The sequence below is a fragment of the Pleurodeles waltl genome, chromosome 6 (genome assembly GCF_031143425.1).
Source record: "Pleurodeles waltl isolate 20211129_DDA chromosome 6, aPleWal1.hap1.20221129, whole genome shotgun sequence".
Classification (NCBI taxonomy): domain Eukaryota; kingdom Metazoa; phylum Chordata; class Amphibia; order Caudata; family Salamandridae; genus Pleurodeles; species Pleurodeles waltl.
The window spans coordinates 1,474,902,061-1,475,046,239 of record NC_090445.1 but is presented as its reverse complement, the minus strand read 5'-3'; positions in this window follow the sequence as shown (position 1 = coordinate 1,475,046,239).

The window sequence follows — 144,179 nt, the reverse complement described above, 5'->3', positions numbered from 1 at the left end:
TTTGCAGTCAATGAGCCCTTATGATACCACAAGAGCACACTTGCCAGTGACAATTGCCGCTTCAATGAGTTGCTAGTGCACAACACCAGTTAGCAAATCCCAGATAATTTGGAGGGGAGGGGAAGCAGGGGCTGAGAGAGAGTGGCAAAGGGCAAAACAAGCCACACCACAAACTACCCGTGGCCACCTCCGCTGCTGACTACATAATTCCTCCTGGTTGGGCCCCCGCTATTGGGGGTCTCCAGTGGCAGAATCCCTTCCCCCACCCACCTTACCCAGAGTCCACCTGGTGTCCAGTGGGATGTGGGCGAAGGGCTGTATGCAGGCTGGGTCAGCAAGCAATCAGTTCAGCCTCTCATGCCTTCCTCCCCTCCATCAACTTCCCCTCCACAGTGAGGGTGGCGGTGAGGGGGGTAGATGGAAAGTGCAGAAGGTGCTGCAGCACAGCAGGCTATGTGAGAGGCAGCAATGGATAGCTGTAGACATTGCTTACACCGCTTTCCCCTCCCTCAAAACACCCCTATGCAGTGGGGACTATGGGGAGACACAAAGCAGCAAGGCAAGTCAGGACACAGGTGAGAAGCAAGGCAGGCAAAGTGGCAATGAGAGAAAAGGTGAGGTGGGGACGCAGCCTACCACAGTCACTTTGCATGGACCTCCCACCTCCTGGCTCCTGCATCAGGTGCTTCTGGCGATTCAAAGAGCTGAAGTGGGTAGGTGGTTGTGACCACCCGCACAACCTACCCGGTACGGATCTCCTTCCTCCTGGCTCCTGCCTCCTGGCTCCCGGCTGCACTCTGTTCCAGATGTAGAACCTGTGGCTCTAGGAGATTACAACACCTATGACTACAATAGTACAACTACACAATTGTGCATCATTCAGCAAAACCCTGCCGACTACACTCCTGACTACTTCTCCAGAGTGCGTATACAGTGCCAAGGTAACCCATCTAAGACAACTGAGGCCCACATAGACTTCATTGTGAAATCAAACTGCAATTTCGTTGGCACAGTTGCCACTGACATGAGTCAAGATAGTGACATGTCGAAATTGAAAAACATTATTACACATCAGTCATGGAGCCAACATACTCAGCATAAAAAACAATGCACAAGCAAGAAAAAAAAACATTTGGGAGGACAAGATGGAGAATGCAGGACAGGAGAGACCCAAGAGAGATCCAAATCAGCCAAATACCAGGCAGGAGGGTCCAGCTAAGTCCCAAGAGAAGAAGAAGAGAAAGCAGAAGTGTCACTTTTGTGAGGAGGAACATGACATCTTGGTCAGAGAGGTGATGGAGCACCAAGACCAGCTCGTCCTCACCTCGAGAAATTCCAATAAGTAAGAGAGAGGCCATATGGCAAAGTCAACAGCGTGGCAGAGGTGAGGAGGAATGTCACCAATTTCAAGAAGTGCTGGCACGATTGCAAGCACAGGACTAAGGAGAAACTGTCCAGGAACCCGAAGACAGCACTGCAGACTGAAGGTGGAAGTCCTGCACCATAGGAATACTTGGATGAGCTGGAGGAGATGGGTGCAGGGGTCATCCCGGAGTAGCTGGTCATTGGAATAGCAGGACAGCTCAGACTACCAAGAACTACCACAAATGCAGGGTAAGTCGCCGGGGCACTATCTTGAATCTTGCAGAAGGGAGAGATCAGAACACATAGGCCATGAATTAAAATGCCCCATCACTACCCAAGCCACACTTGTACTGACGCTCTGGTTGCACAATGCACTCTGACATTCACAAAGTGGACATAAACCACTTACTATGGATTTACACCACCATGTATATATGCAGCACATTACCTGGAACGGACATGAAATTAGTGTGGCTGTGCCACAACAACACCCATTGCATATTGTCATTGCCCCAGATCCAAAACAACATGTTCATCAGAGACTAGGACTGAAGTCAATACCACCCCAGGGGTGGTGTCAGGATGGCGTAACAAGGCAAAATACTTTCCTTCCTCCTTGTGTCATTGCCCTTCTCACGTGTGGTGCATCCTGCAGCACATATTGAAATGCCACCTTGCCCTAATAGTTTGTACATGTGCAGGAAGGGACACCACCCTGCACATATACAATCTATCCCCTTAACCTAGGCACCCTTTCATCATGGTGCAATAAAGCCTGCATTGGTGCAGGAAGAACAAATCTGCACAGAGGGGAATCCCAGGGGTGTGCCGTATTCCAGTAAACATGGCACATCCCTGCATTTCATAATTGGTGCAGCGCCCTGCAACACATATTGCTGTTGCACTGAGCTGTGCCACTTAAGAAAAAAATCAGGCCCTAAGTATGCAACCTATGGAGCGCAAACTGCACAGGGTGGACCAAAAACAACTCTCACACACCTCCATGCGCCATTTGGGAATGCCACAAATGTTAACTCACACAATACATGGGACATGTCTGTGAATATCTTTGTGCAGCTGTACTAATGGTTGGTGTACTGCTTATTAGGACATTCAACATGCTTAAAAACTTGCACAAGTGGCATAAATGTTGCACTACCGGCACAATGTCTCTAGCCCCTAATGCAACTGTACCATCTGTTCTGCTTTGCTTCAGACTGAGAGGGAACACAGTGAAAGGAATGCTAAAACTGCAGCACTCTTAGTAATTAATTTATTAAGGCACATCCCAACTTTCATACATGGAAAGAATAACATAAGCTTTTACTTAAAATGCAGCAATACACATGAAATTCTAAAGATAATCACAGCAGTAGAATAATAATGATCACAGAAACAAAGAAAATGCAATACTTCAACAATATATATATATATATATATATATATATATATATATATATATATATATATATATATATATATATATAGATATATAGATATATATATATATATTTATACATATATATATACATATATATATATATCTATATATATATATATATATATATATATATATATAGATATATATATATATATGTATATATGTATATATATGTATATATTTTTATTTAAATACATTCGATCCAAAAAAAATTGGACCATTTAAAATTACAAAAAAGAAAAAGAACAATCTTATATAGTCATATAAAATCCGTTGAAATAGGGATAGCTCATCATAATTCAAAGTAACAATCATTCAGGATATTATAAAAATCTAATAATCAGTTAATATATAAAATATTTCAGTAAAATCCTTACAGCTAAGGTTAAAATCAAACTTAAAATACAGCAATTTGCAGGATTTAGCATAAAAAACGTCTCTGTGAGCTTGTGCGATCTCAGTTTTGCTCCTGCAAAGGGCCACGGATTCTTACTAAAGAAAAACAAACAAACAAAAAAAAGAGAAAAAAGTGACACATACGAGGTAATAGTTTCAAAATAATGACACGGTATATGACACGTTTTAAAAATAGGAAGAGAGACAAAGGAATATAAATCTTGTTAAAATCTCCCTCTGTAGACAAACAAGGGCACGGTCTAGAAGTCTAAGGGCCCTTCACAGAAATATGCTTGCGACGGATACACCAAGCATCCGATAAAAATTTGTAAACTGAAGAAGCTACCAATGTGGATGTTTCATATTTAGTAACAGTAATAAGTTTTTACAGAGGGGGATAATCCACTTTCCTCTAGGACTCTTGTATAGAGGGCAGAAGAACAGAATATGCTCAGTTGTTTCTTTATAATGAGGACAAGATATACATCTGTCAGTTGGGGGGGTCTCTGGTTGACCAGTGGGCCGTATGATCATTAATGGGCAGAGAACCATATCTGAGCTGTAGATAGAGGGCACAAGCATAAGGTGGCATAGGGAGGTTCAAAAAAGTCTCTGGCCAGGGTTTGTGTTTGAATTGGAGGAATTCTGTTGTTAACCTGCCCTGCCCGTTTTGGCCCAGTAGATCTTCATTGACTTTTTCCCAGTATCTTTTTTAACAAGTTGTTTCGCGTTATTGGGAATCAATTCCGGGTGTTCCCAGTAGTGGGAGAAACCTATTTTAACCCAGGCAGATTTCATCTCCTGCAACCATTGGATTTTGATTGGGCCCCGAGGAGTGGCTATAAGTTCCCTCACCGCCGCCCTGTAAGATTCGAGTTTGGCAGTTTTCCAAAGTCGGATCCAATAGGAAAGCGATCTCAGGGCTGCTATGGTTTTGATGATGTTTAATCCTAAGTCGAGCCTGAGAGGAATCATTGGGGTACCTGCCCCTAACCTAGAGACCTGTCTGAGGAAGTTGTTTTCTTTTGTTTGTAAAATATCCAATCTTCTATGTAATCCCCAGAGTTCCACTCCATACAGGGCCGCCGCACAAATTTGGGTGCTATAGATCTCGGCAATTGTGATCAAAGGGAAACTTGGTGCCTTTCTAGACCTACGTACTAGGGCCCCACCTCTTTGGCCTAAGATAAGTGCCCCTTTATCAATAGCTGCCTCCCATTTTCCTGTGGTCGATAATCTAATTCCCAGATAGTCAAACTCTTCCACTTTCTCAAGCGGGACTGAATTAATTTCAATTCTTGGACGTGGACGTTTTCTTGAAGTGCTGTATATCATAAGTTTCATCTTTTTAACATTAACATCAAGCCCAAAATCCTTACAGAAAACACAAAATTGGTTAACCAAACTTTGGATCCCCATGGGTGACTTAGCTAACAAGATTGTATTGTCCGGGTAAAATAAGCAGGGGATTTTAATCCCAGCCAATTTGGGCAAAATATATATATACTACGGACTCATGCATGCACAATGCAAGGCTGAAAATAGAAATTAAATATGCATCACCATGGAGCTTTACACCAACTTCATCCCTTTGCCTGCCAACTTCAGCTCGTGGAACCCTGACCAACCGAAACAGAAGGAAGACTAAACCGCAATGGGATTTATTTTCTGAGCAAGTCGTCCCTTCTCAGATGAGTTCCTTCTTCCTTCTGTTGCCAAGTCTCCCCACCTTATATACTTTAAACAAATGTAAGAGGAAAGTTCTAGAAACCCCCTCCCTTTGAATAAATGGTAAAATTCACAAATTGGCTATGTCAGGTCAGTGTTGAGAAAACATGCATCAAACTGGCCAAATCTAATGGTGTTTTTTCCAAGACCGAGCTGTACCCTGTTCTATCATAACATTCTCAGCCTAGTACCTGCCGTGCAACACCTCATTGGTTATCATTGGGCCCTATGGGTTCCAATAGCCAATGGTGATGTACGCCGGCAGTGACGGTACGTACTGCCGTCGACGTGACCACCATTTTCTATCTGTTTACACACTGGCTACCTGACCTTCAACAGGAGAGGACCTACAATGTTAAGAAACACTTAAAAAAATTAAAAACTCTAACACAAAACATTTCATTTGGAGGAATAAGGAGGGCTTGTAATAACTCAGAAGCAGTACTAAGGGAAAAAGTGAAACAAATAGAGCGCATCCACCTGTGACAATAAGGCAATAGGGGGGGACAAATTAAAACAACATTTCAAATCTTGGACACCGTTATGACAAAGATTACAAATGGCAGAGGAACCAAACCATCTGGCCGGTAATGTGTTAAGGGGAAGCAGCCCATGTCGCAGCAGGAGCCAGAATCTTCTCACCTGATGGGGCATGTACCAGATGAGGTATGGGTGTGTAACCCTCGGTCTTACGGTATCGGATATTATGTGAAAGCTCTGCCTGTGTAAATAAGCCTGGCTGTCCTGGCGGAAACTCGCCGCCCAAGTTGCGTTCCTGAGTGTGGATTTGAGCAATGCTGGGGTGAGGGTTAAAATTACAGAGGAAGCTAATTGCAGATGATCAATGGCATATAGAAAATTCCTGCAGATGGTATATTTTGCTCTATGGCCGGCTAATATTTCTTTTATTAGCAGTGAGCACAAGGAGTCATCGATGCACGTCATGAGGGTAACCGTCCAGCGAATTACTGAAGCCTGACCTTAAATGGAGGAATGGTGCAATCCCAGATCAAGTCTTAGGGGGTCATTACAACCCTGGCGGACGGTGTTAAAGCTGCGGTAATACCTCAAACAGGCCGGCAGACAAAAAAGGGAATCATGACCGTGGCAGAAATCGCCAACATAGACAGCCACTTTAACACTCCGACTGCCACGGCGGTACAGACAAGCAGCGCGGCGGTCACCGCCAACAGACAGGCGGAAGACAATGTACCGCTCACAGTATCACAACCCGCCAATCCGCCTCCTTTTCCGGGACGGATTCACCGTGGATAAAAACACGGCGGAAACAGCTTTTGCAATGGGAAAACGCTCACCTTCTACACATCCCACGAGGAAGGAGGACAACATGGAGCCGGAATTACAAATCCTACTTGCCCTTGTCTACCTGCTCATTTACGAACACCAGCAACGGCGGCGCCGAAGACAACGGTGAGTACTGCACCTACGACATAGGGGGGGGAGGCAAAAGTTAGGGGGACACACACGAAACACCCCCACCCCCACCCTCACACATTATAACACACACAGCTATGCATGTCAAAACATCACAGTAACAACCCACAACCGCCCCGGAAGAATGCAAAGACCAAAGGAAGTCAGTCGAAAAATTATAATGTATCAAAATACAGTTACCAAATATATACAGATATATATATACACATTCAAAAGTATATACATTACGAGAAGTAGTGCAGGTATGCACATATCAATGTCCGTGCACCACTGGTCCTCACACATTACAACAAACACAGCTATGCATGTCAAAACATCACAGTAACAACCCACAACCCCCCCGGAAGAATGCAAAGACCAAAGGAAGTCAATCGAAAAATTATAATGTATCAAAATACAGTTACCAAATATATACAGATTTATATATATACACATTCAAAAGTATATACATTACGAGAAGTAGTGCAGGTATGCACATATCAATGTCCGTGCACCACTGGTCCAAAAATGCATGGGTGAGGCCCACAACAGATACCTGTCCACACACGGAGAGAACACTGCTGGGGCATCAGATCAAAATACAACAGGCACCTCAGGGGGAAGGGAAGGGGCGGGCACCTCAGCCGGATTACAGCACCACGCCAGATCCACAACGGGGCTCCATGCCCATTGATGTATCCTGGGGAGTGCAAAGCCACAGTCTCTCAAGTCTCTACAGTGGGTGGTTTGCCCACTGAACAATCCTGGGGAGTGCAAAGCCACAGTCTCTCAAGTCTCTACAGTGGGTGGTTTGCCCACTGAACAATCCTGGGGAGTGCAAAGCCACAGTCTCTCAAGTCTCTACAGTGGGTGGTTTGCCCACTGTTCAATCCTGGGGAGTGCAAAACCACAGTCTCTCAAGTCTCTACAGTGGTTGGTTTGCCCACTGAACAATCCTGGGGAGTGCAAAGCCACAGTCTCTCAAGTCTCTACAGTGGTTGTTTTGCCCACTGAACAATCCTGGGGAGTGCAAAGCCACAGTCTCTCAAGTCTCTACAGTGGGTGGGTTGCCCACTGAACAATCCTGGGGAGTGCAAAGCCACAGTCTCTCAAGTGGATAACAGTCTCCACTGGTTCTGGAGGGGGAATGGTGCCCACACTGCATTTAGCTCCCCGTGACGGTTCCTGTTCCGTCACAGTCCCAGCTGTACATGGGATAACAATGCTTGATGTGGCGGTATTTCCTTGTTCAGCGGTGCTTTGCCATGGCGGTCTCTGATCTGTTCAGCGGTTCTATGCCCTGATCAGCGGTGCTGTGCCCTGTTCAGCGGTCTTCACCATGGTGGTGATTCCCTTGTTCTGCGGTGCTTTGCCATGGCGGTCTCTGATCTGTTCAGCGGTTCTCTGCCCTGTTCAGCGGTGCTGTGCCCTGTTCAGCGGCTTCACCATGGCGGTGATTCTCTTGTTCAGCGGTGCTTTGCCATGGCGGTCTCTGATCTGTTCAGCGGTGCTGTGCCCTGTTCAGCGGTCTTCACCATGGCGGTGATTCCCTTGTTTAGCGGGGCTTTGCCATGGCGGTCTCTGACCTGTGCATTGGTGTGTGGCATGACAGTCCCTCATTTTCCAGCGGGGCTGTGGCACCCGGGGCCCTCCTGGGCACTGACTCCGGCGGTGGTCTCCTGACCAGTGACGATACTCCTGCCCTCCTGGCTACTGACTCCGGCGGTGGTCTCCTGACCAGTGACGATACTCCTGCCATACTGGGCACTGACTCCGGCGGTGGTCTCCTGACCAGTGACGATATTGCTGCCCTCCTGGGCACTGACTCCGGCGGTGGTCTCCTGACCAGAGACGATACTGCTACCCTCCTGGGCACTGACTCTGGCGGTGGTCTCCGGACCAGTGACAATACTGCTGCCCTCCAGGGCACTGACTCTGGCGGTGGTCTCCTGACCAGTGACGATACTCCTGCCCTCCAGGGCACTGACTCCGGCGGTGGTCTCCTGACCAGTGACGATACTCCTGCCCTCCTGGTCACTGACTCCGGCGATGGTCTCCTGACCAGTGACGATACTGCTGCCCTCCAGGGCACTGACTCCGGCGGTGGTCTCCTGACCAGTGACGATACTCCTGCCCTCCTGGGCACTGACTCCGGCAGTGGTCTCCTGACCAGTGACGATACTGCTGCCCTCCAGGGCACTGACTCTGGCGGTGGTCTCCTGACCAGTGACGATACTCCTGCCCTCCTGGGCACTGACTCCGGCGGTGGTCTCCTGACCAGTGACGATACTGATGCCCTCCTGGGCACTGACTCTGGCAGTGGTCTCCTGAGCAGTGACGACGGTGCTGGCGGTGGCGTCCCGGACGCCGGGGAGGATGGCACCTTTTTCCGCCATGGTGCTCTCACCAGACTGTGCAGACTTCCTCTGGCCCTTCACCACCTTTGGAGGAGTCACAGCTGACTCTGCAATCCCCCTGGCACCCTTGTGAGCAGTTTTGCCGCCAGGAGTCTTCACCATGTCCTGTCGCCCACTTTCCAACTTGAGATGCTTTACAGGGGGTGGACTGGCAGTGCTTTGGCTCCGTGTCACACTGCCTGCCCTGGTGGCCGATGCACTCCACACACCTGTAACACTCACCACTGGTACTGGAGTCTTTTTGGCTGAGGCACTGCTACGGGACTTATGAATTGGAGGGGTGGGGATGGGGGCAAAGAAGTCAATGTTGCTGAGGGAGAGTTTATGACGAACACTGGGATGGGTAGCTGGAGGGGGTCTGGGAGTGGAGGAAGAGGAGGTGGTTGTAGGAGGTGTCACTTTAGGTGTTTTGGGTGCAGGTGCAGGTACTGGAGGCTGTCGTGAGGTGGATGGATGTTGGGTGTGGGTGCCCGCGTTTGTGTACTTTGGGAGGGGGCGTCACAGACACACTGGGAGAGGACACAGGGGACGTGTAAATGGGAGTGGGGGTGGTGAGTGCAGGTGAGCGGGGTGTGGTGCTGGGTGTTCTGGTGCGAGTCCTAGTGCCTGTAGATGTAGTGCATGCAGGTGAGAGTGTACACAACACTGGGAGGGAGGAGGGAGACGATGAGGAGGGGGACACAGTGGAGGCAGTGGATGTTGCTGTGTCTGTATGAGTCTGTATGTGTCTGATGCTTGTGTGAGTGCCTGTGGGATGTGTGGTGCCTATGTTTGCCTGAGCTACTTTTGTGTGTTGAGGTGTGTGCATGCTTGTCTGTTGGTGTGATTGGGATAGGCTGGGGTACAGGGGCTTGGGTCTGGGTGGAGGAAGTTGGAGGGGGGAGGCTAGACAGAGGGACAATGGCTGCCATCAGTGCTTAGGCCAAAGATTGCAGGGTTCGATGAAGGGCAGCGTGACCAGAATGAATGCCCTCCAGGAATGCATTACCATGTTGCAACTCCCTTTCTACACCCTGGATGGCATTCACAATGGTAGACTGCCCAACAGTGAGTGATCTGAGGAGGTCAATGGCCTCCTCACTGAGGGCAGCAGGGGTGACAGGGGCAGGGGCTGAGGTGCCTGGGGCGAAGGTGATGCCCACCCTCCTGGGTGAGCGGGCACAGGGTGAACGCTGAGGGGCTGCTGGGAGGGCGGTGCTGGTATGGGAGGTGGCGGCTGTACCTGTAGAAGTGTTGGGCACAGCTGGTGCCGTCACCACAAGGGAGCTCCCATCGACTGACGAGTCCGTGTCGCTGGTTAGTGATCCGGTGCCCGACGTGAAGCTCCCCTCACCCTCTGTCCCACTGGTGCATTTTGAGTCCGTGGTGTGGCCCTCCATGGCCATGTGGGATGCAGCTCCCTCGTGCTCCGGTGCCACTGTACCTCCGTCTGATGATGCTGATGCACAAAAGAACAGAGAGAGCAGGAAAAGGGGGGGGGACCGACAGAAGAAAGACAGGTTGAGTGCATGGCATACCGCTACCGTTGGCGGACAATACAGACACAGCAGTCCCCTGCACTACGCCGTGCTCCTGGCCTCTACAGATGCAATTCCTGGTATATGGCCATCATCGCTATGGTGGACATCTGCACACATGGATGCCACAGGGGCATCTATACCTGTACTTGGCACTCTACTGCGGTGGGGTGGAGTGTCACATGGCCTGCATTACGGATGGACCTAGCCTATGGAAGTCGCCCTGGCCTAGGGAAACCCACAGCCCTCCTCCCACACCTAGACCCCTCAAATGCACGCAAAGTCCCCAGAATGAGTGTGTACTTACCCCCTTGTGTATGCTGTGATGCCCTCAAGCACCCATCCAACTCAGGGTAGGCCACCGCCAGGATCTGGAACATCAGGGGGGGCATGGGACGACGGGCACCCTCCCCACGTTGGGAAGCCATCCCCAGCTGAGCCTCCGCTATCTTCTTGCTCCAGCGGCGAATGTCCTCCCATCTTTTACGGCAGTGGGTGCCCCGTCTCTGGTGGACCCCCAGGGTCCGGACGTCCTTGGCGATGGCACGCCAAATGTCCTTCTTCTGGTGGACGCTGACCTACATGACATGCACAGGGGAAGAAGAGAAGTCATTAGCAAGAGCACCGTCGAAGTGAGTGGCCCCCATCCCTGCCCTTGCCATGTGGCACATGCATTCACAGTCCTTCATCTTCACTCTGCCCCCTTCCCTCTTACAACCAGCCCTCTCCACCCAGGCATAGCCCATACAACGTGCTCCCTGTGTACTTACCTGTTGGTCTGGAGGACCGTAGAGTAGCGTGTAATGGGGGAGGATCCCGTCCACGAGCTTCTCCAACTCCTGAGCAGTGAAGGCAGGGGCCCTTTCCCCAGACGCAGCAGCCATTGTCTCTTCCAGACCGAGGTCACAGCAGCACTTGCAGTGTAGGTCCTCTCCTGTAGAAGATAAGGTATCAAGTGATTGAACAGATAGAAAATGGCGGTGACGTCCGCGGCGGTGCGTCTCATCACCACCGGCGCACTTCCTCATTGGCTCCTGGGACCCATACGGTCCAATGTTAACCAATGCAGCTTTGCGCCGCAGTCTTCGACCGCCTACCGCGACGGTATACAGTGCCAGGGCAGTTACCTCACATCCCATTGTCGCAGGTTAGAGGTCAGGCAGCCGCCATTTCAGGGGCCCACATGGCTTAATTTGCAACTGCATCACACATACCTGGGCCTACACTCGACACACATACAGGAAAATTTGTGTCTTTGGTGTTGTGTTCTGTGTATCTGTGGGTACATACCTGGGATTTTGTTGACTCTGTGGTCGCTGTTGTCCTTCCTAGGCACCGTCAGCTTGGACATTTGAGAAGATGGCAGAATCATCCGGTGTACCGACCGCTGGTGGACCTGTTGACAATGGAGGAGCAACATTTTCTCATCACCTACAGGTTTGACCGTGCCACTATCCAGGTACTATGTACCCAGTTGGAGCCAGACCTGATGTCACCAATCCGCCATCCCACAGGAATCCCCCTCAAGTGCAGGTGCTGTCAGTGCTCCATTTCCTTGAAGGGGATCGTTTCAGACAACAGTGGCCATGGCATCAGGGATGTACCAGCCTATGTTTTCCAACGTGTTGTCCAGAGTGTAATCTGCCCTGCTGAAACACGTAAGGAGCTACATCGTTTTCCCTCAGGTGGAGGATTTGCCAACAGTGAAAGGTGACTTCTATGCCCTTGGACATATCCCCAACATCATAGGTGCTATTGATGGGACCCATGTAGCTCTGCCCCCCCCCCCACAGGAGTGAACAGGTGTACAGGAACCGGAAGAGTTATCATTTCATGAATGTACAGATGGTATGTTTGGCAGACCAGTACATCTCTCAGGTAAATGCTATGTTCCCTGGCTCAGTGCATGACGCCTACATCCTGCGCAATAGCAGCATCCCTTTTATGATAGGTCAACTCCAGAGACACTGGGTGTGGCTATTGGGGGACTCTGGTTACCCCAACGTGTCCTGGCTATTGACCCCAGTGAGGAATCCCAGGACCAGGGCAGAGGAACGCTACAATGAGGCCCATGGGTGGACTAGGAGGGTGATCGAACGCACCTCCGGCCTCCTGAAGGCCAGGTTCAGGTGCCAGCATATGACAGGTGGTTCCCTATTCTACTCACCAAGGAATGTGTGCCAGATCATCATCGCCTGCTCGATGCTTCACAATCTTGCTTTGCGACGCCAGGTGCCTTTTCTGCAGGATGGTCCAGATGGCGGTGTTGTGGCAGCTGTGGTGCCTGTGGAGCCTGTGGACAGTGATGAGGAGGACGCTGAGGAAGAAGACATAGACAACAGGGAGTCAGTCATACAGCAATATTTCCAGTGACACACAGGTGAGAACAGTTTTCTTTTTACCATTACATTCACTTTCACACTTCTACCTCTATCCTGTCTGGCAGTTCATAGCAGTATTCGGTCACTGAGTTGTACCTTTCCATTACGGTTTCACAGGTGTGTTTAGCAATGTGTGTCATCTGCTTGCATCCTTCAAGGACTTGTGATGTGTGACATAGGTATTTGGCTTTAAAATTGGAAACGCATGTTGAGACTGTCATTGATTATACATATTTACCAAATAACAGACTGACTCCAGATTGTTTTGTGGTTCAAGGGTGTTTATTTCAGTGCTAAAAAATGGAGGGGGTAGTGATATGGTGATGGGGGACGGTGGAGGAATGTCCATGGCAGAGTCCAGTCCATTAGTCACACAGGTGCACTGCCCATATGGGCATAGGAAGTGGAGATGGGGCAGTTCCAATCGGCACAGGGTAACAAAGTGAGACAGTGGAAGGACAATCAGGGTGGTCTCATTTCCAGGCGGGGGTCTTGCCATCTTGCTCTGTCCCGTTCCTGGATCTCAGGGACCGCTTGCGGGGTGGTTGTCCGTCTGCAGGGGGTGGGGTACTGGTGTGGTGGTCCTGTGGCAGGGCATCCTGTCCACTAGCGCCGCCGGAGTTGGGGGGCAGTTCATCGTCCATGCTAGTGTCAGGGGCCCCTTGGTGTGCCACAGTGTCCCTCATGGTCTTTTGTATGTCCTTCAGCACCCCTATGATGGTGCCCAGGGTGGAGCTGATGGTTCTGAACTCCTCCCTGAACCCCAAATACAGTTCGTCCTGCAGGCGCTGGGTCTCCTGAAACTTGGCCAGTACCGTCGCCATCGTCTCCTGGGAGTGGTGGTAGGCTTCCATGATGCAGGAGAGGGCCTCGTGGAGGGTGGGTTCCCTTGGCCTGTCCGCCCCCTGTCGCACATCAGCCCTCCCAGTTCCCCTGTGTTCCTGTGCCTCCGTGCCCTGGACCGTGTGCCCACTACCACTGCCCCCAGGTCCCTGTTGTTGTAGGGGTGGCGGGTTATCCTGGGTTCCCTGTAGTGGTGGACACACCGCTGATTGACGTGTCCTGGGTACGGAGGTATGGGCCCGCTGGGTGGGTGCTGTGCTGGTGTTACCAGAGGGTGGAAGGTCAGTGATGGGCTGTGCCTGTTCAAGGGGAACCGACTGTCCCGAGGCCCACGATGGTCCGGGCTGGTCATCAGGATCCAGTAGGGCAGAGCTGCTGTCGTCACTGTGGGCCTCTTCTGTGGGTGGATTGGAGTTGTCTGGACACTCCGGTGTGGTGACGTTCCGTAGTGGTCCTGCAGGGATATAAGAGCATGATTAGTGCATGTGTGTGAGTAATGGTGTGCAATGGGTGGGTGTTTGTGTACCCCAGTGCAAGCATTCCTGAGTGTGGGTTTGTGTGAGGATGGTTAGGGGGTTGTTATGGGTATGTGCAGTGAGCATGCTTTGGTGAGGTCTGACCATGCTTTGTTTTTCCATACGGGGCTTGGTGTTGGGATGGGTGGTTTGTGTTATGAGTACATTAGTGAGGAGTTGGAGTGATAGGGGAGGGGGTGAGGGTGGGGGTGTGATGGCATGCAGGTAGGGTGGGGGATATGATAGTTGAGATTTAACTTACCGGTGTCCATTCCTCCACCGACTCCTCTGAGGCTCTCTGGATGCATGATGGTCAAGACTTGAACCTCCCATGTTGTTAGTTGTGGGGGAGGAGGTGGGGGTCCGCCGCCAGTCCGCTGTACCACGATGTTGTGCCTGGATACCACAGAATGCACCTTCCCCCGTAGGTCGTTCCACCTCTTCCTGATGTCCTCCCGATTTCTTGAATGCTGTCCCACTGCTTTGACCCTGTCCACGATTCTTTGCCATAGCTCCATCTTACTGGCTATGGATGTGTGCTGCACCTGTGAGCCAAATAGCTGTGGCTCTACCCATAGGATTTCATCCACCATGACCCTGAGCTCCTCCTCGGAAAACCGGGGGTGTCTTTGGCGTGACATGAGGTGGTGTGGGTGATGTGTGGGGTGGTGTAAGTGTTGATGTGTGTGTTGATGTGTAGTGGTGTGTGGTGTATTGTGCGTGTAATGTTGTATGGGTGATGGTGTTGTGTGCCTCTGTGTGGTGGGGTTCTCAGTTGCTGTGCTCTCTGTCTATCTGGCCTTCGTCTCTGATTTTTGGTCGGAGGGGTTTGTGGGTGATGTGGGTATGTGTTTTATATTGTGTTGGGTGTGTGGGAGTGGTGTTTGTATGTGTATCAGGTGTGTGTATTTTGAATTGTCCAATGTGGCGGTGTTTTGGAGATGTGTGTGTATTTTGAGCGCGGCGGTGTGTACCGCCAATGGAATACCGCGGTTGAAAGACCGCCACGTGGATTCGTGTGTTGTGATAGCATGGGCATGTTTCTGTTGGCGTGATGGTGGAGGTTTTGTTTTCGCCAGTTTATCACTGACCTTTGGTGTGGCGGTCTTGTGTGGGTGTCTGAATTTCGGCGGATTCCGAGATGTGTGTCATAATAGCTGTGGCAGAATTCCGCGGCGGTGTTTTGGCGGTCTTCTGCACGGCGGTAAGCGCCTTTTACCGCCAATGTTGTACTGAGGGCCTTAATGTTGGTGCAGAGAGGGCAGAATTTACAGATTCGATATTCCTCAAGACACATCCCTCGAGTTTATCGAGAAAGACCCATTTGGAAACCGCAATATGCTCTAAGCCATAGAGTAGAGATGGGGGGATCTTTACCTGGTAAACCTCTAGGAGGTGTTTAAAGTGCCTTCTGCCCGTTGCCCTATATAGGGCGTTCAGACTATTAGCTTGGGATTGAGCCTTCCTTTGGTTGTGCTCGATGTGCTCTCTATCTTTCAGACTCCCACAGATTATTTTGCCCAGAAAGACATATGAGTTTACTCTTTCGAGGTGTTGGGCTCCCACGGTCCAGTAAAAATTACTGTACTTAAGTCTTTTGCTCCTGTGAAAGCACATAATTTTGCTTTTAGAGCAATTTACCTTTCAAAGTTGGCTTCAGTATATTGCTTGAGGGCTTGAAGGCGATTATTAAGCCCCTTTGGAGTGCAATCTAGTATGATTATGTCATATGCGTAAAGGAGACAGCATAATGTTCAACCTCCTAGTTTAGGGTTGAAACCCTCACATTGAATTAAATGAGCAAATAGGTCTGAAAGATACAGAGAAAATGGCAATGGGGCCAACATACACCCTAGTTTTAGGCAGTTTTTTGTTGGAATGACATGGGATAGACCTCACTCACACCCTAACAATACTCTGCACCAGGTAGAGGAGTAAAGGGCTACCACAAGGTTGAGGAGGCTACCAGGCATGCCTAGTTTTAGGAGCTTCTTCCACAAAAGGACTCGATCTACTTTGTCAAATGCTGTGGAGAAGTCTACAAAGGCTGCATAGATCACTTCCCTTCTCAGAGAGACGTATTTTTCATTAATTACTTGCAGGGCTGAGATATTGTCTATTGTGCCATGATTTCTCCTGAAGCCTGTCTGTTCCAAGGGGATCATTTTGTTCCTTTCTGCCCAATCATTAATCTGCAAGAGCAAAAATTTGGCAAAGATTTTTCCGACCGCATCCAGGAGTGCAATCTGGTGGTAATTCCCAGGGCTACTTCCAACCCCTTTTTTATACAGTGGGACAATGATGCTACCCTTCCAAGATTGGGGTATGTTCTTGGCTTCGTAGCAGTATTGATACACCAGGAATAAGATCCTGCACCAGGAGGATATGTTGTGTTTTATTAACTGTATAGGGATTTCATCTGGGCCCATTGCGGCAAAAGTACGCATTCCTCTTATAACAGCCTCAATTTCTTTTAGAGTAGGATGTGAGTATGAGGAATCAATTCTGTTTTGGGGGAAATTCACAGTGGTCCTGTTAGAGGCAAAAAGGTCAGATAGGAAACCCGACCAGTTTGACTCATTGACGGACATTGGAAGGGGCCTGGTTCCCATACCAAATCTCTCTGCGATCAATGACCAAAACCACCTGGTGTGTCTGGTGGAGATTGCTTCTCTTACTCCGACCAAGAATCTAACGGTAGCATCCTTTTTTAGATGCACTCTTAGCCTCCCCCTCCTTCTTTTTAAAATATCTAGCTGGGATTGACTTGCGGATGTATGTTCCCTATACTGTTTATGAATAAGAGTATTAATTTCTCTATTCAATAAAAGTAAGGGGCGGGGTTTTGCTATATAGTTTCTCTGAGGCTTCTGGCAGGGAATCAAAATAATCTGCTGCATAAAATCAGTAAAACTCTCCATTAATTTTCCTACCCAGCTACCGAGATCATTCAGGGTACTTTCTAGGAAATTTTAAAGCATCTTGAAACTACTGGGGGAACCAATGTGTTCTTCCCGTTTTGACATTAAGCGGGGGTGCGGCCCTGCTGAGCTCCATGGATCGGCAGATTGCGCCTTCAAATCACGAGAGGCGATCAAAATGCTACGATCACTGAGTAGTCTGCAATATTACTATATCCTTTAACAAGGAAAAGGACTGATACCACAAAATCCAGGATTGCAGCTCCCCCGAACGATTTACATGTGAAGTGGGCTGGGGAATCAGATGGAAGTCTACCATTAGCAACAATACAATTATTCTCCTTCAGGTACTCGAGAATGAGCTTCCCACGCTTGTCGGGCCTTATTTGATGTGAGAAAGTACAAGGAGGTAATCCAGATGCGTCTTCCTTTCCCTCGTCCCAAAAGGATGAACGCCCTGAGTTAGAAATTTCACAGTTTAGCTCTCCAACCATAATGATATGAGTTCCGGGCTCCCTGTCGTAAATCTCCTCAATGTAGTGAAATATTTTCACTAAAAGGTTGTTGAAAGGGACGCAATGGGGACATAAGATTTTATCAATATGAGGGAAGTTTCCTTGTCTCCAACGCCAATACTGTGTTACAGCTAAAAACAGGTTACTGGGGTCTCTAAAACATTAATGCTGCCACTGCAGACTATTGGACAGCAAACGTGCAATCCCTCCCTTAGTGTGACTCCTCTTTGAAGGGGTGGCCTTGCTGCAAAGGGAATAGTAATTTTTAAACTGCAACTTCCCAGTGGACCAGGTTTCTTGGAGGCAAATTATATCAGGATTGCTGGGAAGTTGTGGCAGAGCTGGTTAACACTGCCGGCAACCAATTCCAAAATTGGGGATTAATGCATGGATTGGGAGGCAGACAATCTGGAAAATCCCTAAGTAGTACTTCTTGGCCATGAACCCCCAAGTGGACTTTTAAGTCCTGATAAGTATGGAAATTAGTGTCAGGGTTAACTAGAGGTGTAACTGGGATGGTAGATTACCACAATTAAATGTGAATGTAAATATTAAATGCTTTACGCTAAGCCTAACTGCTCGTTGGCCAAGCTACCAAGAGTTGAGCAAGGATTGATTTATTGAGACCTTGACTGGACCTTGTGAGGGTTTGTGGCCTATTGCTAAATGTAGCTACTTAACTGCCCTTACCAATGACCCACTTTCCAACTCCCTACCTTAAATAGAATAGGGCTTCCACTAGTCTGCTTTTGGGACCCATTAGTGGATTGGTCGCTAAGGTACAGAGTGCTGATCGTAGAACCAGCTTTTACTTTGCTGTCAGAAGCTCAGAGGTTTCCCAATTTATGGCAGGGCTCCAACACAAAACTGTATATACTCTATGAATAGTTTCATTATGGACTTGGGATCAAACCATGAAATGACAATACCCATCCCTCAGCCGCATAAATAAAAAAGGAACTGCTCTTTGCATGGCAGAATTTCAGTATATGAAATAATGTATCTTGATACTCAATGGTAACCATGAGAAGCAACAATTATTCAGATTTACATTCAGACTGCACGGTAAAGTGCAAACAAATACCTGCCTTTGTTGCCCTTACTTGCATGAATATACTATTTGTGCAGTCAATGTACCATACACCTCAAATCTCCAGAATAGCTCTCCTGAAAATAGACATTTTTACAAAAAATAAAACCTTTAGAAGCCAGCCTCTTCCTCACATAAGGACACTCTGACTTAAAAAGAATTTCTTAGACACATACCCGAAAATATGGAATAGCCTTCTTTTCCAAATCAGCTGTGCATTCTCTCCTCACATCTTTATGAGTACAGATGCTGCTGTCAAATTTGTAGCATGTGTATTTTATGTTGTTATATATAATTACACAACTTTGCAAAACTATACATTGAAAGTCCTTACCTTATTTCTTATGTTCATTATGCTGAATATTCTCCCATCTACATACATGTATATGATTGTGGCCTCCCTGAAAGTTAGTTGCAACAAATGGCAAAATAATGTTCCAGTGACTGATTACTCTGTAAATCACCCTGACTACCCACTGGGGATGAAACATGCCTTATTAAGATCTAAAGAAATACCAAAAGTAACTTAAATAGAATGACTATCACCCACCCACTCTGGAGATTAGGGAGATCATTTTAGTAAAAATATTCTAACGGCTAATTGTGCCACACAGGAAGAGAGGGGTATATCATATCAATTGCTTGTTAAGATTGGGTAGCTAACATGATTTTATGTTAGCAATATATTCGCTTTATATTATTAATCACTGGAATTTTGATTGTTCAATTGTAAAGTTTAGTCATCATTCCTATCTCATTGAGATATTTTTAATCAGATTCCTTAGTATGCACACAGGTACGAGTTCTCTGTATTGTGCAAAACAAGGACATAAATAATTATTCAACAATGTTACAAATACTGTGTAATCAATGATAGCGTTTTATGCATTTAAGACCATAACTGAGTTGCGAAAATGGTGATTAGGGTTACATGCAAATTCCTTAACATGTCTGACTTCACTTCAAGTGACTCTTCACATCACTCAGTTAAATCTACTAATATCAACATTTTAGCTATTTTGGACAGCTCTTTGAGGTGTCTCGGGCCTTATTTAGTCCTTTCTTGCTCTTCTTTTAGAACCTCATATGAGTCTTCCTTTGTACTTCAACTGCCACAGGCCCTCCATGCAAGACTAGCAATTCACTCGGAGCAGACACTCTAGGGCTAACTCACATAGTTGATCTTCTTTTGCCAGTGCAAATAACTCCACAAGCCCAATACCCCCAACAGAATCAGTATAATCCACATTTTTGTGTGTAAAAATGTCCTTTTGATCAGTTGTCATCTGGGTTTCCCCTATATCAATCTCCTCATGCCCTCTCCGTAACAAGCCAGATCAGCCTCTTAGACATCACATTAGAAAAAGGTTATTCCTTAAGATACACCACTCAGAAAACTCTCTTGAACTCCCATCACAATTACTGGAGTTTTAGTCCATACCAATATAGATGCCCAGCTTGGGCTGAAAGATAGAGCTAGCCTTCATATCACAGAGACATAGAAGGTGTGGGTATGAGTGCTAACAACAAAGCCAGATATGAATTCAGGTAATGGAAATAACAATCAAATTGTTGAGCTCGGAAGAGAGAGAGAGATATTATTGGAATGTTTTACAGAGGAAAAGCTCTAATCGTATTCCATTGCAAAAGATATATCTCTCTGGGTTAGAAGAAATAAAGGTGGAGCAAAATGTAGAAGATATTTTGCACAGTAATATTTTAATAATAGATGAATAATAAATATAAATATGTTAGTTAGATTATAGACAGATAAATAGTTAGATACTAAACAGTAATACATTAATTATATTGGTTTGAAGTAGAAAGCTGGAAGACTTTAGACTTTTGCAGAGCAGAGTGATCCTGAGGTAATATGGATTATTTTAACTGTGCACATATATGGCTTCACTTTTTATTGGCATTGATTTACGGCCTCAAAGCAGATGTGCCTGGGAGCTATGCAAGCCAATATTAACTTTGGGTCAATTCTCCCCTTCTTTTGCATGGACAATTGAGGTAAATGTTGTTTTAGACTAAAAGATAGACTGGCGTAATCCCATGTTTTACACAAAATAGCTAACCATAAAAAACTCATGAGTGACTGAAACCTTTGTGGTGTCAGGAATGTAACGGTTGGGAAGCTAAGAGCGGTACACATTCTAACGGGGAGGGCACATGCATTTTATTTAGAATTATATTCTTGTTGATATGTCCCTCATGTCAACCATAAAAGGTCTTATCAGTAGCCTAATACACTTGTAAACTCATAATGTTGTGAAATTATCACGGGAGGGAGAGTAATGCTCGGATATGCTGGACCATGCATAGATCCCTGTGTTTGAAGTAGATTTTCTCTCAAATAATACTTTTTAAGATCCAGGAATTGTTTCTATTTAACTTAGGGACTACCATCTGTGGGTATGCTAACATAAAGTGATGTATCTAAAGAATTGATAAGTGAAATTATGACTCTTGTCAGGGTGATAGAGGTAGAAAGAGATGGAACTTGTTGATAGGATAAGAAAATGCAACTTTTAGTTTCCGACTATATGGAAATGGGAAGCCAGCCAGGTGAGGAAGTATTTGGAAAGAGCAGGAGCAGTGTGAGCCTGGAAGTCAACAGCTGATAGATCCTGTAACAGTATCAATGCCATAATTACTATTAAAACAGAAGCAGATAGGGAGATTATTCTATGCATGTCCCAATAGATATATAGAGAAGATTTGTAGATAGCGGATCACTGATTAGAGCTTGTTAGCCAGTCTCTGATTACACTTGATCAGTCAGGACATTACAGAGCACGAGGTCAAGGATTTAATGAAAAAAACGAATTAAACTTCACAAAATGGAAAAACGAGCTGGAATTCCTTCTGAGGTGTATACATTGTTAAACTAAGTCAGGATTTTCTCACTGACCACAATGGTTAACATAGTGTGGAATGCTCATCAATGTCCAGCATTTTAGCTTAAGGCAACAATACATTTGATTTCAAGACCTAGGATAATCACCACTATTTGTGAGAACTCTAGGCCAATCTCACACCTTAACTGTGAATGTAAGATCTTTACATTAGAAGATAAAACATGTCCAGTGATCCCTGTCTTACTTGATGCACAGGGGAACTGTCCCCATATGCGTATTTTGGATTTAACTAAGACTGTGTCACCTATTATTGAGCTGGAATTTGACACTAATCTGCCACTTGTTAAAACACTGTTAATACAGACAAAGCATTTGAAAAGGTGAACTAGTTCTAACTTGGAAAGTAGTACAGAAATTTGGTTTCCAGAGAAATATAATATAATATATTATAACATAATATAATATAATATAGCATAATATAATAAAATATAATATAATATAATATAATATAATATAATATAATATAATATAATATAATATAATATAATATAAGAAAATAATTAGAAGGCCAGGATGTTGGTAACCCAGGAATTTACTCATGAGTACCCCCTGGTTCAAGAGATATACCAAGAAGAGGATGCTTATTGGGGGATTCCACAGCTAGTCTCTAATAAAAGGCCGAGACTGAACAAAACAGCTTGTTTAGAGGCTGATATTACGTTAACATATGGCCTTCGAGCCTGCAGTGGTCGCTCCTGCTCTGACATAAATCTGCATCCCACTTTCAAACGAGGAGGGTCTAGAAGCCAGATTGATTATATACTCCTCGATATTCGACTGTGGGGTCATATGGTTGATATGAGAGTACAAGAGCATGTAGAGAGTGACCACGACCCACTGATTCTGTCGACTAGAGGCATATTCCCCTTACTTGAGATACCCCACTCTAAGGCTTATGCCCAACAGCTAGCTTTATCAAATAATAGACGCAATTTAAAATGGGAGTCTGTTATCACATCCCCAGCATCTTTTTTCAATATACAATCTGCTAGCCAATCAAATGGAGTGCATCCTCCATTATGAAGAAGACGACGAGGGTGATAGGCTTTTAGCAGCCCACAGCAAACTGTTTGATTCCCTAAAACATCTTTTTACAAAAGAATTCACTAGCAACCCTAAGAAAAAGTGTCGGGCACGGTGGTTTACGAATTCTTGTAGGGAAGCACAGCTCACTTTACTGAAAGCTCTTAAAATTGGCCAAGTTGAATCCATAAGAGCAGCTAGAAAAGATTATAAGATCGAATGCACCAAGGCACGTAGAAGCTGGGAAGGGGCCAGATGGGCTGCTATTTTGGAATCTACTAAATCAAAAGATACTTCCAGGTTTTGGAAATTAATAGCAGAAAACTGTGGAGACTCCGCCTCTGTACCTGGCACATCAATTCTTCCCACAGCCTGGGTTGAGCACTTTGGCCAATTATATGCAGGTCCATCTGAGGCTTTTTTCAGGCCCCTTGACGTTCCAACATTCCAAGATGTTACCCCGATCATATTCACCTTAGCTGAATCAAGTGCCGCTATAGATTCACTAAATTGGGGGAAGGCTCCAGGTCCTGACAAGATTCTGGGCGACTTATACAAGACAAGACCTGACATATGGGCTCCTTATCTAAACCGAATCTGCAATAGAATCGCAGCAGGAGCCCCCATCCCTTACTCATGGATAGGGGCTGAGATAGTTCCCATCTTTAAAAAAGGTAGCCCCAATATTCCAGCAAACTATCGCCCGATCAGTCTCCTGGACAATTTTAAAAAAATTTACGCTAAACATCTTTTGTGCCACCTCGACGAATGGATCTTGGAATCTAATGCCTTATCTGATCTTCAAGCAGGGTTTAGACCTGCTGTGAGTACCATTGATCAAGTCTTGAGATTCCTGGCAATTAAATGGAAGAATGTGGATTTGGGGGGGGGGGGAAATCTGTATGTAGTCTTCATAGACCTGAGAGCTGCGTTTGATCTGATCCCCAGGAACATGCTATGGTCGACACTTTCTAATATGGGGGTCCCTCCAAGTCTTTTGAACCTCATTACCCGACTTCATAACAACACCTATGCTCTAATCAGATGTGGTAAGGAGGGTGAGTTGACAGATCCTGTGGCTATCAACAGAGGTGTCCGGCAGGCGTGTGTTCTGGCTCCTACTCTTTTTTTGCTTTATATTAACAATTGTATCCGTTACCTGGAGAATTGCACAAATGACTCGCCCAAATTGGCTGGGACAAAAATCCCCTGCTTATTGTACGCGGACGATACAATCCTGTTAGCTAAGTCACCCATGGGGATCCAAAGTTTGGTTAACCAATTTTGTGTTTTCGGTAAGGATTTTGGGCTTGACGTTAATGTTAAAAAGACGAAACTTATGATATATAGCACTTCAAGAAAACGTCCACGTCCAAGAATTGAAATGAATTCAGTCCCGCTTGAGAAAGTGGAAGAGTTTGACTATCTGGGAATTAGATTATCGACCACAGGAAAATGGGAGGCAGCCATTGATAAAGGGGCACTTATCTTAAGCCAAAGAGGTGGGGCCCTAGTACGTAGGTCTAGAAAGGCACTAAGTTCCCCTTTGATCACAATTGCCGAGATCTATAACGCCCAAATTCGTTCGGCGGCCCTGTATGGAGCAGAACTCTGGGGATTACACAGAAGATTGGATATTTTACAAACAAAAGAAAACAATTTCCTCAGACAGGTCTCTCGGTTAGGGGCAGGTACCCCAATGATTCCTCTCAGGCTCGACTTAGGTTTAAACAGCATCAAAACCATAGCGGCCCTGAGATCGCTTTCCTATTGGATCCGACTTTGGAAAACTGCCGAACTCGAACCTTACAGGGCGGCGGTGAGGGAACTTATAGCCACTCCCCAGGGCCCAATTAAAATCCAATGGTTGCATGGGATGAAATCTGCCTGGGTTAAAATAGGTTTCTCCCACTACTGGGAACACCCGGAATTGATTCCCAATAATGCGAAACAACTTGTTAAAAGAAGATACTGGGAAAAAGTTAATGAAAATCTACTGTGCCAAAACGGGATGGGCAGGCTAACAACAGAATTCCTCCAATTCAAACACGAACCCTGGCCCGAGACTTTTTTGAACCTCCCAATGCTACCTTATGCTCGTGCCCTCTATTTACAGCTCAGATATGGCTCCCTGCCTATTAATGATTATATGGCCCACTGGTCAACTAGAGACCCCTCAACTGACAGATATATATCTTGCCCTCATTATAAAGAAACAACTGAGCATATTGTGTTCTTCTGCCCTCTATGTAAGAGTCCTAGAGGAAAGTGGATTATCCCCCTCTGTAAAAACTTATTACTGTTGGATAGAGCCAAAGCCATCAGAATATGCAAATATGAAACATCCACATTGGTAGCTTCTTCAGTTTCCAAATATTTATCGGAGGCTTGGTGTATCCGTCGCAAGCATATTTCCGTGAAGGGCCCTTAGAGCTCTAGGCCATGCTCCTGTTTGTTTACAGAGGGAGATTTTAACAAGATTTTAACTAGATTTATATTCTTTTGTCTCTCTTCCTACTTTTTTGAACATGCCATATACCGTGTCATTATTTTAAAACTACTACTTCGTATGTGTCACGTTTGAGATCGCACAAGCTCATAGAGACGTTTTTTATGCTAAAAACCTGCAAATTGTTGTATTTTTAGTTTGATTTTAATTTTAGCTGTAAGAATTTTACTGAAACATTTTATATATTAATTGATTATTAGATTTCGACAATATTCTGAAGGATTGTTACTTTGATTTATGATGAGCTATTGCGATTCTAACGGATTTTACATGACTTTATAAGATTGTTTTTTTTCGTTTTGTAATTTTAAATGGTCCAATTTTTTTGGGATTGAATGTATTTAAATAAAAAAATACTCATGAGTTCCATGAAGAACAAGGGGTGGGTAATATTCCTACTTTTTAATATGTATATGGAGTATATAACTTGTAGGTTGAGGGAGACAACGTGAAAGAGACTCAAGAGACCAAGGGGCATAGTTATAATGCCCAAGCGCCACCTTGCGCCACATTAAAGTAATTGTTTTTTACTTTAATTTGGCCCAACAAGGCCGAAATCCCAGAGCCTTATTTACAGAGTGGCGCAATGCATGCATTTCACCACTCTGTAACCCTTTGCGCTACATTATGCCTGCGGCAGGCATAATGTATGCAAAGGGGGCGTTCCCGTTGGGGAGCCAAAAAAAATGGCGTAAGGACATCTATGATATTTTTGCTCAAGAGCAGGCATTAAAAGGTGGCTTCCATTCTTTAGAATGGGGCCCTATGTACTCTGCAGGAGTAGCACCAATATTTTGGCGCTACACCTGCAGAGTACATCAATGGTGTCATGAAAAATGACGCTATTGCCCCCTACCCTGCACCATGGTGCGCTGTATTTTAAATACAGTGCACACATAGTGGCAGTAGGGGGGTGCTAAGGGACACAGGGAAAGTGGCGCTGCATTCGGTGCAGCGCCATTTTCCATAAATCTGCCCCCAAATATTTTGTGTATAAGGAATATAAATAAAGATTGCATTATAGCAGTTGATTTTGTGAACTGCACATCTCCCTCCCTCTGAAACTAGTATTCCCAGTTTACAATGTGTAATTATGGGTTTCACTGAAATTATTGAGTTTAAGGACAACAAAGGAGAGCCAAAGATCAGAATATGGAGCACCAAAGAAAGAGACGAATGATCTGTTGATTACAACTGAGAGCAGCTATATTGGGGGTCACTATAACATTTAATTAAGAAAGTTTATTTAAGAAGCCTAAAGATATGTCTCAGACAGCCCTGGTTCACCCTGTATCTAGTACTTGAATATCAGGGTAACAAGGCAGTGAAGTCCAAGCATTATGCAGGTGAAGTGCTCTGAGCTACACATTCAGAACTCAACAACTCAACAAACAAATGTAATGAATAACTATGCAGACAGTGATTTTACTCTTAAAAAACAGGGGCACGCAACAATGGAAGGTCACACGGGATAAACACTATTCCAAATGTACATTGGAAAGCACCCATACCAGTCTGTGCACTGGGAGTCGCTAAGTCCCAGAAATATAACATCCCCAATATGCCTAATACATGCAAGGGTGTTAATTAACAAACATTCACACCCCACAGCCTCTCTACAAAACAATAAGCTCCAGAAGGCTTATTTTGTAATAAATAGTCTCCCGGGGTTCACGCTTATTGGTCCCTGAGGAAGTTAGTATAGTAAAAGTTCCTACATTAATATATGGACTCTAATAGGGGATCTGCTGCTCTCCTGGCAGGCCCCAGGTGCTCTCTTAATGGTAGGCTTAGTGGGCACATGCAAGCCCTCATGTCAATACTGCCAATGATTTTTTCTTTATGAGTTTCTTTTTGTATTCACCTGCTCATGTATTTGCAGGTGCTCCTATCTCACATGTATTACCCAGGTACTCTTTATTGGTGAACATGTGGGAGCCCAAAACCACACAGTTGTCTGACTCCCTGCCCACTCTGCACAATGTCTGCTTTGCATATGGGGGAACCAGCTCTACTCCCATCTCTCCTACAAATCCTGTGTGATTCTGGATCGCTGTGTGGGTGCGAGGGTGGATTAGCACATCGTCATTCTTTGGCAGGGAAAGCTTCCCTGCTCATTAAGTCACTATTGACAGTCAAGGTGCAACCCCAAACTCTATTTTCAAGGCCAGAAAGTGCAATGCTGCTTTCACTCTTATTGGTACCGAAGGGCGCCTAGAAGATTCAATAGCTATGGTCTCTCTCAGGGCAATTCACCGAAACAGCTGAGCATTCTTAAGCTTTTCTTAGACCAGCTATCCTTGGGACTTACCAAGCAACCCACATTCAAGTGGGGCACACAGAGATGACTATCTTGGACACTGTTGACCATTTCTCACAGGATTTGTGGATTTCTTCTCCTGGAGACATACTCCAACTCCTAGAAGTGTTATCCAAAGGCCTCCTGAAGTCTAGAAGTCTAAAAGTTTGCTAATTTTTAGGGTCATATCTTCCAAGTTTTGTCACAGATTCTGGATATTGCTGCATCCTTTAACCAGCAGAAAGCTATGGGAGCCCGGATACTTTTCAGGACCTGCCCTTCTGTCCTGGTTCCTGCTAAACTCCTTAGTGCGAGGACTGCCTCCTCCAGCACCCATTACCTTAAAGCAGTGGTGGCTGATGTCATTTGAAAGTTGAGCATCATAAGACCAATTAAGTAATGTTGGCATGTGAGAAACTCAAGCAAGCTGGATGCTTCCCAGGCAGTTTGGAGGTTTTTTCACACAAGAAAGTTTTTAGAAAATGATGTAAAATGGTCGATTTTCCTGCACTAAATCTGTAACAGATTCTCCCATTGAAATTTGCTGACACTTTGGATACATTAAACAGAACCCGGATATTGCTTTTAGTTAAGAGCATCAACCTGCAAATGATGGGAGGATTTTTAATTTTCACTTCCAGTGGGACCCAATCCAAAGGCCTCAATTAAAGCTCTCCTCCGTTGGAACTTCAGTCTTTTCGCTGTGGCACAGAGAGGGTACCTTCTAGAAAGTATCACCAGAAAGCACCTGAAGTAAACATCCCTAGGGGACACTAAACGTCTGAGGTGCTGAGCCTAAAATGTTGTTCAGTTCTAGTATGAGCTGAATATTTTGTCTGTTTCTGAGGCTGCACTGCAGCTTGAAGGACTCCAGCAGAGGTGCAGCATACAGATAAGAGACAGAGCTATAACATGTGGGACTAGAGTAGAATTTGTGCAAACAGGACAGGAGCAGAAATTCAATATTCTGCAGTGGAGCAGAATTGCTACTGGCAGGCATAGAGCAGGAAGTGAGCAAACAGGACCGAAGCAGAACTGGAGCCAGTAGGCCTCGAGAAGTGCGTAGTTGAGAGGAATGACTATTCACTGATGCCACACATGTAAGACATTATTTTCTCTAATCCCGGCACATTATAGTGACACGCAATATGAATGAAGATGAGATTAAAGGTGTCCACAGCTAACCAGGACACTGGACAAAGAGAATGTGATACAACTGTCATCTTAAAAGTGAAAAGCCTCCTTGGAAAATCAAATAACAGTTGAACAATCAATGCCCAGATAAAGGTGGTAGTGGAAATGTTGATACTGTGTACAGTTGTAGGAAAGTACCATCTTGCCTGGCATGTTACCCCCATTTTTACTTGTGTGTCAGTTTGTTTTTGCCTGTGTCACTGGGATCCTGCTGGCCAGGACCCAAGTGCTCATAGTTTGTGGCCTATATGTGTTCCTTGTGTGGTGCCTAACTGTGTCACTGAGGCTCTGCTAACCAGAACCTTAGTGTTTATGCTCTCTCTGGCTTTTAACTTGTCACTGCAGGCTAGTGACCATTTTCTCCAATTCTAATTGGCCCACTGGAACACCCATATAATTCCCTAGTATATAGTACCTAGGTACCCAGGGTATTGGGGTTTCAGGAGATCCCTATGGGCTGCAGCATTTCTTTTGCCACCCATAGGGAGCTCAGACAATTCTTACACAGGACTGCCACTGCAGCCTGAGTGAAGTAACGTCCACGTTATTTCACAGCCATTTTGCACTGCACGCAAGTAACTTATAAGTCACCTAAATGTCTACCCTCAGTTGGTGAAGGTTAGGTGCAAAGTTACTAAGTGTGAGGGCACCCTGGCACTAGCCAAGGTGCTCCCACATTGTTGAGGGCAATTTCCCCGGTCTTTGTTAGTGAGGGGACACCATTACACACGTGCACTACATATAGGTCAATACCTATATGTAGCTTTACAATGCTAACTCCGAATATGGCCGTGTAACATGTCTAAGATCATGGAATTGTCCCCCCATGCCAAATCTGGTATTGGGGTGTCAATCCCATGCATCCCCGGGGCTCCAGCATGGACCCCGGATACTGCCAAACTAGCTCTCTGGGGTTTTCACTGCAGCTACCGCTGCTGCCAACCCTCAGACAGGTTTCTGCCCTCCTGGGGTCTGGGCAGCCCAGTCCCAGGAAGGCAGAACAAAGGATTTCCTCTGAGATAGGGTGTTACACCCTCTACCTTTGGAAATAGGCACACAACTGGACAAAGGAAAGGGGAGTGATCACTCCCCTGTCCATCACTACCCCAGGGGTGGTGCCCAGAGCTCCTCCAGTGTGTCCCAGACCTCTGCCATCTTGAATGAAGATTTGTGGGGCACAATGGAGGCCTCTTAGTGCCAGCAGGTGACGTCAGAGACCCGTCCTGATAGGTTTTTACCTGGTTAGGTAGCCAATCCTCCTCTGAGGTCCATTTAGGGTCTCTCCTGTGGGTTTCTCTTCAGATAACGAATGCAGGAACTCGCCAGAGTTCCTCTGCATCTCTCTCTTCAACTTCTGCCAAGGATCGACCGCTGACTGCTCCAGGACACCTGCAAAACCGCAACGAAGTAGCAAGACGACTACCAGCAACATTGTAGCGCCTAATCCTGCTGGCTTTCTTGACTGTTTCCTGGTGGTGCATGCTCTAAGGGCTGTCTGCCTTCACCATGCACTGGAAGCCAAGAAGAAATCTCCGTGGGTCGATGGAATCTTCCCCCTCCTAACGCAGGCACCAAACTTCTCCATCACTGTCCTCTGGGTCCCCTCTCATCTTGACGAGCGTGGTCCCTGGAACACAGGAGCTGGATCCAAGTGACCACGACAGTCCAGAGGTCCTTCTGTCCAAATTCAGTGGAGGGAAGTCCTTGCCTGCCCATGCCAGACAGTAATCCTGTGTAATGCATGAACTGCAGCTGCTAGGGCCTCTGTGCACTTTTGCAAGGAATCCTTTGTGCACAGCAGAGCCCAGGTCCAGAGCACATCGTCCTGCATTGCTCAACTCGCTGAGTTGACCACTGGCTTCAAGGGAACCTCTTTTGTAGTGTTGAGATGACCACTGTGCTCAGATTTCTTGAATGCCTGTTCAAGTGCTTCTGTGGGTGCTGCCTGCTTCTCAATGGGCTCTCTGGGCTGCAGAGCGCACCCTCTGTCTCCTCCTCCAAGGCGAGACCTCCTGGTCTTCCTGGGCCCGGGCAGCTACCATTTTCTTCAACTGTGACACTTGCAGCTAGCAAGGCTTGTTTGTGGTCTTTCTGTGTGGAAACAACTCTACATCCTCCAGCACGCCGTGGGACATCTTCTGTGCAAAGGAGAAGTTCCTGGCTTCTTCCGTTGTTGCAGAATCGTCAGCTTCTTCCACCCAGAGGCAGCCCTTTTGCACCTTCATCGGGGGTTTAATGGGCTCCTGCCCCCTGGACACTTGTATGACTCTTGGACTTGGTCCCCTTCCTTTACAGGTCCTCAGGTCCAGGAATCCATCTTCAGTGCTTTGCAATCAGTTGTTGTCCTTGCAGAATCCCCTATCACAACTTTTTTCTGGGGTAGTAGGGTAACTTTATTCATACTTTCCAGGGTCTTGGGGTGGGGTATCTTGGACACCTTTAGTGTTTTCTTACACTCCCAGTGCCCTTTACACACTACACTAGGTCTGGGGTCCATTTGTGGTCTGCATTCCACTTTTGGAGTATATGGTTTGTGTTGACCCTAGGCCAATTGCACCCTATTGTATTCTACAGTGTTTGCACTACTTTTCTAACTGTTTACTTACCTGATTTTGGTTTGTGTGTATATTTTGTGTATTTTACTTACCTCCTAAGGGAGTATATCCTCAATATTTTAGCACATTGTCACTAAAATAAAGTACCTTTATTTTTAGTAACTCTGGGTATTGTGATTCTTATGAGATGGTGCTATATGATATAAGTGGTATAGTAGGATCTTTGCAGGTCTCCTAGTTCAGCCTTCGCTGCTCTGCTATAGCTACCTCTATCAGCCTAAGCTGCTAGAACACTATTAATCAGGGATAACTGGAACTGGCACAAGGTGTAAGGACCATCAGGTACCCAATAGAAGCCAGTCCAGCCTCCTACAACAGTGCAATGCAATAATCACAGTTAAAAAGATGGAATGCCGAGCCAGAGTTGTTTTTTTTAATAGGAATAACACATTCATACTGTTTAAAAAAATACAAATATATGTATTGAATACATAGCAACTGTATAGTGTAAATCACACAAATCAAACAAGAACATGTAATACGATGCTGTAGTAGCACTTGGTACTCTGTTGCACACAGTATACATGTCTAAAAGCGCAGAATGACCATAAACATTGTTCTGTTTGCAAACAGAAAGCCTAATTACAAAAATGATAAGTCTTCAAAAGACTGTTTGGAGTCCTTAAAAGGTGGAGAGCACTAGAAGATAAACTTGTGAACACTATAGGGCTTATTTACAAGGAGCTTGCACCACTGCTGCATCATTTGTTTGACACAATGCTGATGCTCTGTTAACTCCATAATATTACATTGTGACGCATTTGGCCAAATGTGTCAATTTTCCTGACTCTGCGTAAAAAAAACCCTCCATGGGATTGGGCTGTGTCACTCTGATTTTAATGCATGCAGAGTGGGCATTCCATCATAAAAAGTCACTTACAACTGACACAATTATATTTACAGATTTTCATTGTTTGAAGTTTCTCCAAGATGGGTCCCAAATGGCCTGCAATGAATCAGAATTCCAAGCCCTCCAAAATTCAGGTATAGGGACTGACGCATTGCCTTTAAATTTTGAAGTCACTTCACACTCAGGAAGATGTCTGTTTTTCACATCCCCACTATTTGTAGTTGGTCTGCACATTTCAAAATCCATCATCCACTACAGCAAGGCTATGTGAAGGCAGGTACTTTTTGTACGGGACAGGCCCGGATTGTCACTTCTGCATGGAGGAAGTGGTTCTGAAGTCCAGGCCTGCGTACTCCAAAGGACAACAGGTAAGTTTACACATGATGTAGGTAATACATGTATTGTCACTTCACATTCAAACATGTACTTGTATTCCCTTACATTACACTGTCTCTCACTATGTCACACATTCTCAGGTCTCTTCCTACACATAGGTAGACTATGGCCATTGTAATGTGACACATAGGCATATTGCATCTATTACCTCTTACAACCCTACGCCATGGTGCACCACAATCTAAATATGACACATCCATGCTGTCACAAACCTTCTTGCAGCAGTGCAAGTAATTTTGATACATCACTGCCACAACACAGCTATGCATACATTTTTGTAAATGAGGCCATCTTTATATGTATAAATAAGTCTAGCTGTGGCAAAAGAAAAAAAAATTGCAATACAGTGGGTCAAAGGCCCTCAGTGTTCATAGTTGATATTTATGAGTCTGTTAAATAATGTTAGCTTGAAAAGTGGATATCTCTTGAGATTCTAACTACTCTGGATCAACAGCTACACATCAAGGGGTGAAATATCTAATTACCGAAGAAAGCATAAACTGTGTAAAGCTCAGGTTTGATCAAGGTGTTATTCTACAGGCACAATGGTACACACTAAGACTATGTAGAATTTTTCAGGCTTACTGAAACTTGCCAAGTGTAAGCAATCTGGGTCCTGGACCTCTGAATAGCTACTCAGGTCATGGTCCCACCAAGCGTTTATGCGGGAACAATTCCTATGAAAGCCACGCCACTCAGTGTAGGGACCCAGCTCACATTACACTGAAGTGTTGGGGTAGAGGTTCAAATAAATGAGAGCACATTAATCACTCTATTTACCTGCACTTGTGGATGGATGATTCTTGGAAAGCCCTTGGTCTCTTCCAGTGAGGAGTAATGAGCGTTTCTTGTCAATCTGTAGTCATCGGAGCACTAGGCTCAGTATAGCCCTTAAGGAACTTATGGAAAAGGGCTTCTTATTTAAGTAACACTACTTCAGGACCCACACAGACTAAAGCCAGTTTAATCAGTGCTGAAATCCAATGCCAATCAGAGCACATGCATTCCAGTGCATGTACATTTGAAATCCAACGATGTCAAAGCAGATTTTACCTCCTCAGAGGAGAGACTGTGCAGAATAGACCTTGTCTGTCTCCCAGACTTGTTTTACTCCAGCATTTGTCAGAATATTGTTTTAAATTAATACTCATTTAGTCTATTAGGGCCAGATTTATGAGAGTAATGCAATGAAGCATTGAAGCAGTGTTGTGTCAAAAAAAGTACAATTTGATGCTTTATTTCCATGTGACATGGCTGCACAATATCTATGGAATGGTGCACCAAGTTGTAAGGCCCTGAGGTGTATCAAAATGTTTGGCAATCAAAACAAAATGGCACAATGTGACATAAGGCAACTGGCTCTTACGTGATGCAAAACTGATTTCCATGTAGTTAAACACTTGGAAGTGCTGCAAATTAGCATTCACCACATTTTAAAAATCTGAGCTGCAATCCACAACAAATGCAGAACATGGAGGAAACAGCATCCACAATTCAGGAGGGCAACAATCCCAACCCAGCCAAGATTACCAGACAGCAGGCAAGGGGAGAAGGAAGATGACAAGCTATTTTCAGAGAAGAGGAGAATCAAATATTAATAAGTGAGGTGACAAAAAATGAACAACTTCTCTTTGTCACCTCAAAATTGCCATTAGGGAAGAAGGAAGCCATTTGATTGTCCATAGCAGATAAGATTAACAGTGCTGGCCAAGCTAAAAGGACAGTGTCTGGGCTGAACAAAGGTGCCATGATTATGAGCACAGAAACAAGGAGAAACTGGACAAAAACCTGAGGGTAGCCATGCAGACTGGAGGAGGACCAGAGAAACAGCAGGAGTTGGACCTATTGGAGGAGCAGGTGGTGTCCCTTGTCCCAACAGAGTTGGTAGCAGGAGTGGACGACAGGACAGTGCTGCAGTTGATGACCAGGATGATCTACAGGGTAAGTTTAATTAATGAACAATAAGGTTAAACATGGCATGTTGTGCTTTGCAGTAACACACTTTGTGGGCAGCACTGCACTGTGTGCATGGGAAGGGACAGGAATGTCCAACATGTCAAGCCATCACAGAAATGTCAGTTATTTTACCGAGTCACAATTTGTCCAGTCCAGCGCAGCCAATTTTCTCCTGCCCATGTGTGATGCATTGTCCCAGTCAAGGTTGTCCTTTGAATACTGCAACATTTGGGCTAAAGTTTAACATGCATGACCCACACTACAAGTCTCAGAATACAAAGCAAAAAACCTGGATTGGAGCAACACATCATGCATGGACCTTAGAATCCTGCACAACCTGACTGTAACAATACAGGCCCCTTGCACCATGAGGCAAATGTTTTTGTCCTGGGGCTACACAGCCAAACTGGGAGTGTGATCTGATGGAATAAAATGTGGTTGCCAGATGATCAACTCTTGACCAGAAGGGGATCAAAGACTTCAGTAGGTGGAGTGTCTTCAAGTAGGATCAAGTGAACAGCCACATGTACAGTCACTATCATGTAACCACAATGCATGCAGTTGAACTGATGTGCTGGGTCATACATCACAGGTGCCATTTTAGAGACAACACTACCTCCTGACTTGTACACATGAATATTGAGGGAGTGGGTGAATGCAGAGGACCATGAGTTTTTGTCGGAAGCATAGATGTTGAGAGAACTTACTATGCTGCAGGTAGTGTAGTGCTATGTAGGCATGGCTGAGCACAGTGAACTGACAGTGGATTTGAATGGGGAGGTATTGGATCTCAAGGAAGAGAGGGGTGATGTATGTGCTGCAAAGTAGCCTGACTGGCAGTCATGCACTGCTTCTTTCTGATGGTGTTGCACTTGTATAGTAGCTGTGATGGGATGGTGTAGAAGAGGGCATTAGTACACTATACTTGACATGTTATGTGGGCCTAGCAAACGGTGTCTCGGGTGTCAGGAGGGAAGTGTGACCACAAAAGTCTGACTATGTTACATTGTCAAAGCAGGAGGATGTTAAAATAGAAATTGTGAAGTGACTGGATGAATCAGTTGTCCAGGATGATGGGCAGGTTTTCGAGAGGTGTCTGGGCCTAGTTGTGTTGGCATGGAGGGTAGGTAAATGTTACAGATTATCATCACTACTTTCTTGTGAGGTTTGGCATGGGCCATAGTTCCGACATACAGGTAGGCATGTTGGGCAGTTGCATATAGTAACAGATGTTGGTTGTATCGGTGTCGCCAAAGAGTCAATATATGATCCTGGTGTCATTGGTGTCTGAGAGTAAGTCCTGGCCCTTGACCCAAGTGATGTATAACAGAGGAGTTGTATCCAGGCACCAGTGATCAGGGTGGAGTGAACAGATGAGTGATACTCTGCAGAGGGCCAACTTGAGTATTTACAAAATGTGGAAACCTTTAATTTGAAATGTTTTGCAAGTGTGATGATGCATGTCCCCTTCAGCTAGTTCACAGCGCCTATTGGTCTGGATTCTGGAGATGACTTTGTGTGTTAGGAAATAACAGGAATACAGACAAACAAGTAAACCCATGTTAAATACATGCCCTTACCTAGTCCTGCAGTATAGAAAGGCTGCCTACTGTGTGGAGATGTTTGGATGTGTGTCAAGTATGAGACCTTGGCCACATGAATGCAGAAATTGCATGCAATATAACCCTGTGAGGCAGATTGTCATGCTGTACTATGTGAAAGACAGAGTGATATGTCAAAAATAATAGTTCATCAAACTGACATTGCTTTATCAGGAGCTGTGGGCTAAGTAATGGTTACAGGGGATGCAGTGTGCAGGCACCCTGTTGGCACAGTGCAGTGCTCTCAGTAGTAGTGTCAATAGTGAACCATACAATATAGCCATGATATGAAAATAAGTCCAGCACCATGGTAAATGGTGTCATTACATGCACTGACTCTTTCAGCCAGCACAGGCCAGCAAACTGTGTAACTTCCTTGCAATGTTTGCAATGACACATAAATGACCCCCATGTCCCACATTGGTTGTGTAAACAATGCACTTTTATTTCTATTTGGAAAGCTAAAATAGTGCAACTTTGCTTCAATCACTCTTAGTGACACATGTTCAAAATATCTATGTGTTACAGAAAGTGAATGTTGATAAAGTCTGTTTGTCATCAAAAAAACTATTGGCAACATCTATCATAGATCATCATAAAAATAAAAAAGTATTCAATGCAGATGGACAAACAGCACCTACTGTCCAGCAGCCTATCCTGGATCACCAACCTGTAGGTGATGAGCTCCTTCCCCTCTTGGACGATGACACCTTCCAGCAACTCCTGGATTCCATAGAATCTCCTTCACCAGACCTGGCAAGGGATGACAGCATTGCAGGGTCTCCAGATGAACCCCCGCCCACAGAAATGCCCAATCTGCTAATCCAAGCCTAGTTGTGTTCTCCGATTACCCCCAGGTTGTCAACAGTGAGTGGTAGGAGTCCAGCAGCAGATGGTTGATCTGGTGCGGTAGGGGGTGGAGACCATAGGAGGCACACTAGAAGGAGAGGGTAGGTGCCTCCATCACAATAAGGAAACATGTGAGGCAATAAAAGGTACATACACTTGCCTCCATGGTATGAGTGAGTCCATAGCTGACACCGCTGGTGTCATGAGGCAGATGCAAGAACAGCAGGCCTCAAAATCTGACACCAGTGAGGTTGCCATCAACCTGAGGACCATCATTAACATCATGGCATCTATGAAGCTCACGTTGGACTCCTACATAGCAGAAAAGGGTGCTCTCTATAGAGCCATTGTTGCATTGCTGAGAAGCCATCAAATCCTTGTCGGTGCTGGGCAAACTTCCTTGCTGGCAAGGAAAAATGCTACCAAGAACAGGGGCTCTGCAGCTTTGGTCCTTTTTGCATGTTTGCCTCAGAAACCTCTACCACAAACACTAAAACTGCAGGTGAGCAACAACAGTTATGGGGGAGAAATGTGGACTTCTCCAATCACTTTTCCAGAACTGCCTGGTAACAATTGCCTGTGCCCCATGAACAGGTCCCCAGTGGTCCTGTGTTGATCATCAGGCCACCTATTTTGTTGCCCAGAACTGACACTGTTTGTGTACCTGTTAATCTTATCCACCTGTGGACTTCTGAATTAGCCTACCTTCCCTAATGGCAATTTGTATCTCCTCATTGAAATTCTCATTACTCTGTCTGGACCATATTTGTGGGCTATCAATTTTTGTTTGCTCAAAGTGACCAACTCACACATGTGAATAAATACTCTCCTACAAACATATGTGTGTTGTATGTGTATGTCTTTACTAAAAAAGACTACTTATACCATGGTTTACGTTTACATAAAGAACCAACTTCTTAGCATCTCAAGGAGATTGAGCTAAAGTCACTATCACCTGCTCTTGTTTATGGCCAAACATCATGTGTATCCACTGTCGTAGCATCATGCGGAATGTCTTGTCTACCAATTGAAAGTCATTACTGGACTGAAATACAGTGAAATGGCCATAATAAACACACAAATGCATATCTGATCAAAATGGGGCCTGTGAGGCATGTAACCCAAGGACAATGTTTTACTCAAGTACATATTGCTATCTCAGTGAGCAATACAATGTAAACTAGCACATATGATAGCCCCAGTGGTTACATTGAAGATACCCTGAAGAACTTAAATTATGCTTGCACTGACAATATACATGTCCAGACTCCTTCTGAATTACCATCATTCCTATGCTGCACAAGAATATACAAAATCAGTCCAACACCATGGATGTCAGTATGCATGAAACAAAACTACATATTATTTGAGGTCCATTTTCAAAAGGTAAATGGTGTTGAACGGTCCAGTGAGATACGTAGAGTAAATGTGTCCCTCTACCCCGAGAAGCCTCACATGTATTGAGTGTCACTACTGTAGGAGGCTGGCCTGGTTTGTAGTGGGTACCTTGGGTACTTACACCTTATACCAGGTCCAGTTATCCCTCATTAGTGAAATGTAGTAGTGTTCTAGTAGCTTAGGCTGATAGAGGTAGCTGTAGCAGAGCAGCTTAGGCTGAACTAGGAGACATGCAAAGCTCCTGCAATACCGCTATAGTTATACAGTAATTATACACAATAAAAGACAATACTCGGTTTTACCAAAAATAAAGGTACTTTATTTTAGTGTCACAAGGCCAAAAATATCATAGAGGCAATACTCCTGGAGGTAAGTATTATAAACAATACATACACTAGACACCAAAATTAGACAAGTAAATAGTCATAGAACAGTGCAAACAATAGGAAATGCGATAGAATGCAATGGGAAAAAAGAGGCCTAGGGGCAACACAAACCATATACTAAGAAAGGGGAATGCAAATCTTGAATTCTCCCCTAAACAAGTGTAGTGTGTAGAGAATCACTGGGAGTGTAAGAAAACCACAAAGGTGAGTAAAATACCCCACCCCAGAGCCCAGGAAAGTAGGAGTAAAGCACTGCAAGTTTCCTTAGGACACACTACAAGTCCTGATTAGAGATACTGCAAGAACCAAGCAAGACTGCAAACAACAAATGGTGGATGTAGTAAAGTACCATCTTGCCTGGCATGTTACCCCCATTTTTACTATATGTATGTTTGTTTTTGCCTATGTGTCACTGGGATCCTGCTAGTCAGGACCCAAGTGCTCATAAAGTATGCCCTGTATATGTTCCCTGTGTGGTGCCTAACTGTATCACTGAGGCTCTGCTAACCAGAACCTCAGTGTTTATGCTCTCTCTGCTTTTAAAATTGTCATTGCAGGCTAGTGACTAGTTTCACCAATTCTGATTGGCACACTGGAACACCCTTATAATTCCCTTGTGTATGGTACCTAGGTACCCAGGGTATTGGGGTTCAAGGAAATCACTATGGACTGCAGCTTTTCTTTTGCCACCCATAGGGAGCTCAGACAATTCTTACACAGGACTGCCACTGCAGCCTGAGTGAAATAATGTCCACGTTATTTCACAGCCATTTTACACTGCACTAAAGTAGCATATAAGTCACCTATAGGTCTAACCCTCACTTTGTGAAGGTTAGGTGCAGAGTTACTTAGTGTGTGGGCACCCTGGCACTAGCCAAGGTGCCCCCACATTGTTCAGGACAAATTCCCCGGACTTTGTGAGTGCGGGGACACCATTACACATGTGCACTACATATAGGTCAATACCTTTATGTGGCGTCACCATGGTAACTCTGAACATGGCCATGTAACATGTCTAGGATCATAGAATTGTCCCCCCAATACCATTCTAGTATTGGGGGGACAACTCCAAGCATCTCCGGGTCTCCAGGATAGAGCCCGGGTACTGCCAAACTAACTTTCCGGGGTCTCCACTGCAGCTACTGCTGCTGCCAACCCCTCAGACAGGTTTCTGCCCCCCTGGGGCCTGGGCAGCCTGGTCCCAGGAAGGCAGAACAAAGGATTTCCTCTGAGAGAGCATGTTACACCCTCTCCCTTTAGAAATAGGTGTGAAGGGCCTGGGAGGAGTAGCCTCTCCTGGCCTCTGGAAATGCTTTGAAGGGCACAGATGGTGCCCTCTCTGCATAAGCCAGTCTACACCGGTTCAGGGATCCCCCCAGCCCTGCTCTGGCGTGAAACAGGACAAAGGAAAGGGGAGTGACCATTCCCCTGACCAGCATCTCCCAGAAGAGGTGCCCAGAGCTCCTCCAGTGTATCCCAGACCTCTGCCATCTTGGATGCAGAGGTGTGAGTTCACAATGGACAGCTCTGAGTGGCCAGTGCCAGCAGTTGACGTCAGAGACCCTTCCTGATAGGTGCTTACCTTTATCTGTAGCCAATCCTCCTCTGTGGGCTATTTAGGGTCTCTCCTGTGGGTATCTCACGAGATAAGGAATGCAAGAGCTCACCAGAGTTCCTCTGCACTTCCCTCTTCGACTTCTGCCAAGGATCGACCGCAGACTGCTCCAAGACGCCTGTATAACCGCAACAAAGTAGCAAGAAGACTACCAGCAACATTGTAGCACCTCATCCTGCCGGCTTTCTCAACTGTTTCCTGGTGGTGCATGCTCTGAGTACTGTCTGCCTTCACCCTGCATTGGAAGCAAGAAGAAATCTCCCAGGGGTCGACGGAATCTTCCCCCTGCCAACACAGGCACCAAACTTCTGCATCACTGGTCCTCTGGGTCCTCTCTCATGCTGACGAGCTTGGTCCCTGGAACTCAGGAGCTGGGTCTAAGTGTCTTCAACAGTCCAGTGGGCCTTCTGTCCAAATTTGGTGGAGGTAAGTCCTTGCCTCCCCACGCCAGGCAGTAATCCTGTGTACTGCATGAACTGCAGCTGCTCTGGCTTCTGTGCACTTTTGCAATACTTCCTTCATGCACAGCCTAGCCCAGCTCCCCAGCACTCCGTCCTGCATTGCCTAACTCGCTGAGTTGGACTCCGACGTCGTGGGACCCTCCTTTGTGACTCTGAGTTGACCACTGTCCTCAGATCTTCTAAGTGCCTGTTCAGGTGCTTCTGCGGGTGCTGCCTGCTTCTGCATGGACTCTCTGTGTTGCTGAGCGCCCCCTCTGCTCCTCCTCCAAGGGGCGACCTCCTGGTCCTTCCTAGGCCCTAGCAGCACCCAAAATCCTCAACAGCGACTCTTGCAGCTAGCAAGGCTTGTTTGCGGTCTTTCTGCGTGGAAACAACTCTGCATCTTCCAGCACACTGTGTGACATCTTTTGACCAAATGCAAAGTTCCTGGCTCCTTCTGTTGTTGCAGAACCTTTGGTTTCTCCCACCCGGAGGCAGCCCTTCTGCACCTTCATCCGGGGTTTAGTGGGCTCCTGCCCCCCCTGGACACTTGCATGACTCTTGGACTTGTTCCCCTTCCTTTACAGGTCCTCAGGTCCAGGAATCCGTCTTCGGTGTTTTGCAGTCAGTTGTTGTCCTTGCAGAATCCCCTATCTCGACTTTACTGTCTTTCTGGGGTAGTAGGGTAACTTTAATTCCTACTTTTCATGGTCTTGGGGTGGGATATCCTGGACACCCTTAGTGTTTTCTTACACTCCCAGCGACCATCTACACACTACAATAGGCCTGGGGTCCATTTGTGGTTCGCATGCCACTTCTGGAGTATATGGGTTGTGTTGCCCCTAGGCCTATTTCTCCCTATTGCATTCTATTGTGTTCTACATTGTTTGCACTATTTTTCTAACTGGTACTTACCTGATTTTTGGTTTGTGTGCATATATTTTGTGTATATTACTTACCTCCTAAGGGAGTATATCCTCTGAGATAATTTGTGTCATATTGTCACTAAAATAAAGTACCTTTATTTTTAGTAACTCTGAGTATTGTGTTTTCTTATGAGATAGTGCTATATGATATAAGTGGTATAGTAGGAGCTTTGCATGTCTCCTAGCTCAGCCTAAGCTGCTCTGCTATAGCTACCTCTATCTGCCAAAGCTGCTAGAACACCTCTATTCTACTAATAAGGGATAACTGGACCTGGCACAAGGTGTAAGTACCACAAGGTTCCCACTATAAGCCAGGCCAGCCTCCTACAGTGGATTCCTGGACCTGAAGACCTGTGAAGAGAGGAGACCAAGTCCGGAAGTTGCAGATGATTCCAGGAATGACAGGAGGCCCTGCCAACCTAGAAGATGGTGCAAAAGAGGATTCTCCCGTTGGAAGAAGTCTGTAGAAGAGCACCAAAGAAGATGGCTGCGGATTCCTGCATGATGCAGAGGATGTCCCACATGGAGATGTTGGATGGTGGTGAGTTGCAGTGCTGGATTCGTCCAACAAGCCTTGGTTTAAGCAATGTCGTGGATTGTGTCAAAATGTCGCTGCCTGGACCCAGGAGGGTCATGGGGGCCTCAATTCGGACTGAGGAGGCAGAGCGGGCTCCCAACACTGGAAGGAACCCACAGATGACCAGGCAGCACCCACGGAGGTCCCAGGACACAAGGACAATGAAGGTGAAAATTGCTGTTGCTGCAGCACTACAGAGGAAGGTCCCAAGCCGCCGGGGAACAACTCAGTGAGTTGAGCATCACAGGATAGAGTGCTGGGGACCTGGCCGAAGGATTCATGCAAATACTGCACAGAGGCCTCAGGAGGTGAAGATAAAGCAATGCACAGGGTTACTGTTGCAAAAGGGGAAGGGAAGCTCTTTCCTCCTCCAAATTTGGATAGCAGGACCTTAGGACAGTCTGTGTTGAAGGGGTCCACTACCTGTGTTCCAAGGCTCAAGCTCGTCACCAGGAGAGCAGTCCAAGAGAACCGGTCATCGTCTTAGAAGGTGCCTGCTGGAGCAGGGAAGTGACTCTATCACTCCATGGGAGATTCCTTTGGTCCTTCTGGTGCTGGGTGAAGACATGGAGTACCCAGAGTGTGCACACCTTGGAAACTGTTGCGGTTGCTGACTGGAGCTGAAGTTGCAGAGTCGAAGTAGCCCTTCTGGATACTTTGTTGAAGTTACAGCGGTTCCCAGAGCAGTCTGCGGTTGATCCGAGGTCAGAGGATGAAGCAGTGGTTGCAGAGGATTCCTGATGGAAACTTGGAGAAATAATCTGAAGAGGAACCCACAGGAGAGACCCCAAATAGCCCAGAGAGGAGAATTGGGTACCTAACCAGGTATGCACTTATTAGGAGGGGCATCTGATGTCACCTGGTGGCACTGGCCACTCAGAGGCCTCCAGAGTGTCCCCAGTGGAAAACAAGATGGCTGAAGTCTGGGACACACTGGACGAGCTCTGGGCACCACCCCTGGGGTGGTGATGGACAGGGGAGTGGTCACTCCCCTTTCATTTGTCCAGTTTTTCACCAGAGCAGGGACTGGGGGTCCCTGAACTGGTGTTATGTTATGTTATGTTAAAATTGCTTATATAGCGCCTAAACTGCCCAGGGGCCTCGTAGCGCTTATACTACAACGCAGAATCGTCACTGTTCATAACCATATAGGAAATCACACTCTAAATAACCAGGTTTTTAGGACCTTCCTAAAGGCGATCTCTTGAGAACTTAATCTAATATTAAGAGGAAGACTATTCCAGAGTATATCACCTTGATATGACAACGACCTTCCTCCCCATTTTGCTTTCTTCACTGTTGGAACTGTGACTAACATAGCTGAGGAGGATCTGAGAGGTCTGCCTGGTGTGTAAAAAGAGGCTAGTGTTTTCAGCATTTCAGGGCCTTGATTGAATAAAACTCTATGAATATGGCATAATCCCTTGAATTGAATCCTTTTGGCTACTGAGAGCCAATGTAAGGAGGAGATTCCGGTCCGTATGGATTGTTGCTTGGGTGTTTTTAAAAGCACTTGTGCGGCAGCCTTTTGCACCCTCTGTAGCCTTTGTATTACGTATCGTGGTGATCCTACAAACAGAGCATTGCCATAATCAAGGCGCGAACCTATTAATGCCTAAATAACCAGTCTTCTGGCTAGAAAAGGCAGGATTGCTAAAACCTTCCTCAAAGTCCTAAGCAGGGCAAAGGAAGTTCCAGCTACTCCGTTGGCGTGTTGCGACATTGAGAGGTGGGGGGTCCAACCATATCCCGAGGGTTTTTATAAGGTCTTTAGGGGGCGGGAGAGTGGCCACTCCTGTTGTTATAATTGGATTAGCGAATGAATTTTTTGTTTGCCCAAAGAACATACCCTCAGTTTTTCCATCATTGAACTTCAATTTACTTCCCGACATCCATACAGCAACTGCTTTTAGGCAGGGACCTAATATTGTCCCCAGATCCAGTTGTGTGTTGGAGAGGGAGACAATAAGTTGAGTATCATCTGCATATAATGCTAAGTTCAGACCAAATGACTGAACAATCTCCGCTAATGGCAGCCTATAGATATGAAAAAGCAGAGGGCTCAGGGCAGAACCCTGTGGGACTCCACAGCTGCTTATGATATGTTTTGATGTACAAGATCTGTCCAACACCTGGAAGGATATTCCATGAGTAAATGATAAGATCCAATCTAAGGCTACTCCAGAGATTCCAATCCCCTGCATTCTATCTTTAACCACTCGGGTGCCTTGGACGAGGTCACCTCGACCTACACCCGGGAACCGGGGGGAGCGCTAGCGCTCCCCCCATGTGCACCCCCCCACCCCCCCAAGGCAGGGATGGAAGGGGAAGCCCTTCCCCTTCCACCCCGACCCCCCCACCCCCACTGTGACGTCAGCGCGCATTGCGCGCTGACAAACACAGAGGGCCTACTCCCATCGCGCTGGAAGCTCAGCTTCCAGCGCGATCGAAAGAGAAATGCTTTGCATTTCTCTTTCGATCACGTGGGGGAGGCCCGGAGAGGCTTCAACGGGAAGGAAAGGAATTTCCTTCCCTTTGAAGTCTCTCTGAGCGTTTCAAACGCCGGATTGCTTGCAATCCGGCTTTTGAAACCCACTATACACCAGGGATTTTTTTCTTTTTTCCTGAAAATGGCATAAGGGAGCGACCCCTTGGGCAAGGGTTGCTCCCAGGGGGGGCATTTTTTTGGAATGCCTTTTCTGCCCCACCCCCGGGGGCAGATTGGCCTTTTGTTAGGCCGATCTGCCCCTGGGGGGGCAGAAACCTCTAGGCACCAGGGATCGTTATTTATTTGTTTTTGTTTTTTTGCAGGTGGGGAGCGACCCCTTGGGCAAGGGTCGCTCCCAGAGGGGGCATTTTTTGGAAGGCCTTTTCTGTCCCCCCTGGGGGCAGATTGGCCTATTATTAGGCCGATCTGCCCCCAGGAGGGGCAGAAACCTCTAGGCACCAGGGATCTTTTTTTTTTTGCAGGTGGGGAGCGACCCCTTAGGCAAGGGTCGCTCCCCTGGGGGGAAAATTTACTTTAGGCCATTTCTGTCTCCCCTCGGAGCAGATCGGCCTATTGTTATTAGGCCGATCTGCCCCCAGGGGGGGCAGAAACCTCTAGGCGCCAGGGCAAATTTTGTTTTGTGTTTTTTGGTTTTGTTTGTTTGTTTTTTTAGAGATAGGGAGCGACCCATTAGGCAAGGGTCGCTCCCCTGGGGGGCAAATTGTATTTAGACCATTTCTGCCCCCCTTGGGGGCAGATCGGCTGATTTTAGGTCAATCTGCCCCCAAGGGGGCAGAAACCACTAGGCACCGGGGATTTTTTTTTTTGCGCCAATGTCATGCAGGAGGAGCGACCCCGTAGGCAAGGGTCGCTCCCAGGAGGGGGTGGGGGGACAAATTTATTTTAGGCCATTTCTGCACCCCCTGGGGGCAGATCAGCCTATTGTTATTAGGCTGATCTGCCCCCGGGGGGGCAGAAACTTCTAGGCGCCAGGGCAAAATTTTTTGTGTGTTTTTTTGTTTGTTTGTTTTTTTAGAGATGGGTGCGACCCATTAGGCAAGGGTCGCTCCCCTGGGGGGCACATTGTATATAGACCATTTCTGACCCCCTTAGGGGCAGATCGGGCGATTTTAGGTCAATCTGCCCCCAAGGGGGCAGAAACCACTAGGCACCGGGTATTTTTTTTTTTTTGCGCCAATGTCAGGCAGGGCGAGTGACCCCGTAGGCAAGGGTCGCTCCCGGGGGAGGGGTTAGGGGGCAGAGGGGAACATTTATTTTAGGCCATTTCTGCCCCCCTGGGGCCGGCTGAGGTAGAGGCCAAAATCCACAGGTAGGCACTTTGCAAAAAACACCTTGGTTTTCTGTGAAAAAATTTGATGTGTCAACGTTGTGTTTTGTGGCATTTCCTTTCGTGGGCGCTAGGCCTACCCACACAAGTGAGGTACCATTTTTTATCGGGAGACTTGGGGGAACGCTGGTTGGAAGGACATTTGTGGCTCCTCTCAGATTCCAGAACTTTCAGTCACCAAAATGAGAGGAAAAAGTGTTTTTTTTGGCCCAATTTTGAGGTTTGCAAAGGATTCTGGGTAACAGAACCTGGTCAGAGCCCCACAAGTCACCCCATCTTGGATTTCCCTAGGTTTCTAGTTTTCAAAAATGCGCTGGTTTGCTGGGTATCCCCAGGTGCCGGCTGAGCTAGAGGCCAAAATCTACAGGTAGGCACTGTTTTTTGTGAAAAAATGTGATGTGTCCACGTTGTGTTTTGGCCCATTTCCTTTCCTGGGCGCTAGGCCTATCCACACAAGTGAGGTACTATTTTTATCGGGAGACTTGGGGGAACACTTGGTGGAAGGAAATTTGTGGCTTCTCAGATTCCAGAACTTTTTGTCACCGAAATGAGTGGAAAACGTGTTTTTTTAGCCAGATTTTGAGGTTTGCAAAGGATTCTGGGTAACAGAACCTGGTCAGATCCCCACAATTCACCCCATCATGGATACCCCTAGGTCTCTAGTTTTCAAAAATGCACAGGTTTGGCAGGTTTCCCTGTGTGCCGGCTGAGCTAGAGGCCAAAATCTACAGGTAGGCTCTTTGCAAAAAACACCTCTGTTTTCTGTCAAAAATTGTGATGTGTCCACATTGTGTTTTGGGGCATTTCCTGTTACAGGCGCTAGGCCTACCCACACAAGTGAGGTATAATTTTTATCGGGAGACTTGGGGGAACGCTGGGTGGAAGAAAATTTGTGGCTCCTCTCAGATTCCAAAACTTTCTGTCACCGAAATGTGAGGAAAATGTGTTTTTTTAGCCAGATTTTGAGGTTTGCAAAGGATTCTGGGTAACAGAACCTGGTGAGAGCCCCACAAGTCACCCCATCCTGGATACCCCTAGGTCTCTAGTTTTAAAAAATGCACAGGTTTGGCAGGTTTCCCTAGGTGCCGGCTGAGCTAGAAGCCAAAATCTACAGGTAGGCTCTTTGCAAAAAACACCTCTGTTTTCTGTCACAAATTGTGATGTGTCCACGTTGTGTTTTGGGGCATTTCCTGTTGCAGGTGCTAGGCCTACCCACACAAGTGAGGTATCATTTTTATCGGGAGACTTGGGGGAACGCTGGGTGGAAGGAAATTTGTGGCTCCTCTCAGATTCCAGAACTTTCTGTCACCGAAATGTGAGGAAAATGTTTTTTTTTTAGCCACATTTTGAGGTTTGCAAAGGATTCTGAGTAACAGAACCTGGCCAGAGCCCCACAAGTCACCCCATCTTGGATTTCCCTAGGTCTCTAGTTTTAAAAAATGCACAGGTTTGGTAGGTTTCCCTCGGTGCCGGCTGAGCTAGAGGCCAAAATCTACAGGAAGCACTTTGCAAAAAACACCTCTGTTTTCTTTCAAAAAATTTGATGTGTCCACGTTGTGTTTTGGGGCATTTCCTGTCACGGGCGCTAGGCCTACCCACACAAGTGAGGTATCATTTTTATCGGGAGACTTGGGGGAAATCTGGGTGGAAGGAAATTTGTGGCTCCTCTTAGATTCCAGAAATTTCTGTCACCGAAATGTGAGGAAAATGTGTTTTTTTAGCCAAACTTTGAGGTTTGCAAAGGATTCTGGGTAACAGAACCTGGTCAGAGCCCCACATGTCACCCCATCCTGGATTCCCCTAGGTCTCTAGTTTTCAAAAATGCACAGCTTTGGTAGGTTTCCCTAGGTGCCGGCTGAGCTAGAGGCCAAAATCTACAGGAAGCACTTTGCAAAAAACACCTCTGTTTTCTTTAAAAAAATGTGATGTGTCCACGTTGTGTTTTGGGGCAATTCCTGTCGCGGTGCTAGGCCTACCCACACAAGTGAGGTACCATTTTTATCGGGTGACGTGGGGAAACATAGAATAGCAAAACAAGTGTTGTTGCCCCTTGTCTTTCCATAAAGAGTGTCTAAAAAAGACATCTATTTGAGAAATGGCCCAGGATTCAGAGATGTGCAAATAACCACTGCTCCTCAACACCTTATCTTGTGCCCATTTTGGAAATATAAAGGTTTTCTTGATAGCTATTTTTCACTCTTTATATTTCAGCAAATGAATTGCTGTATACCCTGTATAGAATGAAAACGCACTGCAGGGTGCAGCTCATTTATTGGCTCTGGGTACCTAGGGTTCTTGATAAACCTCGAAAAACAATATGAGGCCCCTCACCAATTTTTCAATCCCACCAATCAACAATATGCGTTAACTCAATTGAGTACTGTAAAAGAAACAAATCATTCAAATTTAACAAAATTCCACAATGTCCGGTCCAATCCAATGATTTATTACGTCATATATTCAAATCATTCATCCATAGAAAAACATTTCAAGCCGCTGGGGGTCGCGTAACTAGTGAACCTAGGGTTCTTGATAAACCTACAATCCCTATATATCCCCGCAACCAGAAGAGTCCAGCAGACGTAACAGTATATTGCTTTAAAAAATCTGACATTTCAGGAAAAAGTTACAGAGTAAAACGTAGAGAAAAATTGCTGTTTTTTTCACCTCAATTTCAATATTTTTCTTTTTCAATTGTTATTTTCTGTAGGAAACCCTTGTAGGATCTATACAAATTACCCCTTGCTGAATTTAGAATTTTGTCTACTTTTCAGAAATGTTTAGGTTTCTGGGATCCAGTATTGGTTTCATGCCCATTTCTGTCACTGACTGGAAGGAGGCTGAAAGCACAAAAAATAGTAAAAATGGGGTATGTCCCAGTAAAATGCCAAATTTGTGTTGAAAATTTGGGTTTTCCGATTCAAGTCTGCCTGTTCCTGAAAGCTGGGAAGGTGGTGATTTTAGCACCATAAACCTTTTGTTGATGCCATTTTCAGGGAAAAAACCACAAGCCTTCTTCTGCAGCCACTTTTTCCAATTTTTTTGAAAAAAACGAAATTTTCACAGTATTTTGGCTAATTTCTTGGCCTCCTTCAGGGGAACCCACAAAGTCTGGGTACCTCTGGAATCCCTAGGATGTTGGAAAAGAAGGACGCAAATTTGGCTTGGCTAGCCTATGTGGACAGAAAGTTATGAGGGCCTAAGCGCGAACTGTCCCAAATAGCCGAAAAAAAGGCCTGGCAGCGAAGAGGTTAAGAATGTTTAGGTCAACCGTATTGAATGCCGCACTCAGATCTAAGAGTATGATGGCTGTTTCAATACCTTTATCCATCCTCTTTTTTGCTTCCTCCATAATAGCGATCAGTGCGGTCTCTGTCCCATACAATGGCCTAAAACCCATCTGTGTGGAATGTAAGATCTTTCTCTCCTCCAGAAGAGCAGAGAGCTGAGTATGTACATGCTTCTCTGCAAGCTTAGCCATTATAGGTAGCAGTGAGATCGGTCGGTAGTTATTCAATAACTTTGAATCCAGATTATGGGGGTCATTCTGACCTCGGCGGTAAAAGGCCTATACCGCCGGTCAGAACTCCGCCATACTACCGCCGCGGCCGCGGTAAAACGCCACGGTCATTCTGACCACCAACTGTGAAACCGCCAAAAACCCGACATCCAAGGAAGGCCGCCTCATCAGCGGGCCGCGGAAAACTGGAGATGACCAAACCTCCACCGCCACGCCAACACAAACACGCCCATGCCATTCTGACCCACCAATCCACGCGGCGGTCTTTCAACCACGGTATTCCATTGGCGGTACACACCGCCGCGCTCAAAATACACACACAGCTCCAAAACACAGCCACATTGGACAATTTGAAATACACACACCTGACACACATACAAACAACACTCCCACACATCCAATCAACTATAAAACACACACCCACATCACCCACAAACCCCTACGACCGAAGATCAGAGACGAAGGAGAGAGAGACACATCACAGAATAGAGAGCTACATCACACAGAGGCACACTACACCATCACACACACCACATAGAAGCACAAAGCACCACACACCAACACACTCATCACCATATACACCACCCCAAACCTCATCCACACCACCCCATGGCACCCCAAAGGCACCCACGCTTTTCGGACCAAGAACTCCGGGTCATGGTGGAGGAAATAATAAGAGTTGAACCCCAGCTCTTCGGCTCACAGGTGCAGCACACCACTATAGCCAGGAAGGCGGAGCTATGGCAGCGGATCGTGGACAGGGTCAACGCTTTGGGACAGCATCCCAGAAATCGAGACGACATCCGCAAACGCTTGAACGACTTACGGGGAAAGGTGCGCTCGATGGTCTCGCGACACAACATCGCAGTGCAGAAGACTGGCGGGGGACCCCCACCCACTCCACCCGAATTCACAGCATGGGAGCAAGAGGTACTAAACATCCTGCATCCTGATGGCCTCGCTGGAGTACACGGAGGAATGGACTCTGGTAAGTACAATCTCAAATACTTCACCCCCCCCAGCATGCTAACCCCCACCACCACCCTCACCCCCAAGCCCCCATCACACATCCTCCCTGAGAATGTCTCTCCAGCACAACCCACCCAACACCAACCCCTGCATGCCACCACAAACTATGGACACCCATCACCTAAGCATCACCACTGCACATACCCCCCCCCCAAACACCCCCACAACGCCTCCCCCAAGGGAATGACAGCACTGGGGGACAAGGGCACCCATAAATCGCACGCAATAGCACACACAGAAACAATAAACATACTCTCTTACCCCAGGCAGGACCCGAACGCCAACACATCGGCCAGGAGGGTCCAGAAATGTCCATCCCCCCCCCCGGAAGAGGCCCCCAGTGATGACAGCAGCTCTGTCGACCTGGAACCTGATGACTAGCCCGGACCATCGGGGACCTCTGGACAGTCGGTTCCCCACACACAGGCCACAGCAGACCCAACCCCCTCTGGGAACAACAGCACAGCTCCCACCCAGCGGGCCCATGCCTCTGTCTCTAGGACAGGTCAATCAGTGGTGTGTCTGCCACTACAGGGCACCCAGGCTAACCCACCACCCCAACAACAACAGGGACCTAGGGGCAGTGGTAGTGGGCACACCGTCCAGGGGACAGAGGCCGGGGGAAACAGGGCAACTCGGAGGGCTGCTGTGCGACAGGGGGGGGAGGAGAGGCCCAGTGAACCCACTCTCCACGAGGCCCTCACCACCATCATGGCAGCCTACCACCACTCCCAAGAGACGATGGCGACGGTACTGGCCAGGTTCCAGGAAATCCAGGCACAGCAGGAGGAACGCTACATGGGGTTCACCAATCAACTCACCAACATCTCTACCGCTATGGGGAGCATAGTCCAGGCCCTCAACCGGATAGAAGACACGTTGCGGGACCATGTGGCACCACACAGGGCCCCTGTCACTAGCCCGGACCAGGAACAGCCTACCACCTCCGCCGGCGCTAGTGGACAGGAGGCCCCACCACAACGACAGGCCACCAGAACCCCACCTCCTGCTGAAGAACAACCACCCCGCAAGAGGAGCCTGAGATCCAAAAAATAGACAGAGTAGGATGTCCAGACCCCCGCCAGCATGAGATACCCCCTGAAGTCATCCCACTGTCCCACATTGCCACCCTGTCCAACCTTGAACTGCCCCTGCTCCATCCTTCCACAGGCATATGGACAATGCACCTGTGAGACTGAGAACTGGACTCTGCCATGGACATTACTCCACCCCCACCCATCACCGTGTTAATATCATGTACCATTATCTAGCACAAAAAATAAATCACTCAATGCACTGAAATCAATCAGGAGTCAGGCTGTATTATTTACAAATGTATAACACATTACAGAACAATTATGTTCTGTTAACTTTGTGCTGAACACATACCGAGATCAATAAGCATTAGTCCATGGGCTAACCAAGCAGAAGTCTCGCAGTGGGTCATACAGCACTGAAAAGGGAAGGGAAAATCAAACATCAGTTTAAAAGAACTGGGGGGTCATAGACAAAGTTGAGAAGCAGGAGGCTTTCAGGAAAAGTAAAATGGCGTGGGTGATTCTTACCTGTGTGCTACTGAAAATACTGTTGGATAACTCTGTCCCTGTTGTCTGTGTCGTCCTCTGAGTCTTCCTCCTCTTCACTCTCCGCAGGCTCCACAGCTGCTTCAACACCACCATCTGGACCATCCTCCTGCAGGAAAGGCACCTGACGTCGCAATGCCAGATTGTGAAGCATACAGCAGGCCACGATGATCTGGCACACCTTCTTTGGTGAGTACATCAGGGATCCCCCTGTCATATGCAGGCACCTAAACCTGGCCTTCAGGAGGCCGAAGGTCCTTTCTATGATCCTCCTAGTTCGCCCATGGGCCTCATTGTACCGTTCCTCTGCCCTGGTCCGGGGATTCCTCACTGGGGTCAATAGCCAAGGCAGGTTGGGGTAACCAGAGTCACCTATTAGCCACACACGTTGTCTCTGTAGCTGTTCCATCACATAAGGGATGCTGCTATTACGCATCACATACGTGTCATGCACTGAACCAGGGAACATGGCATTCACATGGGAGATGTACTGGTCAGCCAAACAGACCACCTGGACGTTCATAGAATGGTAATTTTTCCTGTTTCTGTACACCTGCTCATCGTCTTTTGGGGCGACTAAGGCCACATGGGTCCCATCAATGGCACCAATTATGTTGGGAATATGTCCAAGGGCATAAAAATCACCCTTCACAGTGGCCAAATCAACCTCCTCAGGGAATATAATGTAACTCCGCATGTGTTTCGTCAGGGCAGACAACACTCTAGACAAAACTTTTGAAAACATGGGCTGAGACATTCCAGATGACATGGCCACTGTTGTCTGGAATTAGCCACCTGCAAGAAAATGGAGGACTGACAGCACCTGCACCAGAGGGGGAATTCCTGTGGGTTGGCGGATGGGGGACATCAGGGCTGGCTCCAGCTGGGCACACAGTTCATGGATAGCGGCACGGTCAAGTCGGTATCGTAGTATGATGTGGCGTTCTTCCATTGTCGACAGGTCCACCAGCGGTCGGTACACGCGAGGATTCATCCTTCTCCTCGCAAGTCCCAGCGGACGGTGCCTAGGAAGGACAACATGGAGCACAGAGTCAAGCTAATCACTGGTACGTTCACCACAGCTTGCATAGCACACGGTTATCTATGTATTGAAAGGCGTGTATGTGTGGCAATGCAAGGCCTAGGCCTGTGTGTCGCAGTAGAAATTATGCCATGTGGGCCCTTGAAATGGCGGCTGCCTGACCTGTGAAGTGGGACAATGGGATGTGAGGTCAATGCGCTGGCGGAGCACACCGTGGCGGTAGGCGGTCGAAGACCGCTATACGAAGCCGCATTGGTTAACATTGAAGCCTATGGGTTTCAGGAGCCAATGACGATGTGCACCGGCGGTAGCGGTACGCACCGCCGCGGTATGCACCGCCGCGGGCGTGACCGCCATTTTCTCTCTGGTTAATCACTCGAGACCTGATCATCCACAGGAGAGGACCTATACTGCAAGTGCTGCTGTGACCTCGGTCTGGAAGTGACAATGGCTGCTGCGACTGGGGAAAGGGCCCCTGCCTTCATGTCTGAAGAGTTGGAGAAGCTCGTGGATGGGGACCTCCCCCAGTATGCGTTACTCTATGGTCCTCCAGACCAACAGGTAAGTACACCGGGTGCACATGGAATGGGCGATGCCTGTGTGGAGTGGGGTGGATGTAAGTTGGTGGGGTGGGGGGAGAATGAGGAGTGCAACGCACAACAGATGAGAGCATGTGCCATATGGCAAGGTTGGGGAGGGGGGGCCAATCACATCTAACATGCAGTAAGTTGATGAATGTTTCCTTCCCACCCTGTACATGTCACATAGGTCAGCGCCCATCAAAAAGTCGAGATTTGGCGTGCCATCGCCAACAAGTCCGGGCCCTGGGGGTCCACGTCAGACGGGGCACCCACTGCCGCAAGAGGTGGGAGGACATCTGCCGCGGGACCAGGAAGACCGCCGAGTCACTGCTGGGGATGGCCTCCCAACCTAGGAGGGGTGCCAGTCATACCCTGACCCCCCTGATGTCCCGGATCCTGGCGGTGGCCTACCCTGATTTGGATGGGCGCTTGAGAGCATCACAGCAGACACAAGGGGGTGAGTATCAGCACATTCTGCTATCTTTCTGCGCAGTGGAGGCGTCTGGGTGGGGGAGGAGGGTTGTGGGTGACATTAGGCCAGGGCGCTTTCTGTAGTGTAGTCCTCTCCCTTAGGCATGGCCCTGTGCTCCCGGCCCCCACCTCTGTAGGGTGACAAGTACAGCCATTGATGGTCCAGCCTCACACATGTGCGCGTTTGTCGTCTCTTGACCTGTTGTCCTAGTCAGAAGTACTGAGTAGTGTACCCCGAATGTGCGGCTTAGTGCATGAGGCTCCTGTGTCTGTCCTCTCCGCCAACGGTGTTGACATTGCATGCACTCAACCTGGTCTTCTTTTTTCTCCCCCCACCCTTCTTCTGCATCTTCTTGTGCATGTGTGCATTAGCATCATCAGGCGGAGGAGAATTGGCATCGGAGCACGAGGGAGCTGCAAGTCACAAGGTCCCGGTGGGCCCAGGAACAGACACCGAGGGCACCAGTGATCCGGAGGGCGAGGGGAGCACCGCAACGGGGACCGGTGGTGAGTCCAGCGACACAGACACGTCCTCGGATGGGTGCTCCCTAGCGGTGGCGGCAACATCCGTGCCCCCCGCCTCTACAGGTATAGCCGCCACCCAGCGCACCAGCCCCGCCCTCCCTGCAGCCCCTCAGCCTACGCTCCGTGCCCGCTCGCCCAGGAAGGCGGGCGTCTCCTTTGCCCCAGGCACCTCAGCCCCTGCCCCTGTCACCCCTGCTGCCCTCAGTGCGGAGCTCATTGACCTTGTGAGGACGCTCATTGTTGGGCAGACTACCCTTTTGAATGCCATCCAGGGGGTAGAAAGGGAGGTGCATCGGAGCAATGCCTACCTGGAGGGCATTCATTTGGGTCAGGCTGCCCATCAACGATCGTTCACTGCTCTGGCCTCAGCACTGACGGCAGCCATTGTCCCTGTTTCCAGCCTCCCTCTTCTGACTGCCTCCACCCTGTCTCTGTCTCCTGTTCCTCAGCCTATCCCATCCACACCATCTGACCAGCCTGCACACACCTCAACACCCAAGGGCAGCTCATCCAGACACAAGCACCACAGATCCCACAAACACTCACCCAAGCAACACCCAGATGCAGACATTCCAACAGTCACTACCACCCCTGTGTCCCCCTCCTCCTCGTCTCCCTCCTCCCTCCCTGTGACGTCTACACTCACACCTGCATGCACACCAACATCAGCCAGTGCTTCCATCACCACCACACCCTCCTGTACAGTCCACACGTGTGCAGTCACCACCCCCACTGCCATTTACACGTCCCCTGTGTCCTCTCCCACTGTGTCTGTCATCCCCTCTTCCAAGACACACAAACGCAGGCAGCCACCCACCCAACAGACATCCACCTCACGACAGCCTACAGCACCAGCACCTTCACCCAATTACAGCACACCTGACTCTCCTACAACCACATCCTCTTCCTCCACTCCCATCTACCACTTCTCCTACCCTTTACCTTGGCCCTAAAAAACTTTTCCTGGCTAATCTTAACCTCTTTCCCTCCGATGACCTACCCCCTCCATCTGCAAAGAGTCCCAAGAGCACCACAGCCACCACTAGCCCAGCTTCGAGTGTCACTGTTGTGCATGGGTTCTGGAGTCCACCCTTTGCCAGCAGTGACACCTCAACCAGCAGCAAGGACACATCCAGCCCCCCCCCCCCGGCAAGAGGACCAGGAAACAAAAGGGCCGCCGTGCGAGGACTGACACGGCTGCCCCCAAGGAGCAAAGTTCGCCCACTTCACCAGCCCCATCTAAGGAGCGAAAGGGCAGCAGGGCGGAGAAGTCAGCCAGCAGGAGCGCGGAGCAGGTGGGCCCCACATGCCACATCCCAGCTGTAAAGGAGGACACCAAAGCACCCAGGACTCCGTCACCGAAGGGTCCAGAAACATCACGGTCGGAGGGCGACTGAGCAGGGAGTCCAGCCCAGGTCTGGCTCCCTTGACCTACTGGATGTGCACCGCTGAAGAGGGCCCCGCCGTGCAGAAGAGCACCGCTGAACAGGGCCCCGCCGTGAAGATAGGCACCGCTGAACAGGGCCCGCCGTGCAGAAGAGCACCGCTGAACAGGGCCCCGCCGTGAAGATAGGCACCGCTGAACAGGGCCTGCCGTGCAGAAGAGCACCGCTGAACAGGGCCCCGCCGTGAAGATAGGCACCGCTGAACAGGGCCCGCCGTGAAGATAGGCACCGCTGAACAGGGCCCCGCCGTGAAGATAGGCATCGCTGAACAGGGCCCCGCCGTGCAGAAGAGCACCGCTGAACAGGGCCCCGCCGTGAAGATAGGCACCGCTGAACAGGGCCCCGCCGTGCAGAAGAGCACCGCTGAACAGGGCCCCGCCGTCTCAAGCACCGCTCCACTGGGCACCGCCGTCTCAAGCACCGCTCCGCTGGGCCCCGCCGTCTCAAGCACCGCTCCGCTGGGCCCTTCCTGTCAAGCACCGCTCCGCTGGGCACTGGCGTCTCAAGCATCGCTCCGCTGGGCCCCGCCGTCTCAAGCACCGCTCCGCTGGGCCCTTCCTGTCAAGCACCGCTCCGCTGGGCCCATCCTGTCAAGCACCGCTCCGCTGGGCACTGCCGTCTCAAGCACCGCTCCGCTGGGCCCCGCCGTCTCAAGCACCGCTCCGCTGGGCCCTTCCTGTCAAGCACTGCTCCGCTGGGCACCGCCGTCTCAAGCACCGCTCCGCTGGGCCCTTCCTGTCAAGCACCGCTCCGCTGGGCCCCGCCGTCTCAAGCACCGCTCCGCTGGGCCCTTCCTGTCAAGCACCGCTCCGCTGGGACCTTCCTGTCAAGCACCGCTCCGCTGGGCACCGCCGTCTCAAGCACCGCTCCGCTGGGCCCCGCCGTCTCAAGCACCGCTCCGCTGGACCCTTCCTGTCAAGCACCGCTCCGCTGGGCACCACCGTCTCAAGCACCGCTCCGCTGGGCCCCGCCGTCTCAAGCACCGCTCCGCTGGGCCCCGCCGTCTCAAGCACCGCTCCGCTGGGCCCTTCCTGTCAAGCACCGCTCCGCTGGGCCCTTCCTGTCAAGCACCGCTCCGCTGGGCACCGCCGTCTCAAGCACCGCTCCGCTGGGCCCTTCCTGTCAAGCACTGCTCCGCTGGGCCCTTCCTGTCAAGCACCGCTCCGCTGGGCCCCGCCGTCTCAAGCACCGCTCCGCTGGGCCCCTCCTGTCAAGCACCGCTCCGCTGGGCCCTTCCTGTCAAGCACCGCTCCGCTGGGCACCGCCGTCTCAAGCACCGCTCCGCTGGGCCCCGCCGTCTCAAGCACCGCTCCGCTGGGCCCTTCCTGTCAAGCACCGCTCCGCTGGGCACCGCCGTCTCAAGCACTGCTCCGCTGGGCCCTTCCTGTCAAGCACCGCTCCGCTGGGCCCTTCCTGTCAAGCACTGTTTATGGTTCACTGTGCCCACCATGCCTCCTCCTTGACCAGTGGAGACTGTCATCCACCTGATGGACTGTGGCTTTGCACTCCCCAGGATGGCACAGTGGGCAGCCCACCCACTGTAGAGACTTGAGAGACTGTGGCTTTGCACTCCAAAGGATGCCACAGTGGTCAACCCACCCACTGTAGAGACTTGAGAGACTGTGGCTTTGCACTCCCCAGGATGGCACAGTGGGCAATCCACCCACTGTAGAGACTTGAGAGACTGTGGCTTTGCACTTCCCAGGATGGCACTGTGGGCAACCCACCCACTGTAGAGACTTGAGAGACTGTGGCTTTGCACTCCCCAGGATGGCACAGTGGGCATGGTGGCCCCTTCGTGGATCTGGCGTCGTGGACTCATGTGGCTGTGGTGCCCCCCCCTTCCCTTCCCCCTGAGGTGCCTGTAGTTTTTTCATCAGATGCCCCTGCAGTGTTCTCTCCAAAGGACTCAGGTCTCCTGTGTGGGCTTTGCCCTTGTGTCGCTACACTGTGGCCCACGGACTGTTCTATTTAATTTTGATGTAGAGGACTAATTGCCTCGGTTCTCCATGGCAGTGTATATAGTATTATTTTGGTATGGATATTTTGCATAGTTGACCTATATTTATCAGAGTCTATTTTTTATATAAATTTTTCTTCACAATTTAATTATGTCTTTGCATTTTTCAGGGGGGTTTGGGTGGTGTCACTGTGCATTGTTGCTCTGCATTGGTGTGTCCATTGTTTGGGGGGGTGGGGGTCGCATATGTGTGTGCCGTAAGCTTGCCTCCTCCCCCCTCCCGTGTGTCGTAGGTGCAGTACTCACCGCTGTCATCTGCGCCGGCGTTCGTACTCGTGGTAGATGAGCAGGTAGACGAGAGCAGGTAGGATGTTTAATTCGGGTTCCATGCTGTCCTCCGTACTCGTGGAGTGTGTTTTGGTGAGCGTTTTCCCGTTCGTAGTCTGTTTCCGCCGTGTTTTTATCGGCGGGGCTCCCGCCCTGGAAAAGGTGGCGGATTGGTGAGTTATGATAGTGTGGGCGGTACATTGTCTGCCGCCTGCCTGTTGGCGGTGACCGCCGCGCTGTTTGTCTGTACCGCCGTGGCGGTCGGAGTGTTAATGTGGCGGGCTGTGTTGGCGGTTGCCGCAAGGGTCAGAATTCCATTTTTTCGACCGCCGGCCTGTTGGCGGTTTGGCCGCCGCTTTATCACCGACCGCCAGGGTTAGAATCACCCCCTGTGTTTTTTTTAAGAGAGGCTTAACAATGGCCTGTTTCCATAGGTCTGGCACTACTCCAGAAGATAGTGAAACATTAATAAGATTTGTAATTACTGGACCTAACACTGGCACTCCCATGAAGAGAATCTGAGGAGTTGCAGGGTCCAAAGGAGAGCCTGATTTAATAGATCCCAGTAATTTTGTTACTCTATCCGTACTAATAGGAGTAAAGTTGGTTGGAATAATCTCTTCCCTACCCTCCTGATCCCTGACCGAGTAGTCTCCTTTGGAGTATTAGAAAAGGGTACATAAATATCCTGAATCTTTTCATGAAAATAAATTGCAAGATCATCAACATGTTGCTGCGGGGGTCCTTAATTTCTGACTCCTCAGAGGGTGGGTGAGATCTTTTAAAGCCTTAAAGATGTCCTTTGAAGAGTTGGCTGCCGCTTCAATTCTTGAAGTGTAATATTTAGCCTGTGCATTTTTAATTTCAGTATGATAGACTCGAATCAAATTCTTATATTCCTTTTTCATGGAGTCATCTTGCGTTTGCCTCCATTTCCTCTCTTGCTTGCTACATTCTCTTTTCTTCTCAAGTAAGCTTGAGGTGAACCATGGGGAAGACTTCTTCAGTGGCCGCTTTGTAGAATCAGAGAAGGGTAAGAGTTTTTCTAGGCTATCACTAATCCATTTATTAAAAGAATGTGTCAAGTCTGTTATATTATTTTTATTTACATTTTCTGATCTATTTTTTTGCAGTGAGTCAAAAAACTCAGGGGCATTTAATTTGTGCCATTTTGTTTTGCATGGGGGGGTCCTGGCGCTTATGATCTTAAGCAGAGGAATGGTTAATTCTAGTTCTAGCAAGTAGTGATCAGACCATGCTAGCGGACGGGATGATAGAAATTCTAATCCTGAAACATTAGAGAATACAAGATCAAGAGTGTGACCTTTGTTATGAGTCGGACCTTGAATTAACTTTATTAGGTCACATGCCTTCATGTCTGCTATTAGCATCTTTGCAGAGACATTATCAGCATTTTCTGCATGTAAGTTAAAATCCCCAAGCAGTATAAAATTTGATTTAGTACATGCTAGTTGCGAAACATTCTCTGCCAGTGAGGCCATAACGTCCATCATAGGGCCCGGTGGACGATAGACCAAAACACCAGACAGGGTATGATGAGGGTTCGCACTAATAGAGAAAAACATGCTCTCACAGCCTTTAATCAATGTAGGAGTCAGTGTTACCATGCATGTATCTCTATAAACGTCTGCAAAACCACCCCCTCTATTAGGCCTGTCAATTCTGCTAAGTTTATAGCCAGTAGGTAGTGCCATCACAATGTCTGCAGCAGAACTTTCATCCAACCATGTTTCCGTTAAAAATAGAGCCATTGGTTTTATTTGTTCCAAAAGAAGGTGTATGTCTGTTTTTATGAGCCCCTAAAGAGCTGCAATTGGCTAAAAACAATAGGAAGTTTGTAACACTGCTTAGTCTTTTGTAGATTAGTACAGAGTTGGAGGGACCAGTCACATGCAGGGCACCTATATGCCCTACAACTAAGATCTATAATCTGAACACACAGACTTTGAGACTTATTGTTCATAGAAAGCAATGCCTCTTTGGTATATTTAATAATTACCTTCTCAGCAATGTTTAATTCAGAGTTTCTTGGCTCTTGGCACGGTCTGGTGCAGGCGGGCGCAGACGGGCTTGCCTTAGGCGTGCCTTCGGCGCGCTAGCCACGCGCCCGCTGCGCATCGCAGTCATTAGGGCTTAAAATAGCCCAGCAGCAAAAAGGCTTGGAGCGCTAACCCCAAAGATGGCGCTCATAAGGAGAACTCAATCCCAAGGGAAAATGGCGGCAATTTCCGACCCGTCCCCTCTGTCAATAACTAGCTTACAACACATGCTAGAGTGGAGTAGGGGCAATGAGCAGGAAAAAAATTCTAGGATCAATTATTATTAATTATAAAAGCAATAGTCTCATAATATGAAAATATTAACTCCTAAACGAGCATTGGCACTATTTTAAAAAACCATGGACATCTGAGTTAAAACATACTTTGATGAAAAACATATATTAAATGTGAAAATGAGCAGTATACAAAAAGGAGACCAGATTCATATAGTTAGGAACAGTGAATTACTGCGTGCAGCGAGCGTAGGTATCACATCAAAAATCCTTTCTAACTACCTTCCGCTACGCGTCGTGGTCATTAGGGCTTAAAATAGCCCAGCAGCAAAAAGGCTTGGAGCGCTAACCCTAAAGATGGCGTTCATAAGGAGAACTCAATCCCAAGGGAAAATGGAGGCGATTTCCGACCCGTCCCCTCTGCCAATAAGTAGCTTACAACACAGGCTAGAGTGCAGTAGGGGGAATGAGCAGGTAAAAAGATTCTTTGATCAATTATTATTAATTATAAAAGCAGTAGTCTCGTAATATGAAAATATGAACTCCTAAACGAGCATTGGCACTATTTAAAAAAAACATGGACATCTGAGTTAAAACATACTTCGATGAAAAACATATTAAATGTGCAAATGAGCAGTATACAAATAGGAGACCAGATTCATACAGTTAGGAACAGTGAATTACCGTGTGCAGCGAGCGTGGGTATCAGATCAAAAAACCTTTCTGACTACCTTCCCTTGACTGGCTTATGCAAGGAGGGCGCTATCTGTGCCCTTCAAAGCATTTCCAGAGGCTCTGGGAGGCTGCCCCTCCCAAGCCTGTAACACCTATTTCCAAAGGGAAAGGGTGTAGAGAGGAAATGATTTGTTCTGCCTTCCTGGGACAGGGCTGCTCAGACCCCAGGAGGGCAGAACCCTGTTTGTGAGGTAGCAGCAGCTGTCGCTGCAGTGAAAGCCTCAGAGAGCTGGTTTGGCAGTACTGGTGGTTGATGGTGGAGCCCTCAGGATGCATGGAATAGGACCCTCAATACTAGATTTGGAATGGGGGGACAATTCCATGATCTTAGACATGTTACATGGCCATATTCGGAGTTACCATTGTGAAGCTACAGATAGGCATTGACCCATATGTAGTGCACGCGTGTAATGGTGTCCCGGCAATCACGAAGTCCGGAGATTTAGTCCTTGACAGCGTGGGGGCACCTTTGCTAGTGCAAGGGTGTCCTCACACTTAGTAACTTTGCAGCTAGCCTTCAGTAAATGAAGGTTAGACATGTAGGTGACTTACAAGTTATGTAAGTGCAGTGAAAATGGCTGTGAAATAGTGTGTGCCCATAAGGATCTCCTGGAACCCTGATGCCCTGTGTACCTAGGTACCAAATACTAGGGACTTATAAGGGGGGTCCAGTGTGCCAATTGGAATTGGAATATGAAGTCACTAAAATATAATTACTAATTTGGAAGCAGAGAGAGCATAAGCATTGAAGTTCTGGTTAGCAGAACTTCAGTGACACAGTTAAGCACTACTGACAACACACACATCAGGCCACAAACTATGATCACTGTGGTCCTGGCTAGCAGGATCCCATTGAGACAGTAAAACACATAGACAAATAGGGTTTTATCTATGAGCACTGGTGTCCTGGCTAGCAGTATCCCAGTGACACAGTAAAAACACATTGACACATGCTCACAAACAGGCCAAAAGTGGGAGAAACCATGCTAGAAAGAGGCTACTTTATCACAATCACACATAACATCAATTGTACAATAAACACACATTTTACTGATTTGCAGTCAGATCACAGACCCTGGAGCAAAGCAACACCTCCCCAACTAAGAGCAAATGGTAGACATATGGTTTACATGCTTTGCAATATTTGGACAAAGCTACATGCATGTCGTGCCACATGTAGCAGGTACTCAATGCCAAGGATTACTTAGGTTCTCCATGATGATTTGTAACCAGCTAACAATGAGAACCTATTTGTAGAATGGTGCAGGTGTGTGTGTGTTAGTGGTAGGTGCCAGCATGTGTCCATGCACGCCCGATTTCTGTCATATGTTGTCACCAAACCATTCAATTTATTCATGAATTATGTCTTTCATACACAGTGCTACACTAGGTGAGTCTATGTTTTGGGCTGTGTGTCAAATCACACTGACAACTACTTAGAATGCATTAAGTGGTTCAAATAGTTCTTAAGTGACCCGTATGTGAAATACACTATCTGTTGATCAGAGGCCTCTCACAAAATAACATACACCTTTGAAGACTACAGGGCAATAGCTACATCATGTACTCATCTCAACATACTCAATGCTAGAAACTCACTGTGGTGCAATGATTACGATGTTGTGAAAGTATGAAAAGTTTTACTAACAGAAATTCTATCTAAGCAAACTAAAACTACATAACCGATACTACCTAAAATAAACACTGTTTTATGCTATCTAAAGTTATCCTAAACTACCTACATCTACCTATCCTAAACTAACACTGACATACACTAATGTATCCTACACTACCTTAAATAGTAAACACAAACAACATGGTAAACATCAGCCCCACCCTCTTATCCCACATAGATTGGTGTGCTACAAACATCAACTACACTAAACTAGGCAACTTCCACCATGTGATGTGGTGATACAGACATGTCTGCACTCAGTGCTACATGTCTGAAAGTTGCGCAATGCACAGTGGTAACTGTGTTTTGCAAATCTTATTTACCTACTGTTTGAGCATATGAAGGCTGGCGTGGTTAGCCAAGACAAGTTGCCTTAATCACGAGTGCCACAATATATTGCAAATCACTGCTTTGCCTTACTCTGCACCAGAGAGAGGTTACTTGATCATTGCATGTGGGCAGCCATTCACATCTAATGGTAATATATGCATTTACAAACATACAACACCTGGGAAACCTGCAAATGCATTAGTAAGTAGTACCTTCCCAGGATTGACTTTACATGGAGTTAGGGCTTAACATCTCCTCGTTAGTTTATTTTTTTAGCTGCCAGGTATACAGCAGCACACATGGATGGCTCATAGGATAATAGTTTTATCCTTGCCATGGTGCAAGTGTGCCTGTGTTAAGCCTATGCAGCCAAAACTGCAGCTACACATGGGAAAAGCTAGGATTTACAAAAAATGTTTTGTTAAATACGGAACGTTTCTTGCAATTTGCTTTCACACATGGCTGTGGCGCAGGGACACTATCTCTTTTGCACTGTTTGGGCATGCTCATTATATACTCCTCTGTTTACAGTCACAGGACATTATAGAAAGTACACTGTGATCCACATACGTAAGACACAAACAAATGTCATGACTTGTAGCACCCATACTCAGTCATTGACCTCTGTTTGGAACTACACTCCCTTTGGACTGTACTAGTGGGTCTGAAGGTGAACACACTGTTGCAACAAACACACTCTCAACACATTCACACTGTTTCACATTTCAACCATTCTGTTGTGTATGTCCTGCACAGGCAGGTGTTATGCACATGCTGTTATCATTCACACGTATTTCTGTGGAGATGATGTTGGTCAGGGGTGAGTGTGGCATACAGCAACGGGCCTTTGTAATAGATGAGTGAAAAATTAGGCATCATTGGAGCGAACGAGGTACAAATAGTTAATTTAAATAGTGATGTTCAATTACCATAATGCTGCCAAACACACATGATCTCTGTCTTATTCCTGCCAACTTTAGCAGCAGTTACTTTAGCAGCTACTCAGAGGGCAGGTCTTTATGTGGGCCGCCTGGTCCTGGGAAGCTGTATTTCCTAACAGAGGCATATGTAATGGCACAGCCTCAACTCACATTTCCCCTTTGGGATGATACAAGATTTGTGATCACCTCAACATGCAGTTGTACACTCAGGTGAGAGTAATACAACGCTTGCCATGCAGAGGTAAGTACAAATCTAAATATCTCCATCAGACCATGTGCAGCGAGTTAGTGTATGTACACATGCTGGTTTTGTCTGAGTTTTGACATAGAGTACTAACACTCTTGACTTCTCTGTATTCTTCAAGTTGCATAAAACATCTCCAGTGTTGTACTTCTCTGGCTATTTGCTCACTGTGAATGCCATCCGTTCATATTGTTGTTTAACATGCCTGTTTTTGTCATTGCATTGCTGTGCAATATATGGCAAATGTGTGATTTATCTACTTTAGCTTGATGTGCTATATGTGACAATGAAGCAAGGAATTGGGTCATATGTGCTTTGTTTCCAGGATGGCGACACATGCATGTATGTGTTCTTTACAAGTGACAGCTTTTACATGTTTACAAGACACTAGGCCTTTGTCCATGACAACTGTCACTCATTATCTCTGATGGTATCTAAAATGATATTAATTCCTGCAAAGTGCTGTCATTCTGCAAGCCACCACATTGGTGAGACAGAGTACAATGGGAGATTTGTCTCAGGTATGGTAGTTGGTGGTTTGTGCTTCAAAACGCATTTAGTGCCATCTGTAGCACACGTTGCTGCTGCAGAACACAGTAATACTGCTAGCTCTGCAGTTCTTCATTGCTCAAGTACGTATGGAAAGAAATTATGATTTTGGAATTGTAAACGCGGCATGCCTGTCATTTCCTTGATGCAGTACACGGCATTTCAACATAGGTGGATTAATTAATGAGAAGCATAGATCCATGATTCTCAACGGGTCTAATGACATGATTATAACATGTTGAGTCCTACTTCTAGTTGAGATTTGGGTGACTTGCTGTTTGCAGTGACTGTCACATAAAAGCCAACACAAAGAATGAATTCAAACATTTATTTTCATGTTGAACATTTCTATTATTGCCAGAAACGTTGTCCATCAAGCTAAATGTAATTGAAGTAAAGACATTTTGCACAATGTGGTTGTGTCGTCGCCTACTAGCCATTGTGTACTGGAGATCTCCTCCTCCATTCCCCTTCTCCTCCTCCATTGGTTCCTGCTTATCGTGATCCATGCCCCACGGTACATTTACACATTCATAGCTGTTGTGTATGATGACACATACTAGGATCATCTTGAAGATCATAGGGGGCGATTATAGCAATCTCCCCCCTGAAATGTCCAGGCACCAGAACCTGGACTTCAACACACCAAAAGTATGTTCCATGACATTCCAGGTCTTAACCAGTGCATGGTTGTACTGTTGTTCCGGCTCAGTCTGAGGATGTGCAATTGGGGCCATGACCTATGTTTGGGGGCCATATTGTTGGTCATCCAAAAGTTAAAGAAAACTTACAACTGAATTTGCTAATTGTTATAGTGACATTCCTGTCTATGGTGGTCTTTCTGACCTCGGCGGTAAAAGGCGCCTACCGCCGGTCAGAAATCCTCCATAATCCCGCCGCGGTCGCGGAAACCCGCCACGGTCATTCTGACCCGCAGAAGGCAAACCTCCGAAAATCCGACCGCCACAACAGACCGCCAGACCAGCGGTCGGCGGAAAGGTGGAGGTGACCAAACCTCCACCGCCACGCCAACAGAAATACGCCCATGCCATTACGACCCACGAATCCGCGCGGCGGTCATTCAAACGCGGTATTCCATTGGCGGGACACACCGGCGCGGTCAGAATACACACAAACGAACAAAACTCACCCACATTGGACGATTTGAATCCCACACACCTGATACACATACACACACCACTCCCACACACACAATACAATATAAAACACCCACCCACATCACCCACAAACCCCTACGCTTAAAAATTCGTAAAGAAGACAAGAGCGAGACACCAGCATCCAAAACATAACAGCCACAGCCACTCAACACCATCACCCACACACTATCCACACACAAAACAACACACACCACCACACTCAACTCACTTAAATACACATACTCCACCCCACACATCATACACACCACCCCATGGCACCCCAAAGACAACCCCGCTTCACAGACGAAGAACTCAGGGTTATGGTGGAGGAAATCGTTCGGGTAGAGCCCCAGCTGTTCGGCACACAGATACAATACACCAGCATTGCCCGGAGGACGGAGCTATGGCAGAGGATTGTCGACAGGGTGAACGCAGTGGGACAGCACCCCAGAAATCGGGAAGACATCAGGAAGCGATGGAACGACCTACGGGGGAAGGTGCGTTCCATGGTATCCAGGCACAACATCGCCGTGCAGAAGACTGGCGGAGGACCCCCACCTCAACCCCCACAATTCACATCATGGGAGGAGGAAGTCTTGAACATCCTGCATCCTGACGGCCTCGCAGGAGTCGGCGGAGGAATGGATACTGGTAAGTTGAAGCTTCAATACTGCTTCCCCCCCACCTGCATGCCAAATCAGACCCCAACCCTCACCCCCATCCTCGAACCCCACCCTCACCCCCATCCTCACCCCCATCCTCACCCCCACCACCATCCTCACCCCCACCACCATCCTCACCCCCACCACCATCCTCACCCCCACCCCCAGCACACCTATTCCCCGCCAATGTCTCACCATCACAACCCACACATCCCAAAACCTAGGCCTGCATGCGTCCACTAAGCATGGACACCCATCACCAAAGCATGCCCAATGCATATACACATCCCCCCCACAAGCCACCCTCACCAAAGCCCCCACACACGAATGCCAGCACTTGGGGACACGGGAACCCACAGATACACCCATATGCCACACATTGAAACTATAACCATACCTCTATACCCCTGCAGGACCCGACCGTCAACACACCGCGGCGGAGGGGCCAGAATTATCCACACCCCCCACCCAAGAGGCCGTCAGCGATGACAGCAGCTCTGTCGATCTGGACACCGATGACCAGCCCGGACCATCGGGGACCTCTGGACAGTCGGTTCCCCTCACACAGGCCCAGGCCACTAGAGACCCTAACCCCTCTGGGAACACCAGCACAGCTCCCACCCAGCGGGCCCATGCCTCTGTCTCCAGGGCGCGTCAATCTGCGGTGTGTCTACCACTACAGGGCACCCAGGATAACCCACCACCCCAACAACAACAGGGACCTGGGGGCAGTGGTAGTGGGCACACCGGCCAGGGGGCAGAGGCCCAGGGAAACAGGGCAACTCGGCGGGCAGCTGTGCGACAGGGGGGGGAGGAGAGGCCCAGGGAACCCACTCTCCACGAGGTCCTCACCACCATCATGGGAGCATACAACCGCTCCCAGGAGACGATGGCGACGGTACTGGCCCGGTTCCAGGAGATCCAGGTGCTGCAGGAGGAACACTATCGGGGGTACAGGGAGGACATCAGAGCCATCAACACCACCCTGGTTACCATGGTAGGGCTGCTGCAGGACCTCGTAAACAGCAGGGCGGACACTGAACAACACCCAAGGGCCCCTGCCACTAGCCTGGACCAAGAACAGCCATCCACCTCCGCCGGCGCTAGTGGACAGGAGGCCCCCGCACAGCAGCAGCCCACCAGACCCCCACCTCCTGCAGGAGAAGAACCACCCCGCAAGAGGGCCCTGAGATCTCGCAAGACAGAGTAGGATGTCAAGACCCCCGCCAGCAATGGATACCACCTGATGTCATCCCACTGTCCCACATTGTCACCCTGTCCATCCTCGAACTGCCCATGCTCCATCTCTCCACAGGCCTCTGGACAATGCACCTGTGTGACTGTTACTCTGGACTCTGCCATGGACATTCCTTCACCATAGCCCCCACCCACTTGAAACCACCCATCCCATTTTGAGCACTTCAATAAACACCTATTTTGCACCAAAATATCAGGAGTCTGGCTGTGATTTCAATAGATTGTAATTGACATGACAGTGCAAATATGTCCTTGTACATGGTGAAGTCAACAAACAGCTGCCACAAAGCTGTAGTCCATGGGGAAACGAAGCACAGGACTCGTAGTGGGGACCCCAGATCTGAAATAGGGAGGGAAAAGCCAAAACTCAGTCATCATACACTGGGGCAAATAGACAGGCAGCAGAGATGCTGCAGAGTAGTTAACATTTACTAAATTATCTTTGAAATGTTACCTGTGTCCTATTGGAAGTACTGTTCAATGATTCTGTCCCTGTTGTCTGTTTCAGCCCCGTCGTCTTCCTCCTCGTCACTCTCCTCAGGTTCCACCGCTGCCACAACACCACCGTCTCGACCATCCTCCTGCAGGAAAGGCACCTGGCGGCGCAAAGCCAGGTTGTGAAGCATGCAGCAGGCCACGATGATGTGACACACCTTCTTAGGTGAGTACATTAGGGATCCACCGGTCATATGCAGGCACCTAAACCTGGCCTTTAGGAGGCCAAAGGTGCGTTCGATCACCCTCCTAGTACGCCCATGGGCCTCATTGTACCGTTCCTCTGCCCTGGTCCGGGGATTCCTTACTGGGGTCAGTAGCCACGACAGGTTGGGGTACCCAGAGTCCCCCACTAGCCATACACGGTGTCTCTGTAGCTGTTCCATCATGTAAGGGATGCTGCTATTCCTGAGGATGTAGGCGTCATGCACTGACCCTGGGAATTTGGCATTTACATGCGAGATGTACTGGTCAGCCAAACACACCACCTGGATGTTCATTGAATGGTAACTTTTTCTGTTCCTGTACACCTGCTCCCTGTCTCTTGGGGGAACCAAAGCCACATGGGTCCCATCAATGGCACCAATTACGTTGGGAATATGTCCAAGGGCGTAGAAATCACCCTTCACTGTAGCCAATTCGCCCACCTCAGGGAAAATGATGTAGTTCCTCACGGATTTCATCAGGGCAGACAACACTCTGGATAACACCTTCGAAAACATGGGCTGAGACATCCCGGAAGCAATTCCCACGGTTGTCTGAAATGACCCACTTGCCAAGAAATGTAGTACTGACATGACCTGCACCAGAGGGGGAATCCCTGTGGGTTGGCGGATGGGGGACATCAGGTCGGGCTCCAGCTGGGCACACAGTTCATGGATAGTGGCACGGTTAAGACAGTAGGTCAGGATAATGTGGCGTTCTTCCATTGTCGACAGGTCCACCAGCGGTCGGTACACGGGAGGATTCATCCGTCTCCTCGCCCAACCCAGCGGACGGTGCCTAGGAAGGACAACATGGAGCACACAGTCAGGCAACCCACAGGTACGTACTCACAGCTAGCACAGTATACGATTCTCTATGCAGTGAATGGCGTGTCTGAGTGGCTATGCAAGGCCTAGGCCTGTGTGACGCAGTTGAAATTGAGCCATGTGGGCCCTGGAAATGGCGGCTGCCTGACCTGTGAAGTGTGACAATGGGATGTGAGGTCAATGCGCTGGCGTGGCACACCGCGGCGGGCGGCGGGCGAAGACCGCGGCGCGAAGCCGCATTGGTTAACATTGAAGCCTATGGGTTTCAGGAGCCAATGGCGAAGGGCGCCGGCGGTGGCGGGACGCACCGCCGCGGTACGCACCGCCGCGGACGTGACCGCCATTTTCTATCTACTTATCCACTTGCGACTTGAACTTTCACAGGAGAGGATCTATACTGCAAGTGTTGCTGTGACCTCGGTCTGGAAGGGACAATGGCTGCTGCGACTGGGGAAAGGGCCCCTGCCTTCACTGGAGAGGAGTTGGAGAAACTTGTGGATGGGGTCCTCCCCCAGTATGCGCTACTCTACAGTCCTCCAGACCAACAAGTGAGTTTAATTCAATATGGATTTGGGGCCACTGGCTGGCTTGGGGGCCTGGCGGGGATGGGGGGCATGTTGGGCCTGGCGGGGGGCCTGGCGGGGATGGGGGGCATGTTGGGCATGGCGGGGGGCCTGGCGGGGGGCCTGGTGGGGATGGGGGGCATGTTGGGCATGGCGGGGGGCCTGGCGGGGATGGGGGGCATGTTGGTCATGGCGGGGGGCATGGCGGGGGGCCTGGCGGGGATGGGGGGCATGTTGGGCATGGCGGGGGGCCTGGCGGGGATGGGGGGCATGTTGGGCATGGCGGGGGGCATGGCGGGGGGCCTGGCGGGGATGGGGGGGCATGTTGGGCATGGCGGGGGGCCTGGCGGGGATGGGGGGCATGTTGGGCATGGCGGGGGGCATGGCGGGGGGCCTGGCGGGGATGGGGGGCATGTTGGGCATGGGGGGGGGCCTGGCGGGGATGGGGGGCATGTTGGGCATGGCGGGGGGCATGGCGGGGGGCCTGGCAGGGATGGGGGGCATGTTGGGCATGGCGGGGGGCCTGGCGGGGGGCCTGGCGGGGATGGGGGGCGTTGGGCCACTGGAAAGGAAAATGCTGAGTAACTTGAACGTGGTATTTCTCCCTCCCTGTACGTGTCACATAGGTCCGCGCCCATGAGAAGATCGGGATTTGGCGTGCCATCGCCAAGGAAGTCCGGGCCCTGGGGGTCCACCATCGACGGGGCACCCACTGCCGCAAGAGGTGGGAGGACATCCGCCGCGGGACCAAGAAGACCGCCGAGTCTCTGCTGGGGATGGCCTCCCAACGTAGGCGGGGTGCCTGCCGTCAACTGAGTCCCCTGATGTTCCGGATCCTGGCGGTGGCCTACCCTGATTTGGATGGGCGCGTGAGGGCAGCACAGCAGACACAAGGGGGTGAGTACAAGCATTATCTACTCTGTTGTCGCGCAGTGGAGGTGTTTGGGTGGGGGAGGAGGGCTGGGGGTCCCCCTAGGCCAGGGCGATATCTGTAGGCTGGGCACCCCCGTAAGCCCCTGTGTCCCCAGCCACCACCCTCAGTAGTTTGTCAGTACAGCCATCCCTGGGCCGTGTCATCCATGGGTGCAGTTGTCAACTCTAGGCGTGTAGGGCATGTTCCACGGAATGCGTAGCGTACCCCAAGTGCGCAACTTAGTGCAGGGGCATCTGTGTCTGTCATGTCCGCTAACTGTACCGGAGATCCATGTACTCAATATCCCTTTATTTCTCTCTCCCCCCCCCTTTTTGTTTGTCTTTCTGTGCTTGTGTGCATCAGCATCATCAGGCGGAGGAGAAGTGGCATCGGGGCAGGAGGGAGCTGCATCTCACATGGCCCAGGAGGGCCATGCCACAGAGTCAGACTGGACCAGTGAGACGGAGGGCGAGGGGAGCTCCACGACGGGGACGACTGGAGCCTGCAGCGACACGGACACGTCCTCGGAAGGGGGCTCCCTTGCGGGGGTGGCACCATCCGTGCCCCCCGCCATTACAGGTACAGCCGCCACCCAGCGCACCATCTCCGCCCTCCCAGCAGCCCCTCCGCGTTCGCCCCGTGCCCGCTCTGCCAGGAAGCCGGGCATCTCCTTCGCCCCAGGCACCTCAGGCCCTGCCCCTGTTACCCCCGCTGCCCTCAGTGAGGAGGTCATTGACCTCCTCCGAACGCTCATTGTTGGGCAGACTACCCTTTTGAATGCCATCCAGGGGGTGGAGAGGGAGGTTCATCGCAGCAATGCGTACCTGGAGGGCATTCATTCGGGTCAGGCTGCCCATCAGCGATCGTTCCAGGCTCTGGCCTCAGCACTGACGGCAGCCATTGTCCCTGTCTCCTGCCTGCCTCTACTAACTCCCTCCTCCCAGTCTCCTGTTCCTCTGCCTGTCCCACCCACACCATCAGACCAGCCTGCACACACCTCAACACCCAAGAGAAGCTCATCCAAACATAAGCACCACAGATCACGCAGACATTCACACACGCAACATTCCGATGCAGACATGCCAACAGTCACTACCACCTCTGTGACCCCCACCTCCTCGTCTCCCTCCTCCCTCCCTGTGACGTCTACACTCACACCTCCATTCACCTCACCATCAGCCAGTGTTTCCATCACCAGCACACCCTCCACTCCAGTCCGCACACGTGCAGTCACCACCCCCACTGCCATTTACACGTCCCCTGTGTCCTCTCCCACTGTGTCTGTCACCCCCTCTTCCACACCACACAAACGCAGCCACCCACCCACCCAACAGCCATCCACCTCACGACAGCCTATCCCTCCTGCACCTGCACCCAAAGACAGCAAACGTGACTCACCTACAACCACATCCTCTCCCTCCACTCCCATTCCCACTGTACCTACCACTCTCCATTGTCCCAAGAAGCTCTTCCTCGCCACTACTAACTTCTTTCCTGACCCTGAGCCCCCCCCTCCTTCTCGTCGGGGTAAGAAGAGCACCTCAGCCACCACCAGCCCTGCAGCCCCCTTGACAAGGGTGCAGGGGTATTGGAGCCCGCCAGCCCGCATGTCTGGATCTTCGCCCAGCAGCAAGGGGACAGCCAGCCCACCCCCTGGGAAGAGGAGCAGAAGGCGGAAGGGGCGCCGCAGGAGCCCGCCTTCTACATCCCCCCCGGACACCACCCAGAGACAGTCACCAGCCACAGCTCCAAAGGGAGGAAAGGGCCACAGGCCCACGACTAAGGAGGGCAAGGGCAGCAAGTTGGAGAGGTCAGGCAGCAGGCCTGCTGCCCAGGAGGAGCCCACAACCCCCATAGCCGCTGCCCCGGGAGGAACCGGCACAGCTGCCCCGGGAGAGCCCACCAGCCCCATAGCCGCTGCCCAGGGAGGACCCAGCCCAGCTGGCCAGGAGGGCCCCACCACCCACAGCCCAGGTGGGCAGTGAAGGAGCACCATCCCCGCTGCCCAGGAGGGCACCACCAGGCATTTAGCAGTTGGCCATAGACCGTCCGCCGTCTCAAGAACCGCTGAACTGGGCCCTTCAAGGCAAGAACCGCTGAACTGGGCCCTTCAAGGCAAGAACCGCTGAACTGGGCCCTTCAAGGCAAGAACCGCTGAACTGGGCCCCGCCGTCTCAAGAACCGCTGAACTGGGCCCTTCAAGGCAAGAACCGCTGAACTGGGCCCTTCAAGGCAAGAACCGCTGAACTGGGCCCGCCGTCTCAAGAACCTCTGAAGTGGGCCCTTCAAGGCAAGAACCGCTGAACTGGGCCCTTCAAGGCAAGAACCGCTGAACTGGGCCCCGCCGTCTCAAGAACCGCTGAACTGGGCCCTTCAAGGCAAGAACCGCTGAACTGGGCCCTTCAAGGCAAGAACCGCTGAACTGGGCCCTTCAAGGCAAGAACCGCTGAACTGGGCCCCGCCGTCTCAAGAACCGCTGAACTGGGCCCCGCCGTCTCAAGAACCGCTGAACTGGGCCCTTCAAGGCAAGAACCGCTGAACTGGGCCCTTCAAGGCAAGAACCGCTGAACTGGGCCCTTCAAGGCAAGAACCGCTGAACTGGGCCCGCCGTCTCAAGAACCGCTGAACTGGGCCCCGCCGTCTCAAGAACCGCTGAACTGGGCCCTTCAAGGCAAGAACCGCTGAACTGGGCCCTTCAAGGCAAGAACCGCTGAACTGGGCCCCGCCGTCTCAAGAACCGCTGAACTGGGCCCCGCCGTCTCAAGAACCGCTGAACTGGGCCCTTCAAGGCAAGAACCGCTGAACTGGGCCCTTCAAGGCAAGAACCGCTGAACTGGGCCCTTCAAGGCAAGAACCGCTGAACTGGGCCCTTCAAGGCAAGAACCGCTGAACTGGGCCCCGCCGTCTCATGAACCGCTGAACTGGGCCCTTCAGGGCAAGAACCGCTGGCCCTTTGGCAGACGTGGCAGGGCAGGATCTATCTCGGGCAGGGCTGCAGGATGTCCTCTGGCCAACTTGCCTCCTCCAGTGGCAGTGGGGTCTGTTATGGACTGTATGGACTGTGGCTTTGCTCTCCCCAGGATGGCCCAGTGGGCAGGCCACCCACTGTATGGACTGTATGGACTGTGGCTTTGCTCTCCCCAGGATGGCCCAGTGGGCAGGCCACCCACTGTATGGACTGTATGGACTGTGGCTTTGCTCTCCCCAGGATGGCCCAGTGGGCAGGCCACCCACTGTATGGACTGTATGGACTGTGGCTTTGCTCTCCCCAGGATGGCCCAGTGGGCAGGCCACCCACTGTATGGACTGTTTGGACTGTGGCTTTGCTCTCCCCAGGATGGCCCAGTGGGCAGGCCACCCACTGTATGGACTGTATGGACTGTGGCTTTGCTCTCCCCAGGATGGCCCAGTGGGCAGGCCACCCACTGTATGGACTGTATGGACTGTGGCTTTGCTCTCCCCAGGATGGCCCAGTGGGCAGGCCACCCACTGTATGGACTGTATGGACTGTGGCTTTGCTCTCCCCAGGATGGCCCAGTGGGCAGGCCACCCACTGTATGGACTGTTTGGACTGTGGCTTTGCTCTCCCCAGGATGGCCCAGTGGGCAGGCCACCCACTGTATGGACTGTATGGACTGTGGCTTTGCTCTCCCCAGGATGGCCCAGTGGTCATGGAGTCCCCTCGTGGATCTGGCGTCGTGTACTCAAGTGGCTGAGGTGCCCCCCCTTCCCTTCCCCTTGAGGTGCCTGTCCTATTTTCTTTCTGATGCCCCTGCAGTGTTCTCTCCGTGGAGTTCTTGTCGTGAGCTGGGCCTTGCCCCTTTGCACAGGACCCCTGTGATCCACGGACAGTGGTTGGACTACATTTAGTAGCTGTATATATTTTGTACATAGTTTATTTATTTATTGGGATTAATGGCGTACATATTTCAATATATCTGCCCGTTTATGATCTCTTCTTTTGGTCTTTGCATTATTTCGGAGGGGGGTGGTTTGTGGGTTGTGACAGTGATCTGTGGGAATGCATTGATGTGTGTGTTGTAGTGGGTGTGGGTGGGTGGGTGTGTGCCGGTAATCTTTTCCCTCCCCTGTGTCGTAGGTGCAGTACTCACCGATGTCTTCCGCGCCGCCGGGCGTGCTCCTGGTATATGAGGAGGAATAGGAGTGCGGGGATGACCTGTAACTCTGGCTCCATACTGCCGGAATCTCGCGTGGAGTGCGTAGAGGTGAGCGTTTTCCCGTTCGTAGTCTGTTTCCGCCGTGTTCTTATCGGCGGTGCTCCCGCCCCGGAAAAGGTGGCAGATTGGTGGGTCGTAATAGGGTGGGCGGTACTTTGTCTGCCGCCGGGCTGTTGGCGGGAACCGCCGCGCTGTTTGTTTGTACCGCTGTGGCGGTCGGAGTGTTAAGTTGGCGGGCTGTTTTGGAGGTTCCCGCCAGGGTCAGAATTGCATATTTTAGACCGCCGGCCTGTTGGCGGCTTGGCCGCCGCTTTATCACCGACCGCCAGGGTCAGAATGAGGGCCTATGTGTGTTATATATACTGAATACTATTTAACAAGTATTTACCAAGGTGTGGTACATATAAAGTTGTCCATTGCTTTACACATGTCCCTTCCAGTTCTCCGTGTAATAGCAAATGATGAACATGCCTTGATACTTTGGACTCGTCCAAATTCTGACTTTCGTGTTTAACCAGTAGCTTACTATGATCTATATTTTGAGATGTTCTTGTTCACTCGATGTTATGTGCACTCACTTCATGCATAAAGTGACAGATTTTTGTTCACACATACACATGTCCATGTAAAACTACTAGTGTTGTTGGTGGCCCACAAGACATTGACACAGCCATTTAAATTTCACTTAATTTGGCATGTGAATTTTGTGCATACATGTTGTGTATTTCAAACAGGTGACATGGACTGTTATGCAATTTGTTGTCAGTCTTCAGGTATTTCCTTTGACAGATATGTTGTCATGGTGCACTTTGATTGATACATAGGTCTTGCAGTGAGGGCAATCTTTATGTGGGACTTACTAATGTTGTTATAAGTTGCTGTCTACTGCAAACCTAGACACAGTACTTTGTTTTTCAACATATATGTGTCCGACTTTAACCTGTAGGGGGTTCTGTGCTGCTATGCCTTAATTCTGTCATCAGTGCTGTGACCAGTGACTGTTGACATAGGTATCCTGAGTACACTGTGATGCTGTTTACAGGTTACATTTTAATCTATGTTCATGACTGATAATATGACATGTTTGACAGCATTGTGTTAGACTTTGTAAATTTGACATTGCTGGATTAATATGCATTTCACTTAAGCAACTTCCACAAAAAACTGTTAAACTATCACGTTGTTTACATAGGACAATGTGGCTTAATACCTATTAATATGCGTGTACCCAGGCGGTCAATATTGCTGAGACTTATGTATGTTTTGTACTGTTGGTGTCACAAAGTTACCCAATATTGTAATTTAACCCCTTCGCTGGCAGGCCTTTTCCCCCTCAGATGGCAGGCCTTTTATTGGCTATTTGGGGCAGGGTGCGCTGAGGTCCTCATAACTGTTTGTCCACATAAGCTACCCACGCTAAATTTGCGTCTCTGTTTTCCAACATCTTAGGAATTCTAGCGGTACCCAGACTTTGCAGGTTCGCCTGAAGGAGACCAAGAAATTAGCCAAAATACAATGAAAATGTCTTTTTTTAAAAAAAGAAAATGGGAAAAAAGGGCTGCAAAAGAAGGCTTGTGTATTTTTTCCCTGAAATTGGAATCAACAAAGGGTTTGCAGTGTTAAAATCACCAGCTTACCAGCTTTCATGAAAGGCAGACTTGAATCAGAAAACCCAAATTTTCAACACAATTTTGTCATTTTACTGGGACATACCCCATTTTTACGATTTTTTGTGCTTTTAGCCTCGTTCCAGTCAGTGAGAGAAATTGGTAATAAATCAATGCTGGATCCCAGAAACCTAAACATTTCTAGAAAGTAGACAAAATTCTGAATTCAGTAATGGGTAATTTGTGTAGATCCTACAAGGGTTTTCTTACAGAAAATAACAACTGAAATAAAAACATATTGAAATTGAGGTAAAAAAACAGCCATTTTTCTCTACTTTTTATCCGGTAACTTTTTCCTGCAATGTCAGATTTTTTAAAGCAACACACCGTTATGTCTGCTGGAATCTTCTGTTTGCGGGGATATATAGGGCTTGTAGGTTCATCAAGAACCCTAGGTACCCAGAGCCAATAAATGAGCTGCACCTTGCAGTGGGTTTTCATTCTATACCGGGTATACAGCAATTCATTTGTTGAAATATAAAGAGTGAAAAATAGGTATCAAGAAAACCTTTGTATTTCCAAAATGGGCACAAGATAAGGTGTTGAGGAGCCGTGGTTATTTGCACATCTCTGAATTAAGGGGTGCCCATACTAGCATGTGAATTACAGGGCAGTCCTCAAATAGAGTCTTTTTTACACACTGGCTTACATTTGGAAGGAAAACATGTAAAGAAAGACAAAGGGTAATAACACTTGTTGTGCTATTCTATGTTCCCCCATGTCTCCCTATAAAAATGGCACCTCACTTGTGAAGGTTGGCCTAGCGCCTTGGACAGGAAATGCCCCAAAACACAAAGTGGACACATCAATTTTTCCCAAAGAAAACAGAGGTGTTTTTTGCAAAGTGCCTTCCACTGGATTTTGGCCTCTAGCTCAGCCTGCACCTAGGGAAACCTACCAAACATGTGCATTTTTTGAAAACTAGAGACTAGAGAAATCTAGGGGACTCCAAGATAGGGTTAATTGTGGGGCTCTCACAAGGTTCTGTTACCAAGAATCCTTTGCAAACCTCAAAATTTGGCTAAAAAAACACTTTATCCTCACATTTCGGTGACAGAAAGTTCTGGAATCTGAGAGGAGCCACAAATTTCCTTCCAACCAGTCTTCCCCCAAGTCTCCCCATAAAAATGATACCTCACTTGTGTGGATAGGAATAGTGCCCGCAACAGGAAATGCCCCAAGACAAAACGTGGACACATCACATTTTTCCACAGAAAACATAGGTGTTTTTTGCAAAGTGCCTACCTGCGGATTTTGGTCTCTAGCTCAGCCGGCACCTAGGGAAACCTACCAAACATGTCCATTTTTGAAAACTAGAGAGCTAGGGGAATCCAAGATGGGGTGACTTGTGGGGCTCTCACCAGGGTCTGTCACCCAGAATCCTTTGCAAACCTCAAAAGTTGGCTTAAAAAAACACTTTTTCCTCACATTTCGGTGACAGAAAGTTCTGGAATCTGAGAGGAGCCACAGTGTTTCCAGCGAGTGCAGCTCTTCTCTTCAGCGTGAAATCGGGGGACCCTTCCGGAAGGGATCTCTGCGAAGATGGCGGCTAGCCGAAATGCCGTGAGGTTCTCAGCAGTTGAAGACGTCAAGGCGGATGGATTGTTGTTCAGCCGCTCAGTGCTGCAAAAGGAACTTGGATTCAAACCTGATCAGATTGACTACCTGTTTGCTTTTCCTGGAGGTAAAGTCATTGAAGTGATTTTCACCACCTTTGCTTTGTTTGAACAATGCCTCAAGCGCTTTAAAGAAAGGAATGAGTCTGCACCTTTGAAAGTGTTTTCCATAAATGCCTTGACTCAGCCTCAGAAGAGATGGGTGAATGTCTCCATGTTTAATGAGTATGTCCAGAGCGCTGACATTATCACTTGGCTCAATCAGTTTTGCATTGTTTCTCATGGGACAAGAGTGAGAGATGCTGATGGAGTAAAGACTGGCTACTTTAAAGCCTTGGTGTCGTTAAAGAGAAACCCTGCCACTGAGGAACTGAGGCACATACCTAGCGCTATTAGACTTGGTGGAGCCACTGTATTCTATGTGGGTCAGCCTAGGAGATGCAGGAAATGTAATTTGGAGGGGCACTTGGCTAAAGATTGCACTGCACCTTTCTGCAGTAAGTGTAGAAACACTGGACATGAAGTTGAGGACTGTGTGGCTGAAGTAACATGCAATCTTTGTGGCTCAACTGAGCATGAGTTTAAAAACTGCCCCTCCTCCTTTGCCTTTAAAATCAAAGCTGCACGATTGGAGCAACCTTTCACTCCCCACCAGAGTAGAGGGAGGTCAAGGGAAGATGTAGAGGAGGAGGAGGAAGAATTAATCAGGCTTGGTTCGGAGGAGGAAAGATTTGCTCTCCAACCTGGTTATCCTTGTCTGAGGCAAAGGTGGAAAGCACTGTGGAGCAAGACACCTCTGGGGAAGGTGCTTCAGTTTTGGTGGGAAAACAAGCAGGTGCAGTTGATGAGGCTGGGAACTGCATGGAACCTAATGAGGGTCCTTCACCAGGTGCTCCTGATCAACCAATCATGGCTCCCACACCTGATTTAAATTTGGCTGTCCAATCACAGCAGACATCCTCCAAAACCACGAGGGGGGGTGTTGTCCAACATCACCTGTGTGCTGCCGAAAGGAATGATATTGTCAGTGCTGGAGGCTCTTCCCTGATTTCCACCACAGGTGCAGCTCTTGACACACCCCAGGTGCAACTTGTTCCACTTTCTGCTCCACAGCCACTTGGCACTGTTATGGATGACAGTCTGTATGTTACGCCTAAGGTATTTTCAACTCCAAGCCAGCACTCTCTAGAACCTGCTTCATCTGGTACTGCAAATGCGGTTGGTACTCAGGATACAGTGTCTACAATTTACTCCTCAGACTCTTGCAGTGAGATTGAGTATGCCTGTAATGCCCTGGAACACTCTTCTTTCTCTGACACTGCGGTTGCTGGTGAGGTAGTTGAGTGGGCCAAGGATGACATTTTTGTTGAGGAAGAGGTTGAATCTGCCATGGATGTCTCAACCTCATTAAAAAGGAAGGAGAAAGAGGGTGATGACACGGAAGAGACTGGGTTTGAGAGCAATGACTCTAGAGACGTGTGCACACAGGATGACAGGCATAATTTCCAGGCGGTGACAGGGGAGGATGCTTTTACCCCTGTGATAAAGCGGAAGACTAAGAAGAGGAATAGGAAATTGGACTGAAAGTACCATTTTACAATGTTTATGTTTTTCAGATATTTCCTGATGCTTCTCCTGGGAAGTATTAATGTCAGGTGCCTGGGGAATGATATAAAATGTTCATCGGTTTTTGACTTTTTGAGACTACAAAAATTAGACATCATTTTCTTACAGGAATGTGCTATCCCAGAACTATCTAAGGACACAAAATTGCAGCAAATGTGGACTTGTGGCCCTTCCATCTGGTCAGGCTGTAATTCCGACCGAAATGCGGGGATAGGCATTTTTTTTTGCAGTAATGACTTTGTTATTCAGAAGCTTCAACATGTGGTTAAAGGGAGATTACTATGTCTGGATGGTACATGGAATGGCCATGATTTACGCCTAATTAATGTGTACTGCCCTACATCTTTGTCCTGCAGAAACGATGTTTTGAGCTTCCTGCCTCAGCTCCTTTTATGTAATAGGAATGTTTTTCGAGGTGGTGATTTTAAATGTTTACTGGCTGTGGAAGACAGATCCTCTTCTTCTACAGTACACCTGGATGGAAGCTCTACCTTACTGAAAAGTATTATTTCTGATTTTCATTTGCAGGACTCTTACAGATTGTTGCATCCTAATGTTCCAGGTTACACTTGGGTTAGTTCCAACTCTCCCACTAAGTCATGCATAGATTTTATCTTTGCAAGCCCCTCAGAAAAGATAGTTTCAGCCACTCTCATTCCGGTTTTCTTTTCCGATCATTACCTCATTTCAGTTGGCGTCTCCATAGCAGATGTACCTCTTAGAGGGAAGGGTCTGTGGAAACTCAATATTCTTTTGCTCAATGATAAGGCTACCCGGGATAAGTTTAGTTACCATTACCAAAATTGGCAGTCCCTGAAAATTATTTTCCCCTCAGTCAGTGAGTGGTGGGAGGAAATTAAGATTCATATACGGTCCTTCTTTATTCGGGAGGGAAATAGAGTGGCTAGAGACAGGTGGTGCAGAATCAACTGTTTGCAAATCCGGCTCCAGAATTTGTCCAAGCTATTGGAGCACGGTTTTGATGTACAGGCAGACATTCTATTGTGCAAGCAGGGGTTATCCTCATTGTACGATGATTTTACTAAAGGGTTGATTCTCCACAGTAGGGTTCAGTTCCTGGAGAACAATGAGACTTGCTCTAGGTTTTTCTTTCTTAAAGCGAGGGCTACTGGGAGAATTATACAGTAGATGCCATGATGGACTCCCACGGTGCAACACATACCACTACCAAAGGTATCCAAGACAGTGTGTGTGATTTCTATAGCGACTTATATGGGCCCAAAGTTTCAGACAATGCAACTGGGAATTTTTTAATGCAACATCTGTGGTTGTCTTTGTCTGAAGAGGATAAGGAAGTTCTTGAAGGGGACTTGGTGCTTGCAGACCTCAAAAGGTCTATGCTCAGCTTGCCTAAGGGGAGATCCCCCGGTTCTGATGGCATACCTGTAGAGTTCTATGCTACATTTTGGGACCTAGTGGGCTCTGACTTGCTTGAAGTCTTTCGTTGTTCTATGAGGGAAGGATTGCTCCCCAATTCCCTGAGAGGTGGTTGCATAAGACTAATCTATAAGAAGAAAGGTGATAGAGCCGATGTAAGGAACTGGCGTTCAATCAGCCTTCTTAATGTAGACTTTAAAATATTGTCTAAATCTTTGTTCCTTCGGTTGTGGTCCGTTGTTTCCACAGTCGTTGAGTCAGACCAAACGTGTGGTATACCTGGGCATAAGATATCTGACAATTTATGTTTGGTTAGGGATGTGTTCTCGTATCTTAAAGACCGTGGGTTATATATGTGTTTGCTGAACTTGGATCAGGAAAAGGCTTTCGATCGGCTAAACCACTCTTTTATGTTCCAGGTTTTAGAACATTAGAATTTTGGTCCAACTTTTAGGTCCTGGATTTCTTCATTGTATACCCATTGTTACAGCAAGGTCATGGTCAATGGGACGTTGACTGCCTCTTTTCCTGTTTTGTCAGGTGTACGGCAGAGTTGTCCTTTGTCCCCCCTCTTGTTCATTTTGGCCATCGAACCTTTTCTTGCAACTCTGAGGGCTGATAAGCTGATTAAAGGGATGTCTGTCCCTGGAGGTAGGGGGGTTTCTGTCACTGCCTCTGCTTATATGTATGATGTATCTGTTTTTTGTTCAGATAATATTTCCATACCCCAGGTTTTATGGTATTGTAGTAGGTTTTCCTTTGCTTCATCATCGAGGATTAACCTGGCCAGGAGTGAGTGTTTGTACGTCAACTGGAAGGAAGATAAGATGGATTGGGGCCTTAAGGTAGTGCAAGATTGCGTCAAAGTTCTTGGTCTGTTCTTTAGTGAGGGTGGTAGCTTGCAGAGCTGGTCTGAATGCATGTCCAGGGTGAAGCAGAAGACTGCACTTTGGGGTTTGCGGTCACTTACTATGACTGGTAAAATTCTTGTTACAAAGGAAGAATTTCTATTGTGCCTTCTGTATATTCCAGTGGTTTACCCCGTCCCCCGACACTGCCTTACACTGCTACAGAGGTGGTTTTTTCAGTTCATTTGGGGAGGAAAGCAAGAACGAGTGGCCCGCGTGACCATGTTAAAGCCTGTGGTTTTGGGTGGCAAGAGTGCTCCAAACATTGTTCTCACTTTGCAATCTTTGTTTATTTGCACCATGATCAGAGGGAGTATTTGTCTGGATAAGGAAGAAAGGAAGTGGTCTTTTTTTGCCAGTTCTTGGTTGATTTTTCTGGTGTGCAGAACATGGGGCATGGTTGTCTCTAATAGCATGCCTCATTCAGAATCCTGCCCATTTGCTTACTTTTCTGCCAGGAAATTCATTAGGACTCACAATTTACACACAATTCCTTTGGGCCTGATCTCACCTAGGCTCATTCGCAAATCTTTTACTGGGGACCAGCAGCAGGTACCAGTCAGAGGGTTTTCAGACCTGGCTTCTAAGGCTATTTGGGCAAATGTTTCTGTACGGTACCTTCATAATATCCATTGTGACCTGGCATGGTCCACAGTACATGGTTCCCTGCCTCTCTGCCTTTTTTTGTTTAGGAGACGATGTTCTAGGGCCCCCTTTTGTGTCAGAAAGGGTTGTTTGGCGGAAGAATCCTGTGACCACCTCTTTTGTTACTGCCCCATGGCACAACAGGTGTGGGCTTTGGCGGAAGTATGGCTTTCATCCCTGAATTCTGATGTGGTTTTGTCTGGAGAGGGTGTGATCTTTGGCCTGTTCGTTTCCAGCTCCCCATGTCAGAAATATTGGATAGTGGTGAATTCTTTGAAGGATGCTTTGTGGAGGGCTAGAAATCTTCTGCTTTTTAAAGGGGTTGATCTCTCTCCACAAGTGGTCTATGCTCTTGGTTGTTCTTTGGACCACAATTACTTGTGTAAAGATATTGTCTGAAGGGTAGGGTGCCTACCTATTTGGAATGGTGTTGGGGTGATCATGGGTGATGGATGGTTATTTTTTTGGTTTGGGCTTTTTTCTAACACAGGACTTGCTGTGTTTCTTGGGATTGATCTTTGGCTTTTTTCTTTTATCCCATTGCTTTTAAACATTCCTGCTTTTAGTTTCTTTTACTTCTGAATGCATTAACATATAGATGTTAACCTGGTGTTGACCTTGGCACTGTGTGCGGTTTTTCACCTAGTCAAATGTCGTGCCACCTGAAACATGGATTGGCTACCATGTATTCTGTCTTTTAATAATTGAAAAAAGGTTTTGAGACTTTAAAAAAAAAAAAAAAGAATCCTTTGCAAACCTCAAAATTTGGCAAAAAAAACACTTTTTCCTCACATTTCGTGACAGAAAGTTTTGGAATCTGAGAGGAGCCATGAATTTCCTTCCACCCAGCGTTCCTCCAAGTTTTCGTTAAAAATGGTACCTCACTTGTGTGGATAGGCCTAGCGTCTTGGACAGGAAATGCCCCAAAACACAAAGTGGACACATGACATTTTCTCATAGAAAACAGAGGTGTTTTCTGCAAAGTGCCTACCAGTGGATTTTGGCCTAAGCTCAGCCTGCACCTAGGGAAACCTACCAAACATGTGCATTTTTTAAAAACTAGATACCTAGGGGAAAGCAAGACAGTGTGACTTGTGGGGCTCTCACGAGGTTCTGTTACCCAGAATTCTTTGCAAACCTCAAAATGTGACTAAAAAAACACTTTTTCCTCATAATTCGGTAACAGAAAGTTCTGGAAGCTGAGAGGAGCCACAAATTTCCTTCCACCCAGCGTTCCCCCAAGTCTCCCGATAAAAATGATACCTCACTTGTGTGGGTAGGTCTAGTGCCCACAGCAGGAAATGCCCCAAAATACAACGTAGACACATCACATTTTCTCAAAGAAAACAGAGGTGTTTTTTGCAAAGTGCCTACCTGTGGATTTTGGCCTCTAGCTCAGCCTGCACGTAGGGAAACCTACCAAGCATGTGCATTTTTGAAAACTAGAGACCTAGGGGAATCCAAGATGGGGTGACTTGTGGGGCTCTTACCAGGGTCTGTTACCCAGAATCATTTGCAAACCTCAAAATTTGGCTAAAAAAACACTTTTTCCTCACATTTCGGTGACAGAAAGTTCTGGAATCTGTGAGGAGCCACAAATATCCTTCCACCCAGTGTTCCCCCAAGTCTCCCGATAAAAATAATACCTCACTTGTGTGGGTAGGCCTAGTGCCCGTGAAAGGAAATGCCCCAAAACACAAAGTGGGCACATCACATTTTCTCAAAGAAAACAGAGGTGTTTTTTGCAAAGCGCATACCTGCAGATTTTGGCCTCTAGCTCAGCCGGCAGCTAGGGAAACCTACCAAACCTGTGCATTTTTTAAAACTAGAGACCTAGGGGAATCCAAGATGGGGTGACTTGTGGGGCTCTCACCAGGTTCTGTTACCCAGAATCCTTTGCAAACCTCAAAATCTGGCCAAAAAAAAAAAAAAACATTTTCCTCACATTTCGGTGACAGAAAGTTCTGGAATCTGAGAGGAGCCACACATTTCCTTCCACCCAGTGTTCCCCCAAGTTTTCGATAAAAATGGTACCTCACTTGTGCGGGTAGGCCTAGTGCCCGTGACAGCAAATGCCTCAAAACACAAAGTGGAACCATCACATTTTCTCAAAGAAAACAGAGGTGTTTTTTACAAAGTGCCTACCTGTGGATTTTGGCCTCTAGCTCAACCGGCACCTAGGGAAACCTACCAGACATGTGCATTTTTGAAAACTAGAGACCTAGGGGAATCCAAGATGGGGTGACTTGTGGGGCTCTGACCAGGGTCTGTTCCCCAGAATACTTTAAAACCTCAAAATTTGGCTAAAAAAACACTTTTCCTCAACTTTCCTTGACAGAACGTTCTGGAATCTGAGAGGAGCCCAAAATTTCCTTCAACCCAGTCTTCCCCGAAGTCTCCCGATAAAAATGATACTTCACTTGTGTGGATAGGACTAGTGCCCATGACAGGAATTGCCCCAATACACAACGTGGACCCATCACATTTTTCCACAGAAAACATAGGTGTTTTTTGCAAACCGCATACCTGTGGATTTTGGCATCTAGCTCTGCCGCCACCTAGGGAAACCTACCAAACCTGTGCATTTTTTAAAACTAGAGACCTAGGGGAATCCAAGATGGGGTGACTTGTGGGGCTCTCACCAGGTTCTGTTACACAGAATCCTTTGCAAACCTCAAAATGTGGCTAAAAAAACACTTTATCCTCACATTTCGGTGACAGAAAGTTCTGGAATCTGAGAGGAGCCATAAATTTCCTTCCACCCAGCGTTGCCCCAAGTTTTCGATATAAATGGTTCCTCACTTGTGTGTGTAGGCCTAGTCCCTGCGACAGGAAATGCCCCAAAACACAAAGGGGGTCATTACAACATTGGCGGTAATAGGCGCTTACCGCCATGCAGAAGACCGCCAATACACCGCCCCCGCGGCGGTACTCCGCCACAGCTACTATGACACACATCTTGGAATCCGCCAAAATTCAGACACCCACACAACACCGCCACACCAAAGGTCAGTGATAAACTGGTGGAAACAAATCCTCCACCTCCACGCCAACAGAAACACGCCCATGCTATTACGACCCACGAATCCACGCTGCTGTCTTTCAACCGCGGTATTCTATTGGCGGTACACACCGCCGTGCTCAAAATACACACACATCTCCAAAACACCGCCACATTGGACAATTCCAAATACACACACCTGAGACATCACAAACACCGCTCTCACACACCCCACACAATATAAAACACCCACCCACATCACCCACAAACCCCTACGACCAAAAAATCCAGAACGAAGGCCAGAGAGAGCACAGAATAGACAACCCCATCACACAGAGGCACACAACACCATCACCCACACAACATCCACGCACAAAACACCACACACCACTACACTTACCACACTCATCACCACATACACCACCCCACACATCACCCACACCACCCCATGTCACGCCAAAGACACCCCCGCTTCTCTGAGGAGGAGCTGAGGGTCATGGTGGAGGAAATCGTCCAGGTAGAGCCACAGCTATTTGGCTCACAGGTACAGCACACATCAATAGCCAGGAAGATGGAGTTATGGCGCAGAATAGTGGACAGGGTAAACGCCGTGGGACAGCACCCAAGAAATAGTGAGGACATCAGGAAGTGGTGGAACGACCTACGGGGGAAGGTGTGTTCAACGGTCTCCAGGCACAACATCGCGGTACAGCGGACTGGCGGCGGACCACCACCTCCTCCCCCACAACTAACAACATGGGAGGAGCAAGTCTTGACCATCTTGCATCCTGAGGGCCTCGGAGGAGTCGGTGGAGGATGGGACACTGGTAAGTCAAATCTTAACTATCATATCCCCACCCTACCTGCATGCTATCACACACCCCCACCCTCACACCCTCCCCTATCACTCGAAATCCTCACTAATCTACCCATAACACAAACCACCCATCCCAACACTAAGCCCTGCATGACACAACTAAGCATGGACACCCCTCACTAAAGCATGCCCACTGCACATACCCAGAACACCGCCCCATCCATCATCACACACACCAACACACAGGAATGCTTGTACTGGGGTATACAAACACCCACCCATTGCACACCATTACACACACACATGCAATAATCATGCTCTTATGCCCCTGCAGGAACCTGAAGGACCGTCACCACACCAGAAGGTCCAGACAAGATGCAAGCAGTTGACACGTAGGTAACCACACCTGTGAAACCGTAATGGAAGGGTACAACTCAGTTTCCAAATAGTGATTTAAATCGAGAAACAGGATAGTGGTAGACTTGTGAAAGTTAATGTAATGCTAAAAATGAAAATGTTCTCACCTGTGTCTCACTGGAAATATTGCTGTATGACTGACTCCCTGTTGTCGTTGCCTTCTTCCTCAGCTTCACCCTCATCACTGTCCACAGGCTCCACAGACTCCACAGCTGCTACAACACCGTCATCTGGATCATCCTCCTGCAGAAAAGGCACCTGGCGTCGCAAAGCCAAATTATGGAGCATGGAGCAGGCGATGATGATGTCGCACACCTTCTTCGGTGAGTAGAATAGGGATCCACCTGTCATATGGAGGCACCTGAACCTGGCCTTCAGGAGGCCGAAGGTGCGTTCAATCACCCTCCTAGTCCGCCCATGGGCCTCATTGTACCGTTCCTCTGCCCTGGTCCTGGGATTCCTCACTGGGGTCAATAGCCAGGACAGGTTGGGGTAACCAGAGTCCCCCAATAGCCATACACGGTGCCTGTGGAGTTGACCCATCATATCAGGGATGCTGCTATTCCGCAGGACGTAGGCGTCATGCACTGAGCCAGGGAACATAGCATTTACCTGCGAGATGTACTGGTCTGCCAAACAGACCATCTGGACATTCATGGAATGATAACTCTTCCTGTTCCTGTACACCTGTTCACTCCTGTGGGGGAGGACCAGAGCGACATGGGTCCCATCAATGGCACCTATGACGTTGGGGATATGTCCAAGGGCATAGAAGTCACCTTTCACTGTAGGCAAATCCTCCACCTGAGGGAAAATGATGTAGCTCCTTACGTGTTTCAGCAGGGCAGACAACACTCTGGACAACACGTTGGAAAACATAGGCTGGGACATCCCTTATGCCATGGCAACAGTTGTCTGAAAAGACCCACTCGCAAGGAAATGGAGCACTGACAGCACCTGCACGTCAGGGGGGATTCCAGTCGTATGGGGTCTGGCTCCAACTGGGTACATAGTTCCTGGATAGTGGCACGGTCAAACCGGTAGGTGACGATGACATGTCTCTCTTCCATTGTCAACAGGTCCACCAGCGGTCGGTAGACCGGTGGATTCCGCCATCTTCTCATATGTCCCAGCTGACGGTGCCTACGAAGGACAACATTGAAGAACCAGTCATTATTCCTCAGGTATGTATCCACAGTTACACACAAGAGTACACCACTCACAAAACCCTTCCAGTATGTGTGTTGAGTGTAGGCCTAGCTATGTGTGACGCAGTAGTAAATGAAGCCATGTGGGCCCCTGAAATGGCAGCTGCCTGACCTCTAAACTGGGACAATGGGATTGTGGGGTAACTTCGCTGGCGTTGCACACCGTCGCGGTAGGCAGTCGTAGACCGCGGCACAATGCTGCATTTGTTAACATTGAACCCTATGGGTCCCAGGAGCCAATGAACAGGTGTGCCGGCGGTGAGGATGCGCCCCGCAGCGGACGTCACCGCCGCGGACGTCACCGCCATTTTCTATCTGTTCAATCACTAGATACCTGACCTTTGACAGGAGAGGACCTACACTGCAAGTGCTGCTGTGACCTCGGTCTGGAAGCAACGATGGCTGCTGCGTCTGGGGAAAGGGCCCCTGCCTTCACTACACAGGAGTTGGAGAAACTGGTAGACGGGGTCCTCTCCCAGTACACGCTACTCTAGGGTCCTCCAGACCAACAGTTTAGTACACAGGGAGCACGTTGTATGGGCTAGGCCTGGGTGGAGAGGGCTGGTTGGAAGAGGGAAGGGGGCAGAGTTCATGGAACAACAATGCATGGGAATGAATGGGGCACATGGCCAGAGTAGGAAGGGGGCCACTCACAACGACGGTGCAGTTGTTAATGACTGTTCCTCTTTCCTTGTGCATGTCATGTAGGTCAGCGCCCACCAGAAGAGGGACATTTGTCGTGCCATCGCCAAGGAGGTCCGGACTCTGGGGGCCCACCAGAGACGGGGCGCCCACTGCCGAAAGAGATGGGAGGACATTCGCCGCTGCAGCAAGAAGACGGCGGAGGCTCAGCTGGGGATGGCCTCCCAACGTGGGAGGGGTGCCCGTCGCACCATGACCCCCCTGATGTTCCGGATCCTGGCGGTGGCCTACCCGGAGTTGGATGGGCGCTTGAGGGCATCACAGCAGACACAAGGGGGTGAGTACAACCTCATTCTGCTGACTTTGCGCGGAGTGGAGGGGTCTGGGTGGGGGAGGTGGGCTGTGGGTGGCCCTAGGCCAGGGCGAGTTAGGTGGGCAAGGCCCCTCCGTAATGGAGGCCATGTGGCACTCTACCCCACCTCAGCAGAGTGCCAAGTCGAGGTACAGTTGTCCCTATGGCATACATGTGCGCAGATGTCCACCATTGCCATGTAGGCCATATCCCAGAAATTGCATGTGCAGAGGGCACGAGTACGGCGTAATGCAGGGGGCTGCTGCGTCTGTCTTGTCCGCCAACAGTAGCAGTAATCCATGCACTAAAACTCTCTTTCTTCTGTCTCCCCCCCTTTTTCTGCTCTCCCTGTCCTTTTGTACATCAGCATCAACAGGCGGAGGTACAGTGGCACCGGAGCACGAGGGAGCTGCATCCCACATGGCCATGGAGGGCCACACCACAGACTCTGAATGCACCAGTGGGACGGAGGGTGAGGGGAGCTTCACGTCGGCCACCGGATTACCAAGCAGCGACACGGACTCGTTCGCCGATGGGGGCTCCCTTGTGGTGGAGGCACCATCTGTGCCCCCCACCTCTACAGGTACAACCACCACTTCCCCTACCAGCCCCGCCCTCCCAGCAGCCCTTCAGCGTTCGCCCCGTGCCAGCTCACCCAGGAGGGTGGGCCTCACCTTCGCCCCAGGCACCTCAGGCCCTGCACCAGTGACCCCTGCTGCCCTCAGTGAGGAGGCCGTTGACCTCCTCAGGTCACTCACTGTTGGGCAGTCTACCATTTTGAATGCCATCCAGGGTGTAGAACGAGAGTTGCAACACAGTAATGCATTCCTGGAGGGCATTCATTCTGGTCAGGCTGTCCTTCAGTGAACCCTGCAATCTCTGGCTTCAGCACTGATGGCAGCCATTGTCCCTGTGTCTAGCCTCCCCCCTCCAACTTCCTCCACCGAGACCCAATCTCCTGTACCCCAGCCCATCCCAAGCCCACCTACAGACCAGCATGCACACAAGTCAACACACACAAGTAGCTCAAGCAAACATAGGAATCACACACACCACAGGCACTCACGCAAGCCCCACCCACGTACAGACACAGCAACATCCACTGCCTCCACTGTGTCCCCCTCCTCCTCTTCTCCCTCCTCCCTCCCAGTCTCGTCTACACACACACCTGCATGCACCACATCTACAGGCACCATGAATCGTACAAGGACACCCAGCACCACAAGCCGCTCACCTGCACTCACCACCTCCACTGCCATTTACACGTCCCCTGTGTCCTCTCCCAGTGTGTCTGTGACGCCCCCTCCCAAAGTACACAAACGCCGGCAATCACTCACCCAACATCCATTCACCTCACGACAGCCTCCAGTACCTGCACCTGCACCTGCACCCAAAACACCTAAAGTGACACCTCCGACAACCACCTCCTCTTCCTCCACTCCCAGACCCCCTCCAGCTACCATCCCAGTGTTCATCAGAAACTGTCCTTCTGTAAAGTTGACCTTTTTGCCCCCACCCCCTCCAATTCATCAGTCCTGTCGTAGCGCCTCAGCCAAAAAGCCTCCAATACCAGTGGTGCCTGTTCAAGGTTTGTGGAGTGCACCAGCCACCAGGCAGGCAGTTGGACCCGGAGCCAAGGCACTGGCAGCCCACCCCCTGTAAAGGCTCTAAAATTGGAGAGTGGACGACGGGACCGTGTTAAGACTCCTGGTGGGAAAACAACTGACATGGGTTCCAAGGGGATTGGAGAGTCAGCTGTGACTCCACCAAAGGTGGGGAAGGGCCAGAGGAAGTCTGCCCAGCCTGTTGTGAGTGTCACGGCGGAGAAGTGCGGCATCATTTCCGGCGGTCGACACACAACCACCAGCACCATCGTCACTGGTCAGTAGAACACCTCCAGAGTCACAGCCCAGGAGGGCCCAAGTATCGTGACTGGTAAGGAGACCACCGCCGGGTCACAGCTCAGGAGGGCCCAAGTATCGTCACTGGTCCAGAGACCACCGCCAGAGTCACAGCCCAGGAGGGCCCAAGTATCGTCACTGGTCCAGAGACCACCGCCGGAGTCACAGCCCAGGAGGGCCCAAGTATCGTCACTGGTCAGGAGACCACCGCCGGAGTCACAGCCCAGGAGGGCCCAAGTATCGTCACTGGTCCAGAGACCACCGGCAGAGTCACAGCCCAGGAGGGCCCAAGTATCGTCACTGGTCCAGAGACCACCGCAAAAGTCACAGCCCAGGAGGGCCCAAGTATCGTCACTGGTCCAGAGACCACCGCCAGAGTCACAGCCCAGGAGGGCACAAGTATTGTCACTGGTCCAGAGACCACCGCCGGAGTCAGTGCCCTGGAGGGCCCCGGCTGCCACAGCCCCGTTGGGCAATGATGGAACATCATGCCACACACCAATGCCCAGTGTAGAGAACGTCATGCCATACACCAATGCCCAGTGTAGAGAACGTCATGCCACACACCAATGCCCAGTATAGAGAACGTCATGCCACACACCAATGTCTGTATCAGAACCGCCATGGCAAAGCACCGCTGAACAGTCCGGAACCGCCATGGCAAAGCACGGCTGAACAGGGCAAAGACCGCCATGGCAAAGCACCGCTGAACAGTCCGGAACCGCCATGTCAAAGCACCGCTGAACAGGGCAAAGACCGCCATGTCAAAGCACCGCTGAACAGGGCAAAGACTGCCATGGCAAAGCACCGCTGAACAGGGCAAAGACCGCCATGGCAAAGCACCGCTGAACAGTCCAGAACCGCCATGGCAAAGCACAGCTGAACAGTCCGGAACCGCCATGTCAAAGCACCGCTGAACAGGGCAAAGACCGCCATGTCAAAGCACCGCTGAACAGGGCAAAGACCGCCATGGCAAAGCACCGCTGAACAGGGCAAAGACCGCCATTGCAAAGCACCGCTGAACAGTCCGGAACCGCCATGGCAAAGCACCGCTGGCCAGGGCAAGCACCGGTTAGGAATGAATGGCCCGCCACATCAGGCATCCTTATCCCATGTACAGCTGGGACAGTGACAGGACAGGAACTTTCACGGGGAGACTCATCCAGTCTGGGCACCAGTCCCCCCCAGTACCAGTAGAGACCTGCATCTACTTGACTGTGGCTTTGCACTCCCCAGGATGGTAGAGTGGGCAACCCACCCACTGTAGAGACTTCAGAGACTGTGGCTTTGCACTCCCCAGGATGGTAGAGTGGGCAACCCACCCACTGTAGAGACTTGAGAGACTGTGGCTTTGCACTCCCCAGGATGGCACAGTGGGCACCCCATCCACTGTAGAGACTTGAGAGACTGTGGCTTTGCACTCCCCAGGATACATTAATGGGCATGGAGCCCCGTCGTGGATCTGGCTTTGCAGTCATCCGGCTGAGGTGCCCCCCCTTCCCTTCCCCCTGAGGTGCCTGTAGTATTTCTATCTGATGCCCCGGCAGTGTTCTCTCCGATTGTGGTCAGGTATCTTTTTTGGGCCTCGCCCATGCATTTTTGGACTGTTGGTGCACGGACATTGTTATTTACATATCTGCACTACTTCTCGTATTGTATTTAATTATGACTGATTTTCAAATATATATTTGTATATTTTTGTAAGACATGTATATTGCCACATTACAATGTTTGACCGAATTTCGCATTGTCTTTTCATTCTTCCGGGGGGATTGTGGTTTGTTACTGTGATTTTTGTGAATGCATTGGTGTGTATGTTGTAATATGCGAGGGGGGGGGTGGGGGTGTTTGGTGGGTGTCACCATAACTTTTGCCTCCCACGTGTCGTAGGTGCAGTACTCACCGTTGTCTTCGGCGCCTATGTAGCTGTTGGTAATAGAGGAGCAGAAACACAAGGGCAGGTAGTATTTGGAGTTCCGGCTCCATGGAGTCCTCGTTCCTCGTGGGATGTGTTCAGGTGAGCGTTTTCCCATAGCAAAAGTTGTTTCCGCCGTTTTTTTATCCATGGAGAATCCGCCCCGGAAAAGGTGGCGGATTGGCGGGTTGTAATACTGTGGGTGGTACATTGTCTCCCACCTGTCTGTTGGCGGTGACCGCCGCGCTGCTTGTTTGCACCGCCGTGGCGGGCGGTGTGTTAAAGTGGCTGTCTTTGTTGGCGGTTTCCGCCAGGGTCATAATTTCCTTTTTTTGTCCGTCTGCCTGTTTGCGGTATTTCCGCAGCTTTAACACCGTCCACCAGGGTTGTAATGACCCCCTATGTCTGTGCCCCCTCCTCCCAAAGTACACAAAGGCAAGCACTCAGACTCCCAACAGCCATCCCCCTCACAACAACATCCATCCTGTGCACCTTCACCAAAGCACAGCAGACAGACACCTTGTACCACCACTCCCTCTTCCTCCACTCCCAAACCTTCATCCTCTTCCAGCCCCAGTGTCCCTAAAAAGCTTTTCCTATCCACCCTTGACCTATTCCCTGTCCTCCCCCCCTGTTCTTCACTTCGGGCCAGGGTGGTCAGGACCGAGGCTAGCACCTCAGCCACCCAGTCCGCGGCCACTGTAGTTTCTGCAGCCACTGCAGTTGTGAGAGGCACCGTGAAGAGACCCGTCCACACAGCCAGTGTGCTTGCTCCAGCTCCCAAGGGCAAAAAGGGAGCACCAGCTGGCAAACTCAAGGAGGTGCCACCAGCTGGCAGAAGCAAAGAGGCATGACCAGCTGGCAAATGCAAGGAGGCACCACCAGCTGGCAGAAGCAAGGAGGCACCACCAACTGGCAGAAGCAAGCAAGGAGGCACCACCAGCTGCCAAGAGCAGGAAGGGAACACCAGCTGCCAAGGGCAATGAAAAAGACACAGACTCCGCAGGTAGGATGGATCTGGAGCCTGGTGCTGGAGCAGCATCTGGGCAAACAACAGCAGCCATGGCACTTCAGCCGTCCAATGCTGCGGGGGAAGTGCTGGAGCCACCCCCCCACCAAAGGCAGCACCGCCACCAGCACTGCCACCTGCACTGCCACCAGCACCACTGCCAGCAGCAGCCCCAGTGTGCAGCCATCCAAGGCTGCTGGGGAAGGGCTGGAGCCTCCACCCACCACTGGGAGCACCACCGCCAGCACCGCCCAACACCGCCACCAACACCGCCACCAGCACCACTGCCAGCACCACTGCCAGCAGCAGCAGCCCCAGTGGGCAGCTCTCCGAGGCTGCAGGGGAAGGGCTGGAGCCTCCCTCCACCACTGGCAGCACCGCCACCAGCCCTGTCACTGACACCACTGAGCAGCCGTCACCGCCGGCGGGCAGTGTGTAGTCATGCCTCCATGGCTGTAGTGCGTCCTGGCCCCTGCAACAACTGTAGGTATGACACCCAGGTGAGAGACTGTGACCTTGCACCCTCTAAGATCTTCATCACTGGGCACAAATCCCCCTCCAGAACCAGTGGAAGAAGGAATCCACTCACCCCCTTCTTGCCATGATGAAGTACACTGGGCACAAAGCCCCCTCCAGGACCAGTGGAAGAAGCCATCCACTCACCCCCTCCTTGCCAGGATAAAGCACAATGGACACAAAGCCCCCTCCAGAATCAGTGGAAGAAGCCATCCACTCACCCTCTCCTTGCCAGGATGAAGCACACTGGGCACAAGGCCCCCTCCAGAACCAGTGGAAGAAGCCATCTACTCACCCCCTCGTTCCCAGGATGAAGCACACTGGGCACAAGGTCCCCTCCAGAACCAGTGGAGAAGCCATCCACTTGAGAGACTGTGGCTTTGCACTCTACAGGACCAAGCAGTGGGCAAACCACCCACTTGAGAGACTGTAGCTTTGCACTGCCCAGGACCAAGCAGTGTGCAAACCACCCACTTGAGAGACTGTAGCTTTGCACTCCCCAGGACTAAGCAGTGGGCAAACCACCCACTTGAGAGCCTGTGGCTTTGCACTCCCCGGACCAAGCAGTGGGCAAACCACCCACTTGAGAGACTGTGGCTTTGCACTCCCCAGGATCAAACACTGGGCATGTGGCCCCCACCAGGACCAGTAGCGTTGTACCATCTTCTGGATGAGGTGCCCCTCCATACCCTCCCCCGAGGTGCCTGTGTATTTTCAACCTGATGACCCAGCAGTGTTCTCTCCATATTGAGGCAGGAGTCAAATGGGGCCTTGGCCTATGTGATATGGCCCTGTGGGTCACAGACATTTTTGACTGGGCATTGCCCCTCCATTTGTATATATTGTAGATACTGCTTTGTGCTTTAAGGACATATTTCTCGAAATGTATATTATTACACTGACTTTACTCACTTCCTTTTGTCCTTGCGTTCTTCCTTGGGGCACTGGGTGGATATGTAATGTTGCATCTGTTTGTTTGTATGGTGTTGGGGGCGGGGGTGGGGGTGTTGCATGTGTGTGTCACTGTCTTTTTCCTCCCCCTCCCTTGTGTGCTAGGTGCGGTACTCACCGTGGTTGTCTTCACCGCCGTTCGTGTTCCTGGTGTAGGAGGAGGTATACCAGTATGGGAAACACATGTAGTTCGGGCTCCATGATGTTGTGGTTCTTCCTTGAGTGTCCAGAGGTAAGTTGTTTCCCTTTTGTGTACTGTTTCCACTGTGCTTTTGATGGTGTTGGTACCGCCCGCTAAAGTGGATGTCTGTGTTGGCAGTTTCCGCCATGGTCAAACTTCCATTTCATTTTCCGCCGGCCTGTTGGCAGTATTTCTGCCACTTTATCACCGACCACCAGGGTTGTTATGAGGGCCTTTGTGTTTATCAATATGTAGATGATTAGTACACATAGAATAGGATGTCGTTTTTCATGGTGATGAGGAACTCCCATTTGCCTCTCTCTGTGAAAAGTAACTCCATCATTTCTATATACATATTTTGTCCATATCTAAGTGTAAATTGTTGTGCTATAGAGAGCCCGTGTTGTGATCTCTGAAGAAAGCAGGATCAGTTTTATTGACATGTTTCCTGGATTTGTCTGTTTATGGACAGAATGTGTTTTACCACTTCCACTTCTGCCTTTAGCAAATGTTGTAGAACACCAAGGCAGTGTTTGTGAAAAATGTCATTAATTTACTAAAGGAATCCTTCATTAGGATTTCCAGCCCTACCCCAACAATTCTGCCTAGGTCACAGGCACCACAGTGCACAATCATGAGGTCTGGATGTTGGCAATCTGCAATGCTTTCAACCAAAGTCAGAAATTGATGCCACTTTAATCCTCTCGGGCCAACCCTAGTAATGTCTACATTAGGTAAATCCAAGTCCCTTTCAATGCCACTCTTTTTAGCACTCTCTATGGCCCAAACACAAAACTATGACCTACAATCCACACTCAGATCATTTAGGGGGAACCAGGATTAACAGTTAGGAGATGGCTGCCACTGATGGAGGCGGTTTTGAAGATGAAAGGCAGTTAAAATGGAGGATAGCAAGTAAAATATAAAAAAAACACATTTAATTAAGTAGTGGAGATGTGCAGTAAACTAAAGTTAGGTAGTGCCTTTAAGAAATAAAGGCCCTCATTACAACCCTGACGGTTGGTGTTAAAGTGGTGGTAATACCGCCAACAGGCCGGCGGTAATTACCACCAAAATATGACCATGGCAGAAAGATCTCCGATAGACAGCCAATGTTCCACACCGACCGCCAGGGCAGAAACAACAGTCACCCGGCGGTAGCCGCGTACAGCCAGGCGGAAGTCAATGTTCCACCCACCATATTAAGACACAACAAACTGTCACCTTTTCGGGGGCGGTACCAACGACATCAAAAGCCTGGCAGAAAAAGAGCTCAGAAGGGAAAGGACTTACCATTGGAGACACAGAGAACAACCACGCCACCATGGAGCCCGAGCTGTATGTCTTCCCCATGATATTCTACGTGCTGCTCCACCACAAACATAAACGCCGGCGAAGACGATGACAGTGAGTACAGCCGCCTAGCACACAAGGGACGGAGGGAAGAAAACAACAGTGACACACACACACACACACCACACCACCCTCCCCCAACACCATACACACAATCAGCTGCATCACAAAAACATTTTTACCCAGTAACTTGGACAAAATGATTTTGAAAAAGTGAATGTAATGAGAGCAACACATCAAGAAAAATAAGTTAGGCAAGATAACAACTATATACATATGTACACAAAAAGGGACACAGACCAGTCCACAATATTTCTTAGGCCAAATGGCCACAGGCCAAATTCCAAGGTCACACATGTCACCTGCATCAACATTGAGAGAACACTGTAGGGGCATCAGTTGGTAAACAGGCAGGCACCTCAGGGAGATGGAGGACGGGGGGCACCTCAGCCAGGAGATGTAATAAGACCACGGGTTCTGGGGGGGCAACATGCCCTGTGCTTGATCCTGGGGAGTGCAAGGCCACAGTCTCTTGTGTGGGTGACTTGCCCCCTTGCTCTGGATGGGGCAACATGCCATGTGCTTGATCCTGGGGAGTGCAAGGCCACAGTCTCTTTAGTGGGCGACTTGCCCACTTGCTCTGGAGGGGGCAACATGCACTGTGCTTGATCCTGGGGAGTGCAAGGCCACAGTCTCTTGAGTAGGTGACTTGCCCACTTGCTCTGGAGGGGGCCTCTTGCCCTGTACTCTTGATCCTGGGGTGTCTTGGCTATGTGGGTGTCCTCCCCATTGATTCTGGGTGGGGCCTCATGCCATGTGTTCTTGATCCTGGAGAGTGCAAGGTCGCACTCTCTGAGGTGGGTGTCATACCCACTGGATTTGCAGGGGGCAGGCTGCACTGCAGCCCATGGAGGCAGGGTTACATACCGTCCGCCGGCACTGACGGCTGCTCTGTGGTGGTGCTGCTGAGGGGGGGAGGCTCCTGCCCATCCCCTGCAACCTCGGACTGCTGCTCAGTGGAAGTGGTGGTGCTGCTGGGGGGGAGGCTCCTGCCCATCCCCTGCAACCTTGGAACCCAGCCCACTGGAGGTGGTGGCGCCGCTGGGGGGGAGGCTCCTGCCCATCCCCTGCAATCTCGGATGGCTGCACAGTGGTGGTGGTGCTGCTGGTGGGGGGAGGCTCCTGCCCATCCCCTGCCACCTCGGACGGCTGCACAACCATGGTTGGTGATGTGGGCTCTGTTACAGTTCCTGCCCCAGGCCCCTTGTTCTTCCTGCCTGCTGGTGCAGGCTCCTTGCTCTTTCTGGCTGCTGGGGCGGGCTCCTTTAACTTCTTATCAGCTGCTGGGGCTGGCTCCTTGCTCTTTCTGGCAGCTGGGGCAGGGTATTTTAATTCCTTAACAGCTGCTGGTACAGTCTCCTTGCTCTTTCTGCCAGCTGGGGCAGGCTCCTTTACCTTCTTAGTAGCTGCAGGTGCAGGCTCCTTGCTCTTTCTGGCAGCTGGGGCAGGCTCTTTTCTCTTCTTGTCTGCCTGGTGTAGGCTCCTTCACCTTCAAGAAATGTGGCCTGAATCCTTTTCTACCATTAGTGGGTGTGGTGACGACTGGGCCCGTGGACTGGGTGGCTGAGGTGCTTGACTGGGTTCTTCCCACCCTGGCCACATGTGCAGGGTGAGGGGGAGGGGTAGATAGGAGCAGTTTAGGGACATTGGTGCAGGAAGAGGGAGAAGGAATGGGAGTGGAGGAAGAGGGAGTAGTTGTTGGAGGTGTCTGCTGATTTTGGGTGCAGGTGCATGGGCTGGAGTGCTTGCATTTGTGTACCTTAGGAGGGGGGACCGACACAGTGGGAAAGGACACAGGGGACGTGTGCATAGATGTTGTGGAGGTGTCTGCCAGTAAGCTGTATGTTCTGCTTGGTGTGGTGATAATGCTGGTAGTGGATGATGATGGAGTGCATGCAGGTATGAGTGTAGATGGAACTGGGACGGAGGTGGAGGAGGAGGAGGAGGAGGAGTGGGTTCAGTGGAAATAGTGGATGTTGGTGTGTCTGTATCTGGATGGTGTTTGTGTGAGTGCCTGTGGGTTGAAGTGTGGTGCTTGTGTTTGCCTGTACCACTCTTGTTTGTTGTCTTGTGTGCATGCTCATCTGGCTGTGTGCTTGGGATGGGTTGGGGTTGAGGAGAATGGGACTGGGAAGAGGAAGATGGAGGGCGGAGGGTAGAAACAGGGAAAATGGCTGCCATCAGAGAGGAGGCCAGAGCCTGGATCGATCTCTGTTGGACTGCCAATCCAGGGTGAATGCCCTCCAGGAATGCATTACTCTGTTGCATCTGGGCTGCCAGCCCCTGGATGGCATTCACAATGGTTGACTGCCCTACAGAGATGGATCTTCAGGAGGTCAATAGCCTCCTCATTCAGGGAAGCAGTGCTAACTGTGGCAGGGCCTGAGGTGCCTGGGGTGAAGGAGATGCCCACCCTCCTGGGCGAGTGGGCACTGGCAACTCGCTGCAGGGATGCTGGGGAGGGTGGTGTTGGTATGGGGTGGCGGATATACCTGTAGCTGTGGTGGTCACAGAGGTGTCCACCACCATCAGGGAGCTTCCATCGGAGGAGGTATCTGTGTCAGAATTGTCCCCTCCAGTCTCCGACGTGGTGCTCCCCTCATCCTCCATCCCACTGGTACCTTCACCATCAGTGGACTCTGCCTCCTGGGTCCTGTGGGATGCAGCTCCCTCCATAGCCAGTGCCTCTGCTCCTCCACAAGATGATGCTAATGCACATAAGGACAGGGTGACAAAACAAGAGACAAAGGATACACTTGGTGAATGGCTGCACCAACACCGCCGCTGGCGTACACAGCACCCTCACACACAGGGAACAGCCCTACGCAATATGCCATTTCACTAGCAGAGAAATAGTTAGCGGCCAAGCCAGGGGGAGGGGCACACACCACCAAATGCAGCATACCTGGGACCCACCCAGCCCTCACCAGTTGTGGATACCTACGAGCTTGGTAGCAAGATTTTCCCTTCTTAACCCTAGCCACCAGGGGACCTACGCAGCAATGTCAGGCCTAGGGGCATCCACTGACACACATCCCCCACCCAGATACCACCCCACCATGCGTAAGTTCCGATCCAGCTCAGGATAGGCCTCTGCCAGTATGTTGGCCATTAGGGGAAGTCAGGGTTCAATGGGCATCGTTGGGAGGCCATCCCCAGTTGGCCCTCCGCAGTCTTCCATGCCTAGCATCTCAGGTCCTCTCACTGTTTCCGACAGTGGGTGCTACGCCTGCCATAGACCCCCAGGGTCTGCACGTCCTTGGCAATGGCATGCCATATACCCTTCTTTTGATGGGCATTGACCTGCAGAGGAAAGATACACAGGAAAATAGAATTACTCAAACAGTCCTGCCTGTTACACTTATGGCCCAGCATACTCCTTCACATCACCATTTACACACACATGGCCCAGCACACAACCGATTCACCGCCCAGAGTAAATCCACCCACCCCCCCTTACACGAGGCCTTCACACACACCACTCCATGCATTCATGCCACATGCATTGTGCCCACAGTGTACTCACCTGTTGGTCTGGAGGCCCATACAGCAGTCTGTACTGGGGTAGTACCCATCCATCAGTCTCTCCACCTCCACTGAAGTGAAGGTTGGGGCCCTTTCCCCAGTCACACGGGCCATGGTAGGTTCCAGACCCAGGTCACAGCAGCACATGCAGTGTAGGTCCTCTCCTTTTGAAGATCAGGTAGCAAGTGAGGGATGAGATAAAAAATGGCGGTCACGTCCGCAGCTGTGCATACTGTCACCGCTGTTGTATATCACCATTGGCTACTGTAACACATAGGGCCCAATGTTAACCAAAGACGAGTTGCACGGCGGTTCCTGACCACCTCCCGCAATGGCGCACAACGTCAGTGGAATTACCTCACTCCCACCTGTCCCTCCACATAGGACAGGCAGACACTATTTCAGGGGAGGGGCAGGCCCGGGATAATTGCTGCGCTACTGGTGAAATTAGGACATACTGTACAAATCACACTTACCCATTACAAGTTAACAGCATGCAAAGTTCTGTTGTAGCCCTATTGTTCAGTTTGTGACCGGCTCCTCACTCTTTTGCCCCATAGATTGCTACTGCTGTGGATGAATAGGAGATTTAGACATACCCCCATGTACAGACCTCTGGTGGACTTGGCAACAATGGAGGACAGGCACATTATCCTCACCTATGGACTTGACAGGACCACAATCACAGAGCTGTGTGCCCAATTGGAGCCTGACCTGATATCTGCTATCTGTCACCCCACTGGGATCCCCCCTCTTGTGCACGTTCTATCAGTGCTCCATTTCCTGGAAACTAGTTATTTTCAAGTGACAGTGGGCTTGGCATCAGGAATGTCACAGCCAATGTTCTCAAAAGTGCTAACAAGAGTGTTGTCTGCCCTGATTAATCACATGTGCAGCTACATTGTATTTCCCCAGGTTGAAGATTAGGCCACAGTAAAGGCTGAGTTCTATGCAATGGGACATATCTCCAACTTGGGGCTATTGATGGAACACATATTGCATTTGTCCCCCCAGTCAGAATGAACAGGTGTTCAGAAATCGGGAGAGTTTCCACTCTATGAATGTACAGATGGTGTGCTTGGCGGACCAGTGCATCTCCCATGTCAATGCTAAGTATCCAGGGTCGGTGCATGATGCCTTTCTCCTGAGGAATAGCAGCATCCCAAATGTGATGGACCAATTACAGAGACACAGGGTGTGGCTAATAGGTGAGCCCGGGTTCCCATCCAGTATATGTTGGTGTATGGTTATGGTGTGGGCCATATGGGATAGTGTGTGGCTAAATGTTGTCCCTCAAAATTTGCAGGTGACTCTGGTTACCCCAACCTATCATGGCTGCTAAGCCCTGTGAGGAGTGCCAGGGCAAGGGCAGAAGAACGTTATAATAAGGCACATGGGCGAACCAGAAGGATAATAGAAAGGACCTTCAGCCTCCTGAAGGCCAGGTTCCAGTGCCTCCATCTAACATGTGGATCCCTGTGCTACTCACCCAAGAAGGTCTGCCACATATTAGTGGCATGCTGTATGTTGCACAACCTTGCCCTGAGTCTCCTTGTGCCTTTTCTGCAGGAGGAGGAGGCTGGAGATGCCTGTGTGGCAGCAGTGGACCCTGTGGACAGTGAGGATGAGGAGGCAGAGGATGAGGATGAGGACAACAGAACATCAGTGGTCAGACAATTCTTCCAATGACACACAGGTAAGACAGTGTTACTTCACATTTCAATGACATTTGAATTTCTGTGGTACTGGCATGCTCTTTTTCCCACTTCTATGCCCACTTACAGTACCCTTTGGCAATTCATTTTGCAGATGTTAGTGACCTCACATATGCTCCTGGTGTGATCACTGCAGCCAGCTACAGGTCATTAATCTATGCTCATTTTCTGTACAGTTGAATTGCAATGTTTGTACCTCTTTAAATGAACACATACTTGAAACATTTGAGATACTCCAAACTTCTTTTTTTTCCAAGGGTGTTTATTGAAGTGCTTAAATATTGAGGGGCAAATGCAATGAGCTGGGGTGATGACGGAGGAAAGTCCAGGGTATTGTTCCAGTGTTATTGTAGCACAGGTGCATTGTCCAAGGGGACATAGGAAGGGGAGCAATGGCAGTTCAAGGTGGACAGGGTGACAGAGTGGGACACAAGGGTGACAATCAGGAGAGTCTTATTTCCTGGTGGGGGTCTTGGCAAGTGACTCTAGCTTCTGTCTGGATCTCAGGGAACGTTTTCTGGGTGGTTCTCCTTCTGCAGGGGGAGGGGTGCTGGTGGCCTGTTGGTCCTGTGGCGGGGCCTTTTTGCCACTAGCGGCAGTGGAGGTGGAAGGCTGTTCAGATGCCTGGCTAGTGGCTGGGGCCCGCTGTTGTGTGACTGCCTTCCTCATAATATTGGACATGTCTGCCAGCACCCCTGCTATGGAGATTAGGGTGTTGTTGATGGCCTGCAAGTCCTCCCTGATTCCCTGGTACTGTCCCTCCTGCTGCCACCTGTTCTCCTGCACATTGTCCAGGATCTGGCCCATCGTGTCCTGGACATCTTGATATGCTCCCAGGATCTCTGTAAGTGCCTCCTGGAGAGTCGGTTCCCTGGGCCTGTCCTCCCCCTGGGTGCTGTGGTGGTGTTTCCTGATGGGGAGGCTCTGTGGTGGTGTGTGACTGGGCCTGGTTAACCGGCTTTCCAGAGGTCCCTGATGGGCCACGTTGGTCACCCAGATCCTGAAGACCAGAGGTGCTGTCATTGGAGAAATGGATATTGCTGGCACCTCCTCTCCGCTGACATTGGCTGGGGTACCTGTGGGGATGTAAATGATGTGTTATGGTTTCTGTGTCTGACATATTGTGCATCCGTGGCTTGCCTTCTTTTGTTGGATTTGCCCTGATTTCTTTCAGTTGTGTACGTTGGTGTATGGTGGGATGGTTTGTTCTCTATAGTGTGCATGCTTTAGTGATGAGTGTCCATGCAGGGCTGTAAGTGGTGTCCATTAATTGGTAGAGCATGCAGGGCTTGGCATTGGGATGAGTGAGATGTGATGGTCAGGGTGTGTAGGTAGTGGTGGAGTAATGGGAGTGAGGGTGGCGGTATGTGATGGCATACAGGTAAGGGGGTAGTAGTAGTAGAGGTTGACTTACCAGAGTCCAGTCCTCCTCCTTCTCTGGCCAGGCCCTCAGGATGCAGTATTGGCAAGACTTGTTCCTCCCATGCTGTGAGTTGTTGGGGAGGAGGTTGGGGTCTACCGCCAGTTCTCTGTACAGCGAGCTGGTGTCTTGCTGCAATGGAACATACCTTCCCCTGGAGGTTGTTCCACCTCTTCCTGATGTCATCCCTAGTTCTTGGGTGCTGTACCACAGCATTGACCCTGTCCACGATTATCCACCATAGCTCCATCTTCCTAGCTATCGATATCTGCTGCATCTGTGCTCCAAATAGCTGTGGCTCTGCCTGATTATTTCCTCCACCGTGACCCTTAGCTCCTCTGTGAAGCAGAGGTGTCTTTGTGGTGCATGGATGTTATGTAAGGTGTGTAGGTGAGGGTGTATTGGGTAATGTGTTGGGGTGTGTGATGTGGGGTGTGTGAGTGGTGTATAGGTGTGAGTAGTGTGTGGCTCTAGTTTTGTGAGTGGTCTTGATGTCTCTCTGCTGCCAATGGTTTGTGATGGTAAAGGGTTGTGGGTAAGATGGGTGTGTTTTATAGTGGTGTGAGTTGGTGGGTGCGGTGTATGTATGGGTGTCAGGTGTGTATTGTTTGAATTGTCCAATGTGGTGTTGTTTTGTTCACGTGTGTCCATTTTGAGAGCAGTGGTATGTACCGTCAATGGTTTACTGCAGTTGAATGTCCGCCATAGTGATTTGTGGGTCATAATGTGGTGGGTGTTGTTCTGTTGGCGTAACAATGTGGATTTTGATACTGCCAGTTTATCACTGACCTTAGGGCTGTCAGATTTGTCTATGTGGCTGAATACTGACGGATTGGTGTATGTGTCTCATAATATGGTGAATGGATATCCGCCGCAGCGGCTGTTAGTTGGCGGCAGTCACCGTGACGGTAAGTGGGATTTACCGCCAATGTCATAATGAGGGCCAAAGTAACTAACTCTGGGATTGGCTTTGGAAAAATAAACAAAAATGTTATCTTATTAGGGATATGCTTGAAGTTCCAAATAGTCAACCACATCTGCTATGGTTTAATTTGACACTAGCATGCTTCTTAGAGAAAGTAATGTCAATTTTTCACCTATGGTGTCCCGAAAGTGTTGCAAACATGGTCACTGTGGAAGTGGAGCAAAAAGAGGGTAGGAGGAAGGGAACAAAATAGATTGCACTGTGAAACTCAAAACCAGAGTGGTACACAAACATTGGTTATTAGGGAGTGTGTGCCTTGCAATTGAGTAGTTTTTGGCAAAGTTAACTATAGAGACAAAGCATTAACAGCACAGTGGTAAATGCTTTTACGGGGTTCATGTAGATCCATGGATCTGCTGCAAATTTACACGGGGGCCCATCTGATCACTGTGGCAGATCAGTGAATCCACCCAAAAACACTATAAAATTGGGCTTTTTAACCCCTTCTTTGCCCAGGACGTAATGGTTACGTCCTGAGGCACAGTGCTCGTGTGCCCAGGACGTAACCCTTACGTCCTGGGCACAGAGCCTAGAGGGAGTGCTAGCGCTCCCTCTGGTGGCAGGGATGGAAGGTGAAGTCCTTCCCCTTCCACCCCAGCACCCGCCCACCCCCCTGTAATGACGTCAGCGCGCAATTGCACGCTGAGATCATTACACAGTGCCGGTTGCACTGGAAGCCATTTGCTTCCAGTGCGAGTACGGAGAAACAGGTAAGTTTCTCCTCCGGAGGGTGGGGAGTTTGGGTCAAAGAGGCACCGGGGGAAAGGAAAGGCTTTTCCTTTCCCCCGGTGTCTCTTTGAGCATTGCCCACTAGACGCCAGGGATTTTCTTTTTTTGGTTGTCCTTTGTTGTTTGTGAGTCGGGGAGTGGTTCCTTGGGCAAGGGTCACTCCCATTTGGGGGCATGTTTGTGCGGCCATTTCTGCCCCCCTTGAAGGCAGATCGGCCTAATATTTTTAGGCCGATCTGCCCCCAAGGAGGGCAGAATCCACTAGATGCCAGGGATTTTCTTTTTTTTGTTGTTCTTACTTGTTTGTGCATTGGGGAGCGGCCCCTTGGGCAAGGGTCGCTCCCATTTGGGGGCATGTTTGTGTGGCCTTTTCTGCCCCCAGATCGGCCAAATATTTTTAGGCCGATCTGCCCCAAACGGGGGCACAATCTACTAGACGACAGGGATTTTCCTTTTTTGGTTGTCCTTTGTTGTTTGTGTGTCGGGGAGCGGCCCCTTGGGCAATGGTCGCTCCCATTTTTGGGGCATGTTACCTGTGGCCATTTTATTAGCCTATTACTTTTAGGCTGATCTGCCCCCAAGGTGGGCAGAAACCACTAGAACGCCAGGGATTTTTTTGTGTATGTTTCTTTATGTGGGGGGTGGTCTCCCCTTGGGCAAGGGGCGCCCCCCAAAGGGGGCATTGAACTGTTGGCCATTTCTGCCTATTTTTTTAGGCCCATCCGCCCCCAAGGGGGGCAGAAACCACTAGAATGCCAGATAATTATTTTATGTTTATTTTTGTGGGGGGTGTCCCCTTGGGGAAGGGGGGCATTGAGCTGTTGCCCATTTTTGCTCCCCTTGGGGGCAGATGGGCCTATTTTTTTTTTAGGCCCATCTGCCCCCAAGGTGGGGCAGAAGCCACTTGGGCAGCAGGGATAGTGTGTGAGTGTGTGTTTTTTATTTTGTTTGGTTGTGGCCCCTTGGGCAAGGGTCGCTCCCCATGGGGACACACTACAAAATGTATTTTCTGCCCTCCTTGGGGCAGATAGGCCTATTTTTTAGTAGGCCCATCTGCCCTTATGGCAGAATCCAGTTAGGCACCAATTTCTAAATGCTTGATGGCTGGGTGTTTGTCAATTGACGAAGTATTTGTATTTGTGATTTAAAAAAAATCTCTTTTTTGTTCTAGTTCAAAGCTTTTGCTTTTTTTGCTGTGGCTCCTTGCAGTTGTGGCGGTGGTTGACCTGCGGTTTGCATAGTTGCATGTTTTAGGTAAGTAAAAACAATTTACTCCAAAGGAGTATTGTTGCCATGCATGAATGACATGTTTGGGTATACTAAATGCAGGTTTGTGTGTGAAATTATCCTTAGATTTGTGCACAATGATATTTGTGTTGTCTTATTTCTAATTTGCTTTTCTTTCTTTCTTTTTAGTGGGATATCATTGGTGATTGCTGTGTCTGTGCAGAGTAGTTGCTAGTGAGTCAAGCTTTTTCAGGCAAGTGAGCGGTATAGTTTTTGAGTTTATAACTCTTACAGATAAAGCTACACTTTATTACTTATTTTACACAGGGCTGGTTGTTGGTGGTGCATTTGTCCAGTTAATTTTAGTAGGAAAGATCATGGCTAGCCGCAGGATGACCGCTCAGCAGGTGGTTGGTGTGCTTTTTGAGTCATTGTCTGATCATGATTATGAGACGGACTCTGCATCTGAGGCAGAGGAGGAAGTGAGAGATTCTGGCAGTGAAGTTTCTGTCGGAGAGGAATAGTCTGATGAGGAAGCCACACTCAGTGCAAATGAAGGGCCTGTTTTAGAGGAGGACACTGATGTGCCATTAGTGCAGCAACCTGGGGCTGAAAGGTTTCCCGTTAGAAGACCTGAACTCTCGGTTGCCCCAAACATGGAGCAGCCAGAGTTGCCTGCCTTTACTGGTCTACCGGGGTGTAGAGTCAATACAGGGAACTTTTTGCCTGTCAATTTCTTTGAGTTTTTTGTGGATGATGTGTTTTTGGAAGAGATTGTTGAGCAGACTAATTTGTACGCGGAGCAGTATTTGAGGGACAACGCTGCTAGGCTTAGGCCACACTCTAGAGCTACCCAGTGGATTTCCACAAATTTGGAGGAGATGAAAAGATTTTTGGGTTTGACTCTTTTGATGGGGTTGATAAGGAAGCCATCACTGGCTTCTTATTGGTCTACTAGTCCCTTGATGGCAACAGCTATATTTCCTGCAACCATGAGTCGTAATCAGTATTTGCTTCTTCTTAGGATGCTGCATTTTATTGACAATGCATTAGCCTTGCCACGAGATCCCCCTGATTCTGACTGTCTTTTTAAGATTTGGCCTGTCCTTGATCATTTTGTAGATCGGTTTTCAGAGGTCTATGTTCCAGGCAAAGAAATAGCTGTGGACGAGTCTTTGGTCCTCTTCAAGGGTAATTTGGTTTTTAGGCAGTACATTCTTAGCAAGAGGGCACGATGTGGAATTAAATTGTATATGCTATCTGAAAGTAGTTCAGGATATGTGTATAATTTCCGTGTCTACCCTGGTAGGGATTCCAGTATTGACCCCCCTGGTTGTCCTCCCACTTTTGGAGTTACTGAATAAATTGTGTGGGAACTTGGTAGACGACTGTTCAACAAAGGTCACCATTTGTATGTAGATAACTTTTAAACTGGAGTGCAGTTGTTCAAGGAATTGTTTAGAGTGGACACTGTTGCTTGTGGCACAATTCGTTGTAACCGGAAAGGTTATCCAAGGGAGCTTGTCTGTAAAAAACTTGGGGGGACAGTGGAACCTTATACTGCTATTCGTAAGTCTTACGTTTGGTATAAGAAGTTAGCAATTCACCTCTTCCACTTAGCAACTTTTAATGCTTTTATTGTGTTTAAGGCTACGTCTCCAGAGCCAAAGATGACATTTGTGAAATTTCAGGAGTCAGTGATAGAGAGCCTTATTGTGGTGGAACAGGCCAGAGTTCCTAGAGAAGCAGCGGTGGAGGATGTGGCTAGATTGAAAGATCGTTTGCTGAGCACATTCCTCCCACACCCAAAAAAAGACTTTCCAGCTAAGAAATGTAGAGTGTGTTTTCGAAGAGGTATCCCGAGGGAGACTCAAACGTACTGCCCAGATTGTCCTTCAAAGTCTGGGCTGTATGTGGGTGGTTGTTTCAAGAATTACCACACCCAGAAGAATTACTGGGAACAACCATGAGTGTAAAATGCCTGTTTTGTGTTTTCATGTGTTCAGTTTCATGGTTGGCATTTCTGTCATGTACTTAGTTAGAGCTTTTGTGTTTGTGGTTTGGTAACTATTTCTAATTAGTGGTTTCTTTGTTTAAAAAAAAAAGTGATGCCATTGTGTGTGGAGTGGGGCTTGGCTGACGGTGTACATATTGACTTGCTGTTGGCTACTGCAACACATAGCCAGCCAAACACCAGTCCACAAACTCCCATCAGCTAGTGTGATTGCTGTATCAGGCATGTGGGCGTATGTAAGTGATGGGCCCTTGAGTGACGCAGTCTGTCGATGCGAGTGTTGTAATGTGCTGGGCCCGTGGCTGGCGTCATGAATGGTCTTGTGCATGTCATGTATGAAAGGTGTGTGAATGGACTGTAAAGCGGTTGGTGCCTTGCCGTGGCTTTACAGCTCACGAGCTGTGAGTCGTTGGTTCAGTTTTTTGACCTTTCAGTTATTAACAGTGCATTTCATTTTTGTGAAATCTCTTGTTAATAAAATTTGATCCAGTGAACCATCACTCCCCAACATTTTCTTACCCAGACTCCTCGGCAAACTCAAAATTTGCATAAAAAATCATATTTTCCTCACTTTTCTTTGTAGGATCACTGCTGCCTCACACATTTCCTACCACCCAGCGTTCCCCTCAGTCCCCCAAGTAAAATGACACCTCACTTGCATGGGACCCCAAAGCAGAGTCAGCCTAAAAGATGTATAAAAGAAAAATATGTGCTTATCAACTTGCTGTGCTAACCCCTCAATCTCTACAAGTTTTTGGCCTTTTTCTGTTGCAGGCACCTGGCCCACCCGCACAAGTGATGTACCATTTTTATCGGGAAACTTGGGGGAACGCTGGGTGGAAGGAAATTTGTGGCTCATGTCAGATTCCAGAACTTTCTGTCACCGAAATGTGAGGAAAAAGTGTTTTTTTGGCCAAAGTTTGAGGTTTGCAAAGGATTCTGGGTAACAGAACCTGGTCAGAGCCCCATATGTCACCCCATCTTGGATTCCGCTAGGTGACTAGTTTTCAAAAATGCGCTGGTTTGCTAGGTTTTCCTAGGTGCCGGCTGAGCTAGAGGCCAAAATCCACAGGTAGGCACTTTGTAAAAAACACCTCTGTTTTCTGTGAAAAAATGTGATGTGTCCACGTTGTCTTTTGGGCAATTTCCGTTCATGGGGGCTAGGCCTACCCACACAAGTGAGGTACCATTTTTATCGGGAGACTTGGGGGAACGCTGGGTGGAAGGAAATTTGTGTCTCCTGTCAGATTCCACAACTTTCTGTCACCGAAATGTGAGGAAAAAGTGTTTGTTTGGCCAAATTTTGAGGTTTGCAAAGGATTCTGGGTAACAGAACATGGTCAGAGCCCCACAAGTCACCCGATCTTGGATTTCACTAGGTGTCTAGTTTTAAAAAATGTACTGGTTTGCTAGGTTTCCCCAGGTGCCGGCTGAGCTAGAGGCCAAAATCCACAGGTAGGCACTTTGTAAAAAACACCTCTGTTTTCTGTGAAAAAATTTGAAGTGTCCATGTTGTGTTTTCGGCCATTTCCTTTTGTGGGCGCTAGGCCTACCCGCGCAAGTGAGGTACCATTTTTATCGGGAGACGTGGGGGAACACAGAATAGCAAAACAAGTGTTATTGCCCCTTGTCTTTCTCTACATTTTTTCCTTCCTAATGTAAGGCAGTGTGTAAAAAAGACGTCTATTTGAGAAATTCCCTGTAATTCACATGCTAGTAGGGGCACCCCGGGATTCAGAGATGTGCAAATAACCACTGCTTCTCAACACCTTATCTTGTGGACATTTCGGAAATACAAAGATTTTCTTGATACCTATTTTTCACTTTTTATATTTCTGCAAATGAATTGCTGTATACCCGGTATAGAATAAAAACCCATTGCAAGGTGCAGATCATTTATTGGCTCTGGGTACCTAGAGTTCTTGATGAACAAGCCCTATATATCCCCACAACCAGAAGAGTCCAGCTGACGTAGCGGTATATTGCTTTAAAAAATCTGGCATTGCAGGAAAAAGTTACAAAGTAAAACGTCGAGAAAAATGGCTGTTTTTTTACCTCAATTTTAATATTCTTTTATTTCAGCTGTTATTTTCTGTATTTCTGTAGGATCTACACAACTGACCCCTTTCTGAATTCAGAATGTTGTCTACTTTGCAGAAATATTTAGCTTTCTGGGATCCAGCATTGGTTTCTCACCCATTTTGGTCACTAACTGGAAGGAGGCTGAAAGCACAAAAAATAGTATAAATGGGGTATGTCCAAGTAAAATGTCAAAATTGTATTGAAAAATTGGGTTTTCCAGTTCAAGTCTGCCTGTTCCTGAAAGCTGTGAAGATGGTGATCTTGCCACCGCAAACCCTTTGTTAATGCCATTTTCAGGGGAAAAATCACAAGCTGCTTTCTGCAGCCCTTTTTTCCAATAGTTTTGAAAAAAAAAACATTTTCACTGTATTTTCTCTAATTTCTTTGGTCTCCTTCAGGGGAACCCACAAAGTCTGGGTACCTCTAGAATCCCTAGGATATTGGAAAAAAAGTTCACAAATTTGGCGGTGGTAGCTTATGTGAACAAAATGTTATGAGGGCCTAAGCGTGGACTGCCCCAAATAGCCGAAAAGAGGCTCACCACAGGAGGGGGAAAAGGCCTGGCAGCGAAGGGGCTAACAGAAGTCTTAGAAAGGGTTAAACATACTGATAATTTAGAAGTGATATAACAAATATAAAAGATGAGAGGAAGGTTTTGATTTGCTCAGCACAGGGGTAGAGTTGAACGCCATTGCTATATTTCTTACTTTTTAATTTTCACTGACAAGACATTCTAAGTGATATTGAGATACAAATTGAAGAACAGAAAAGTGATTTACAGGTATGTCAATTAGGGTGTACTTTTAAAAATATTATGTAAATACAAAGTTATGCGTATATAAAAGCTGAAAGAAAACCCGTAAAAGGTAAAATAAAAAGGGAGGGTAAATGAGGATATTGAGTATTAATAAAAAACAAGGTGAGCAGCAAAGTAAGAAGAAAATGTAGGTGTTTTATTAATTTACTAAAAATGACTATGTTTAGAAGTAGATGTGGGTGATTGATTACAGTATATAATTTAATAGTATATAATGTGTACCCCCTCAAATAGGCAGGCACTCACACACTCAGTTACAATTCCAGAAACCTGCTTATGTACCCACCAACCAGACAGTTAGTGACAAACTCAGAAAGACACCAATAAAACCATTCACGCACCTATTTAATAATCTATACATCCACTTACAAAGTCATTCACACACCCATGCAGGCATTGCCACATCCATTTAAACACATATATAGCCACATATATAGTCATATGTACCCAGTCGTCAGTTACTGACTTACACTCCCATACACCCAGTCATACATTCAGTCACCACACACTCACATACCTGGTTACTCAACCTTAGAGCCACTACCGCACCCACTCACACAACCGCAGAGGCACTTACACATCTATTCACACACCCACACAGCACTTATGTATCCAGCTCTAAGAGAACCACTTGCACATTACACACCCCTACACTCACTAACACAGCCAGTAATAAATCCATACAGTCACTTACAGACATAGGCCAGAGAGTTAATAAGACAACCAGTCACATAACGACATAGGCCCTGATTAGATATTGGTGGAAGGGCTACTCCGTTGCAACGGTGTTGGGTATTCTGTCTGTCAAAATCCAAATCCTGTAGGATGTAATGGAAGTTAGATTTTGGCAGACAGGATATCTGTCACCATTGTGAGGAAGTAACTCCCAGCCATTGTCTAAATCAGACCCTAAGTTTCATATACATCGAGTGACACGCCCACAGAAGCACTGATACATTCACTGATGTATGTGCTCAGATACTGAACCATTAGTCATACAGCAACTCATATACAAATTTGTAGATCCATACTGTTAGACTTAGCCTGTTACACACTGACATAATCACTTGTTTAGCTGCTTACTTGCTTACAGTATGTAATGTAATAATATACACTGCAAAGGTGTAATCTTTATTTGATATTCAGACAACTACAAAAGAAAGAGTACTATCTGCTTAAAAATCACACTGAAAAAGGACATGATGAGGAGAATATGCTTGAACAAAAAGGGCTGCTATTCAGAGAACTAATGAGTTTCTTAAAATAGGACACGGAAAAATGCAAAATGTATACAAACTTGCAAATAAAAAGCGAGGTTTTGAAATCAACTCAGAAAGGAAAAGAAGTGACATTGAAAATAAAACATGTTGTCAGCAAACAGCTGGTTTGACAAGGAGACAGAAACAATTTAAATACATATGAGTGAGAAGTAGGTTAATACAAAATGTGATATGAAACATGAGGGAGAGTAAGAGAAGAAGGGCAGCATTGAAGCAAAAACAACATATTGAGACTACAGTTGAAAACTGCATTTGCACTGAAGCGCAAACTATTTCTCTTCATACTTAACAGAAGGAGAACACTGGATAAAACAGTGTTTTCTATGAAGAGAGAAAGCCAAAACAGGCTTTTTAAATGGTTGCAATTTTTTTAGGGAGAATGGAAGCATTCATATAGTACTGATGTTTTCTTTAATGAAGAAAGCTACTTACAAGAAGACACATTAGTGCATGCAGTTGAAACAAGGGGCTGCTTCTGTGAGGTAAAATACAATATTTCGACTGCAAAAGAGGAGATGGGTACTACAAAAGTAGGGAAACATTCTGAATTCAGAAAGGGGCTGAAGAGGTTTAGGAAGGCATAGACTTGCCCCATATATCAATGGGACTGCAATAGTATTTGTAGTGTTCACCAAGAATCAATTGATATGTTAGCAATTTTTATACATCAATTTCCCGGTCAAAGTGTGAAGCAGATAGGTCTACAGAAAGGCCTTACATGTAGATTTACATACTTACTTTTAGATTTCAAATGAAATATTGAAACTGTATATCTAGAGAGATTTGGAAGAAACACGTGTTATTCTAGTCAATAGTGTGCCCACAAAAAAAAAAAAAAACATCTGGCAGGAACTAGTGATGTGAAAAAGGTGAAGAAATGTACATTCTATCTCAAACTGAATAATGTGTATTATGAAGATTTAAAGGGGTTGGGAGTCCCTGTTGATAAAAATCTTTGTATGAAGCCTCAAGTGGGGACAGTGACTTCATCCTGTTTCTTGTTTTTTAACCCCAAAGCTCTTATTCACGTCATTCTTAAACTAGTTATCCCATAGATTGACTACACTAATTCACTCTATGAAGGTATCCTTGAAAGCACTATTCGGAAATAACAATTAGTTCAGAATCAGGCTGGTAGATTGATTTACCGCCAACCTAGGATATGTCACATCACCTCCCTCATGAGGAAACTTCACTGGCTACCAGTAAAACAGTGAACAGCTTTTAAGATAGTGTCATAGTTGGACTCTTGCTCTAGGCAATACTGCTGGTTTAGGGGTGACAGCACTTTTGTTTGTAGGCCACTAGGACAATCCTACAACAAGTCACAACTGTAAGCCCAATCCACTCAGCTCACAAGCAGAACCTCACCATAAACCCAAACAATAAAAGGTGATTTCTGGTAGTCTTTACACATGGACTCTAAAGTGCGACATCTAGGAGAGCCGTGGTTCATCAGGGATTACCCTCCTCACACATGAGCAATAAGTCTCATTCACACAGACAATGGAAGTGATGCAGTAAAGTTTTCAATAGATTTTATAAAAAATATTGCAGTCTACTGTAATATGCATGAGCTGTCATGATTAGGATAGTGCATGGTGCAAGAAGCATAACTGTGAAGTTGAGAGTTGTGAATACAAAGACCCTCCACCATCATGCAATAAACGTAAGATGTAAAATAGGCCCTAATACCCTAGCATGATGAACCTAATCTCTAACCTAAAGAGAGCTAGGTGTGATAAACCTAATCTGTCAGTACAGTGTCCATGAGAAGCATCCCCCAACCCTCTTTACCATGGGATGAGGTCTCTAGATCAGACGCTGTGGTGACAGGAAGGCTGGGTCTGCATCAAGGTGATGTGTAGCATAGATATAGATAGCGTTGATAGCATCTTGTAAGAATCCCTCTGATCACCTTGTCTGCGTCAGATGTATTTATACAGATCTTATAGGATCCCTGAGACAGGTATGTTCCCAAACAATAGATCAGAATGCATGCTTGGAGCAGCAATTATATAAACAAGTCCCTCTAAAAGTACATTATGGGGGTCATTCCGACTTTGGCGGGCGGCGGAGGCCGCCCGCCAAAGTAACCCAGTCGGAAGACCTCTCTGCGGTCAAAAGACCGCGAGGGTCATTCCGACTTTCCCGCTGGGCTGGGGGGCGACCGCCAAAAGGGCGCCTGCCGGCCCAGCGGGAAAGACCCTGCAACAAGGAAGCCGGCTCCGAATGGAGCCGGCGGAGTTGCAGGGGTGCGACGGGTGCAGTGGCACTCGTCGCGATTTTCACTGTCTGCAAAGCAGACAGTGAAAATCTTTATGGGGCCCTGTTAGGGGGCCCCTGCACTGCCTATGCCAGTGGCATGGGCAGTGCAGGGGCCCCCAGGGGCCCCACGACACCCGTTCCCGCCATTGTGTTTCTGGCGGTGAAAACCGCCAGAAACAGGGTGGCGGGAAGGGGGTCGGAATCCCCATGGCGGTGCTGCGAGCAGCGCCGCCATGGAGGATTCCCTGGGCCAGGGGAAAACCGTCGGGAAACCGCTGGTTCCCCTTTTCTGACCGCGGCTTTACTGCCGCGGTCAGAATGGCCCTGGAAGCACCACCAGCCTGTTGGCGGTGCTTCCGTGGTCCCCGGCCCTGGCAAGGGTCAGAATGACCCCCTATGTTCCTGTCACAAGTAAGTGGGAAAGGGCCTTGATGTGAATACCTACGTAAATCACCTGTCTTTAATGTTGGTAGTGATGCCTTTACAGAGTGGCAATGATAAAGTGACGTTAAAACATCTTCCTAACTAAAAATATAGCAGCCATGTTGGAAGAAATCATTAATTAAATAAGCAGAGCAAACTAAGGTGGTCATTACAACCTTGGCGGTCTTTTTACAAGACCGCTGAAGGACCGCCGTGCGGAAGACCGCCAGTAGTGGCGGTTTACCGCTCAGCGTATTATGACTGTTGGCTGCCCTCCGTTCTTTTACGGATGAAGAGCCGCCAACAGCCATACCGGCGGGCGGCGGGGAAGTGGAGGTTGCTCCACCTCCACCGCCACGCCAACAGAACACCGCCCAGCGAATCACATCCTGTGATTCGGCGCGGCGGTGTTCTGTTGGCGGGGTGGTGTCGGCAGAGCAGCCCCCATGGCTCCCGTCCTCTCCCGGAGGATCGACGGAACAGGTAAGTCGATCGTCCGTTAGGGGAGAGGGTGGGGGGTGTTGTGTGGGTGCATGGGGGTGTGCGTCTGTGTATGTAGAGGGGGTGTGTGAGTGCGTGTATGCTTGCGGGGGTGTTGCGTGTTTTGGGAATGAGTGCATGTATGTCTGTATGGATGTGTGCGTGTATGTTTGTATATGGGTGTGCATGTCTGACTGAGTGTGTGAATGTAGGCATATATGTCGGTGTGTGTGCGTTGGTGGTGTCTGCGTGTGTGTCGTGTGTGTGTAAGTTTTGCGATGTTGGGGGTCGGGGTGGGGAGGGGGGCCTTGCCACCTTTGGGGGGTGGCAGGGGTGGTGGGGGGTGTAGGGGAGGGAGTCGGGGTGGGGTGTGGGTTGAGACCCCTATCAGTGCCAGGGAAGGAATTCCCTGGCACTGATAGTGCTTACCGCCATGGATTTCATGGCGGTTCCTACCGCAGGAAATCCACGGCGGTAATCCGGGTCAAAATACCGGCGGCGGTATAGTGACGGCCGCTGGGCTGGAGACCCAGGTCTCCAGCCCGGCGGGTGAAACGGAGAAGCGGCGGATGACCATGGTGGTAACCGCCATGGTCATAATACAAAAAAAAGACCGCCAGCCTGTTGGCGGTCTTACCGCCGCTTCTCCACCTTCCGCCAGGGTTGTACTGACCCCCTAAGTAGGTTAAAAGTCGCTAGGTGATGGGGCACAGGTCTGCAAGCCAGAAGGCTAAGCGTACTCTTGATTCCCAATAAAACCTATTAAGATTCACTACAATGGGATGTAATATCTTCAAATCTCTTCACAGCAATTGTCCAGAATTTGTTTATTCGCACATTCTAAGATACACTCCTACTCATAGTTTGATGTGCACCCACTTGAATCTTCTTTGTACCCTTTCTTTTAGGAAGAAGAGACTCAGAAGTGCCAGGTTTTCTATACTGGCCCACCACTTCCATTGGATATTAGATGAACCTCATCTTATTCTAGATTCAGACAACTTCTGAAAAGATGACTTTTCATACAAGTTTATGAGTGATCTATTGAGCAGTAGATTTTGTTCCTGGACCTAGCACCAAGAAACAAGCTGGTGTATCTGCTCTCTTATATAATTTTAACATGACAAGACAACATAACATGCTGTTGTACATGGAAGATGCATGTAGGAAGAAATCTTGCCTTTAAGTGGACATTTTGAAAAAGTGAATAAAGTAGATGTGAAGAAATATATAAATACTGTGATCCATCCACTGTATTCACAAGAGATTATGGGGTTGTTATTGAACTGTATCAAATGAAACAAGCTGCTTAAAGAGCTCCAATGAGTGTGTGGGAGAAAATTTTAGAGGCTCAATGTTTTCCACAACCATTTCCAACTAGAGGAGGCAGATAATATCATGACTGCCCGGGGCACATGCCTGCATCTGAGTATAGGTCAACAAGATTATTTTCAGAGTAGCCTAGATTTTGTCAAAGTATCTCAAATTTTTAATCTATTATTTGAAAGTAATTTGTCTGGAATGTTATATGCTGTTAACCATATTCTTATCAGACGTTAATCTACAACATATGTCTGCAAAATACTTTGTTGGCAACATTCATGAAAAGTTGAGAAGATGGAGCACAATTTGAAAAATTTGATGGGATGCCAACGTGGTACCAATGAGTATTGGTGTTATCGTCATGGTGAGCTGAAGGGTATATTGTCATATTTAGGTGTGCCAACTTGGTTTGTGATGCTGAGTTGTTCAGTGTGTGCACGGATGACTTACATGACCTTTTGAGAGAAGAAAACTCTAACGCTGTTGGAAAGTTGATTATTGGTAAGGGCAGGCAGGTACCTACACTAAGCAATAGGTCACATTCCCTACTAGGTCTCAATACATTAATCCTGGCTCAATCCTTGGTATCTTGGCAGACAAACAATTAGGCTTAATTTAGGAGACAGGTGTCTAAAGCATTTAATATCAACAAAACATTAAGTAAGTAAAACACAACACATAATAAAAATCCAACACCAATTTATGACACTAAAATGACAAAAACTCAATGTAGGGAACCAGAGAAATGCCTTTTGAACGATTAATGCCCTCAATCTGATATTGGCGGTAAATTTGGCTTACCGCCACAGTGATGGCTGCCAACATACCCCGCGGTGGTGGATATCCATTCGGCATATTATGAAACACACTCACCAAACCGGCAGAATACAGCCACATGCACAAATCTGTCAGCCCAAAGGTCAGTGGTAAACTGTTGGTACCAAAACACATACTGTTAGGCCAACAAAACAATGCCCACCACATCAAGACCTATGAATCACCACAGTGGACATTCAAGGGCAGTAAACCATTGGCGGTACACACCCCCTAAATACTAAACTACACAACACTGGGCAGTTCAAACAACACAAACCTGACACCCATGCACACACAACACCCACCCACTCTCACCACTATAAAACACACACCCAAATTACCCACAACTATTTAAAAATACAAATCACTGCCACGAGACAGACATCAAGACCACTGTGACAACTACACACACACACCCATACATCTCTCACGCACTCCACAATGCACACCCAATCACACTACCCAACACCCACACACTTACACACACCACACAACACCCACGGTCCCACAAAGGCACCCCCCGTTTTACAGATGAGGAGTTGCGGGTCATGGTGGAGGAAATAGTCCGGGTAGAGCCAGAGCAGTTTTCAGCACAGGTACAGCAGATATCAATTGCACGTAAGATGGAGCTATAGCAGAGATTTGGGGACAGGGTGAACGCCGTAGGGTAGCATCCAAGAACAATGGACGACATCAGGAAGAGGTGGAATGACCAACAGGGGCAGTTATGTTCCGTGGCAGCGAGGCATCAGCTTGCCATACAGAGGACTGGCAGTGGAACCCCACCTCCTCCTCCACAACTCAAAGCATGGGAGGAGCAAGTCTTGGTATTACTGCATCCTGAAGGACTACCTGGAGTAGCCGGAACACTGGACACTGGTAAGTCAACATTTTCCACTTATCACCCCCATACCTGCATGCCATCTCATACCCTCACCCTCACTCCCATCACTCCACTCCATCCCACACAGTGAACCAATGCAGATGATTAACCCCAATGCCAAGCCCTGCATGCCATACCAATGCGTGGACAGCCCTCCTAGCCCTGCATGAACACCCATCGGCAAAGCATGCACAGCATGGAGAACTAACAATCTCCAATACATCACCATACACATTCAAAGGTGGCAGGTCAACAGCAAGGATAGAGGGGAAGATAGGGATGTACAACATGTCACAGGCATGAAGCATAATACATCACTCACATCTTCACAGGTGCCCCAGCCAATGTCGGCAGAGAGGAGGTGCCACAACTATCCAGTCCCCAAACAGAAGATGCTCCCAGTGATGACAGTAACTCTGGACTTCAGGATCTGGATCAACAACCTGGCCCATCAGGGACCACTGGTCAGTCGGTCACCGCAGCCCACACATAGTCCACCGCAGAGCCTCCCCCATCAGTATCCAGCACCACAGCACCCACCCAGCGTCCCCACACCTCTGTCCCCAGGACACATCAATCAGCAATGTGCCCACCTGTACAGGGACCCCAGTTCACACCTCTCCCCCAAGACAATCAGGGACCTGGGGTCAGTGGCAATAGGCACACAGTTCAGGGGACAGGGGCACAGGGCAACAGGCACACTGCGAGGACTGCCTTGCGCCAGGGGGTGGACATGCCCAGGGAACCGACTCTCCAGGAGGCACTCACTAACCTCCTTGGGGCCTACCAACAATCCCAGGACAAAATGGGCCATATCATGAACAACAATGCAGAAGAACAAGCGGCTGCAGGAGGAACACCATCAGGAGATCAGGGAGGTCTTGCAGGCCCTATCACCACCATGACCTCCATAGCAGGGGTGCTGGCAGACATGGCCAACATCATGAGGAAGTGGAATGCACAGCAGCGGGCCCCTACCACTAGCCAGTCTATTGACCAGCCCACCACATCTGCTGCAGCTACTGGAGAGGAGGCCCCGCCACAGGACCCACAGGCCACCACTACCCCTCCCCCTGCAGAAGGTGAGCCACCCTGCAAACATTTCCTGCGAACCAGACAGAAGACAGAGACAGTTGCCAAGACCAAGACAACCGCCAGGAAATGAGACTCTCCTGATTGTCCCCCTTGTGTCCCATCCCGTGACCTTGTCCACTTTGAACTGCCATTGCTCCCCTTCCTATGGCCCCTTGGACACTGGGCCTGTGCTACTAACAGAGAGGAACAATACCCTGGACTTTTCTCCACCATCACCCCATTCCATTGCACTTTTCAATCTCTTATTTGCACTACAATAAACACCCTTGAACACAATTTGAGAGACACTGTTTCTATGTTTTGAAAATGTGCATTTGTGGGAACAATCCCATCTATTGCAAATGATCTGAACACTGTAATAGCAAACAAATAGTGACGTGTAACTGTCTGTAGTGAGCACAACAGGACATTTGTCATATCACCAACATCTGGAAAATGAGAAGCCATAGGTGACAGTAAGTTGCAAAGGAAGTGAATGCCATCATGCTACAGCCACACTGATAAATCAATAGTCAGAGTAATAGTTCCACTGTCTCACCTGTGTGTCAATGGAAGTATTGACGTATAACTGATGTTCTTTTGTCCTCATCCTCATCCTCTGCCTCCTCATCCTCACTGTCCTCAGGGTGCACTGCTGCCACAGAGTTATCTTCACTCCCCTCCTCCTGCAGAAATGGCACATGTCGTCTGAGGGCCAGGTTGTGCAACATGCAGCATGCCACTACTATCTGGCAGATCTTTCTGGGTGAGTACCACAGGGATCCACCTGTCAGATGAAGGCACCTGAACCTGGCCTTCAGGAGTCCAAAGGTCTGCTCAATTATTCATCTGGATCGCCCATGTGCTTCATTATAACGGTCCTCAGCCCCTGTCCTGGCATTACTCACAGGGGTCAGGAGCCACAATGGGTTTGGGTAGCCAGAGTCACCTGCATGTCTTGAGGGACAACATTTAGCCTTACACAATCATATGGGGATACCACCTGAAAGCATACAATGACATACAGTGGTTGGGGGCTCTGGCTCACCTATTAGACACACCCCGTGCCTCTGTAGTTAGGCCATCACATTTGTGATGCTGCTATTCCTGAGGACGAAGGTGTTATGCACCGACCCAGGATACTTAATAGTGACGTGGGAGATGTACTGATTCACCAGGCACACCATTTGCACATTCAGTGAATGGAACCTCTTATGATTCCTGAACAGCTGTTCATTCTGGAGGGGGGGACAAATGCAATAAGTGTACCATCGATAGCCCCATTAATATTGGGGATATGAACCATTGCATAGAATCCTGCCTTCACAGTGGCCAAATCACCCACCTGGGGAAAGCAATGTAGCTGCACATATGTTTCACCATGGCAATCAAAACCGTTGCCACCACGATTGAATACATAGGCTATGACGTTCCAGCTGCCAAGCCCACTGTCACTTGGAAAGAACCAATTGCCAGGAAATGGAGCACTGATAGCACTTGCACAAGAGGGGGATTCCAGTGGGATAACGTATAGCTGATATCAGGTCATGATCCAATTGGGCACACAGCTCTGTGAGTGTGGCCCTGTCCAGTCTATAAGTCAGTATAATGTGCCTGTCCTCCAGTGTAGCTAAGTCCACAAGGGGTCTTGGCTACACTGGGGTTTGTTTTCTCCTCCCATTCATCTGCAGTGGTAGGTATCTAAGGGACACAAGAGTGCGTAAGCTGTCACAATTTGAAAAATTGAACCACCACCTCAGTGTACATAGTGCATTTATGTGATGGGACAGTGGGAATGGCAAGTAATGTGCAAATCTAGGCAGTGACGCAGTCAAGGTTAATCTGATCATTGTCCACCACCATGAAATGGCGACCGCCTGTCCTGTATGTAGGGGCAGATGGAAGTGAGGTAACTCTGCCGATGTTGTGTGTTGTGGCTGAAGGTGGTCTTACACTGCGGTGCAATTACTCATTGGATAATATGAGGCTCTACGGAGTACAGAGGCCAATGGAAATCAGCGCCAGCGGTGTTGGAGTACATCGCCACAGACATGATGTGAGAAAGTAGCCTCTTTCTAGCCTTGTTACCCCCACTTTAGGCCTGTTTGTGAGTGTATGTCAGGGTGTTTTCACTGTCTCACTGGGATCCTGCCAGCCAGGGCTCATAGTGAAAACCCTATGTTTTCAGTATGTTTGTTATGTGTCACTGGGACCCTGCTAGTCAGGGCCCCAGTGCTCATAAGTTTGTGACCTATAGGTATGTGTTCCCTGTGTGATGCCTAACTGTCTCACTGAGGCTCTGCTAACCAGAACCTCAGTGGTTATGCTCTCTCATTACTTTCAAATTGTCACTAACAGGCTAGTGACCAATTTTACCAATTTACATTGGCTTACTGGAACACCCTTATAATTCCCTAGTATATGGTACTAAGGTACCCAGGGTATTGGGGTTCCAGGAGATCCCTATGGGCTGCAGCATTTCTTTTGCCACCCATAGGGAGCTCTGACAATTCTTACACAGGCCTGCCACTGCAGCCTGAGTGAAATAACGTCCACGTTATTTCACAGCCATTTTACACTGCACTTAAGTAACTTATAAGTCACCTATATGTCTAACCTTTACCTGGTAAAGGTTAGGTGCAAAGTTACTTAGTGTGAGGGCACCCTGGCACTAGCCAAGGTGCCCCCACATTGTTCAGGGCCAATTCCCCAGACTTTGTGAGTGCGGGGACACCATTACACGCGTGCACCACATATAGGTCACTACCTATATGTAGCTTCACAATGGTAACTCCGAATATGGCCATGTAACATGTCTATGATCATGGAATTGCCCCCTCTATGCCATCCTGGCATAGTTGGCACAATCCCATGATCCCAGTGGTCTGTAGCACAGACCATGGTACTGCCAAACTGCCTTTCCTGGGGTTTCACTGCAGCTGCTGCTGCTGCTAACCCCTCAGACAGGTTTCTGCCCCCCTGGGGTCAAGCCAGGCTTGTCCCAGGATGGCAGAACAAAGGACTTCCTCTGAGAGAGGGTGTTACACCCTCTCCCTTTGGTAAATGGTGTGAAGGCAGGGGAGGAGTAGCCTCCCCCAGACTCTGGAAATGCTTTCTTGGGCACAGATGTGCCCAATTCTGCATAAGCCAGTCTACACCGGTTCAGGGACCCCTTAGCCCTGCTCTGGCGTGAAACTGGACAAAGGAAAGGGGAGTGACCACTCCCCTGACCTGCACCTCCTCTGGGAGGTGTCCAGAGCTCCTCCAGTGTGCTCCAGACCTCTGCCATCTTGGAAACAGAGGTGCTGCTGGCACACTGGACTGCTCTGAGTGGCCAGTGCCACCAGGTGACGTCAGAGACTCCTTCTGATAGGCTCCTTCAGGTGTTAGTAGCCTATCCTCTCTCCTAGGTAGCCAAACCCTCTTTTCTGGCTATTTAGGGTCTCTGTCTCTGGGGAAACTTCAGATAATGAATGCAAGAGCTCATCCAAGTTCCTCTGCATCTCTCTCTTCACCTTCTGCCAAGGAATCTACTGCTGACCGCGCTGGAAGCCTGCAAACCTGCAACATAGTAGCAAAGACGACTACTGCAACTCTGTAACGCTGATCCTGCCGCCTTCTTGACTGTTTTCCTGGTGGTGCATGCTGTGGGGGTAGTCTGCCTCCTCTCTGCACTAGAAGCTCCGAAGAAATCTCCCGTGGGTCGACGGAATCTTCCCCCTGCAACCGCAGGCACCAAAAAGCTGCATTACCGGTCTCTTGGGTCTCCTCCCACTATGACGAGTGAGGTCCCTCGAATCTAGCAACTCTGTCCAAGTGACCCCCACAGTCCAGTGACTCTTCAGTCCAAGTTTGGTGGAGGTAAGTCCTTGCCTCACCTCAGTAGACTGCATTGCTGGGAACCGCGACTTTTGCAGCTACTTCGGCCCCTGTGCACTTCCGGCGGAAATCCTTTGTGCACAGCCAAGCCTGGGTCCACAGCACTCTAACCTGCATTGCACGACTTTCTAAGTTGGTCTCCGGCGACGTGGGACTCCTTTGTGCGACTTCGGATGAGCACCATTTCACGCATCCTCATAGTGCCTGTTTCTGGCACTTCTCCGGGTGCTACCTTCTGCTAAGAGGGCTCTTTGTCTTGCTCGATGTCCCCTCTAGCACCTGGTCCAATTTGCGACCTCCTGGTCCCTCCTGGGCCACAGCAGCATCCAAAAACGCTAACTGCATGATTTGCAGCTAGCAAGGCTTGTTGGTGTTCTTGCGGCAGGAAAACACTTCTGCACGACTCTCCACGGCGAGTGAGATCCGTCCACCAAAGGGGAAGTCTCTAGCCCTTTTCGTTCCTGCAGAAACCTCAGCTTCTTCTGTCCAGTAGAAGCTTCTTTGCACCCACAGCTGGCATTTCCTGGGCATCTGCCCATCTCCGACTTGCTTGTGACTTTTGGACTTGGTCCCCTTGTTCCACAGGTACCCAAGATTGGAAATCCATCGTTGTTGCATTGTTGGTTTGTGTCTTTCCTGCATTATTCCTCTAACACAACTTCTTTGTCCTTAGGGGAACTTTAGTGCAACTTGCACTCACTTTTCAGGGTCTTGGGGAGAGTTATTTTTCTAACTCTCACTATTTTCTAATAGTCCCAGCGACCCTCTACAAGGTCACATAGGTTTGGGGTCCATTCGTGGTTCGCATTCCACTTTTGGAGTATATGGTTTGTGTTGCCCCTATCCCTATGTTTCCCCATTGCATCCTATAGTAACTATACATTGTTTGCACTGTTTTCTAAGACTATACTGCATATTTTTGGTATTGTGTACATATATCTTGTGTATATTTCCTATCCTCTCACTGAGGGTACACTCTAAGATACTTTGGCATATTGTCATAAAAATAAAGTACCTTTATTTTTAGTATAACTGTGTATTGTGTTTTCTTATGATATTGTGTATATGACACTAAGTGGTACTGTAGTAGCTTCACACGTCTCCTAGTTCAGCCTAAGCTGCTCTGCTAAGCTACCATTATCTATCAGCCTAAGCTGCTAGACACCCTATACACTAATAAGGGATAACTGGGCCTCGTGCAAGGTGCAAGTACCCCTTGGTACTCACTACAAGCCAGTCCAGCCTCCTACATTGGTTGTGCAGCGGTGGGATAAGTGCTTTGAGACTACTTACCACTCTTGTCATTGTACTTTTCATAAGAGAAAAATATACAAAACAAGTTCAGTGTGTGTACACATTGCTAAAAAGTTTTGCATTTCCTCTTTTTACTCTTTTCTAAGTGCTGAAAAGTACTTCTAAAACTTTCAAAAAGTTCTAAAAAGTTTTTAAAGTTTTTTTCTCTGTCTTTCTAAAAAGCTCTGACAAACTTTTTTCTCTTTTTCTATCACTTTAACTCTCTCTAAAAAATGTCTGGTACAGGCCAAAATGTTGATCTGTCCAAACTTGCATATGACCACCTTAGCTGGAAAGGAGCAAGGAGTCTCTGTGTAGAGAGAGGTTTGAGTGTAGGGAAGAATCCTTCCTTGGAACTGTTACTTAACATGCTTAGAGAACATGATAAGGCTAGAAGTGCCCCATCTGTAGAAAAAGTAGCTAATGGTTCCCAATCTGATCCAGGGACTCCCCCAGGAAAAGATTCAGGAAAGAAACTCCCTAGCCTGCCCATTACTAGACAGTATAGCATAGTTGGTAATGATGGAGAGCCACACCATACAAATAGTGTTGTCTCACATCATAGCAAAAGCATTTATTCTCACCACAGTGGTACTGATGTTTCTGTTAGCCAAGCTGTTAGGGTGCCCTCTGTAAGGGACAGGTCTCCTTCTGTCCATTCTCACCATACTTCTGTTTCAAGACATGTCCCCCCCACCCACCCTGATGACAGATTGTTAGAAAGGGAGCTCAATAGATTGAGAGTGGAACAAACCAGACTGAAGCTCAAAAAGCAACAGCTGACTTTGGATAGACAGACTTTAGAAGTAGAGAAGGAGAGGCAGAAACTGGGGTTAGAAACCCATGGTGGCAGCAGCAGTATTCCCCATAGTCATCCTGCAAAAGAGCATGATTCCAGGAATCTGCACAAGATAGTTCCCCCTTATAAGGAGGGGGATGACATTAACAAGTGGTTTGCTGCACTTGAGAGGGCCTGTGTTGTACAGGATGTCCCTCAAAGGCAGTGGGCTGCTATCCTATGGCTATCATTTAGTGGAAAAGGTAGGGATAGGCTCCTTACTGTAAAAGAAAATGAAGCTAATGATTACAAAGTTCTTAAGAATGAACTCCTGGATGGTTATGGCTTAACCACTGAACAATACAGGATAAAGTTCAGAGAGACCAAAAAGGAGTCTTCACAAGACTGGGTTGATTTCATTGACCATTCAGTGAAGGCCTTGGAGGGGTGGTTACATGGCAGTAAAGTTACTGATTATGACAGCCTGTATAACTTGATCCTGAGAGAGCATATTCTTAAAAATTGTGTGTCTGATTTGTTGCACCAGTACTTGGTGGACTCTGATCTGACCTCTCCCCAAGAATTGGGAAAGAAGGCAGACAAATGGGTCAGAACAAGGGTGAACAGAAAAGTTCATACAGGGGGTGACAAAAAGAACACTAAGAAGAAAGATGGTGAAAAGTCTCAAGATAAGCATGGGGATAAGGGTAAAAGCAAAGATCCCACTTCAAATCTTAAACACTCTTCAGGGGGTGGGGATAAAACAAATTCTTCCTCTTCTTCTCAACCTACACAATTTAAAAAGCCTTGGTGCTTTGTGTATAAAAATAGAGGCCATAGGCCAGGGGATAAGTCCTGTCCAGGTAAACCCCCTGAGCCTACCACCACTAATACATCAAGCTCTAGTGCCCCTAGCAGTAGTGGTACTAGTGGTGGGACTGCTGGCAACAGTCAAATTAAGGGTGTAGTTGGGTTCACTTATGGGTCCATAGTAGAAACTGGGGTAGTCAGTCCCAAAACAGTTTCTGTCACACCTAGTGGCATTGGCCTTGCCACACTGGCTGCTTGTCCCCTTACAATGGATAAGTACAGGCAGACAGTTTCAATAAATGGTGTTGAGGCCTTGGCCTACAGGGACACAGGTGCCAGTATCACTTTGGTGACTGAAAACCTAGTGCATCCTGAACAACACATCATTGGACAACAGTATAAGATTATTGATGTTCATAACTCCACTAAGTTTCTTCCCTTAACTATAATTCAGTTTAGTTGGGGTGGAGTTACTGGCCCTAAGAAGGTGGTGGTATCACCTAGTTTACCTGTAGACTGTCTCTTAGGTAATGACCTAGATGCCTCAGGTTGGGCTGATGTAGAGTTTTATGCCCATGCAGCCATGCTGGGCATCCCAGAGGAATTGTTCCCTCTCATTTCTACTGAAATGAAAAAGCAAAGGAGAGAAGGCCTGAAAACTCAGGATCCCTCTCCATCAACAGGTAAAAAGGGTATCACAGTATCCCCTAACCACCCTACCATTCAGGATACCATTCCTGTGGTGGGAGAAACCTCTCCTGGGGTGGCACCTGTTCCAAGGGAATCATCAGCTGGCAAAGCTGGACTCCCTGAGGTAGAAGTACCTCTCTGTGGGATAACTAACTTTGGTGACAAAAAGAGCACCATTTTAGTTAACATGGAGCATCCCTCCAACCCTCCCAGAGAAACTTTAGTGCAGAAACCCTGCACTGCCTCACAACACTTAGGACAGCATCCCTGCCCTAGTGTGGAGCTCATAGGACAGCATCCCTGCCCTGCTCCAACTCAAGAGAAACAGCATCCCTGTTCTCTCTTCCAGCCATATGGACAAAGTTTTTGCCCAGCTATGGCTTTTCTGAGACAGCATCCCTGTCTGGCATTTCCATCACTACAAATAGGTTCAGTGGACAATTCCCACTGCTCTAAACTAAAACTTACTGATAGAAACTCTGAAAATACATCTTCACATTGTTGCTTAGCTAAAAAACTTCAAACAGGGTGGTTTACATCCCCAAAGGGAAGTAACCATATAGTGGATGATAAAGGGAGTAACCAGCCTATTGCAGAGCTACTCTCTACTTCTCACCACTTAGACAATAAAGTCTCAACTGGCCAAGGTTAGCCTTATTGTCCTTCGTTTGGGGGGGGGGGTTGTGTGAGAAAGTAGCCTCTTTCTAGCCTTGTTACCCCCTCTTTAGGCCTGTTTGTGAGTGTATGTCAGGGTGTTTTCACTGTCTCACTGGGATCCTGCCAGCCAGGGCCCAGTGCTCATAGTGAAAACCCTATGTTTTCAGTATGTTTGTTATGTGTCACTGGGACCCTGCTAGTCAGGGCCCCAGTGCTCATAAGTTTGTGACCTATAGGTATGTGTTCCCTGTGTGATGCCTAACTGTCTCACTGAGGCTCTGCTAACCAGAACCTCAGTGGTTATGCTCTCTCATTACTTTCAAATTGTCACTAACAGGCTAGTGACCAATTTTACCAATTTACATTGGCTTACTGGAACACCCTTATAATTCCCTAGTATATGGTACTAAGGTACCCAGGGTATTGGGGTTCCAGGAGATCCCTATGGGCTGCAGCATTTCTTTTGCCACCCATAGGGAGCTCTGACAATTCTTACACAGGCCTGCCACTGCAGCCTGAGTGAAATAACGTCCACGTTATTTCACAGCCATTTTACACTGCACTTAAGTAACTTATAAGTCACCTATATGTCTAACCTTTACCTGGTAAAGGTTAGGTGCAAAGTTACTTAGTGTGAGGGCACCCTGGCACTAGCCAAGGTGCCCCCACATTGTTCAGGGCCAATTCCCCGGACTTTGTGAGTGCGGGGTCACCATTACACACGTGCACTACATATAGGTCACTACCTATATGTAGCTTCACAATGGTAACTCCGAATATGGCCATGTAACATGTCTATGATCATGGAATTGCCCCCTCTATGCCATCCTGGCATAGTTGGCACAATCCCATGATCCCAGTGGTCTGTAGCACAGACCATGGTACTGCCAAACTGCCTTTCCTGGGGTTTCACTGCAGCTGCTGCTGCTGCTAACCCCTCAGACAGGATTCTGCCCCCCTGGGGTCAAGCCAGGCTTGTCCCAGGATGGCAGAACAAAGGACTTCCTCTGAGAGAGGGTGTTACACCCTCTCCCTTTGGAAAATGGTGTGAAGGCAGGGGAGGAGTAGCCTCCCCCAGCCTCTGGAAATGCTTTCTTGGGCACAGATGTGCCCAATTCTGCATAAGCCAGTCTACACCGGTTCAGGGACCCCTTAGCCCTGCTCTGGCGCGAAACTGGACAAAGGAAAGGGGAGTGACCACTCCCCTGACCTGCACCTCCCCTGGGAGGTGTCCAGAGCTCCTCCAGTGTGCTCCAGACCTCTGCCATCTTGGAAACAGAGGTGCTGCTGGCACACTGGACTGCTCTGAGTGGCCAGTGCCACCAGGTGACGTCAGAGACTCCTTCTGATAGGCTCCTTCAGGTGTTAGTAGCCTATCCTCTCTCCTAGGTAGCCAAACCCTCTTTTCTGGCTATTTAGGGTCTCTGTGGAAACTTCAGATAACGAATGCAAGAGCTCATCCGAGTTCCTCTGCATCTCTCTCTTCACCTTCTGCCAAGGAATCGACTGCTGACCGCGCTGGAAGCCTGCAAACCTGCAACATAGTAGCAAAGACGACTACTGCAACTCTGTAACGCTGATCTTGCCGCCTTCTCGACTGTTTTCCTGGTGGTGCATGCTGTGGGGGTCGTCTGCCTCCTCTCTGCACTAGAAGCTCCGAAGAAATCTCCCGTGGGTCAACGGAATCTTCCCCCTGCAACCGCAGGCACCAAAAAGCTGCATTACCGGTCCCTTGGGTCTCCTCTCAGCACGACGAGCGAGGTCCCTCGAATCCAGTAACTCTGTCCAAGTGACCCCCACAGTCCAGTGACTCTTCAGTCCAAGTTTGGTGGAGGTAAGTCCTTGCCTCACCTCGCTAGACTACATTGCTGGGAACCGCGACTTTTGCAGCTACTTCGGCCCCTGTGCACTTCCGGCGGAAATCCTTTGCGCACAGCCAAGCCTGGGTCCACGGCAATCTAACCTGCATTGCACGACTTTCTAAGTTGGTCTCCGGCGACGTGGGACTCCTTTGTGCGACTTCGGGTGAGCACCGTTTCACGCATCCTTGTAGTGCCTGTTTTTGGCACTTCTCTGGGTGCTACCAGCTGCTAAGAGGGCTCCTTGTCTTGCTCGACGTCCCCTCTACCTCCTGGTCTAATTTACGACCTCCTGGTCTCTCCTGGGCCACAGCAGCATCCAAAAATGCTAACTGCATGATTTGCAGCTAGCAAGGCTTGTTGGCATTCTTGCAGCGGGAAAACACTTCTGCACAACTCTCCTCGGTGAGAGGGATGCGTCAACCAAAGGGGAAGTCTCTAGCCCTTTTTGTTCCTGCAGAAACCTCAGCTTCTTCTGTCCAGTAGAAGCTTCTTTGCACCCACAGCTTGCATTTCCTGGGCATCTGCCCATCTCCGACTTGCTTGTGACTTTTGGACTTGGTCCCCTTGTTCCACAGGTACCCAAGATTGGAAATCCATCGTTGTTGCATTGTTGGTTTGTGTCTTTCCTGCATTATTCCTCTAACACGACTTCTTTGTCCTTAGGGGAACTTTAGTGCAACTTGCACTCACTTTTCAGGGTCTTGGGGAGAGTTATTTTTCTAACTCTCACTATTTTCTAATAGTCCCAGCGACCCTCTACAAGGTCACATAGGTTTGGGGTCCATTCGTGGTTCGCATTCCACTTTTGGAGTATATGGTTTGTGTTGCCCCTATCCCTATGTTTCCCCATTGCATCCTATTGTAACTATACATTGTTTGCACTGTTTTCTAAGACTATACTGCATATTTTTGGTATTGTGTACATATATCTTGTGTATATTTCCTATCCTCTCACTGAGGGTACACTCTAAGATACTTTGGCATATTGTCATAAAAATAAAGTACCTTTATTTTTAGTATAACTGTGTATTGTGTTTTCTTATGATATTGTGTATATGACACTAAGTGGTACTGTAGTAGCTTCACACGTCTCCTAGTTCAGCCTAAGCTGCTCTGCTAAGCTACCATTATCTATCAGCCTAAGCTGCTAGACACCCTATACACTAATAAGGGATAACTGGGCCTCGTGCAAGGTGCAAGTACCCCTTGGTACTCACTACAAGCCAGTCCAGCCTCCTACATTGGTTGTGCAGCGGTGGGATAAGTGCTTTGAGACTACTTACCACTCTTGTCATTGTACTTTTCATAAGAGAAAAATATACAAAACAAGTTCAGTGTGTGTACACATTGCTAAAAAGTTTTGCATTTCCTCTTTTTACTCTTTTCTAAGTGCTGAAAAGTACTTCTAAAACTTTCAAAAAGTTCTAAAAAGTTTTTAAAGTTTTTTTCTCTGTCTTTCTAAAAAGCTCTGACAAACTTTTTTCTCTTTTTCTATCACTTTAACTCTCTCTAAAAAATGTCTGGTACAGGCCAAAATGTTGATCTGTCCAAACTTGCATATGACCACCTTAGCTGGAAAGGAGCAAGGAGTCTCTGTGTAGAGAGAGGTTTGAGTGTAGGGAAGAATCCTTCCTTGGAACTGTTACTTAACATGCTTAGAGAACATGATAAGGCTAGAAGTGCCCCATTTGTAGAAAAAGTAGCTAATGGTTCCCAATCTGATCCAGGGACTCCCCCAGGAAAAGATTCAGGAAAGAAACTCCCTAGCCTGCCCATTACTAGACAGTATAGCATAGTTGGTAATGATGGAGAGCCACACCATACAAATAGTGTTGTCTCACATCATAGCAAAAGCATTTATTCTCACCACAGTGGTACTGATGTTTCTGTTAGCCAAGCTGTTAGGGTGCCCTCTGTAAGGGACAGGTCTCCTTCTGTCCATTCTCACCATACTTCTGTTTCAAGACATGTCCCCCCACCCACCCTGATGACAGATTGTTAGAAAGGGAGCTCAATAGATTGAGAGTGGAACAAACCAGACTGAAGCTCAAAAAGCAACAGCTGACTTTGGATAGACAGACTTTAGAAGTAGAGAAGGAGAGGCAGAAACTGGGGTTAGAAACCCATGGTGGCAGCAGCAGTATTCCCCATAGTCATCCTGCAAAAGAGCATGATTCCAGGAATCTGCACAAGATAGTTCCCCCTTATAAGGAGGGGGATGACATTAACAAGTGGTTTGCTGCACTTGAGAGGGCCTGTGTTGTACAGGATGTCCCTCAAAGGCAGTGGGCTGCTATCCTATGGCTATCATTTAGTGGAAAAGGTAGGGATAGGCTCCTTAATGTAAAAGAAAATGAAGCTAATGATTACAAAGTTCTTAAGAATGAACTCCTGGATGGTTATGGCTTAACCACTGAACAATACAGGATAAAGTTCAGAGAGACCAAAAAGGAGTCTTCACAAGACTGGGTTGATTTCATTGACCATTCAGTGAAGGCCTTGGAGGGGTGGTTACATGGCAGTAAAGTTACTGATTATGACAGCCTGTATAACTTGATCCTGAGAGAGCATATTCTTAAAAATTGTGTGTCTGATTTGTTGCACCAGTACTTGGTGGACTCTGATCTGACCTCTCCCCAAGAATTGGGAAAGAAGGCAGACAAATGGGTCAGAACAAGGGTGAACAGAAAAGTTCATACAGGGGGTGACAAAAAGAACACTAAGAAGAAAGATGGTGAAAAGTCTCAAGATAAGCATGGGGATAAGGGTAAAAGCAAAGATCCCACTTCAAATCTTAAACACTCTTCAGGGGGTGGGGATAAAACAAATTCTTCCTCTTCTTCTCAACCTACACAATTTAAAAAGCCTTGGTGCTTTGTGTATAAAAATAGAGGCCATAGGCCAGGGGATAAGTCCTGTCCAGGTAAACCCCCTGAGCCTACCACCACTAATACATCAAGCTCTAGTGCCCCTAGCAGTAGTGGTACTAGTGGTGGGACTGCTGGCAACAGTCAAATTAAGGGTGTAGTTGGGTTCACTTATGGGTCCATAGTAGAAACTGGGGTAGTCAGTCCCAAAACAGTTTCTGTCACACCTAGTGGCATTGGCCTTGCCACACTGGCTGCTTGTCCCCTTACAATGGATAAGTACAGGCAGACAGTTTCAATAAATGGTGTTGAGGCCTTGGCCTACAGGGACACAGGTGCCAGTATCACTTTGGTGACTGAAAACCTAGTGCATCCTGAACAACACATCATTGGACAACAGTATAAGATTATTGATGTTCATAACTCCACTAAGTTTCTTCCCTTAACTATAATTCAGTTTAGTTGGGGTGGAGTTACTGGCCCTAAGAAGGTGGTGGTATCACCTAGTTTACCTGTAGACTGTCTCTTAGGTAATGACCTAGATGCCTCAGGTTGGGCTGATGTAGAGTTTTATGCCCATGCAGCCATGCTGGGCATCCCAGAGGAATTGTTCCCTCTCATTTCTACTGAAATGAAAAAGCAAAGGAGAGAAGGCCTGAAAACTCAGGATCCCTCTCCATCAACAGGTAAAAAGGGTATCACAGTATCCCCTAACCACCCTACCATTCAGGATACCATTCCTGTGGTGGGAGAAACCTCTCCTGGGGTGGCACCTGTTCCAAGGGAATCATCAGCTGGCAAAGCTGGACTCCCTGAGGTAGAAGTACCTCTCTGTGGGATAACTAACTTTGGTGACAAAAAGAGCACCATTTTAGTTAACATGGAGCATCCCTCCAACCCTCCCAGAGAAACTTTAGTGCAGAAACCCTGCACTGCCTCACAACACTTAGGACAGCATCCCTGCCCTAGTGTGGAGCTCATAGGACAGCATCCCTGCCCTGCTCCAACTCAAGAGAAACAGCATCCCTGTTCTCTCTTCCAGCCATATGGACAAAGTTTTTGCCCAGCTATGGCTTTTCTGAGACAGCATCCCTGTCTGGCATTTCCATCACTACAAATAGGTTCAGTGGACAATTCCCACTGCTCTAAACTAAAACTTACTGATAGAAACTCTGAAAATACATCTTCACATTGTTGCTTAGCTAAAAAACTTCAAACAGGGTGGTTTACATCCCCAAAGGGAAGTAACCATATAGTGGATGATAAAGGGAGTAACCAGTCTATTGCAGAGCTACTCTCTACTTATCACCACTTAGACAATAAAGTCTCAACTGGCCAAGGTTAGCCTTATTGTCCTTCGTTTGGGGGGGGGGGGTTGTGTGAGAAAGTAGCCTCTTTCTAGCCTTGTTACCCCCACTTTAGGCCTGTTTGTGAGTGTATGTCAGGGTGTTTTCACTGTCTCACTGGGATCCTGCCAGCCAGGGCCCAGTGCTCATAGTGAAAACCCTATGTTTTCAGTATGTTTGTTATGTGTCACTGGGACCCTGCTAGTCAGGGCCCCAGTGCTCATAAGTTTGTGACCTATAGGTATGTGTTCCCTGTGTGATGCCTAACTGTCTCACTGAGGCTCTGCTAACCAGAACCTCAGTGGTTATGCTCTCTCATTACTTTCAAATTGTCACTAACAGGCTAGTGTCCAATTTTACCAATTTACATTGGCTTACTGGAACACCCTTATAATTCCCTAGTATATGGTACTAAGGTATCCAGGGTATTGGGGTTCCAGGAGATCCCTATGGGCTGCAGCATTTCTTTTGCCACCCATAGGGAGCTCTGACAATTCTTACACAGGCCTGCCACTGCAGCCTGAGTGAAATAACGTCCACGTTATTTCACAGCCATTTTACACTGCACTTAAGTAACTTATAAGTCACCTATATGTCTAACCTTTACCTGGTAAAGGTTAGGTGCAAAGTTACTTAGTGTGAGGGCACCCTGGCACTAGCCAAGGTGCCCCCACATTGTTCAGGGCCAATTCCCCGGACTTTGTGAGTGCGGGGTCACCATTACACACATGCACTACATATAGGTCACTACCTATATGTAGCTTCACAATGATAACTCCGAATATGGCCATGTAACATGTCTATGATCATGGAATTGCCCCCTCTATGCCATCCTGGCATAGTTGGCACAATCCCATGATCCCAGTGGTCTGTAGCACAGACCATGGTACTGCCAAACTGCCTTTCCTGGGGTTTCACTGCAGCTGCTGCTGCTGCTAACCCCTCAGACAGGATTCTGCCCCCCTGGGGTCAAGCCAGGCTTGTCCCAGGATGGCAGAACAAAGGACTTCCTCTGAGAGAGGGTGTTACACCCTCTCCCTTTGGAAAATGGTGTGAAGGCAGGGGAGGAGTAGCCTCCCCCAGCCTCTGGAAATGCTTTCTTGGGCACAGATGTGCCCAATTCTGCATAAGCCAGTCTACACCGGTTCAGGGACCCCTTAGCCCTGCTCTGGCGCGAAACTGGACAAAGGAAAGGGGAGTGACCACTCCCCTGACCTGCACCTCCCCTGGGAGGTGTCCAGAGCTCCTCCAGTGTGCTCCAGACCTCTGCCATCTTGGAAACAGAGGTGCTGCTGGCACACTGGACTGCTCTGAGTGGCCAGTGCCACCAGGTGACGTCAGAGACTCCTTCTGATAGGCTCCTTCAGGTGTTAGTAGCCTATCCTCTCTCCTAGGTAGCCAAACCCTCTTTTCTGGCTATTTAGGGTCTCTGTGGAAACTTCAGATAACGAATGCAAGAGCTCATCCGAGTTCCTCTGCATCTCTCTCTTCACCTTCTGCCAAGGAATCGACTGCTGACCGCGCTGGAAGCCTGCAAACCTGCAACATAGTAGCAAAGACGACTACTGCAACTCTGTAACTCTGATCTTGCCGCCTTCTCGACTGTTTTCCTGGTGGTGCATGCTGTGGGGGTAGTCTGCCTCCTCTCTGCACTAGAAGCTCCGAAGAAATCTCCCGTGGGTCAACGGAATCTTCCCCCTGCAACCGCAGGCACCAAAAAGCTGCATTACCGGTCCCTTGGGTCTCCTCTCAGCACGACGAGCGAGGTCCCTCGAATCCAGCAACTCTGTCCAAGTGACCCCCACAGTCCAGTGACTCTTCAGTCCAAGTTTGGTGGAGGTAAGTCCTTGCCTCACCTCGCTAGACTGCATTGCTGGGAACCGCGACTTTTGCAGCTACTTCGGCCCCTGTGCACTTCCGGCGGAAATCCTTTGCGCACAGCCAAGCCTGGGTCCACGGCACTCTAACCTGCATTGCACGACTTTCTAAGTTGGTCTCCGGCGACGTGGGACTCCTTTGTGCGACTTCGGGTGAGCACCGTTTCACGCATCCTTGTAGTGCCTGTTTTTGGCACTTCTCTGGGTGCTACCAGCTGCTAAGAGGGCTGCTTGTCTTGCTCGACATCCCCTCTACCTCCTGGTCTAATTTACGACCTCCTGGTCTCTCCTGGGCCACAGCAGCATCCAAAAATGCTAACTGCATGATTTGCAGCTAGCAAGGCTTGTTGGTGTTCTTGCAGCGGGAAAACACTTCTGCACAACTCTCCTCGGTGAGAGGGATGCTTCAACCAAAGGGGAAGTCTCTAGCCCTTTTTGTTCCTGCAGAAACCTCAGCTGCTTCTGTCCAGTAGAAGCTTCTTTGCACCCACAGCTGGCATTTCCTGTGCATCTGCCCATCTCCGACTTGCTTGTGACTTTTGGACTTGGTCCCCTTGTTCCACAGGTACCCAAGATTGGAAATCCATCGTTGTTGCATTGTTGGTTTGTGTCTTTCCTGCATTATTCCTCTAACACGACTTCTTTGTCCTTAGGGGAACTTTAGTGCACTTTGCACTCACTTTTCAGGGTCTTGGGGAGGGTTATTTTTCTAACTCTCACTATTTTCTAATAGTCCCAGCGACCCTCTACAAGGTCACATAGGTTTGGGGTCCATTCGTGGTTCGCATCCACTTTTAGAGTAAATGGTTTGTGTTGCCCCTATCCCTATGTTTCCCCATTGCATCCTTTTGTAACTATACATTGTTTGCACTGTTTTCTAAGACTATACTGCATATTTTTGGTATTGTGTACATATATCTTGTGTATATTTCCTATCCTCTCACTGGGGGTACACTCTAAGATACTTTGGCATATTGTCATAAAAATAAAGTACCTTTATTTTTAGTATAACTGTGTATTGTGTTTTCTTATGATATTGTGCATATGACACTAAGTGGTACTGTAGTAGCTTCCCACGTCTCCTAGTTCAGCCTAAGCTGCTCTGCTAAGCTACCATTATCTATCAGCCTAAGCTGCTAGACACCCTATACACTAATAAGGGATAAATGGGCCTGGTGCAAGGTGCAAGTACCCCTTGGTACTCACTACAAGCCAGTCCAGCCTCCTACACATGACCGCCATTTTCTATCTGATTCCTCACTTGTTTCCTGACCTTCAACAGGAAAACACCTACACTGCATGTGCTGCTGTGACCTGTGGATGGAACCAACCATGGCCGTGTGACTGGGGAAAGGGCTCCTGCCTTCACTGCGGAGGAGTTGGAGGATGGGGTCCTACCCCAGTACGGGCCTGCTGTATGGGCCTCCAGACCAACAGGTGAGTACACCTTGGGCACGATGCATGTGGGAAGAATGCATGGATATGTGAGTGTAAGCATCATGTCATCATGGGGGATGTCATGTGGTGGTGTACAAGGTGTGTGCCGGGCGATGTGTGTAACAATGGTGATGGAAATGGGGTTGGTGGGCCATATGTGTGTGTCAGGCTGGATTGTATGTGTAATGGTGTCCTCCCGTCTGCATCGCCTCTGCAGGTCAGCACCCATCAAAAGAAGGGATTATGGCATGCCATCTCCAAGGACGTGCGGTCCCTGGGGGTCTATGGCAGGCGGAGGACCCACTGTTGGAAACGGTGGAGGACCTGAGATACTGGGCATGGAAGACCGCGGAGGCCCTGCTGCAGAAGGCCTTCCAATGAAGAAGAGGTGCCCGTTGGAACCTGCCCCCCTGATGGCCCGCATACTGGCGTGGCCTACCCATAGATGGATGGGTGCTTGAGGGCATCACAGCAGCCACAAGGGAGTGAGTACAGTGGCCATTACAACAATAATTTGTAGGTTGCATGGGATCCGGGTGCTGGGTGTCAGTTAGTGGGTGTCCTTTAATGTCAGGCCAGACATTGGAGTGTGAGCCAGCTCCAGGGTAAGGGTTGAAAGGGAAAACAATTGAACCTAGCTAGGTTGCATTCCATGTCATACAGGGCTTAGTGGGTCCCAGAAGGGGTGCAGCTGGTGGTTTTTGGCCCTCATCTTGCTGTGGCAAATAGCCAGTTGTTTGGCAGTATAATGCATAGTGCTAAATCCTGATCCCTGTGTGTGACGATACTGTGTATCCCTTCTGTGGTGTTGGTGCAGTAATTGACCTAGTGCTCCCTTTCTCTCTCTGTCCCTTTTTTCTTCTGTCATCCTGTCCATGTGCGCTTTAGCATCATCTGGTGGTGGAGCAGGGACACCAGCAACAGAGGAAGCTGGACCCAGGAAGCAGAGTCCACTGACGCTGAGGGAACCAGTGGGACGGAGGGCTAGGGGAGCACCAAGGCAGAGATAGGAGGTGACAACACCGACTCAAGTACCTCTTCCGATGGAAGCTCCCTGGTAGTGGCGGACACCTCTGTGACCACGCCAGCTGCAGGTACAGCCACCATCCCCTGTACCAGCACCACGATCCCAGTAGCCCCTCAGCGAGTTTCCCGTGCCAACTCACCCAGGAGGGTAGACATCTCCTTCGCCCCAGGCACCTCAGGCCCTGCCGCAGTGAGCACTGCTGCCCTGAGTGAGGAGGCTATAGACCTCCTGAAATCCATCTCTGTAGGGCACTCAACCATTGTAAATGCAATCCAGGGGCTGGCATCCCAGATGCAACAATGCAATGCATTCCTAGAGGGCATCCATGGTGGATTGGCGGCCCAAAAGAGATCGATTCAGGCTCTGGGCTCCTCTCTGATGACAACCATTGTCCCTGTTCCTACTGTCCCTCCTCCAACTACCACTTCCTAGTCCCAATCTCCTTAACCCCACCCATCCCATGCACACATACTGGCGAGCATGCACACAAGACATCACACAAGAGTAGCACAGTCAAACACAGGCACCACACTTCAGCCCACAATCACTCACGCAAACACCAGACAGTAGCACATACAACCACATCCGCTGCCTCATCTGTCTCCCCCTCCTCCTCCTCCTCCTTCACATCCCTCACAATCACGTCCACACTCACACCTGCATGCACTGCATCAACATCCACTGCCAGCATCACCACACCAAGCAGCACACACACCTCACAAGCAGACACCTCCACAACATCATGCATGCGTCCCCTGTGTCCTCTCCCACCCTGTCTGTCCCCCCCTCCTAAAGGACACAAACATAAGCACTCGGACACCCAATAGCCACCCACCCACCCACCTCACACAACCTGCCCATGCACCTGTACCCAAGTCCAGCAGACATAAATCTCCAACAACCACTCCCTCAACCTCCACTCCTATCCCTCCTCCCTCCTCCCACTCCACCATCCCTAAGAAGCTTTTCCTTGCCCAACCTGACCTCTTCCCTCCTCCACACCCCGTCCTGCCCATAAGAGCAGGTTCCCAATGAGCCAGCCCAGCACCTCAGCCAAACAGTCCACCCGGTCAGTGGAGGCACCTCCTAGTCGTGGAGGCAAGACAGTGATGGATCCCACTCCATAAGCCAGGAAGGGTAAGGATCTCACACCCCCTGTCATGAAGGGGAAGAAGCCCTCAACTCCTGCCATGATGGGGAAAAAGCCTTCGACTCCTGCCATGATGGGGAAGGAGGCTTCACCTCCTGCCATGAAGGGGAAGAAGCCCTCGACTCCTGCCATGAAGGGGAAGGAGTCCACATCTCCTGCCATGATGGGGAAGAAGCCCTCAACTCCAGCAGAGTTTGGCAGGGTGACACCACCACCACTACCATCACCAGTGGTCATGTAGCCCTCACCTCCAGTTGAGGCAGTGCAGACGACTTTTGCTGCAGAGGTTGCACCTGCACCTGCTGAGACAGTGCAGCCCTCACCTCCAGCAGAGGCTGCCCATGAGGCACCTTCACCTGCTGACACAGCACAGCCCTCACCTACAGCAGAGGCTGGCAGGGTGACACCACCACCACCAGTGGTCACGGAGTCCTCACCACCAACTGAGGCACTGCAGGCCACTCCTCCTTTAGAGGATTCACCTTCACTTGCTGAGACAGTGCAGCCCTCACCTCCAGCAGGAGCTGCCCAAGAGGCACCTTCATCTGCTGACACAGTGCAGCCCTCACCTCCAGATGAGACAATGCAGCCCTCACCTCAGCAGAGGGCATGTAGGCCACCCTCCTGGGACTGCTGTACAAGAAGCCCCCTCCAGAACCAGTGGGCAAGTCACCCACATGAGAGACTGTGACCTTGCACACCCCAGCACAGAGAAATAGGCATGGAGCCCCCTCCAGAACCAGTGGGCAAGTCACCCACCTGAGAGACTGTGACCTTGCACTCCCCAGCATAGAGAAATGGGCATGGAGCCCCCTCCAGAACTAGTGGGCAAGTTCCCGACTTTTACTGAGGTGCCCCCCATCCCCATTCCCCTGAGGTGCCTGCCCCCTTGTAAAATGATGCCCCTGCAGAGCTCTGTGTGGATGATGTCAGGAGACAAGTTGGGCCTTGGACTGTGCCATGTGGCCATGTGGGCCCTTTGCACTTTGGACAGGGCATTAGCCCTTTCTGGACATTTGTACATATCTCTTTTCTTCCCAATTGGTTCATTTGGTGTCTCTCCCCATTCAATACATTCTCATTACTGCCTTCTTGTTGTCCTTGCATTATTATGCCATGTGTTGTGTACAATTGTTTTTCAACTGCAGCTGGTTGTTTGTATGGTGTGTTTCTCTGGTGTGTGTTGTGCATGCGTCACTCTCCTTTTCCTCCCTCCTTCCCTTGTGTGCGAGGCAGCTGTACTCACCACCATCGTCTTTGTCGGCGTTGGTGTTCCAAGTGGAGCATGGCATCGAAGAGCATCGGGAAGGCATACAGTTCCGGTTACATGGCGGCGTTGGTCTTCTCTGTGTCTCTGTAGGTGAGTCTTTCGTCTTCTGTGTTCTGTTTCCGCCAGGCTTTTGATGGCGTTGGTCTGCCCCCGGAAATCGTGGCGGTGTACTGTGCCATGATATGGTGGGTGGTACTTTGTCTCCCCCTTTGCTGTTGATGGCTCCTGCCGGCGTGTGTGGTGTTAACACCCTGGTGGATGGTGTGGTACATTGACTGTCTATGGGAGTCCTTACCACCATGGTCATAATTTAGCAGTAATTACCAACAGCCTGTTTATGGTATTTATGCCACTTTATCACTCACTGCCAATGTCATGATGAGGGCCTAAATGTATAAATATACTTTCTGGTGCCTAGAAACAAAAAGCGCCAAACAGGGACATCTGGTCACACTTGACCGGGTAAAGTAAAAAATGTAGGCCAATCGCAATGGAGCCTTGATGATGTACTCTGAGCAGGAGGCCTTGGTCAAAGTTTTACCTTCACACTTAGAAATATTTCTGTAGCTTTTCTCCCGCAATGTTGTGCAGTCCTCTCCAGCAAGCCGATTTTGATGCAATGTCATCATATTGCCTTTCTGCGAGCCCCCAGTCAATTCTTGGAAGCCTAGAGTTTTCAGCAGGATGAACCTAAAATTCAGGCCAAGTTGTGGTTGAAGGTAGACTGCTTGACTCACGACGTCGGGTCTGTCTACTTGTGGAGCATTTTTTCAAAGTTGCTCTGAACTTCTCCAACCTTCTGGATCTTCTTCCAGAAGTCCTTTTTGGGACTTTGAAGTGTCCACATAATTGATCCAAGTCCCAGAATCTCTTAGTTGCTCCTTGGAAGTTGAGCATACAGTTCTCACAATGCACCTGGTCCGAATCCTCAATGGGCCACTGGACGCAGATCACTGGGGCTCTTCTTGCAGGACTTGATGCAGGGGAATATGGTCAGCTCCTTTGTACCTGCAGCTTATAGGAAGTTCACTCCCAGAGTTGCAGAAGCAAGGCAAACTCCTTTTCTTCGGGAGTCCCAGAGTGTGCAGTTGGGGCAGTCCTTGTGGGTGCAGTCCATCAGGTGCACAGCAGACCAGTGGTTCAGCAGGGCAGTCCTTCTTATCCAGTGATTTCTTCCAGCAGGTACCTGAGTTTCTGGGCAACTCTGCCCTATTTAACCTTGCTCCTGGGTTGGCAGGCAGAGGTGTCCCTGACCAATGTGGTGTAACCAGTTCCTGCGAAGTGTGGCAAATTAGAGAAAATCTCTCCTTGAAGGTTATATCTGGCTAAGCCCAACCGCTGATTTGGCTAAGTTCCCCAACACACCCCTTCCAGCTCCTCTCACCATCTAATTATTGAGGCTCCCATCTATATTGAGAACAGGAATGGGGGAGGTCCAGTTTCTGTCCCAGGTGACTTTCTCTACTTTACAAACCAGGTTGGCCACTCTACCATCATACTGCTCTGCCATCTGCTGTAGAAGTTCTCCTCCCACCAGATGCTTCCTTTGTTTCAGCCCAGGCCACTTCACACCTCATTAAAGTAGCTTTACCCAGGCGTTCAGAGACTGATCAGTCAGCAAAGGGCACTCCAGGGCTGATTTTGCTAACTTTCAGAACAAGTATTATAACTATTTTCTCTGTACTAGTTATAATAAATCCAACCTTAGCAAGCTGCTGGATTCCATCCAACTTTTAATTTGATACCATATGTACTCATGGAAATGAGACTTTACTAATTTGTAATAAAGCCTCTCAATGCTAGCCTATGGAGCTAATGTACTATGATGGGGGTTAGAAAACATATTTTCTAATGTCCTTCCTTATATTTTCAGTGCACCCAACTCTTCAGGCACCCAGGGGAGACTCCAAGGGTGACTTATATGTAAAAACAACATAGTGTAGGACTTTGGAAGTACTTTTAAATCCAAAGTTAAGTTTGGGGTTAACTTTAATTATTTAAAAGCAGCCAGCAAGGCAGGTCTGCTTTTACAGTGACACCAGAGATCACAGCAGGGCACTGTAGTTGCTGAACCTACATGCCCTACCATATACTAGGGATTTAAAGTTTGGTTGTCAGAGCTAATTATAATTATGCCCAATTTTCACATACCATTTTACACAGAGCACCGGCCCTGTGACTAGTTAGCTGTGGTCAGTAACCACTAGTATTGGTCAAAAAGTTTGGGGTGATCTGAGCCAAAAGGATGACTTTCTCACAAACATTAAGGAAATGAAATTAAATACACCTGCAGAAGTTTGCTCTTTGGATCCTACAAATCTTTGCAGGTATTTTAACTATAGATTTCAAGCCATGCTGTCCTTCAGCCACAAAAATAAAAATTCATGTCTTGAAGAAGTTCCTGATTTCTGTTGGCGCAAAGAGTACCAATCAAGAGGTGGTCCTCATATTCGTATGCTGTTGTGGATAAAAGACATACCAAACTTTGGAACAGACACAGATGAGCATGTACTTTCTTTCATAAAACAG